General features: G+C 43.3%; 2 protein-coding genes and 1 pseudogene across 3 annotated transcripts; 1 reads left to right on the top strand and 2 right to left on the bottom strand.

Moving 5' to 3' along the window:
- Positions 1-50,316: 50,316 nt before the first annotated feature.
- LOC149752855 (uncharacterized) lies at positions 50,317-50,980 on the bottom strand. The gene is made up of 2 exons (XM_089925639.1): positions 50,746-50,980; positions 50,317-50,664 (listed from the first exon to the last, which is right to left on the bottom strand). The coding sequence occupies exons 1-2, from the start codon at positions 50,941-50,943 to the stop codon at positions 50,317-50,319; spliced, it is 546 nt and encodes a 181-aa protein (XP_089781765.1). The 5' UTR covers positions 50,944-50,980.
- Positions 50,981-53,662: 2,682 nt separating this feature from the next.
- On the top strand, positions 53,663-94,389 carry LOC103721833 (calcium-dependent protein kinase 17-like; annotated as a pseudogene). The gene is made up of 10 exons (XR_016396438.1): positions 53,663-54,754; positions 60,492-60,645; positions 60,751-60,891; positions 61,413-61,528; positions 63,658-63,849; positions 65,188-65,412; positions 65,498-65,630; positions 88,794-88,874; positions 93,203-93,432; positions 93,570-94,389. The product of XR_016396438.1 is annotated as a calcium-dependent protein kinase 17-like (transcript).
- Positions 94,390-104,825: 10,436 nt separating this feature from the next.
- On the bottom strand, positions 104,826-106,739 carry LOC103721832 (pentatricopeptide repeat-containing protein DOT4, chloroplastic-like). Its single transcript, XM_039116362.3, has one exon. The coding sequence runs from the start codon at positions 106,737-106,739 to the stop codon at positions 104,826-104,828; it is 1,914 nt and encodes a 637-aa protein (XP_038972290.1).
- Positions 106,740-144,179: the final 37,440 nt, after the last annotated feature.

The following is a 144,179-nucleotide window of genomic DNA, read 5'->3' as shown; positions in this document are numbered from 1 at the left end:
AAGCGGGAGATTGATTTTGACTTGTTTGAAAACCTCCATCATCTCTTCTAATGAAGTTCCTTTTTTGCCAAAGAGAGAGGGTGAATTAAGAGCGTCAGGAAATGGGACTTTTGGAATGAGAGTTTTGGCAGAAGGTGGACTAGCGAAAGAAGAAGAAGATTTTGGATTTTCATGTGATACATTTCGCTCCTCTTCTTTACCTTCCTTATTGTTATCCTCCCCAATCTTATTGTCTACTACATGTCCACTCCTTAGGATAGTCAAAGCATTGGCTTGTCATGATAAATTGTATTTAGTTGATTTTCTTGAGCCATGTATTGTCCCCTAGGATTACTCACTGGTTGGCTTGGAAGTTTTTCTTCCTCTCGCTTGTTCAGTGCATTAGCTAGTTGCCCCATTTGGGATTCTAGCTTGGCGATGGATTGCGTGTGAGAGTATACCAATTGTGTAATGGTTTCCAAACCTCGAAGGGCTGTCAACACTTTCTCCTCAAAGGCTGCGTTTCTATGGGGTGGAGGAGGAGTGTGTTGAAATTGAGTCGAAGGACGGTAGGGATGAATATTTTGTAGGGTTTGAAAATTCTGAGGGTTTTGAAAATTTTGGGAGTAAGGTTGGGCAGTATTCGAAGCTTGCTGCTTCCAAGAAAAGTTTGGATGATTCCGTCATCCCGGGTTGTAAGTGGTAGAATATGGATCATTACCCGGTCGGGATTGTGTTTGGGTAGCATTTACTTGTTCTTGCACAAATTCAGGAAATTAAGCTGCCGAAGGACATTCATGAATAGGGTGAGACGGGCTAGAGCAAAGAGCACAAACTTGTGCTTGGGGAAAGTTTGGAAGCTGTTCTCTAGACATTAGCTGGTCCAACTTGCGGGATAGTGCATCTACTTTGTCAGATAGACCTATGGATTGGCTAACTTCATATATGGTCCCTTTTCTTTGAGAACTCGGGAGTGCTTGACGAGCGGAGGAGGCATGGTGGAGGAAATTTTCATTAAGGTTTTCAAACAACTGCCATGCCTCATGCTCACTCTTAAGCATGAAAGTTCCCCCATAAGAAGCATCAATCATTTGACGATTTCGTTCAGACAACCCGTCATAAAAGCATTGCACTAGTTGCCATTTGGGTATTTGATGATGCGGACATTTTTGGAGTAAATCTCTAAATTTTTTCCAAGTTTCATGAAATTCTTTTCCATCAAATTGGGAGAAGCTCGTGATAGCACGCCTAAATTGGTTCGTTCTTCCTATGGGAAAATATTTTTTTAGAAATTCATGTTGCATTTGAGCCCATGAAAGAACGGAATTTGCTTCTAATGAATGGAGCCACTGCTTAGCTCTATCCCTAAGAGAGAAAGGGAACAACCTAAGTTTCAAAGCATCATCAGTGAAGTTCTGAATTTTAACAGTAGTGCAGATCTCAAGGAACTCATCTAAATGTTTGTATGGATCTTCATTGTTAAGTCCATAAAAAGAAGGAAGCATTTGGATGACACTAGACTTAATTTCAAACTGTACAGCAGCAGTGGTATCAGGTAGTGGAATACAAGATGGAGAGGTATAAATGAAAGGAGTGAAGTACTCCTTTAACAGCTTGGGTTGTTCTTCAGCCATCTCGACAAGTGGTGTAGATCCTATGGTTTTATAGGTGCGGATTTCGGCTCGAAGGGCCCTAATAGAACGCTCTATTTCAGAATCAAAATGTACTAATTCAGGAGAGCTGGAACGACACCCTAGCATACACTAATACTCTTCTGATCAGTCAAGTACAGTCAAGCATGCACTAAAAGAAAAGCACATCAAATTCTTGTGTTTACCCTAAAATCACTAGACAGCTCCTAACTGGTTTGAAAAGGGCACCTAAGCCTCCAATCCGGTCTAATGAACTGAGTTGACCAGGTAAGCTCCCAGGTTGTTGCCCAGAGATGGTCACCCAAGAGGGGGGTGAATTGGGTGTTTTAAAACTTTTTGTCCAATTAAAAATAAAACACACAAATGTATGAGCTAAGGTAAAAATAGAGGTATGAAAACAGACAATCGCAAACACAAGGTTTTATAGTGGTTCGGAGCTTCCACTGCTCCTACATCCACTCCCCAAAGCACCTTTGGGAATTTTCACTATAATCCAAGATTACAGTCCGGTAGTTTTGCGAGTGCACTACCCAACTCGTTGTTTTACACCGGGCTAACAACGAACCCTACAACCCCCAATTTTACCTAGGCTTGGGACGCCTTTCCCTTGTTCCAAGTCCCTTGACTGGAACAAGCACAATAACCAAAGGTTTTACAAAAGATTTGAAAGCTCTAAATAAGCAGATAAAACAGTGAGAAATAACAAAACCCGGAAGAACCCTTTTAGCCGTTGGAAGCGTGGGAAATGGTGGTTCTTCCGATGTGGATCGCGTTGTCTTGAATGTGAGCTTTGAATGCCGATCGGGAGAGAGTAGTTGAGCTCGAAATAGTTGGGAAGCTTGAAAGCACTTGATTTCTTCACTTGAATGCACTAACTCCCTTGAACCTTTTTCTCTTACTTCTCTCTTGAATGATCTTGTGTTGGGTTGGTGAGAAGTTGTTGGAAGGCACTTAAGAGCTCCCTTTTATAGCCCAAAAAGCAAATATAGCCGTTAGACACAAAGAAAGAAACGTTTGAAATTCAAACAAACCTGCAAAAAGGTGTCAGTCGCGTCCCAGGCGCTCCGGAGACGTCTCCGCTTCAACGCGAGACGTCTCGGCTGTAAGATTTTTCTTTTGACGTTGTTTGGGGTCGACTCGGCGCTTTACGGGGACGACTCTGATGATGAACCGTTTGAATGCTTGTTTTTCTGTTTTTCTGAGAGGGTCGCCTCGGCACTTTACGGGGACGTCTCGGGATGTTTGCACTTTTTGCATGAGGACGACTCCGCTGCCTCGGGGACGACTCCGCTGTTTTATCTTCGAAAAACAAGTCCTCTGGAATTCTCTGAGAGAGTCGACTCCGCTTTTTCAGGGGACGTCTCCGCTGTTTTATCATCGAAAAAGACATCCTCTGGAATACCCTGAGAGAGTCGACTCTGCTACCTCGGGGACGACTCCAGAAGTCTGCTTTTTACTCGCGGGGACGACTCCGCGTCCTGTGGAGACGACTCGCGCGCATCCCTTGAAATCGGCCTTTCTGCCGCCTCTGAGAGAGTCGACTCCGCCTCTGAGAGAGTCGACTCCGACCCTGCGAGACGCCTCGCTAGGTGCCGGGGGCGTCTTCAGACGTGCCAGTTCTTTCTGTTTGTGCCAGAGACGTCTCTGAGACAACCCGGAGACGTCTCGGCTGTCCCTGATCTATTTTCTTCAACTCAAAAATTCTTCAATAAATCCTTAAAAATTATGGGAACTTGCCTAGACATTTCTTAACAATATTGTTAATTAATCACCTGAAATTCTCAAATAAATTGTTAAGATAAATGAAATTATACTCTAGTGTTTTGTATTCATCAAAATCCATTAGGGGGTCAACAATCTCCCCCTTTTTGATGATGGCAAAACACTGAGTATATGCAAAATTCGAAATTTAAACATATACACAGTATTTGATCAGATGTACAAGTATAATGTTTTGATTTGAGCTAGATACAGTGTGCATAATTCAAAATAGTCAACTTTCAGTTCCATCCTTATGCATAAGATTGATCTTAATAGCTCTTAAGCAATTTTAGCATATCAACTGAATTTGAATCAAGTTAAAATTTAAATTAATGAAATATTGATGCTAAAGACAATTGAAGGCTAAGTTCTTTTTGACACTCCCCCTTTCTTTTCCAGAAGGGCAATTATCTTAAGGCCAATATTCTTCAATTATATCTTTTTCTAATTCAATTTTTTTAAGTATGAGTGTAAATTTTGCATTCCATATTTAGGTTCTACTCCATATACTCCATATATATATATATATCTACTCAATACACTCCATAAATTTTGCATTCCAATATATCCAATATCCATATTGGTCCAATATATCCAATATCCATATTGGTTCTACTCCCCCTTTTTGTCATCAACAATGAAGGGGACAAATTATCCTTAGGTACTTAAAACTCAATTCCTAGTAGAATTCAGCATATTACCATGAACCACTCAAGGATATTCAAGTTATTTTTATTAAAGAATTCAGTATTCATTTCACTCCCCCTTTGTTTTGGAATTCATTTCAGACTCCTCTTTTTGTTTAAAATAGTTATCACAAGATGTGCTCCCCCTGTTTTATATGCATTGATAAATTGTGTCAAATTTGAACACTTAAGGTATGTTATGAGATTTTTATGGCACAACACAGAATCACATACACAAAGTTTGATTCCACAGGATTTGAAACAAACATTTGAAGGCATTTCAAAAGAGATTGTATGTCATTCATATGTCATTGCAATCATTTGAAGGCATTACAAGGTTAAAAAAAAAGGAAATCATTACAAGTATTGATTCCTAATACAAAAGAAGTGTCAAAATGAGCCTAGGGTTTTACAAAAACAGATGAACCCTAGATGTCTACAAAATGTCCCTCATCGGCGACGTTGCTCATAAGCCCTAGCAGCTGCATCTATAAATGCATTAATTGAGTCCAGTAGAGTTTTGAACTGCTCTCCTTGAGATTGATGGAAGGCTGCCACTAGTGCTTCAAATTCAATGCTTGCCCTTTCAATTCTTCCTCTAAGTTGGGCAACCACAGTGCCCACATTGCCTCCAGGGCTTGTCATTCTTGAAGGCTTTTTGATATGCTCTTCAAGTCATCCTGTAGCTCAATTGATCTGAAGGATTGGGTGGCACTCACATGAACTAGTTCTGTCGCTGTAGCTTCTATCTGAGCTCTAATTTTCTTCAACTCTTGTAGAAGCCCTTCATGTGAGGTTCTGATGGGGGCCAACTCAGCATAAATCATCGATCTCATCTCCTCCCTCATCTGCTGGCATATTATAGATGCTAAAGTGCGCATCTGTTCTTCTGATAGGGAGAAGGGCCCACTAACTGGAGGAGGAGGAGGCACAAATGTGGAAGGTCCAGCTGAGCTGGAGGGAACATCAGGGAAGGCCATGTGGCTATGTGGAGGAGAGTGGTGGTCAGGCTCCTGATGTGGGATCTCGGGCTCTAAGGTTTGAGATTTTCTTTTTGGTACCTTGACCCAAGACCCATCTACCTTGTGAAACTCCATTCTACGCATTGTGCTTTCATTATAGTAGTCGGTGTTTCTCAAGGATTTTGCAGGCTCATTTTTTGGAATTTGAACCTTGAAATATTTGAATACTAGGGTAAAGATCATCCCATAGGGTATGCTAAACCTAGAATACCTATGACATATAGAAATGTAGTTCAGCATAAGTCTAGGGAGATTTAGGGGAATCCCTAGTAGGATGTGGTGCATGATGACTAAATCTCGCTCCGAAACAAAATCGAAGCGACCGGTTTTTGGAAACAAGACCCGGTTGACAATACTCAAAAGTAGTCTCATCTCGGCATTTAGGTCTTGTGAGTTAACCACATCAAGAGGGCCGCAGTCCTCTCGTCCTAAAACTAGGTTTAGGGCTATTTCCCTTTGGGGATGTGAGGTCGGAGCCTCACCGTCTTTAGGAATTTGTAATATACTAGATAGGGTATCCTCATTGATCTCTATCAATGTCCCTCGGACATAGGCAGTGTACCCCGAGTCCCCTAAGGCCATATTACTAAACATCTCTCTAACTAGACCGGGGTAGGTTGATGTGTTGAGAGTACAAAGATATTCCCAACCTTGGGCACAGAGTCTCTCTCCAATAGAGAACCCCTCACTTTCTAAAAAATGGAAATCTATAAACCTACCCGTGGTTACTGTGCGATTCGCACAGGAAATGGTCGTGGTTGGCGGAGCAACCGGAGGAGACGGTGCGGAAAGTTCTTCCCTCCGTTCCTCGGCGTCGGTCGCTACCCTAGGACGCCTCCCACTTGTTCTTCTAGCTCTTTAGGTGCCATGGCTCAGAAATCCTAGGGAAATGGGGAGTTTTGGTTCGGTTTGAGGTGGAGAGAAAAATGGAGGCTAGGGTTTTGTATTTTGTTGGGGACGAAAGAGATAGCTCGGGTCGGCTCGAGCTGTTTCGACCTATTTTAAAAACCCTCGTTCGGTCCCCGAGACGTCTCCGCGACTAACGCGAGACGTCTTGCCGGGGGGACGTCTCTCCGATTTGCCAGAGACGTCTCCGGCACTGAAAAATTTCAGACTGAATTCTATCTTTTTCCAATTTATTTTATTTAACCACACTAATCAACATGATTTCTTTTGGTGAATATAGAGTGAGTTTGTTTGTGATCCTTCCCTTTAATAATATACCCTATAAAAGTTTGATAATGATTTTTGAATTATTAATATTGAAATGAGGAATGTTTGACCAAATTTCGAATACCTATAAAATAGGCTCTGAAAATATCTCCATGAAGAGTCCAAGGGAGGGTAACCATCCTCCGGAAAGTCAAACAGTTCCTCATTTAACTTAGATAGATTCATGCTTTCACTTAATAGATACTAGGTTTGCTATTTGTGACTTTGAGGTGGATTATTAGTTTGAGTAGCAAAGCATTGCAATACAAGTTCAATTTATTTGCTAGGATCATACAAGCTCAAAGCATTCCTTAAATAGTTGAACCTATCTTTACAAAGGGGCTTTGTAAAGATATCGGCCAATTGATTTTCAGTACATACATACTCAATCATCACATCATTTTTCAGCACATGATCCCTAATAAAGTGATGCCTAATCTCTATATGTTTTGATTTTGAGTGTTGGACAGGATTTTTTGTTAAATTAATTGCGCTTGTATTATCACATCTAATTGGTATATTGTCCATTTTGATACCGAAGTCTTCAAGTTGTTGCTTAATCCATAGAACTTGGGCACAACAGCTTCCAGCTGCAATGTACTCAGCCTCAGCTGTGGACAAGGCAACTGAATTCTGTTTCTTGCTAAACCAAGAAACCAAATTAGCACCCAAGAATTGACATGTGCCACTTGTGCTTTTTCTGTCGAGTTTGCACCCGGCAAAATCAGCATCGGAATAAGCAATTAAATTTATGTCAGATTGTTTAGAATACCATAAGCCTACATTAGATGTCCCTACTAGATATCTAAAAATTCTTTTAACAGCTTGCAAGTGTGATTCCTTAGGACATGCTTGGTATCTAGCACACATACAAACACTGAATAATATGTCTGGTCTACTAGCAGTAAGGTAAAGTAAAGAGCCTATCATACCTCTGTACAATTTGCAGTCTATACTTTTATCTTTTTCATCTTTGTCAAGCTTGCAACTTGAGCCCATGGGTGTGCTGATTTTCTTTGCATCCTTCATCTTGAATTTTTCCAACATTTCCTTGATATATTTGGACTGACTGATGAAGATGCCTTCCTCTGATTGTTTTATTTGTAGCCCAAGGAAGAAGTTGAGCTCACCCATCATGCTCATTTCAAATTCTCGCTGCATAAGCTTGGCAAACTCTTGACAAAGACTATCATTAGTAGCACCAAAAATTATATCATCCACATAAATTTGTACAAGCAATAAGTCATTTTCTTTTCTTTTAATGAAGAGGGTTTTGTCTACATTTTCTCTCTTAAATTTATTTTCAATTAGGAAATTACTTAATCTTTCATACCATGCCCTAGGGGCTTGCTTCAGTCCATACAATGCTTTATGTAATTTATAAATATAATCTGGATGTAAGTGGTTTTCAAAACCTGGAGGTTGTCCTACATAAACTTCCTCCATTATAGAACCATTTAAAAATGCACTTTTTACATCCATTTGATAGAGTTTAAAATCCATGAAGCAAGCATATGCCAAAAGTAGCCTAATAGCCTTTAACCTAGCAACAGGAGCAAAAGTTTCATCAAAATCTATTCCTTCCTCCTGATTATAGCCTTTGGCAACTAGTCTAGCTTTGTTTCTTATAACTATTCCATCTTCATCTAGTTTATTTCTATACACCCACTTGGTGCCTATGATTGAAACATTAGGGGGTCTTTTCATTAGAGTCCAAACTTGATTTCTTTCAAATTGATTTAATTCCTCTTGCATAGCATTTATCCAATTTTCATCCTTTTCGGCTTCCTCTAGTGACTTAGGCTCTATTTGTGAAACGAAAGCAAGATAATTACTAGTATTTCTTAGAGAGGATCTTGTCCTTACCCCTTGTGAGGGATCACCAAGGATTAAATCCCTTGGATGACCATGTGCATACCTCCATTCCTTCGGAAGATCTTGATTTCTTGCTTGAGGTTGATCTTCTTCATCTTGCTGAATTGTATCTTCCTTGACTTCATCTTCAAGTTGTTTGTCTTGTATGGAGAACTCCTTCATTCTGTCTTCAAGTATACCTGCATCACTATCTTCTTCTTTTCTAGAAGAATCTCCATTAGCTTCATCAAAAACAACATGAATGGATTCTTCAACAACGAGAGTTCTCTTGTTGAAGACCCTGTATGCTCTACTAGATGAGGAATAACCTAAGAAGATCCCCTCATCTGATTTAGCACTAAATTTACTTAGATTGTCCTTTCCATTGTTTAAAATAAAACACCGACAACCGAAAACATGAAAGTAACATATATTTGGCTTCTTATTATTCAGCAACTCATAAGGTGTTTTCTTTAAAATAGATCTGACTAATGCACGGTTTAAAATGTGACATGCAGTATTTATTGCTTCAGCCCAAAAATATTTTGGTAGATCCGATTCGCACAACATGGTACGAGCCATATCTGCTAGTGTGCGATTCTTCCTTTCTACCACCCCATTTTGTTGGGGTGTCCTAGGGGCCGAGAAATTGTGATTGATACCATTTTCGTCACAAAATTTTTCAAAGTGTTGATTTTCAAATTCGGTACCATGATCACTCCTAATTGCTTTTAGTTTGAGATTGAGTTCATTCGAAACCCTATTATGAAACTTGATAAAAGCGGAAAAGGACTCATCTTTATGTGCAAGAAATGAAACCCATGTAAAACGTGAAAAATCATCAACAATTACAAGACCAAATTTCTTACCCCCTAGACTAGCAGTTCTAGTGGGTCCAAACAAATCCATGTGAATTAGTTCTAAGGGTTTTGATGTTGAGACTATGTTCTTAGACTTGAAAGAACTTCTTGTTTGTTTCCCTAATTGACATGCAGCACAAATTTTGTTCTTTTCAAAGTCTATTTTTGGTAGTCCTTTGACTAGATCTTTTGTAATTAATTTAGAGATTAAATCCATGCTAGCATGCCCTAACCTACGATGCCATAACCAACTAGTCTCATTGACTTTGGGATCCATGGCTAGAAGACATTGGCCATCCTTCATGGTGAGATCATCAAGATCTACCATGTAAATATTTCCATGCCTATATCCTGTGAGTATGATCTCATTGTCAATTGGACTACTAATTATGCATAGTGATGATTCAAATGACACTTTAAATCTCTTGTCACAAAATTGACTTATACTTAATAAATTATGTTTTAGTCCATTAACTAACAATACATTGTCAATAAAAGAGGAGGGTGATATGGAGATTTTACCAACACCAACGATTTGACCTTTAGCATTATCTCCAAATGTGACTACTCCTCCTTCTTTTGATTTCAAGGTGACGAAGAGACTCTTGTCACCGGTCATATGCCTTGAGCAACCACTATCAAGATACCACATTCTCTTTCTATTTCCGGCTGCAAGGCATACCTGCAAAATAATCAAGTGATGCTCTTAGGTACCCAAGTCTTCTTGGGTCCTTCTTGGTTAGTATAGTTGGTTCCCTTAGGCACCCACACTTTAGTTATGTTTTTACCTCTTACAAATGTACTCTTGTTAGTTTGAATCTTTCTTTGAATGCAAGAGTAGGCTTTATGTCCACTTTTTCCACAATGAAAGCATGTAGGTTTTTCAGATTTGACATCTTTTGCTTTCACAAAGAAATTCTTTAGATACTTTTGTTGTTTGCTAGTTTTATATCCTAGACCGGCTTTATTAAAAATAGCTCTTTGATTGGATAGAATAAGATTTAACTTTTCAGAGCTATGTGTGAATTTTTCAACAATTGGTTTGTACTTATGTACCTCATTCTTGAGATCCACATTTTCTTTAACTAATTCTTCCTTATCCTTTTTAAGGAGTTCAACATTTTGCGCAAGTAAGGTATTACTATTGAGTAGGAATTTAACTTTTAGATTTAATTCCTTAATTTGTGTTTTTGCCGTTTCATTTTCAATGCTAAGTTTTGAATTTTTATTTTCTAGGTTTATTAATATTTTTGAAGCTCTCCTTCTCAATCAATAGGTTTTCAATATCATCCTTTAGTTTTTGATTGGAGGCTTTTAATTCTTTATTCTTTGCTCCTAACATACTACAATCACTCATGAGTTCTTGAAAAGCTTCATATAATTCTTCTAAAGTAAAATTTGTAGTTGAGCTATGACTTACCTCATCGTCTTCGAATGCCATGAAGCACAAATTGGCGGTCTCTTCCTTCTCTTCCTCGGAGGATGATGTGTCACTATCATCCCATGTTGCTTTCAATGCCTTCTTCTTCTTCTTTCCAAAATGCTTCTTCTGTTAAGGGCATTCGGAACGGATGTGTCCCGGTCTCTTACAATCATAACAAATGATTGGGTCTCTTTCCTTATCTTTTTTCTTTTCCCAATCATTTCTCCCTCCAAACTTCTTTCTTGGGAAGGGTTTCTTTCTTCTCATGAATTTCTTAAATTTCCTTACTATTAAACCCAAGTCCTCATCTTCGCTTTCTTCTTCACTCTCACTACTTTCTTCTTCACACACACTCGAAGTAGCCTTGAGTGCGACTGTCTTCTTCTTTGGCAACTCTTCTTCATGTTGCTTCATTATGAGCTCATGCGTCATCAATGAGCCCAATAGTTGTTCAAGTCCCTGTTAGATGTATGCCCTAGAAGCCAATTTGGCTGACACATTGTTGATTCTAGGGACATAATTTTGTACTTGACTATTTATTATTGAATAAATAAAAGGCATCTTTTTCATTCATATTGTTTATGTGTCTATGAATCGTCCAAGAAATTAATAAGATGATGATACATATTCTCAAGAGTTGAGAATTTGAGCCATGTATCATTGGTGATTAATTTCTAAATGCTCCTGATCAAAGGATCATCACGAGGACGGTGATCGATCCGATCAGTGCACAGATCACTCTCCTTCTGGATGGACGAGACTTGAGTCCACAGTGTAGGGACACTGAAGTGATAGTGCAGGTGCTTGTTAGAGAACAAGGGTACTGAGCGTGACCAATACAAGAAGTCACTTGGATGTCTATCCACTCGTCAGTGACTTGCTTGATGTTGCAGTAGTGTGACTGGTCCTTTGACCTGCGGCGCTTCGGCTACTCACAGTGAGGTTATTGTAGTTTGACTGCACACATACATGGTCTCTAGCCATATGGGTCCATGCAGTGTAGATTGGCTGCAGTAAGTTCACTGTAGGAGTAGGGTATGCACCTATATGGAATCTATCGACCTTGATAGATAAGGAGAGATCCTATGTGATTTATAAGACTGAGTTCGTAAGACCTCGGCCAGGGCAGTATGCACAGTGGAGAAAGAGTTTTTCACTATCGAACTCGAGTCGAATAAATCTTGACATATGACAGACGATGGGGTTTGACGAGTTGTCCATGACTCCGTCCTGTAGGGATCCACGATAGTAGGACTGTATCACATGTTTAACTGCACCTAGAGGTTCATCATTCTATTCTGCTGGGTAGCCACTACATGCTGCTAGGTGTCACTGGTGGATGGTGGGACTCATAGGGATTATCTTGATGATCGATAAATCCTAATGAGTTGAGTTGGAATCGTTCCAACCCATTGAAAGGAGTTTTCAATGATATAGTGATAGAGATCACAATATATCTCACTACCAGTCAGAATAGAACCTATGGGGTCACACACACTAGAAGTATTGACCGATCCGATGGTTGAAATCGTGATTAGGAATCACAAGAAATTAATTTGATTGATAAGAAGTTGAAGAAGAACAAAGGGAATTAATTAATTGGACTTGAAACAAGAATCCTACTTCGGGTAGGATACCTAGAGTTCTAATTGGATTAGGACTGGGATTCCTACTTGGAATAGGATTCCTCAATCCTAATGAGATTAGGAGTTTTGAATTAAAATTGGATTCCTACTTGGAGTAGGATTCCTAGAAATCCTAATAGGATTAGGACTTCAGATTCAAATATAGGACTAAAATTAAACAAATCCTAATTGGATTAGGATTCCTTAAGTCTAAATTAATTATTAATCTAATGAATCAACATGACTCCTAATTGGATTAGGATTGAAGAGTTCAATTGAGTCATGGTTCATTCAAGTCCTAATTGGATTAGGACTAGCATAGATTGAACCCAATTTGGCCAATCCTAATTAGATTAGGATGAAACCATGAGAGAGGCACCTAATCCTCTTTGGAAGAGGATTAGGTTAACCAACTAAGAGGGGCATCAGCCCCTCTCCAAATGCTTGGGGCGACAAGAAGAGAGGAGCTAGGGCCGGCGCCCCCTTCTTATTTGGTAGGTTGTCATTGGAACTCCTAAAAGTTAGGAGCTCCAATCCCTTTTTAAAGAGGACTAGAGGCCGGCGCCCTAAGAGAGCTTTTCATCCTCCTCTTGCTGCCGCCACCCTCCCCTCTCCTCTCTTGGTTCAGCCGCAAGCAAAGGAAGAGCAAGGTCCAAGCGTTGGCGTCTTCCTCTTCCTCCAATCCTTCTTCCAACGCAGGAAAAAGAAAGAAGGCTGCAGAAGCTGTGTTCTTCTTCCTTGAGTTCCTTCTTCTTCTTCCTCCTCTCAAGCACTTTCAAGAGTTGAAAGAAAGAGAAGAGATCAGCCATCAAAGGAGTCTTTGCAAGGGAGCTAGCACCCCGGGAAGACAAGAAAGCTTTGATCGGTTCTCTACTTCGTGTGGATACCCGTAGAGGCCGGACGTTTGAACGGCTTCAAACGAACCCTCTTCCAAAACCACGAATTCAGATTCGCGGTGATCATCTACCCGCGCAAGGTGAAGATTTGATCTTCCTATTAGTTCTAAAAGTTTTAATTCTTACCTAATTACGAAAGGTCTCGAAACAAGCGTTCATGCGATGAACGTCGAACCCGTGCATGCCGATTCCGCTGCCATCTGAAAATTTTTGAAATATCAGCGGCATGGGCGGGTTCCCAACAGTGGTATCAGAGCCTAGGCTTCGTAGATTAAGGTAAGAATTAAATATCTAAAGGCATATTAGATCTGAAAATTAAATGATCATGCATGCTGAAAAATTCTGCATGCAGATTTTTTCAGGGGTGCTGATTTTTTACATGCTGATTTTTATGTGATAAAAAGATGATTCTAATTGCATTGTTAATGGGATTACAAATTTTAGAATCATGATTAGCATGATCAGCGACCTATGTCATGATATAATCAGTTAAGTTTCAGATCTGAAAATTATAATTGTAGCATACGGTGATGGTCATAGGATTCAACCCCTTTTGGTATCAAATGTAATGACCTGCGATGTGATCTGCGATGTCATGTAATTTTTCAGATGCTTGCATGCATCTTATTTGATGTTTTGAGAGGCCTGCGTGCCTCCTAAAAGGAGATGTAAATTATTTTTATTTTTATTTTACATCTGGTTGTATTTCTGTGATGTGATGTACATCAACGATCAAGTCGAAGACGATGCATGAGATGAACAGGGGTCTAAGCGGTTGATGGCGATGGGATCAAGAGTTGATCAAGGATCGAATCAAGGAAGCTTGGATCCAATTCAAGAGTTGAAGACCACTTGATCGATTGATGTGCATGTGCTTGTAATACGACCTAATTAGAATCCATGATCATCACCTAGTTAAAGTTTAGCTTTAATTATTGCCGCGATTATAACTGCCTGCAATGCGCCGTTTGCATGTGATGTGAATGAGAGTCGGGTAGATAGGTCTACATGTGATGTAGCAAACCCAATTGAGACCTAAATCAAAACCTCCTCAATCAAGTCGAGAGTGAACCGACATGAGCAAGTCATATTAGATTAATTGATCTAATTGGTGTCTAGGAAAGCATGAAAGGTGGTTACTTAATTAGGACCTTACTCTCTGAGTAAGGGGAGCCTCCCACCTGCTTACCTGGCCAATTGTTCGATTACCTCTTATGAAAGGCTCAAGTTGCAAACACTAAGACCTGATTAACCAATATTAAGTCAATAGGTCTTCCACTGTAGTAGAGCTGCTAAGGCCTTTCTGATGTTGACTTGTCTCGGCTGGATACAGTGGTCAAGTTGCATTGGGGGGCTGGACCTCTCTATAGACATGAGATGTTGTAGGGTAAAGGTGGGGTTGGGCACCAATAACTGTTAGGTGAGGACCCAATGACGACTTTATTCCTACGGTTATACAGTGGGTCTGACTTAACTAAGAAATGGGACCAATAACTGTTAGGTGAGGTCTTCATGGCTTAGAGACCAAGTTGCACTGCAACATGCTTGAGAAGCATTGTACAAGAGTTGTACACTCATCCATCTATGTGTCACCAATAACTGTTAGGTGAGGTGGCATGTAAATTGGTGGGACCGCAGTACCCACTAGAAACCCTAGTCGTGTGGGATTTCCGTTTTCCTACCAGGGGAGTGTGAGGAATTTGAGAAAATAGTGGGAGTCACATTTGTTCTAAAAGACCTTAGGACAGATTAGGATCAAGTACAAAAGTCTAACTAGAATCTTTACTCTCTGCAGATACAATGTCGGCTTCAAACCCTTTGACCCGTATTCTTGAGACCAACCGACTGACCGGAACCAATTACAAGGACTGGCTTAGAAATCTCAAAATAGTTTTGGACTGTGAGAAGATAGGTTATATACTCGATTCAGATATCCCCACATTACCAGCACGTCCCACTGATGTTCAGCGTGAGATGCATAAAAAGTGGTTGGACGATGACATTAGAGTAAAATGCTATATGATGGCATCTATGTCTAATGAACTCCAATGCCAGCATGAAAATATAAAGACTGCTAGGGACATACTGGCACACCTACAAGAGTTGTATGGTGAGCAGAGTCGCACAGCTCGTTTTGAAGTGTCCAAGAGACTTTTCAAAGCGAAGATGCGCGAAGGGCAGTCTGTTCATGATCACGGTCTGACCATGATCAAGGACCTAGAGGAGCTTGAGAAGCTCGGTATGGACATGCACAAGGAATTGCAAGTGGATTTGATCCTACAGTCACTTCCTGATTCATTTGGTCAGTTTATAGTAAACTACCACATGAATAAGATTGAATGCACTAAGACTGAACTAATCAACATGTTGGTAACTGCTGAGGGAGCCTTGAAAGGTTCAAGGGGCAATGTCCTCGCTGCTGAGTTGACTTCTGGTTCCAAGAGAAAGTCTACTTGGAAGAAAAAGAAGCCTGCAAAGAAGCAGAAGAAAGACAAGAAGCCAAAGAAGGAAGTTCAAAAGAAAAGGGATAACGACAAAGGAAAATGTTTCCACTGCAATGTCGAAGGCCACTGGAAGAGAAACTGTCCTTCATACCTCGAGAGCCTGAAGAACAAGAAAGGTGACACACCTTCAGAAGGTATAGACTTGCTCATTATTGAAACTAATCTAACGGTTTCTTCTACTTCTAGTTGGGTTATAGATTCTGGTTCTAGTGCTCATTTGTGCACTACCATGCAGGGTCTAAAGGAAAGTAGAAGGCTGGCGGAAGGTGCGGTAACCCTTCGGGTTGGCAACGGGGCAAAAGTTGCTGCTGTGGCTGTGGGCACCTACCATCTGCGACTACCGTCTGGATTTAGTTTAATACTTAGAGACTGTTATTATGTACCTGTTGCTAGCAGAAATTTGATTTCTGTTTCATGTCTAGCACAGGAAGGTCATGTTTTTACATTTGACAAAGACTGCTGTTCTATTTATTTAAGAAATAAAATAGTCGCACGTGGTTTCATGATTGACAGTCTCTATCATTTACATATGGATGTATCTGTGAATGTTACCGAGCAAGATGTGAGTGCCAAAGGATCCAAAAGATCCAGAGATGAGATAAACCAAAGATATTTGTGGCACCTCAGACTTGGCCATATTGGAGAAGATAGAATGAACAAAATAGATAAAGATGGGCTCTTAGGCTCATTGACTTTCGAGTCATATCCAGTTTGCGAGTCCTGTCTTCAAGGAAAGATGGCCAGACTACCCTTTGTAGGACATGGGGAGAGGACCACTGAAATACTTACCCTAGTACATACAGATGTATGTGGCCCATTCGATGTGCTAGCCAGGGGACGTTATTCTTACTTCATTACCTTTACCGATGATTATTCACGGTATGGGTATGTGTATCTTATGAGACACAAGTCTGAATCCTTTGAAAAGTTCAAAGAGTTCAAAAATGAAGTAGAAAAACAAACTGGAAAACCTCTTAAGGCTCTTCGATCAGATCGGGGAGGAGAATACCTTAGTGGGGAATTCCGGGACTATCTCAAAGAAAACGGCATAGTCTCACAATGGACACCTCCGGGTACACCTCAACTCAACGGGGTGTCAGAGAGGAGAAATCGGACCCTATTGGATATGGTCAGGTCCATGATGAGCTTCACTGATTTACCTATGTTCCTTTGGGGAGATGCCTTACTCACAGCGATTTATTTATTGAATAGAGTTCCCTCTAAATCCGTTCCTACCACACCGTATGAGATATGGCATGGTAAGAAACCAAGTCTGGGTCATCTCAAGATTTGGGGATGTCCGGCCCACGTCAAGCGACTACAGGCGGACAAGTTAGAGGCTAGGACCATAAGTGCTCGTTTTATAGGATATCCTAAAGAGTCATTAGGATACAATTTTTACGTCTCAGAGGATCACAATGTGTTTGTGAGCCGTCATGCCATCTTCTTGGAAAATCAGTTTATCCTTGATAGAGGCAGTGGGAGGAAAATTGAGCTTGAAGAGAAAGTCTCTGAAAAGCAACGAGTCATGGATCCTATAGAACCTATTCATAAGGAGCCAGTACACGATGTCCCTCAACCACCTCGTAGATCTAGTAGGGTCTCCCATCCTCCCGATAGATACTTAGGTATACTAGAAGAGGATACAGAGGAAATGTTCCTAGTGGGGGATAGGGATCACATACAGGATCCCAAAACCTACAACGAGGCGATATCTGATATCGATTCCGAGAAATGGCTGGAAGCTATGAAGTCAGAGATAGACTCCATGCATTCCAACCAAGTCTGGACCTTAGTAGATCCACCAGAAGGTATTGTACCTATTGGATGCAAATGGATCTACAAAAGGAAGATAGGTTCGGATGGAGAGGTAGAGACCTATAAGGCAAGGCTTGTGGCGAAAGGGTATAGTCAGCGCGAAGGCATTGACTATCAGGAGACCTTTTCACCTGTAGCCATGCTAAAATCCATCCGAACATTGCTTGCCATTGCAGCATTTCATGATTATGAAATCTGGCAGATGGATGTGAAAACTGCTTTCCTGAATGGATATCTTGATGAAGATATCTATATGAAACAGCCTTTGGGTTTCACTTCCAGTGATGGAGATCACAAGGTCTGCAAGCTGCAAAGGTCCATCTATGGACTAAAGCAAGCCTCTCGGAGTTGGAACACTCGTTTCGATGATGCAATCAAAACGTTTGATTTCATCAAAAACGAGGAGGAACCATGTGTTTATAAGAAGGTTAGTGGGAGTGCTGTCGTTTTTCTCGTACTGTACGTAGATGACATTCTCCTGATTGGGAATGATATTCCCATGCTAACCTCGGTCAAGGTCTGGTTGTCAAAAGAATTCTCCATGAAAGACCTTGGGGAAGCATCCTATATGTTGGGAATAAAGGTCTATAGAGATAGATCTAAAAGGATGCTTGGCCTGTCACAGAAAATGTACATAGAGGAGGTGCTGAAGAGGTTCAGCATGGAAAACTCCAAGAGGGGTCTTTTACCCCTAAGGCATGGAATTCATCTCTCCAAGAAGATGTGCCCCAACACACCTGAGGAGATTCAACGCATGAGCAAGATTCCTTATGCATCGGCAATAGGAAGCCTCATGTATGCCATGCTATGTACACGACCTGATATAGCTCTTGCTGTGAGTGTCACAAGCAGATATCAGTCGAATCCAGGTGAAGAACACTGGACAGCTGTGAAGAATATTCTTAAGTACTTGAGAAGAACTAAAGATTTATTCTTGGTTTTTGGAGGATCATCAGAGTTAAAGGTAGAAGGGTACATAGATTCAGACTTCATGACTGATGTCGATGACAGGAAGTCAACATCTGGATACGTGTTCTTGTGCAATGGTGGTACGGTGAATTGGAAGAGTTCTAAACAACCGATCATTGCTGATTCGACTATGGAAGCCGAATACATCGCCGCCTCTGAAGCTGCTAAGGAAGGCTTCTGGTTCAAGAAATTCATTGCAGAGCTGGATGTGATGACATCAGATGCCATAACACTCTACTGCGATAACAATGGCGTCATAGCCCTTGCTAAGGAGCCAAGGTCTCATCAGAAGTCTAAGCATATAGAGCGGCGCTTTCACCTCATACGCGACTATGTGGAGAAGAAATATGTAGAGGTGCAGAGAGTAGACTCCGCGGATAACGTGGCAGACCCTTTCACTAAGCAGCTGAGTCAGCAAAAGACTGAAGCCCACCTTGAGAAGATGGGCCTAAGATATATGACCAATTGGCTTTAGTGCAAGTGGGAGATTGTTAGATGTATGCCCTAGAAGCCAATTTGGCTGACACATTGTTGATTCTAGGGACATAATTTTGTACTTGACTATTTATTATTGAATAAATAAAAGGCATCTTTTTCATTCATATTGTTTATGTGTCTATGAATCGTCCAAGAAATTAATAAGATGATGATACATATTCTCAAGAGTTGAGAATTTGAGCCATGTATCATTGGTGATTAATTTCTAAATGCTCCTGATCAAAGGATCATCACGAGGACGGTGATCGATCCGATCAGTGCACAGATCACTCTCCTTCTGGATGGACGAGACTTGAGTCCACAGTGTAGGGACACTGAAGTGATAGTGCAGGTGCTTGTTAGAGAACAAGGGTACTGAGCGTGACCAATACAAGAAGTCACTTGGATGTCTATCCACTCGTCAGTGACTTGCTTGATGTTGCAGTAGTGTGACTGGTCCTTTGACCTGCGGCGCTTCGGCTACTCACAGTGAGGTTATTGTAGTTTGACTGCACACATACATGGTCTCTAGCCATATGGGTCCATGCAGTGTAGATTGGCTGCAGTAAGTTCACTGTAGGAGTAGGGTATGCACCTATATGGAATCTATCGACCTTGATAGATAAGGAGAGATCCTATGTGATTTATAAGACTGAGTTCGTAAGACCTCGGCCGGGGCAGTATGCACAGTGGAGAAAGAGTTTTTCACTATCGAACTCGAGTCGAATAAATCTTGACATATGACAGACGATGGGGTTTGACGAGTTGTCCATGACCTCCGTCCTGTAGGGATCCACGATAGTAGGACTGTATCACATGTTTAACTGCACCTAGAGGTTCATCATTCTATTCTGCTGGGTAGCCACTACATGCTGCTAGGTGTCACTGGTGGATGGTGGGACTCATAGGGATTATCTTGATGATCGATAAACCCTAATGAGTTGAGTTGGAATCGTTCCAACCCATTGAAAGGAGTTTTCAATGATATAGTGATAGAGATCACAATATATCTCACTACCAGTCAGAATAGAACCTATGGGGTCACACACACTAGAAGTATTGACCGATCCGATGGTTGAAATCGTGATTAGGAATCACAAGAAATCAATTTGATTGATAAGAAGTTGAAGAAGAACAAAGGGAATTAATTAATTGGACTTGAAACAAGAATCCTACTTCGGGTAGGATACCTAGAGTTCTAATTGGATTAGGACTGGAATTCCTACTTGGAATAGGATTCCTCAATCCTAATGAGATTAGGAGTTTTGAATTAAAATTGGATTCCTACTTGGAGTAGGATTCCTAGAAATCCTAATAGGATTAGGACTTCAGATTCAAATAGAGTCCTAATTAGATTAGGACTAAAATTAAACAAATCCTAATTGGATTAGGATTCCTTAAGTCTAAATTAATTATTAATCTAATGAATCAACATGACTCCTAATTGGATTAGGATTGAAGAGTTCAATTGAGTCATGGTTCATTCAAGTCCTAATTGGATTAGGACTAGCATAGATTGAACCCAATTTGGCCAATCCTAATTAGATTAGGATGAAACCATGAGAGAGGCACCTAATCCTCTTTGGAAGAGGATTAGGTTAACCAACTAAGAGGGGCATCAGCCCCTCTCCAAATGCTTGGGGCGACAAGAAGAGAGGAGCTAGGGCCGGCGCCCCCTTCTTATTTGGTAGGTTGTCATTGGAACTCCTAAAAGTTAGGAGCTCCAATCCCTTTTTAAAGAGGACTAGAGGCCGGCGCCCTAAGAGAGCTTTTCATCCTCCTCTTGCTGCCGCCACCCTCCCCTCTCCTCTCTTGGTTCAGCCGCAAGCAAAGGAAGAGCAAGGTCCAAGCGTTGGCGTCTTCCTCTTCCTCCAATCCTTCTTCCAACGCAGGGAAAAGAAAGAAGGCTGCAGAAGCTGTGTTCTTCTTCCTTGAGTTCCTTCTTCTTCTTCCTCCTCTCAAGCACTTTCAAGAGTTGAAAGAAAGAGAAGAGATCAGCCATCAAAGGAGTCTTTGCAAGGGAGCTAGCACCCCGGGAAGACAAGAAAGCTTTGATCGGTTCTCTACTTCGTGTGGATACCCGTAGAGGCCGGACGTTTGAACGGCTTCAAACGAACCCTCTTCCAAAACCACGAATTCAGATTCGCGGTGATCATCTACCCGCGCAAGGTGAAGATTTGATCTTCCTATTAGTTCTAAAAGTTTTAATTCTTACCTAATTACGAAAGGTCTCGAAACAAGCGTTCATGCGATGAACGTCGAACCCGTGCATGCCGATTCCGCTGCCATCTGAAAATTTTTGAAATATCAGCGGCATGGGCGGGTTCCCAACAGTCCCAATGTGTTGAGGTCTTTAGCTTCCACGATCGCCGTGACCTTCGCTTCCCATGCTTTTGGCAAGGACCTGAGAATTTTACTCACAAGTTCTGGGTTAGTGTAGGATTTGCCCAAATTATTTAGACCATTTATTATATCGGTGAAGCGTGTGAACATGCATGAGATGGTTTCGTTGGGTTTCATCTTAAATAACTCATACTTGTGAACTAGAATGTTCAATTTAGATTCTTTGACTTGATTTGTACCCTCGTGGGTAACTTCAAGCCTATCCCATATTTCCTTAGCGGAACTACATGTGGAGACTCTATTAAATTCATTCACATCTAGAGCACAAAATAATGAGTTCATGGCTCTAGCATTGAGTTGAACCATCCTGTTATCATTCTCATCCCAATCCTCCTCAGGTTTGGGAATTTGAATGTCATTAACCATGTGAGATGGTTCGTGTGGTCCCTTGATTATGACCCTCCACAAGGCATAATCTTATGCTTGAATAAAGATCTTCATTCTAGTCTTCCAATAGGTATAATTTGTCCCATTGAAGAGTGGAGGTCTATTGGTTGCCTGCTCCTCAGCAGGAACATTGTTGAAGGGTGTTGCCATCTAGATCTTTAGCCAAGACGGTTAGGTCTTCAAGAAATACACAGAGCACCTGCTCTGATACCACTTGTTGCCCAGAGATGGTCACCCAAGAGGGGGGTGAATTGGGTGTTTTAAAACTTTTTGTCCAATTAAAAATAAAACACACAAATGTATGAGCTAAGGTAAAAATAGAGGTATGAAAACAGACAATCGCAAACACAAATAGTGGTTCGGAGCTTCCACTGCTCTTACATCCACTCCCCAAAGCACCTTTGGGAATTTTCACTATAATCCAAGATTACAGTCCGGTAGTTTTGCGAGTGCACTACCCAACTCGTTGTTTTACACCGGGCTAACAACGAACCCTACAACCCCCAATTTTACCTAGGCTTGGGACGCCTTTCCCTTGTTCCAAGTCCCTTGACTGGAACAAGCACAATAACCAAAGGTTTTACAAAAGATTTGAAAGCTCTAAATAAGCAGATAAAACAGTGAGAAATAACAAAACCCGGAAGAACCCTTTTAGCCGTTGGAAGCGTGGGAAATGGTGGTTCTTCCGATGTGGATCGCGTTGTCTTGAATGTGAGCTTTGAATGCCGATCGGGAGAGAGTAGTTGAGCTCGAAATAGTTGGGAAGCTTGAAAGCACTTGATTTCTTCACTTGAATGCACTAACTCCCTTGAACCTTTTTCTCTTACTTCTCTCTTGAATGATCTTGTGTTGGGTTGGTGAGAAGTTGTTGGAAGGCACTTAAGAGCTCCCTTTTATAGCCCAAAAAGCAAATATAGCCGTTAGACACAAAGAAAGAAACGTTTGAAATTCAAACAAACCTGCAAAAAGGTGTCAGTCGCGTCCCAGGCGCTCCGGAGACGTCTCCGCTTCAACGCGAGACGTCTCGGCTGTAAGATTTTTCTTTTGACGTTGTTTGGGGTCGACTCGGCGCTTTACGGGGACGACTCTGATGATGAACCGTTTGAATGCTTGTTTTTCTGTTTTTCTGAGAGGGTCGCCTCGGCACTTTACGGGGACGTCTCGGGATGTTTGCACTTTTTGCATGAGGACGACTCCGCTGCCTCGGGGACGACTCCGCTGTTTTATCTTCGAAAAACAAGTCCTCTGGAATTCTCTGAGAGAGTCGACTCCGCTTTTTCAGGGGACGTCTCCGCTGTTTTATCATCGAAAAAGACATCCTCTGGAATACCCTGAGAGAGTCGACTCTGCTACCTCGGGGACGACTCCAGAAGTCTGCTTTTTACTCGCGGGGACGACTCCGCGTCCTGTGGAGACGACTCGCGCGCATCCCTTGAAATCGGCCTTTCTGCCGCCTCTGAGAGAGTCGACTCCGCCTCTGAGAGAGTCGACTCCGACCCTGCGAGACGCCTCGCCAGGTGCCGGGGATGTCTCCAGACGTGCCAGTTCTTCCTGTTTGTCCCAGAGACGTCTCTGAGACAACCCGGAGACGTCTCGGCTGTCCCTGATCTATTTTCTTCAACTCAAAAATTCTTCAATAAATCCTTAAAAATTATGGGAACTTGCCTAGACATTTCTTAACAATATTGTTAATTAATCACCTGAAATTCTCAAATAAATTGTTAAGATAAATGGAATTATACTCTAGTGTTTTGTATTCATCAAAATCCATTAGGGGGTCAACACAGGTAAGTGGGGGGTCACGATGCGTTCGCAAAGGTCCCACTTAAAAACCACTTGCCTCGAACAGATGAACTGTCTCCCTTAAGGGAACAAAGCTTGTCTAGACATCAACTGAGCCACAGAGCGAAATTGGTGCAACTTTCGGTGATCTTCGTCCTATTGAGCTCGAATGTTCCTAGGGGCCAACGTCTAATTGATTTTAATTAAAGTGATGGCTACTTGAGAATTGATTCACCTAATTTGGGCAAGAATCTGGTGATGAAATCCAGTTCTTATCTTGTTGGGGTGATTGCCCTTACTATGTGCGGATTAATTGGTGTATGTGTATCAAGCATGCATTCACACTTTTGGTAAAATTAAAATCAAACAATCACCACAAAATTTCAAGCTAATTGGAAATCAATTTAAATAAGCAAGGTACAGATATTACCAAAGAGAATTTTCCAGCAATTTTTTTAAAGCAAACCTCCACAGCATTCCTTTTCCAGCAGTTCTCTTTTTGATTGTCCCAAATTTCCTCTTTGATTCCTGATCAAATAATACCAAGAGAAAAATCAAAAATTAGAAAGAGAGAAAAAGGAGATAAGAAAAGTAACAAAAATAGAATTTTTTTTTATTTTATTTTAAATATATATTTTTTGAAAGCTTTTTTTATGAAAAGAAAAACAACTATGCTAGCAATCCCCGGCAACGGCGCCAAAAATTGATAGTTAACTTTAAAGGCCACGCAATAGCACGTATTTGGTAGGATAGTGATTACGGATATCGATCCACAGGGATTGGGGTACAGTTGTTTTCTTAAAAATATTTAAAAAAAAGAGTTTGTGAAGAAAATTAAACTAAGAAATTATAATAAACAAAATGCAATTAAAATGATACTAGTTTGTGAGAACCTAAGGCAAGGAATTCACCACTAACATCGGAACAAGGATTAATTGTATTTTAATTTATTCTTGGATTAACATGCAAATTGACTACAAGCCTAATAAGTATTCAAATAAAAATCTCACAAAAATAATTTATAAACATCCATCTTCGGTCGGTATGAAATGTCTACCCTAAACTAATGTGGCAGGACACTGCATCTTCCCTAAGCATGGGTGATCTTTTATTAACTTAGGGATCATGAAGAACAGTTGTATAAACGTCATACTTAAAATCACAGAAATAAAATATGAGATGAAATAAAATATTTATTAGGAGCAAAATAAAGTTTGTACAACTCCAAGAATAAAAATCAAAAATACAAAACCCTTGGCCCTTTGTTAGGACTGCATCCGGCCCTATAGAGGAGATTAGCCTTCCATGCAGTAGTGGACAGCAGCAGTGCCAAGAGCTTCCATCACGACTGGGTTCTTCCTCCTTTTTTCCGTCAGCTCCCTCTTAGCACATCATCATCTTTTCTATGGAAATCATTCCCAAAGTACCCAAAGTCTTCTCCCTCCTTTTATTTCCGTGGGACTTGGCCTGTGAAGAGCTTAAGGATGGATCGGGTGAGAAAGAAAGGAACGGAAGAGAAGAATGCCTCCTCTGTTCACGCCTGACGCCTTTTATAGGCTGCCCCCCACCCCTCTCTCCTCTCTTCTTTCGGATCAAAGATAAGGATAGATTGAAGTGGGATAAAGCTGCGAGATCTCTGCTTAATCTGCATTGTAGATGCTGGCTCTGGTCCCGATCACTTGAACAACCTGTGAGGATAAGCTCAGGTTTTGTTTTCTTGTAACAGGGGATGCATGGGTGGATGAAGTTTGATCCGAAGATCATGGGATCTAGCTTCGGAATGAACACCTAAACCTTATCCTATGGATGATAGGAGCAATCCGGAATGAGAAGAAGCTCGGGAATGGCTGGATTTGGCTGGTAACAGAGGATGGTGTGGATTTGTAAACGGGATAAGATTTGTTCTGCTGAAAACAGAGGAGCTGGGAGCTGATCCTGTGAACGGAAGAAAGCTTGGGTTGTTCTTGGATTCGGTTCATGGGGTTATGGCTGAGATTTCTTTATTCCGAAGCAGGGAATGAATGTGCAAGCTGAGAAGATCTCGGATGCTGGGATATGGCTTGGGAGATGTCCGTGAAAGGAGGGAATGGATGCAATCCATGATAGAGTTAATCCGAACGAGATAGAAGGAAGAAATTCGGGAATGGCATTGGCTGCAGATGTGGAGCATAATCCGGACTTGTCTGGGTGCGGGAGACTTGGAAATCCAGCTGGGATCAGTCCGGAAGAAGAGGGAATGAATTCATGAGCTGAGATGCAGGGGATACCGTGAGTTGGTTTGAGTCCGCAAGGGGGTGGCTGCATTCGGCTGAGAAGGAGACCGGATGAACTCGAGGCTGGGTACGATGTGGATGAAGCTCACGGGTGCGAGGGATAATGTGAATGGCTGGCTTGATGGAACCGTGGAGCTCGGGATGAAGCTGGATGTGATCCGTGATGCTGGTGATGCGGCTTCAACGTGGAGGATCTTAGCTCTGTTTCGAAACAGAGCCCTGTTTGTTGGACACGGAAGGAACGGGATGATGTGGAAGCCGATCTTGGATGGGAGGAATCCGGAAGAAGATCTGGGAGGAGATCAAATCTGGATGCCACTCGGAAGAAGCTGAAACTCTTAGATTTGCTGGGATTCTGGTGGAAGAAGAAGATGTCGCATGGGATTGTTGCGGATGCAGGGGATTGGAGCTCATTCGTGGATGCTGGAATAAGCTGGTGGTTGCTGGTTCTCATCCGGAAGGGAAGTTGGCTTGGTTCGGGAGGAATCAGACGTTGGCATGCATCGCGGGAAGCATGGGAATTCGGCTGGATATAGATCATGAACGGAAGCACAGAGGAAGCGGATGAGATAGGTTTGGATGCTGGGAAGGAGTTGGATTCCTGGGCTTTATCCCGTGGAGGGGATCTAGCGGGAGAAACTGGGAAATTCGGAGAAGGGATATGGCTGGAAGTGGGGGAAATACTTGTTCTGTTTTGGGTCCGAATGAAGACTTCGGATTAGGAAGGGGGGCACAGCTTTCTTCCGAAAGCTGTGGACGTTGGGAAGGAAACGAAGTTGAAATGTAATGAAGGGGATTTGCATGATGACATGGAGGAAGGGGAGGTAGAACATGAACTAAAAAGTCGATCTTAGTTGGATGTGAAAGAAACAATAGAGTTGGGATGAACGGCTGAATCGAAAATCTGAGAAGATTTAATTCGTGGGATGCATGTGATTCGGATTCAGGGATCATCCCAAATAAGTTTGACTCGACCTGCATACATTCAACTCAATCAGTAAATAAATAAGTAAAACTCGAATTACCTTTAATAATTTATGCAATGATGAAGGTAACATATTTTTTTAGTTAAATTTATAAAATATGAGAATTAAAATAATGATAAGTGCTATGAATAAGATATTAATTTATGCATTATTTAGCACTTATTACTATGTCACAAGAAAGATTAAATGAATTAGCTATACTGTCAATTAAAAATAGTATTTTAATGAATCTTGAGTACAAAAGTTTGGTTAGTAATTTTACATCTCAAAAAGCTAAACAAATTATTTTTAAATAAAATTTTAAAGTATTTTACACTTATTAAAATATTTTTATCATTTTTTTAAAAAAAAAATCTTTCTTAGTGTGTTCGCCTTAGGCCCCCCCCAATGCATTGGGCCACCCCTGTAAAAATGACAACTTATGTGGGTGGTTCAAAGGCAATCAGACACCCACTAACTACAACATCTGGAAGGAGTATGGTGGTCACCTTCCACTGCGACCCTTTTGCGGGGTAACACAAGAATCCTCAGCCAAGTATCCCCTAGCAAGGATTTGATTTCTTCATATTTAGCAATAGCTGAAGATTCACGCTCCACTGTAGGAGCAACCTCACTCCCATCCCCTGTGATGTGTAGAGGCGTGACCTGCAATCTTACCGCTAGTTCGACGATTATGAGATCTACATCCTGCACTTGGATCACTCCCATCCTCAGCTCTACCTTTGCCTCTGTTAGCTGGACACTCCTCATGCTGTCGTAGCTCGATTTGGAGAAGGACGAGTGAACCTTGAACTTCCACTAATAGCTGCACAGCGTGCTGATGGTTTCATCAAAGAGGGTCGAAACAGACTAGTGAATGAAAGCTCGAGTGAAGAAGAGAGGAAATAGAAGTGTCATAGGGAGTGCGTGTTAGATGTATGCCCTATAAGCCAATCTGGTTGACACATTGTTAATTCTAGGACATAATTTTGTACTTGACTATTTATTATTGAATAAATAAAAGACATCTTTTTCATTCATATTGTTTATGTGTCTATGAATCGTCGAAGAATTAATAAGATGATGATGCATATTCTTAAGAGTTAAGAATTTAAGTCAAGCATCATTGGTGATTAATTTCTGAATGCTCCTGATCAATGGATCATCACGAGGATGGTGATCGATCCGATAAGATCAGTGCACACATTGCTTTCCTTATAGATGGACGAGACTCAAGTCCACGGTGTGGCGACACTAAAGTAATAGTGCAGGTGCTTGTTAAAGAACAAGGGTACTGGCGTGACTAAGACAAGAAGTCACTTGGATGTCTATCCACTCGTCAGTGACTTGCTTGATGTTGCAGTAGTGTGATTGGTCCTTTGACCTGTGGTGCTTTGGCTACTCACAGTGAGGTTATTGTAGTTTGACTGCACGTATACATGGTCTCTAGACATACGGATCCATGCAGTATAGATTGGCTGCAATAGGTTCACTGTAGGAGTAGGGTATGCACCTATATGGAATCTATCGACCTAAGTAGATAAGAAGAGATCCTATGTGATTTATAAGACTGAGTTCGTAAGACCTCGGCCGGGGCAGTAAAAACAGTGAAAAAAGAGTTTTCCACTCTCGAACTTAAGTCGAATAAATCTTGACATATGACAGACGATGGGGTTTGACGAGTTATCCATGACCTCCGTCCTGTAGGGATCCATGATAGAAGAACTGTATCATACGATAACTGCACCTAGAGGTTCATCATTCTATTCTACTGGGTAGCCACTACATGCTGCTAGGTGTCACTGGTGGATGGTGAGACTCATAGAGAATATCTTGATGATCGATAAATCCTGATGAGTTGAGTTGGAAATATTTCAACCTATTGAAAGGAGTTTTCAATAATATTGTGATAGAGATCGCAATATATCTCACTACCAGATAGAATAGAACCTATGGGGTCACACACACTAGAGGTATTGACCGATCCGATGGTTGAAATGTGATTATGAATCATGAGTAATTAATTCGATTGAAAATCAGTTGAAGAAGGAACAATGGGAATTGATTAATTGGACTTAAAACACGAATCCTACTTGGAGTAGAATTCTTGGAGTCCTAATTGGATTAGGACTAGGAATCCTACTTGGACTAGGACTGGGAGTCCTACTTAGAATAGGATTCCTACAATCCTAATTGAATTAGGATTTTTGACTTCAATTTGGATTCCTACTTGAATTCCTAGAAGTCCTAATTGGATTAGGACTTTGGATTCAAATTAAAGTCCTAATTGAATTAGAACTAAAATTAAATAAATCCTAATTGGATTAGGATTTCTTAAGTTCCAATTAATTGTTAATCTAATGAATTAACATGACTCCTAATTGGATTAGGATTGAAGAGTTCAATTGAGTCATGATTCATTGAGTTCTAATTGGATTAGGACATTGCATAGATCAAACCCAAAATTGGTTCACCTTGGACTAAGCCTAATTAGATTAGAGCTTAGCCACATTAGGGCATCCCAATCCTCCTTAGAGGAGGATTAGAGTTAACCATGAGGGAGGGGCGTGCGCCCCTCCCCCTTTTTCTCCTTGGTGCGGCAACACAAGAAGGGTCGGCGCCCCTCTTGGAAAATTATCAAGGGAGCTCCTAAAAGTTAGGAGCTCCACATGTTATTTAAAGGATCAAAGGGGCAGCACCTAGGGCATTCTTCCTCTCCTCTCCCTTATGCCATGGCCCCCTTCTTCCTCTTGTTTTTCAGCCGCAAGCAAGGAAGAAAATTCCAAGGAGTTGGCGGCCATCTTCTTCCCTCCTCCTTGGTTCCAACGCAGGGAAAAGGAAGAAGGCTGCAGGGGCTTCGTTCCTCTTCCACTCTTCATCATTCTTCTTCCTCCTACCAAGCACAATCAAGGGTTGATTCAAAGGAAGGACATCAGCCATTAAAGTTGTCTCTGTAAGGGAGCTAACACTCCGGGGAGACAAAGAAGCTTGGATCGGTTTCTACTTCAGGTGGATACCCGTAGAGGCCGAACGCGTGTGCGACTTCAAGTGAACCTTCATCCTAGACCACGAACTTCAGTTTGCGGTGATCATCTACCCGCACAAGGTGAAGATCTGATCTTCATAATTAGTTAAAAAGTTTTTAATCCTAATCTATCTACGAATGGTTTTGAAATACGTTCATGTGATGAACGTCGATCCCGCGCATGCCTCTTCCGCTGCCATCTAAATTTTTTTGAATTTTCTGCGGCATGGGCGGGTTCCCAACAGTGGTATCAGAGCCCAGGCTTCGTAGTTTAAGGTTAGGATTAATTATTAAAAGGCGTATAAAATCTGAAAATTGAAAGATTATGCATGCTGAAATTTTTCTGCATGCAGAATTTCAGGGTTGCTGATTTTTGCATGCTGATTTTCATGAGATAAGTTGATAATTCTATTGCATTGTTAATGGGATTACAAAGTTTAGAATCATGTCTAGCATGATCAGCAACCCATGTCATAACGTAATCAATTAGATTTCATATCTTAAAATTATAATTGCTGAATGTGGTGATGATTATTGGATTCAAACCCTTTTGGTATAAAATGTAAAGACCTGTGATGTGATCTGTAATGTCATGTAATTTTTCAAATGCTTGGATTTAAAATTCAGCTTTTATTTATTGCTGCAATTATAACTGCCTGCAATGTGCTATTTGCATGTGATGTGAATGAGAGCGGGGTAGATAGGTTTACATATGATGCAAACTAGTAGAGTAATCCCAATGAGACCTATACTAAAACCTCCTCAATCAAGTCGAGAGTGAACCAACATGAGCGAGTCATACTAGATTAATTGATCTAATTGGTGTCTAGGAAAGCATGAAAGGTGGTTACTTAATTAGGATCTTACTCTCTGAGTAAGGGGAGCCTCCTACCTGCTTACCTGGCCAATTGTTCGATTACCTCTTATCAAGAGCTCAACTTGCAAACACTAAGACATGCTTAACCAATATTAAGACCATAGGTCTTCCACTGTAGTAGAGCTGCTAAGGTCTTTTTGGTGTTGACTTATCTCGGCTGGACACAGTGGGCAAGTTGCATCAGGGGGCTGGACCTCACTATAGACATGTCATGTTGTAGGGATAAAGATGGGTTTGGGCACCAATAACTATTAGGTGAGGACCCAATGACAACTTTATTTCGACGGTTATACGGTGGGTCTGACTTAACTAAGGAATGGGATCTATAACTGTTAGGTGAGGTCTACATGACTTAGAGACCAATTAGCACTGCAACATGCTTGAGAAGCATTGTACAAGAGTTGTACACTCATCCATTTATGTGTCATCAATAACTGTTAGGTGAGGTGGCATATAAGTCGGTGGGACCGCCGTACCCACTAAAAACCCTAGTCATGTAGGATTTCCATTTTTCTACCAGGGGAGTGTGAGAAATTCGAGAAAATAGTGGGAGGTACATTTGTTCTAAAAGATCCTAGAACAAATTAGGATCAAGTACAAAAATCTAACTAGAATCTTTACTTTCTACAGATCACAATGTCAGCCTCAAATCCTTTGAACCGTATTCTTGAGACCAACAGACTGACCGGTACCAATTACAGAGACTGGCTTAGAAATCTCAAAATTGTTCTGAGTTGCGAGAAAATAGGCTATATGCTCGACAATGATATCCCCACATTACCAGCACGTCCGACCACTGATCAGCGTACGACGCATGAAAAATGGATAGACGATGACATTAGGGTCAAGTGCTACATTATGCATCCATGTCCAATGAACTCCAATGCCAGCATGAGAATATGAAGACTGCTAGGGACATACTGGCACACCTGCAAGAGTTGTATGGTGAGCAGAGTCGCACAGCTCGTTTTGAAGTGTCCAAGAGGCTCTTCAAAGCAAAGATGCGCGAGGGGCAGTCTGTCCATGATCATGGTCTGACCATGATCAAGGACCTAGAGGAGCTTGAGAAACTCGGTATGAACATGCACAAGGAATTGCAAGTAGATCTGATCCTTCAATCTCTTCCTGATTCATTTGGATAGTTTATAGTAAACTACCACATGAATAAGATTGAATGCACTAAGACTGAACTGTTAAACATGTTGGTAACTGCTGAGGGAGCCTTGAAAGGTTCAAGGGACAATGTCCTTGCTGCTGAGTTGACTTTTGGTTCCAAAAAAAAGTCTACTTGGAAGAAAAAGAAGGTAGCGAAGAAGCAGAAGAAAGACAAGAAGCCAAAGAAGGAAGTTCAAAAGAAAAAGGCTAATGACAAAAGAAAATATTTCCACTGCAATATCGATGGCCACTGGAAGAGGAACTGTCCTTCATATCTCGAGAGCCTGAAGAACAAGAAGGCAGACACACCTTAGAAGGTATGTTAGACTTGCTCATGATTGAAACTAACTTTACGGTGTCCTCTACTTCGAGTTGGATTATAGATTCTAGTTCTAGTGCTTACTTGTGCACTACTATACAGGGTCTAAAGAAAAGTAGAAGGCTGGCGGAAGGTGCGGTAACCCTTCGGGTTGGCAACGGAGCAAAAGTTGCTACTGTTGTTGTGGGCACCTACCCTCTGCGACTACCATCTGGATTTAGTTTATTACTTAGAGACTGCTATTATATACCTGCTGCTAGTAGAAATTTGATTTCTGTTTCATGTCTAGTACAGGAAGGTCATATTTTTACATTTGACAAAGACTGATGTTCTATTTATTTCAGAAATAAAATAGTTACACGTGGTTTTATGATTGACAGTCTCTATCATTTGCATATGGATGTATCTATAAATGTGTCTGAGCAAAAAGTGAGTGCTAAAGGATCTAAGAGATCCAGGGATGAGATAAACCAGAAGTATTTGTGGCACCTTAGGCTTGGCCATATTGGAGAGGACAGAATGAACAAAATGGATAAAGATGGGCTTCTCGGCTCATTGACTTTCGAGTCATATCCAGTTTGCGAGTTCTGTCTTCAAGAAAAAATGGCTAGATTGCCCTTTGTAGGACATAGGGAGAGGACCACTGAAATACTTATCCTGGTACACACAGATGTGTGTGGCCCATTCGATGTACTAGCCAGGGGATGTTATTCATACTTCATTACCTTTACCGATGATTATTCACGGTATGGATATGTGTATCTTATGAGACACAAATCTGAATTTTTTGAAAAGTTCAAAGAGTTCAGAAATGAAGTAGAAAAATAAATTGAAAAACCCCTTAAGGCTCTTCGATCAGATCGAGGAGGAGAATACCTTAGTGGAAAATTTCGGGACTATCTCAAGTAGAATGGCATAGTCTTACAATGGACTCCTCAGGGAACACCTCAACTCAATGAAGTGTTAGAGAGAAGAAATCGGACTCTATTAGATATGGTCCGATCTATGATGAGCTTCACTGATTTACCTATGTTTCTTTGAGGAGATGCCTTACTTACCGCAATTTATCTACTGAATAGAGTTTCCTCCAAATCCGTTCCTACCACACCGTATGAGATATGGCATGGTAAGAAACCAAGTTTTGGTCATCTCAAGATTTGGGGATGTCCGGCCCACGTCAAGCGACTACAGGCGGACAAGTTAGAGGCTAGGACCATAAGTGCTCGTTTTATAGGATATCCTAAAGAGTCATTAGGATATAATTTTTACGTCTCAGAGGATCACAATGTGTTTGTGAGCCGACATGCCATCTTCTTGGAAAAATAGTTTATCCTTGATAGAGGCAGTGGGAGAAAAATTGAGCTTGAAGAGAAAGTCTCTGAAAAGCAACGAGTCATGGATCCTATAGAACCCATTCATAAAGAGCCAGTACACGTTATCCCTCCTCCACCTCGCAGATCTAGTAGGGTCTCCCATCCTCCTGATAGATACTTAGGTATGCTTGAAGAGGATACTAAGAAAATATTTTTCATGGGAGATAGGGAACACATAGAGGATCCCAAAATCTACAACGAGACGATATCAGATATCGATTCCGAGAAATGGCTGGAAGCTATGAAGTCAGAGTTAGACTCCATACTTTCCAACCAAGTCTGGACTTTAGTGGATCCACCAGAAGGTATTGTACCTATTGGATGCAAATGGATCTACAAAAGAAAGATGGGTTCGGATGGAAAGGTAGAGACCTATAAAGCAAGGCTAGTGGCAAAAGGGTATAGTCAACGCAAAGGCATTGACTATCAGGAGATCTTTTCACTAGTAGCCATGCTGAAATCCATCCGAACATTGCTTGCCATAGCAGTATTTCATGATTATAAAATTTGGCAGATGAATGTGAAAACTACTTTCCTAAATGGATATCTTGATGAAGATATCTATATGGAGCAGCCTTTGGGTTTCACTTTCAGTGGTGGAGATCACAAGGTTTGCAAGCTGCAAAGATCTATTTATGGACTAAAACAAGCATCTCGGAGTTGGAACACTCGTATCAACGATGCAATCAAAATGTTTGATTTCATCAAGAACGAAGAGAAACCGTGTGTTTAAAAGAAGGTTAGTGGGAGTGCTGTCGTGTTTTTCGTATTGTACGTAGACGACATTCTTTTGATAGGGAATGATATTCCCATGCTAACCTCGATCAAGATCTGGTTGTCAAAAGAATTCTCCATGAAAGATTTTGGGGAAGCATCCTATATTTTGGGGATAAAGGTCTATAAAGATAAATCTAAAAGGATGCTTGGCCTATCACAAAAGATGTACATAGAGGAAGTGCTGAAAAGGTTCAGAATGGAAAACTCCAAAAGAGGTCTTTTACCCCTTAGGCATGGAATTCATCTCTCAAAGAAGATGTGCCCCAATACATCTGAAGAGATTCAACGCATGAGCAAAATCCCTTATGCATCGGCAATAGGGAGCCTCATGTATGCCATGCTGTGTACACGACCTGATATAGCCCTTGCTGTGAGTGTCACTAACAGATATCAGTCGAATCCAGTTGAAGAGCACTGGACAGCTGTGAAGAATATTCTTAAGTACTTAAGAAGAATTAAAGATTTATTCTTGGTCTTTGGAGGAGCATCAGAGTTAAAGGTAGAAGGGTACACAGATTCAGACTTTATGACTGATATCAATGATAGAAAGTCAACATCTGGATATGTGTTCTTGTGCAATGGTGGTACGGTGAATTGGAAAAATTCTAAACAACCAATCATTGCTGATTCTACTATGTAAGCTGAATATATCGCTACCTCTGAAGCTGCTAAGGAAGGCTTCTGGTTCAAAAAATTCATTGTGAAATTGGATGTAATGTCATCGGATCCATAACACTCTACTGCAATAATAATGGTGCCATAGCTCTTGCTAAGGAGCCAAGGTCTCATCAGAAGTCCAAGCATATAGAGCGGCGCTTCCACCTCATACGCGACTTTGTTGAGAAGAAGTATATTGAGGTGCAGAGAGTAGACTCCGCGGACAACGTGGCGGACCTGTTCACTAAGCAGCTGAGTCAGCAAAAGACTGAAGCCCATCTTGAGAAGATGGGACTTAGATATATGACTGATTGGCTTTAGTGCAAATGAGAGATTGTTAGATGTATGCCCTATAAGCCAATCTGGTTGACACATTGTTAATTCTAGGACATAATTTTATACTTGACTATTTATTATTGAATAAATAAAAAGCATCTTTTTCATTCATATTGTTTATGTGTCTATGAATCATCGAAGAATTAATAAGATGATGATGTATATTCTTAAGAGTTAAGAATTTGAGCTATGCATCATTGGTGATTAATTTCTGAATGCTCCTGATCAATTGATCATCACGAGGACGGTGATCGATCCGATAAGATCAGTGCACACATTGCTTTTCTTGTGGATGGACGAGACTCGAGTCCACGGTGTGACGACACTGAAGTAATAGTGCAGGTGCTTGTTAAAGAACAAGGGTATTGAGCGTGACCAAGACAAGAAGTCACTTGGATGTCTATCCACTCGTCAGTGACTTGCTTGATGTTGCAGTAGTGTGACTGGTCTTTTGAACTGCGGTGCTTCGGCTACTCACAGTGAGGTTATTGTAGTTTGACTACACGTATACATGGTCTCTAGACATACGGGTCCATGTAGTGTAGATTGGCTACAATAGGTTCACTGTAGGAGTAGGGTATGTACCTATATGAAATCTATCGACTTTGGTAGATAAGGAGAGATTCTATGTAATTTATAAGACTGAGTTCGTAAGACCTCGATCGGGGCAGTAAAAATAGTGGAGAAATAGTTTTCCACTCTCGAACTTAAGTCGAATAAATCTTGACATATGACAGACGATGGGGTTTGACGAGTTGTTCATGACCTCCGTCCTGTAGGGATCCATGATAGAAGGACTGTATCATACGATAACTGCACCTAGAGGTTCATCATTCCATTCTGCCGGGTAGCCACTACATGCTGCTAGGTGTCACTGGTGGATGGTGAGACTCATAGGGAATATCTTAATGATCGATAAACCCTGATGAGTTGAGTTGGAGCTGTTCCAACCCATTGAAAGGAGTTTTCAATGATATTGTGATAGAGATCGTAATATATCTCACTACCAGATAGAATAGAACCTATAGGGTCACACACACTAGAGGTATTGACCGATCCGATGGTTGAAATGTGATTATGAATCACGAGTAATCAATTCGATTGAAAATCAGTTGAAGAAGGAACAATGGGAATTGATTAATTGGACTTAGAACACGAATCCTACTTGGAGTAGGATTCCTGGAGTCCTAATTGGATTAGGACTAGGATCCTACTTGGACTAGGACTGGAAGTCCTATTTAGAATAGGATTCCTACAATCCTAATTGAATTAGAATTTTTGAATTCAATTTGGATTCCTACTTAGAATAGAATTCCTAGAAGTCCTAATTGGATTAGGACTTCGGATTCAAATTAAAGTCCTAATTGGATTAGGACTAAAATTAAATAAATCCTAATTGGATTAGGATTTCTTAAGTCCCAATTAATTCTTAATATAATGAATTAACATGACTCCTAATTGGATTAGGATTGAAGAGTTCAATTGAGTCATGATTTATTGAGTTCTAATTAGATTAGGGCATTACATGGATCAAACCCAAAATTGGTTCACCCTTGGACTAAGCCTAATTAGATTAGGGCTTAGCCACATTAGAGCATCCCAATCCTCCTTAGAGGAGGATTAGGGTTAACCATGAGGGAGGGGCGTGCGCCCCTCCCCCTTTTTCTCCTTGGTGCGGCAACACAAGAGGGGCCGGCGCCCCTCTTGGAAAATTATCAAGGGAGCTCCTAAAAGTTAGGAGCTCCACATGTTATTTAAACGATCAAAGGGGCAGCACCTAGGGCATTCTTCCTCTCCTCTCCCTTGTGTCGTGGCCCCCTTCTTCCTCTTGTTTTTCAGCCGCAAGCAAGGAAGAAAATTCTAAGGAGTTGGCGGCCATCTTCTTCCCTCCTCCTTGGTTCCAACGCAAGGAAAAGGAAGAAGGCTGCAGGGGCTTCGTTCCTCTTCCACTCTTCATCATTCTTCTTCCTCCTCCCAAGCACAATCAAGGGTTGATTCAAAGGGAGGACATCAGCCATTAAAGTTGTCTCTGCAAGGAAGCTAGCACCCCGGGGAGACAAAGAAGCTTGGATCGGTTTCTACTTCGTGTGGATATTCGTAGAGGCCGGACGCTTGTGCGGCTTCAAGCGAACCTTCATCCTAGACCACGAACTTCAGTTTGCGGTGATCATCTACCTGCACAAGGTGAAGATCTAATCTTCATAATTAGTTAAAAAGTTTTTAATCCTAATCCATCTACGAACGATTTTGAAATACGTTCATGTGATGAACGTCGATCCCGCGCATGCCTCTTCCGCTGCCATCTAAATTTTTTTGAATTTTCTGTGGCATGGGCGGGTTCCCAACAGTGTGCATAGCTGAGACCAGGGCACCCTAGCTAGATTGCGAGCCATGTGCCCAATCACCAAGTCCTAGGTGGCCCACATTCAACCTACAAAATATTTTCCATAATCGGTTGCTGAGGTGGCATCATCTAAGGTCATTTAAATAAAACTCAATAAATTCCCACTCGAGGAGGACATCTCAAGCTCTGAACACTGGTTAGCATGATGTCACTTAAGCCTTCTTGAGGAAATAGATATAACCCAACCAAATAATAATTGGGAGGCAGGTCATTATTATGCCTGCAGTGATACCGTTGAAGGCTAGCCTCAAACAACTACACCTCAGGTTGGAAGTGGACAATGCCATCATCAAAGCATCAAGTAGCCTTACCTCGAATTGGGTAACTCATCATGCAGAAGTGTATCAATCAAGCTAGACAATTAGAGAAAGTCAAGCGAGCAGATGGAAAATAAAAGAGAACTTCATTCATTCAATGCAAAGGAGGATTACAAAAATGATAGAGGCGAAAGGAAAGATAAAAAATTGTAGCTCATAAACACATGAGCTAGAAATAACTCTATTCATCTCTCGTCTATTCTTCATCTTTTTCCTCCTCCTCCTCTTCGGCTTCACTCACAATCATTTGGAAGAAGGCTCCCTCATCAGAACACTCCCCTAAGAAAGTGTTGAACTAAGATCAACCTTGGGGAGTAGTTTGTCGACCCTTCCTGAGCGAATGGTGAAGCCCTTTTTAAAGGAGTCTCTGGCGACCTGCAGCATTTCGTTGCAGAACTCTTTAAAAGCCTTGTACTCTGCAACAACAACTTGGACCTTCTCCTCAGCACGAGAAGCCTTCTCCTTAGCTTGCATGGCCTCCTTGTCGTGAGCTCTACCATCTCCTCGGATTGGGTGTGTTTGCCTTCTGCGTAGGTGAACCTCTCCTCAGCTTGAGAGGTTCGAAATTTGGCCATAGCGACTGTGTCCTTCTGCTAAGCATCTCCTTCTCAACCTCTCTCCTGACATGGGCCCTATCCCTAACGGTGCCCCGTTGCATCCCTTGGAGCCTTGCTACCACTCAACTTAGCTCGACCTTAGCAGCCTTGGCTGAGGCGGGCTTGTGCCTCTGCCTCCTCTCTCTCATTCTCCATTGCCGCTTGCTCCTCCTCAGAATGAGCCCTCCCACGTTCGGGCTCTCAGAGGTAGTGGTCGGTACCCTCTAACTTTCGCTGATAGGAGCAAATAACCTCAATGAGCATCAAAACGGCATAGACCCCTTGCAAACAAGGAAAGGAAAATAATTACTTTCCTTAAAAAAGAAAGAGAGAAGAAAAGAGAGGAGAGGAAAAAGAGATAGCTCAAAAGGTATAAGGTCAATCATGTTACCTCAATGGCAGTGCGGCACATCGAGGTGAGTACATCCTCCAGCGGCCTTCTCTAAAGTTTCTCTTCATCCTTGGAGAGCATAAACCTACGGACCATGTCCCACATGACCTGGGGGTCGCCTTGGCAAAGCACTGAATTAGAGGTCCTCACTATCCAATTCACCCAAAAGACCCTCGGATCAATACTCCATGGGGCAGGGTGGGATGAAGATGTAGATGTAGGAGTGCCCCCAACGGCCAAGGTGAAAGCTAGTGCAGCTGTCGCTACCGGAGGGGCAGCGACATCTGGGACAGGTGCAGAAATATAAGGCCACTTAGGATGGGCCATCAAAGATGGGGCTATGACTGGTTCAACTGGTAGAGTGGGGATGGTTTCTGAAGCCATCACAAGATCTGGAGTGGCTGCAAGAGCGACCACTGGAATGGACTCAGAGGCATCAACTGGAAGCATTCCCTAGTTGGCCTCCATGGTGGGCCAATGGACAAAGAGGGGAGGGGTAGCGATCACCTCCGCCTCTGGCGAGTCTCCTATAATGGTTCTCTCCTTGGCCCTAGAAGCGGAGCCTGATGCAGCAGAAAGCCTGGCTTTGATGACAATTGAGCCTGTTGTTGCCTTCTTCTTCCTTCTGCTTGAGGAGGGACTAGCCTCTCCAGACCTCCTCTTCCTTGAAGAGCTAAACAACTCAATCATCTTGAACTTTATCATTGCAAACACAAAGGAAGACTAAGTCAATCAGTAGAGCAATATCAATAAAAGACTAGGTGAAGCAAGAAAATATACTAATGGTGGAAGCAAGGCTCAAGCCGGTATTTACTAAAGCCGGCTCCCGGAGCTGCTCGATCAAAGCTAGGACTCTCATCCGGCGAAGGGCATCAACCAACACCTACTCTTCATCCAATCAAAGAGGGAAAAGGCTCAACGTCCGCTTTTCGAGTATTCTCCACCATCTCGGGAAGCCCCAAGAAGCCATAGAGGTCACAAAGGAAAATTGGTCCTTCCAACTGTGGATGGATAAAGGACCTGGAGGAAAGATATTGTAACCTTTTCTACAAGAAAAGTACCACCACTCTTTATTTCAAGTGTGAGCCTTCACGTAAAAAAAGGTCCGGAACATCGCCACAAAAGGGACAATCCCTTGGAGTCGAACAAAACAAAAGAAACCGACTATCATCCTCCAAGCATTGGGGACGAGCTGAGTTGGGACGAGTTGATATCATGCCAACAACTTGTGATTGACCATGGGGATTGGGAGCCTTAGCCCTGCTTCAGAAATTTATCGTACAAGGCGACCTAGTTCTCTTTGGGTGAACTCATCCAATTGAAGGACCAAGCAATTCAAGGGTGAAGTTCTAAGGAATAGAGGATAAAAGAAGGGAGAAGACTCCAAACAAGCTGAAAGTGTAAAACTACCGATCAAGAACCAGAGAAAAGCTCGAGCAAAGAGTGGAAAAGTCGGATCTTAGTACGGAAGCACAGAAGGAGTGGCTGCATAACCCTTTGGTTGCCCTCTCTCTCTAAGTTTCGGAGCAAGAAGGGACGAGGTAGAAGAGTTGTGGCTGTTGTTTGCTTTCTTTATAGAGACTTAGGTAACCGATGCCGATAGATGCCTCACCTATTTGGACACGTGTCACCCAAGCATTCGCCCTTAAATGATCTCATGGATTGCTGCCGGACTTCAAGCTTTTATTCAGCATGTAAATATCTCTCGCATAATTAGAACGCTTCAAAAACGACAAAGACAACCACACCTCTCATAAATGCAAAATCTAAAAAAATCTCTGCACTAGTATTGAATGGATGGCTACAGAAAAGCGGCAATGACGATCATCTAGCTCGTGGGCAACCTTCGCTAGTCGGCCCTATCAACGAAATTACTTTTGCTAACCAAGCCAATAAGATTGGCTCGACCATAGAAGTGGGGGCAAGTGATGTATCTCGGAACCAACCACAGCCCATACAAAGAGCCAACCAACCAAAGCCTGCCACGAAGCCTTTGAATCGACAACCAAAATCTGCCACATGACATAATCAAATTTTAAAACCTCCTGCAGCTAGCGACACCTCGGTCGTGATTTTTAGCAATTTTTGAAATCGTGCCAGCGAGATGGGCGGGGCATGACACGCTTGCAAAATGCTTGCACCTGATTCTCAGAATGTGTGGAGGCCTGCTAATCAAAGCCACCCATGTGCCCGAATTTCTGGGTGACAGGTGCTCTCCTTTGCCTATACAATTGACTCTCCAAAAAACCTTCCAAGCAAGTGCTCTGGTGTCTTGACAGACCATTATGCTCTCACCCACTGAGAAGCTGCTCTATTTTTTGAGGATCATCTTAACTTAGGCATCGAAGGGTCTCTTGCCGGACATACTTTTGGCAAGAGAACTTCATCATCTTTGTTGTTTGAGGACGGATCTGGATTGCGAACCAGGACCCGAGATACACCCATTTGTCCCAAACCACTGCTCCATATGATCCATGCAGCTCTTCACTGAGTCTTTCGGCATCTCTTCCGCTTGGCGCCCGAGTCAAGTCGATCCTCAACAGCAACAAGTGTGGATAGAAATTTGAGCATCCAACTAATACCATATATGTATCCATAACAAGAATAAAGAATATGGATATAAATAAATAACCATTCATCTGTATTTGAGTATTGGAATCTGGTACGGGGGAACTTAGCCACCATGCCCCACGTGACCGGTACACGCGCCCAGGAAGACTACGGCTGCCCCTTGATCCAGCAATCCGACCTCGGGTCGGATATCTTCGGCTCCGCAGCCCGACCCCGAGTCGGCTGCCCCTTGATCCAGCAATCCGACCTCGGGTCGGATATCTTCGGCTCCGCAGCCCGACCCCGAGTCGGCTGCCCCTTGATCCAGCAATCCGACCTCGGGTCGGATATCTTCGGCTCCGCAGTCCGACCCCGAGTCGGTTGCCCCTTGATCCAGCAATCCGACCTCGGGTCGGCAATCTCTTGACAACAACAGACTGTTCCCCTGAGGCACGCCGCGGCCCCCTGCTCCACTACTTCCTGCAACGGCCGAATCCGGCGCTGCCCCACGATCCCCTGTAACAGCCGTACAAAGCGGAGCTCCACTACGCCCTGCCATGGCCGTACCCAGCGCTGCCCCACGACACCCTGTAACGGCCACGTCAGTGGCAACCCCATCGTGCCACACGATGACCAATCCCCAGAAAAACCCCCCAGCCTGATATATATGGGGCTGGGGGGGGAAAGGGGGAGGGTAAGAAAGATTTTCCAGAGTATCATCTTACCTGCTACCTCTCCTTCTCCTTCTCCTTCAATCTCCCCTGACTTGATCGTCGGAGGGCCCCCACTACCCTGGTGGTGGTGCGAGGCTTGCTTGCAGGTTTCACGGCGGAGGGCGGAGCGCAACCAAAGCAACTCAAAGGGAACCCCATTCACACCGCTGTGCCAATCGTTCTCTGTTTGGACCCCCAGCAACAGTTGGCGCTAGAGGAAGGGCCCGGATCTCAGAGCGATCGTAATGGCACGGCGAGGTGGTCGTGGAGCTTCCAATGCTTCCGGTCGCGGGGCCTCTCGCGCCTCTGGCCGGGAGGCCGCTGCATCTCCAACACACTCTCAGCAACACTCCACCGCCCCACCGCCCATTCAGACGGTTGAAGCCGCCCAGTTCGACCGGCTAGCCCAGCAGGTTCGCACCCTCGCGGAGGCGGTGCAGAATCTGCAGGGTGCGATGTCCCGGGCGCCGCAGCGGGCTCAGGAGCCGCTGCTGCCTGAGCGTTCGCCCGTCCTCCTCAACCCGCGCTCCTTCCTCTCCCATGGGGAGGAGCGCCGGCGCGAGTAGGATTCTCGAGCACGCTCCATTCTGCCGGGACCTTCCCACCGGAGCTGCGCGGGGTACGAGAGGCGGGCCCGGGCGCGTTCCCAGACCCCCCAGTCCTCGAGGAACCCGCGCTCCAGTCGGTCCCCCTCTCGCCGCTCCTTGTCTCCCACCCACCGGTCGCGCTCCCTGGACCGGCGGGTGGATGATCTCCACCGACAACTCCAGGTCCTGAAGGGCCATTCCAAAGATCCCTTCGCCGACTTAGAGATCTCCTCCCAGCCGGCGCTTGCCTCGAGGATCCTGCGGACCCCGAATCCGCCGGGGTTCAAAATGCCGGCGATCGAGCCCTATAACGGGGCGGCGGACCCGCGGGATCACGTCGAGAGTTTCAGGACCCTTATGCTCCTCCACGGAGCATCAGATCCCCTTCTCTGCAAGGCTTTTCCGGCAACCCTCCGTGGCCCGGCGAGGGCGTGGTTCGCCGGGCTGGAGGCTGACTCAATCCGGTCCTTCGACCAGTTCACTCGCCTCTTCATCACTCATTTCGCCGTCAGTAGCCGGCGGCGACTGGTCTCCGACTCCCTCTTTGATGTCCGGCAAAACGAGGGAGAAAGCCTGCGGGATTATCTTACCCGCTTCAACAGGGCTACGCTGGAGGTCCGGAACCTGAGTCAGGAGGTAGCTCTTTCAGCCCTGAAGCGTGGCTTCCGGAAGGGCAGGCTCACCTTCTCCCTGGACAAACGCCTGCCGCGGAGCTTCCCAGAGCTGTTGTCCCGGGCGAACCAGTATGCGGACGCCGAGGAGGCGGCCGCCCACCGGAGCAAGAAGGCCGCCGAGATCCCTCAAAAGCTTGGGAAGAAAAGGCGGAAAGAGGCACGCCAGAGGAGGAGCCCGACGCCTCAGCATCGGCGCAGAAGCCCGTCGCCGGCGAAGAACCACGGCGCCCCACGCCCTCGTTCTCCGCCCCGACGTTTTCACCGGTACACCCCTCTCCTGACTCCCCGGGCCCAGATCCTTATGGAGATCAAGGGGCGGGAGGACCTCCCGGCCCCGAGACAGATGCGGAGGATCCCTGGGAAGAGGCCCTCCCGGGCGTACTGTGAGTACCACCGAGACCACGGCCACGACACGGAGGACTGCTTCCAGCTTCGGGACGAGATCGAGGCTCTCATCCGCCGGGGGCGTCTCGGTCGATATGTGAGCGACCGACGTCCCCCCGCAGACTCGCGTCCGGCCGACCCGGCCCCTCCGGAGCCTCGGGAGCAGAATCGAACCGTTGCGGGCGTGATCCACACTATCACTGGGGGCTACCCCCGGCTCGTGAGGAGCGCAGGGGGCTCGGCGGAGGCGTCGGGGGCGGCCGTCACAAAGAGGCAGAGGGTCGGCAATGTAATCACCTTTTGTGATGAGGATGTAAAGGGGGTTCAGACCCCCCACGATGACGCCATGGTGATTTCCCTCACTATGGCAAACTATGATGTAAGGCGTGTTCTTGTGGATAGTGGAAGCTCAGCTGATATCTTGTTTTACGAGGCCTTCCAAAAGATGGGCTTGTCCAGACAATTGTTGCACAAAATATCCACCCCCCTCATAGGATTCACCGGTGACGCTGTCCCGGCGGAAGGTGTCGTTGAGCTGCCTGTGACTGCGGGCGTCGCACCCGCAGAAGCCACGGTGCGACTCGGATTCTTGGTCGTCCGTGTTCCCTCGGCCTACAACGCTATCCTCGGACGACCCGGACTGAACGCCCTTCGCGCGGTGGTCTCTACGTACCACTTGCTCATGCGGTTCCCCACGGCGGTCGGGATCGGGGAGGTCCGAGGCGACCAACCGACCGCACGGCAATGTTTCCTAGCGACCCTCAAAGGGAAGAAGCCCGCAGAAGCCCTAAGCGTCGAGTCCCTTGATGCCAGAGACGAGGTGGCCTTGCGGCAGGGGGAGCCGGCCGAGGGTGTGGCCGAAGTTCCCCTCGAGGAAGGCCGCCGGGACCGGGTGGTCCGGGTCGGCGCCAATCTCGACCCGGGAGCTCGGGCCCGGTTGGTGGAATTCCTCCGAGCCAATGCCGATGTATTTGCCTGGTCGGCGGCCGATGTACCTGGGATCGACCCGGAGGTCATCTCTCACGCCCTCAACGTCGACCCGACCCGCCGGCCAGTGAAGCAGAAGAAGAGACACTGTGCCCCGGATCGGATCCGGGTCGTCGACCAGGAGGTAGACAAACTCTTGGAGGCAGGATTCATAAGGGAGGTGAGTTACCCCGAGTGGCTGGCAAATGTTGTACTTGTCCGGAAGGCGAGCGGGAAGTGGAGGATGTGCGTCGACTATACCGACCTGAACAAGGCGTGCCCTAAGGATAGCTTCCCGCTTCCGCGGATAGACCAACTGGTCGACGCGACTTCTGGATATCAGCTGCTGTCTTTCATGGACGCCTTCTCCGGTTACAACCAGATAATGATGGCCCCACAGGACGAGGAGAAAACTGCCTTTATAACGGACCGGGGGCTGTACTGCTACAAGGTAATGCCCTTCGGTCTGAAGAACGCTGGCGCCACTTACCAGCGCCTCGTCAACAAAATCTTCAAAGAGCAAATCGGCCGGAACATGGAGGTGTACGTGGACGATATGCTGGTGAAGAGCCGCCAGGCAGACCAGCACATCGTGGATCTGGAGGAGACTTTCACCACCTTACGGAAGTTTCGCATGAAGCTGAACCCAGCGAAGTGCGCCTTTGACGCTTCGGCCGGGAGGTTCCTTGGTTTCATTGTCAACCAGCGGGGTATCGAAGCCAACCCGGACAAAATCAAGGCCATCCAAGGTATGTCCCCTCCGACCAAAGTAAAGGAAGTTCAGGAGCTCGCTGGAAGGGTCGCCGCGCTCGGACGATTTGTGGCAAAATCGGCCGAACGCTGTCAACCATTCTTCAAGGTGTTAAAACGCCCAAAAGACTTCCTCTGGACGGCCGAATGTCAAGCAGCATTCAACCAGCTCAAGGAATACCTGGCGTCTCCTCCCCTACTGTCCAAGCCGCAAGAAGGGGAGATGCTCTACCTTTATCTGGCAGTCTCCCCAACCGCGGTCAGTGCGGTGCTGGTTCGGGAAGAGGCAAAGCTCCAGAAGCCTGTGTACTACATCAGCCGGGTCCTACGGGACGCCGAGACGCGGTATACGAAGGCTGAAAAGATCGCCTTCGCGCTGCTGACCGCGACCAGGAGGCTCCGCCCCTATTTCCAGGCCCATTCTGTCACCCTCTTAACTGATCAACCGTTACGACAGATCCTCAGCAACCCCGAGAATGCGGGACGGCTGGTGAAGTGGGCAGTAGAACTCGGAGAATTCGACATCCGCTACCAGCCTCGACCCGCCATCAAGGCCCAGGTGCTCGCGAACTTCCTCGCTGAGTGCACGGTGCAGGAGGCGGAACCTAGACCGCCGGAAACGCCCAGCCTCGACCTCCCGACCTGGACGCTTCACATCGATGGGTCGTCGAACCCCGAGGGTGGAGGGGCCGGGCTGGTCCTTACCAGTCCTGATGGAGTGATAGCCGAGTATGCCTTGAGGTTTGGATTTCCAGTTACCATCAACGAGGCGGAATACGGGGCCCTAGTCGCAGGACTCAAACTCACCGGGGAGCTCGGCATCTGGCGTTTGAAGGTCTTCACCGACTCCCAGCTGGTGGTCGGGCAGGTCCGTGGGGAGTTCGAGGCCCGGAGCCCGACCATGCAGAACTACGTCCGGAAGGTGCAAGCACTCATTTCCGACCTCGGCAGTGTCGACATCCAGCAGGTCCCCAGAAGCGAAAATGCCAAGGCCGACAGGTTGTCCCGCTTGGTGGGCGCAGAGGCGCACAACTTGTCGAGGGCAATCTACCTGGAGACCCTGGATGCCCCGAGCATCGGCGAGGCTGGAGCGGTGATGGCGATTGATCCGGAGCCGTCTTGGATGGACCCGCTCGTCGCCTACCTCGCCGAAGGGATCCTCCCTGAAGACGAAGATCAAGCTCGGCGACTTGTCAGGAAGTCCGCCCACTACGTACTCTATGAAGGGAGGCTGTATCGGACCTCGTTTACCGCCCCCCTCTTAAGGTGCCTCCGCCCCTCGGAGGCGGCCTACGTCCTCGGCGAAGTCCATGAGGGCGTCTGCGGATCGCACTCGGGGGCTAGGTCCTTGGCGCACAAGATCATGAGGCAAGGCTATTATTGGCCTACCTTGTTGGAGGACTCAAAGGATCACGTACGGAAATGCGACGCCTGCCAGCGCCACGCCAACGTCCAGAGAGCCCCTTCTGTCCCCTTGGCACCAATCACCGCACCCTGGCCCTTCGCACAGTAGGGAATGGATATCCTCGGACCATTTCCCGTCGCTTCCGCCCAGCAAAAATTTTTGATTGTTGCAATCGACTACTTCACCAAGTGGGTGGAGGCAGAGCCGCTGGCCACTATCACGGAGGCGCAAGTCCGGAAGTTCGTGAAGAAAAATATCATTGTCCGATTTGGGGTACCCCGGGTCCTCATCTCGGATAATGGTTGACAGTTCGACAACAAGCATTTCCGTGACTTCTGCGAGGAATTCGGGATCGAGCATCGGTTCACATCTGTGTCGCATCCCCAAACCAACGGTGAGGCCGAGGTGACAAACCGGACAATCCTCCAAGGAATTAAGGCGCGAATCGGTCGGACGGGGCAAGCTTGGGTCGAAGAACTCGAGAACGTCCTTTGGGCGTATCGGACCACGCATCGGACCCCTACCGGGGAGACGCCTTTCAGCCTAACCTATGGCACGGAAGCGGTTGTCCCCGTGGAGCTCAGACTCCCCTCGCCCCGGGTGGCTACGCACCGACCCGAGGCCAATTCGGAGCAACTCCGAGGAAACTTGGACCTCTTGGAAGAAGCGAGGGAAATGGCGCAGGTTCGGATAGCGATGTATCAGCGGAGGGTGGCCCGATATTATAACTCCAAGGTCCGACCAAAACTTTTCAGAATCGGAGATCTGGTGCTAAGGCGAGCCAAAGCATCTCAACCCGCGGAAGGTGGGAAGCTGGCGCCAAATTGGGAAGGCCCGTATAGGGTTCGCTGGGTAAACCGACCTGGCTCCTACCAGTTGGAGGCCCTAGATGGTCGAGAAATTCCAAGGAGCTGGAATTCCGCTAACCTACGGGTGTATTACCAGTAGAAAGACAAAGCCAGAAAGACAGTTCAAAAAATGTATAGTCCTTTTCATTTCAATAATTCCTGGTTACAATGGCGTGTTCGTGTGATTACAAAGAATTTCCAGAGGGGAATTGGGGAGTAAAGAAAGTAAGAAAGAGGTGGGGACTCCGTTAAGCTGAGGATCTGGGATCCCGAGCCCTCCATCCGAAGCAGCTGCAATCCCACCGGGCGTGGGTGCTTCCCCCCGGAGGCGCCATCGACGCCTCACGCAAAAGACGAAGAGCCGGCGCGGACGAAGAAGAAGTTTGCACTGCTTCTAGAGGAACGCCACCTCCAAGGGATATTCCGGTCCTCCCCAGGAGAAGGGGAGGAAAGGAATACAAGGGAGAAGAGCGCGAGGAGGCGCGATCCCGGATGAAGCGTCTAGCGCAGAGCTCAATCGGGAGGTGGGACTGAAAAGAGGGGGGATGTGATCCCGGATGAAACGCCTAGAGCGGAGTTCCGCCGGGGAGAATCTCCTTATTGATCCCAGATGAAACGGCTAGTTGGCGGAAGTCGCGAGGGGCGCGCCTCCCGTTCCTCCGGCAGGGGTTTTCCAGCCACGCACCGGAGAGGAGGTCCACGATCCATGGCAACCTGAACAGCTCCGGCTTGGCAGGCTCCACCGCACCTGCACTTATATTTATAGCCAAACTGTGGCCCCCTGGTCGTTCCGATGCGGGTGGCTCCAATAAATGCGGGCGCATCGAATCCGGAGCCGTTCCGGCTCTCGAGGCGTATCCTCCTACGACCTCCTAAGCGTCGTTCTCCTTAATTGCATTCTTCATGCAGGACACTCCGGGCGGCGTGTATCCCACGGCCCACGTATCTCCGCACGCGCCCAGGCCGCATCCGCCTCGAAGAACGCGCGTATCGCGGCCGCTTAACTGGCACTCCTCGCAAGCAGCAACTGGCCGATCCGATTTCCCAGGTAACGCCTCAATTAGCATTTAATAGCCTTCTGGTGTTCCCCAGGCGATGCTTCGAGAGGAGGAGAAATACGATCGCAGCTGGCCACGGAGAAACCCCGTCGAGCGGCAAGTGATAGGCGCGCGACCAACGAGTGGAATTCCCCGAGGCTCGGCCCTCGGATGCCAGGCTAACCCGATGATCATCCCGGGAACAGACTAGCCTGAAGCCCCGACCGGTCGCCTCGGCTTGCGCCAGCCTTGGCCGACCAACGAGCGGAATTCCCCGAGGCTCGGCCCTCGGATGCCAGGCTAACCCGATGATCATCCCGGGAGCAGACTAGCCTGAAGCCCCGACCGGTCGCCTCGGCTTGCGCCAGCCTTGGCCGACCAACGAGTGGAATTCCCCGAGGCTCGGTCCTCGGATGCCGGGCTAACCCGATGATCATCCCGGGAGCAGACTAGCCTGAAGCCCCGACCGGTCGCCTCGGCTTGCGCCAGCCTTGGCCGACCAACGAGCGGAATTCCCCGAGGCTCGGTCCTCGGATGCCAGGCTAACCCGATGATCATCCCGGGAGCAGACTAGCCTGAAGCCCCGACCGGTCGCCTCGGCTTGCGCCAGCCTTGACCGACCAACGAGCGGAATTCTCCGAGGCTCGGTCCTCGGATGCCAGGCTAACCCGATGATCATCCCGGGAGCAGACTAGCCTGAAGCCCCGACCGGTCGCCTCGGCTTGCGCCAGCCTTGGCCGACCAATGAGCGGAATTTCCTGAGGCCTAACCCTCGGATGCCTGGCCTAGCGCCGGAAGAATTTCCTGAGGCCTAACCCTCGGATGCCTGGCCTAGCGCCGGAAGAATTTTCTGAGGCCTAACCCTCGGATGCCTGGCCTAGCGCCGGAAGAATTTCCTGAGGCCTAACCCTCGGATGCCTGGCCTAGTGCCGGAGGAACTTCAAGAGTCAGGAGTCGGCGAGACGCTACCAAGAGTTAAAAAGAGGAAAGACGAAAGTGAAATGGGAAAACACTTTGTTTGCATTAACTTTCGTTGCATCAGGGCCGAGACCCATACAACATGGCAAAACGCCAACATACAAAGAAAAGAACAAAGAAAAAGTACAGAGGGTCAGCTTGGAGGAACCCCTGGATCGGGAACGGCGAGCACGTCCGCGAAGGGTAGGGAGACGGTTGGAGAACCGGCAGGCAATGGCATCGGAGGGGAGTCGAGGAGGGAGACCCCACTCAGGTCAATTCCGGGGTATTTAGTGGACACCCTTGCCAGGCCTTCATCGAAGCTTAAGGCAAAGGAGTCGGACCCCGCATCCGACATGTCACGGATGAACTCGGCGGACTGACGATAGGCCTGTACCGCCTGACGCCCGATCTCTGCGCTCTTCTCGGCCAGCGCCGCCTCCGCTCGCTCCGTAATCTGAGCTTTCGCTTCCATGACCTTCGCCACAATCCGGTCGTCCGCCTCGGAGGAGACCCTCAGCAGATCGGCCCGAGCCTCCGTGTGCTTCGCCTCGGCAGCGACGCGAGCAGCCTCAGCCTCCTCCAGGCGCGAATGAAGCTCCTGGTTGCTCGCACGAGTCCCCTCCAAGGCCGACTCCAATTCGGCCATCTTGGCTTCAAGAGATCGGGTTCAGTTGCGGGCGTGGTCGGCCGACTGCTGGGCCTTCTCCCACCTTTCCCGGAAGTCGGCAGCCTTCTGGGACTGCTTTTCGGCTCGCTCCTCCGCCTTCCTGATCTCGCTTTCGAGACCAGAGGCAACCTTGAGTTGCTCCTGAGCCTCCAACAGTTGCCTCTCGTGGGCGGCGAAGCCGAGTGCCCGCTCTTCGGCCACCTGGAGCCTCGTCTCGAGGTCCCTGGTCGTTCTCTCCGCCGCAGCCTGGCCTCCCTCCTCTACAGCTTTCAGTCGGCTCTCGGCCTTCGCCAGGAGCCTCGCCTGTTCCTCGTGGCTCTCCTCCAGACGGATCATGTACTGGGCGAGCTAAGAGACAGGAAAAATGAGAGCGTCAGACGGGGATCAATAGAGCCTATAAATGACGAAAGCGACCAAAAGAACACTCACCGACATGAGACAGACGCAGCTGGCAGCTCCGACTTCAGGGATCCTCATCTGCCGGACCTGCCTACGGTCACCCTCCAGCAGCACCGTCTCGATGAGGTTTCGGGCGCCGGCGAAAGTGAAGGCCGACCCCGACTTCGCCCCGGAGCCGGATGGTGGTTCTGCGGCCTTACCCTTACCCATTGCTTGAGGGAGAGTCATGCCGACCGTGCTCGGGGCGGGGGCCGCGCCAGAAATCGACAGGGTCCCGCTCGGCCGGGGCCTCGACGCGCCCCTCCTTCTCGTATCATCCGAGGCCGACCGAGTCGAAGACCGGGCGGGGGACCGACCGCGTCCGACCCGGCCGTCTCGGGCGCGCCCGGATGACACCTCCGGAAAAGCGGTAGTCTTATCACCGGAGGGCTGATACGGAGTCAACTGTCGGTCCGAGCCCGCGGCGTCCCCCTGATCAGTGGGCCCGGACCCGTCTGTCGGCGTCGGAGTCGCCTGCTGGCGGGGCTTCTTCGCCGGTGGGACCCCGCTCGGAGGAGTCCGTTTCTTCCTCCGGACCGCTTCCAGTAGGGACGCCCTACTAACAGCCATTGCCCTGTCCGACTGCATGACGTCGTCGATTTCTGCAAAAAGAACGAGATGGTTAGAAACTGAGAAACTGATGGAAAGAAGAAACGAAAGAGGAGAAAAGAGCTAAAAAAGAAGGAGTGATGGCGGGCTCACGGTCGGCGGGGACCGAGCTCAGACCGACGTTCACCAAGGCATCCTCGGAAATAAGGCGAGCCACCGGGGGGAGCCGGCCCTCGGCAACCAACCCCCTCAAAACGCCGACGCCATCGGACTCCTCCCTTGACAACCTCGATAGGCCGATCGGGGACTTCATCGGCGTCTCCCAGGTTGTCCCGATTCCCCAAGAGGGATCTACGTCGATGAAAAAGAAACGCTCCTTCCAGCCATGAATGGAGGAAGGAGCCTCCTTGACGAGGCCGCACCCTCGCCGCGCCGCAAAGCACCACCACTCTCTGTCTCGGGGGTGGCCGTTCAGGCCGTAGCATTCCCAAAAGACATTCTGGGTGGCGGGAACCTCGTGCATGCGGCAGAGAACCTGGAAGGCCGTCAGGGTACGCCATGAGTTCGGCACCAGTTGCGTCGGCGCCACTCTTAAACCTCGAAGCACCTGCACGACTAAGTCCGAGGGGGGAAAGCGGAACCCAGCCCGAAGGATGTCCTCATTGATGGCGACCTTCCCTGGAGGAGGATGGGACATCCTCTCCTCAGGCCTCGGGAGCGTAACGTTGCAGGCTTCGGGAAGGTGGTACCGGGCCACGAACCTATCTAGGTCTTCGGAGACCAGCTCCGACTGAATGCGGTCCGCTCTTACTTCGTCCATCCCTAACGGCCAGAGAATCTACGGTCAGGACAGGGTCAAGAGGGGAGAAGGGACCGGAACGACAGGGGTACGCTAATACGAAAGGAGAAAGTACGGAGAGCCCTAAATTGAAGAATGGGGCAACTCACCGGAAGGGAAGGAAGAACGGCTCCAAGAGCATCAAAAGAGGAGCGAACGAACAGTCCGACAACAACGGCAGCAGCACAAGGGAGAAACTCGAGGATGCCTGTGGAAAGAAAGGCGGACGGGGAGGGCCCCCGGTTAAATAGGCGGAAAGGCGGGTGACGCCTCGGTGACGCCAGAGGACGCCTGGCTGCCGAAGGATCGTTCGCGCCCCAAAGGCGAATCGACGCCATTAAGGAAGGATGTCCGCCGAAATCCGCAGACTGCCAGATCAGCGACAACCGCCATATGCCATAAAGAAGGCGGGGAGCTCGGAGCGCGCGCGCCTTTCCGAGGGATGGCGGCAATCTCGAAGCGTCACTCCCTTCACCCGTTCCCCTCCTGGTTCCAGGCTCGGAAGTGGGGGGCTACTGTTACGGGGGAACTTAGCCACCATGCCCCACGTGACCGGCACGCGCGCCCAGGAAGACTACGGCTGCCCCTTGATCCAGCAATCCGACCTCAGGTCGGATATCTTCGGCTCCGCAGCCCGACCCCGAGTCGGCTGCCCCTTGATCCAGCAATCCGACCTCGGGTCGGATATCTTCGGCTCCGCAGTCCGACCCCGAGTCGGTTGCCCCTTGATCCAGCAATCCGACCTCGGGTCGGCAATCTCTTGACAACAACAGACTGTTCCCCTGAGGCACGCCGCGGCCCCCTGCTCCACTACTTCCTGCAACGGCCGAATCCGGCACTGCCCCACGATCCCCTGTAACAGCCGTACAAAGCGGAGCTCCACTACGCCCTGCCATGGCCGTACCCAGCGCTGCCCCACGACACCCTGTAACGGCCACGTCAGTGGCAACCCCATCGTGCCACACGATGACCAATCCCCAGAAAAACCCCCCAGCCTGATATATATGGGGCTGGGGGGGGGAAGGGGGAGGGTAAGAAAGATTTTCCAGAGTATCATCTTACCTGCTACCTCTCCTTCTCCTTCTCCTTCGATCTCCCCTGACTTGATCGTCGGAGGGCCCCCATTACCCTGGTGGTGGTGCGAGGCTTGCTTGCAGGTTTCACGGCGGAGGGCGGAGCGCAACCAAAGCAACTCAAAGGGAACCCCGTTCACACCGCTGTGCCAATCGTTCTCGGTTTGGACCCCCAGCAACAGAATCTATTTGTAATCTTATTTAATTTTACATACTTATGAACTTCTAAAAAAATAAATATATTAATATATTCTTAATTTGATTTATTATCTACTTAGTAATATTTTTGATTCTATGGCCATACAGTTTAATAATTTAACTTATATCTACATTTATATCCTTACTATTAGTATTGGATTTGTATTTGGATCCATTATGAATATAAATCTTACATCTAATTAATATCCATACCTATATGTATTCATCAGGAAAATAAATATGGATATAAATACGGTGGCATCCGATGCATACCCAATACCTTTCAGCCCTGCGTGCAGCCGATCCGGTCCCGCCACACCTTCGGCTTCTCTCCCTGCTTCTTCCGATTTCACAGCATCCCACGCCATCCTGTTCGATCGTAATCAATACAAATCTCCACGTTAGCATTCTTCCCGTGCCCGTCTCCGCTTCCGCTTCCCTTCGTCGCCGGCGAAACCCCAATGCGGCGGAGCTGAGGCCAAGATCCGGATCGCCGCCGAGATCGAGATAGTGGGAAGCGGATGGGGAACACCTGCGTCGGCCCGAGCAACGCCGGGCGGCACGGATTTTTTCCAGTCCATCTCCGCCACCCTCTGGCGCACCCGCTCGCCGGGCGGCCCGGAGGTCCTCCCCCCTGCCACCTCCGCCGGCACCGCCGCGGCGGCCGTCGCCCCGGACAAGCCGCCGGATCCGGTCAAGATTCCCGACAAGGACCTCAAGAAGCCGGCGGCGGCGCCGGCCCCCGTTTCGGAGGAGCCTCATCCCCAATCCTCGCCCCCCAAGAAGCCCACCCAAATCAAGCGAGTCTCCAGCGTCGGCCTCCAGATCGACTCCGTCCTCCAGCGCCGGACCGAGAAGCTCAAGGACCTCTACAGCCTCGGCCGGAAGCTCGGCCAGGGGCAGTTCGGCACCACCTACCTCTGCGTCGAGAAGGCCACCGGAAAGGAGCATGCTTGCAAGTCCATCGCCAAGCGGAAGCTCGTGACGGAGGAGGATGTTGAGGACGTGAGGAGGGAGATTCAGATCATGCACCACCTCGCCGGCTACCCCAATGTGATCTCGATTGTTGGGGCTTATGATGACGCTGTAGCTGTGCACCTAGTGATGGAGTTGTGTGCTGGGGGAGAGCTCTTTGATCGGATCATTCAGAGGGGGCATTACTCGGAAAAGGCAGCTGCGGAACTTGCAAGGGTGATCGTCAGTGTCGTGGAAGCATGCCATTCATTAGGGGTCATGCACCGGGATCTCAAGCCCGAAAACTTTCTTTTCGCCAATCAGAAAGAGGAGTCGCCACTTAAGACGATCGACTTTGGGCTGTCCATTTTCTTTAAGCCAGGTACTTCTTTAGATTAGTCTCACATTGGAAGGGCTATTCATTAATTCCTTGCTATTTGTTTTTCTATAATTATTTTAATTGAAGTAAGAACTCGATTTTGATGTGAAACCTGTGCTTTTTCATTGTATTGATGTACAATGTTATCTGTACCAATACATGCATTTGTTGGAATCAGAAATCAGCAAAATGTTGAACATTGATACATCATTTCACTGCTGAATCATTTATGTTTTTATTTTCAATGAATTGAATCAAATGTATAACATGACATAGATGTAATATCACCAGTTGAATCAATGGAGGTGGATGAGATGAAGATGCATTTCTAACTGGATTTTAATTTTAGAGTAAAAAGGTTTATCAGCATATACAATATGCCTAAACTGCTTAAGAATGTTAACTAAATGTGTTTGTAGAGAGAGAGAGAGAGATTGTCTTTATCAGAATCTAACTGAAAAGGGTTTGTCCTCTCTGAAAAAAATTGAGAATGGTATGTCCTGGTATAGCGAGGGGGCTTCAGAAATAAGAAAAGGTCATGGGAGGCTTTTCTTTCGTTCTTTTCTTTCTTTTCATTTCTTTTTTTTATTCTCATAGATTTTAGCAAAAAATGAAGACATGGTAAAACATACATATAAGACTATAAGAAAGAATTTTCAAATTCTTCCTTTCATAAAGGATTCAGCCCTTAAAACAATACTAAAGGCAAAAGGTGCCTTAAATTAGGCTTTCAAAGAAGAGATGGAACTTTCTACTGCACTTATGAAATGTGCATGCCTTTTGTCCCAGAATCCATTTAAGATTCCATTGTCCTTTGTTATATTTGTAATCTAGCAACTAAACATATTTTAAGAACTTCCAAATCCATGAGGTTTATTTTCATGGTGGAGAAAACAAATTATGTCAGAGAATGACTTTCATATAATTATCATGCAGCACTCTACCTTTTTTATTGGGTCGGGGTGGGATTCATTATTAAAAGGCATTTAATCATTGTTTTGGAGTCAAGAAATCTCTGTTGAAATTTCAGGTTCATTTGCATATTTTTTTGGTCCAAATAAACTAAAATTACTAAGATTGATTTTTTTATTCTTGTTGTTATTCAATTTTTCATTCTTGTTGTCATTGTCTTGCAAACTTCAGCCATTATTTTGAACTTGTGAGGCCTCTTCCATGCGTGAAATATTTGTTTCACCTTTCCTTTGATCCAAACCCAGTTTACCCACCATTATTTGAGGTCAAATTTGACTTCTTGGTTTCTTTTGTTACCATTTTGTCACCATAACACTGAGCTGGTGTTATTTCATATCTCCCATCATTTTGTTGCATATTGTTGGGGTCTATTCTCCTATATCTGTAAATTTTTAATTCAGTTGGTTCCTTATGTTCATAAGTTCTTGGTTGGCCCTTAGCATACTCCAATTTTTAAGTTACTTAGCTTTTGAAGCTTAAATGGACATTGATGGAGATTCTTTGCATCATTAGCCCTTCTAATTCTTGTTCGCTCTTATTTATGTCTCCTTCTTCTGTGTGTTTGTGTGTGATCCTTTGCATGCCTATTGTTTAACATTCCACACTTATCATTAACCAATCAGGAAAGCACGATGACAAGTTTGATGTATGAAATGGCTTTATGAGGGAAGAAAATTTGAAATCCACTAAAGTTTTGGTAAGGTTTTAAAAAAGAAGAAAGATTAAAAATGTCTCCTTTTTGTGTATGTGATCCTTTTCATGTCAAGTGTTTAACATTCCATACTTATCATTAACCAATCATGAAAGAACAATGCCAAGTTTGATGTATGAAATGGCCTTTTGAGGGAAGAAAATTTGGACTCCACTAAATTTTTTGTATTTTTTTAAGAAAGAAGAAATCTTAAAGAAGATTAAATTTGTTGAAAAATTGATATATTGTTCATGCATGACATGAAACTTTCAAACAAGAATCGCCGAATCGGAACCGGTCGGCGTACCGGTCGGCGCCGGTACCGGTACTGGTTTAGACCAGTTTGAATCGGTCCGAACCGGCAAAAAAGCGTGGCATTAAAATGCCACAGCCATAGGTTGTGGCATTACATATCTAGGCTATGGCATTAAATGCCACAGATCAAACCAGACTCGGTGCCGATTCGCACCAAGTCCTGGCCGAACCTGACGGAACTCCCGTATGGGTCGGAACCATTTTGTATAACCTTGGACCGGCGAGCCCGAAACCATTTTGTATAGCCGAACTGGACCGGTCGGTGCCGATACCGGTTTGGTACGTGCTGAACTAGCCGGTACGGGCCAGTTCAGCATACCTTGCCTTCAAACATGGTTGTAAGAACAAAACAACAAGACAAGGGCAAAAACAAAAAATTCAGTAGATTCAAATTTGTGATGAATGAATGCCCTACATTATGCATTTATTTCTTGTTTAAATTCTAATCTCTCCTTTTGTTTCATAATTGATGTTTGGTCTTTGTAGATGAATGCCATTTCCTATATCTTGCCTTACCTTCTTCCTCTTCATTTAGATTTTTCCCAAATTTAGGAAACCATAGATTCCTGATGTATAATCTTAAACAATGTAACCAGGAAAATGAGTCTCTCTTCTCAACAATAAACATCCTAGGGTTCCAAGATTGGTCTTTGTTTTCACCATATTCGTTAGCTAGGAATATGGAATTTAGAGGGTTGATGTAAAGGTTAGAGGAGTCTGCAAAATATTCTTAATTTTTGATGGATGATGACTTGACTCTAAAGGCACGTTTGGTTGGGATTAAAAATGAGAATGAGTGTCCATTTCAGCCGTTTGGTTGGGGGGAGTCCCTTTTGTACTCCTTTTCCGAGGGAGAATGAAAATACCCCAATCCCCCAAAATCCAATATCTACTCTCCCCTAGTATTCAAATCTCATTTCGATTCTGATTCTGATTCCAGTTATGAACCAAATGCGTTGGAGGACATGGCCATTTTGATTTTCATTCCAACCCATTCCAATTTTGATTTGGATTTCGATTCCCATTCAAATTTCGGTCGCGATCCAAACACACCATTAAGGTTGAGAACATACAAATCAATGAATATTTCATGAACAAGTTATTAATTCTGTTATTAGAAATTATTACAATATTCAACCCTTTTCTTTAGTGCTAGGTTTAGTATCCCTATTGCCCTTTTAGGGTGCATTTGGTTCGCAACTGGAATGGAAATTCCGTATTCCCCTTTGCATTAGTTTGTGACTAGAATCGGAATAAGAATCAGAATGAAATTTGAATACTAGGAGAGAGTCCGGATTGGATTTTGGGGGATTGGGGCATTTTCCATTTCACCCCGGAATTGGAATGGGAACGGGACACCCCCCAACCAAACAGTTGAAATTGGAGTCACTTATTCCCATCCCCATTCTAGAGCCCAACTCCCCTCAACCAAACATGCCCTTAATTTAATTCCGTTTGTTTCCCTATTATATCCACTCATCCTTTGAATTTTAGACCTTTCCATTTTCCTTACAGATTGTGATAGCAAATCTTATGTTTTATTTGTTTATGTTTTCAATGGCTGTATTTAATGTGTTGCAAGTTGTAGATGTCTCATATTAAATGGACTAATGGAGGTTATCGCCAACCTTAGAACTTTGGTACACTAAGTCATTATGTATTTTAATTTAACCTTGAGTATCTATCTTTCTCATAATAAATGAACTTTGGTACACTAGGATCTTAGGTGCTATTTTGGGATTTGACATTTCATAATATCAGTGGATATGGTCAAGCCAAAATTATTACACTCTGATCATAAAGTATTCATTTAAAACTGCTAGAGAAAGATTGAAGAATCTCAGCCATTATGGTGATAACTTATCAGCTGGTATCCCGGGATATATCGGGTTATATTTCCTGAGATAATAAGGCTTGTGCTTTCCTGCACCAACCATAGGACAAAGGAATTTGAGAAAAATCTTCTTTAGTGGCAGTTGCTGATGGATTAGGAGCTAGTGCTCATTAATGCACTTGGTCATATAAGTTTTCCCTCTTTCATTAGAACAAATTTTTATATCATGCAAGTGGGTCTATGTAATCATGACTTGCTTTCATCTTTCTTATGTTGCTAAATTTGTCCATCATTTGGTTGTTAGTTATTGTGGTCTTGGCTATTTGAGCGCTAGTTTAGCTCAATTTAAAGAGTCACTGTTTTGTATTATCTACTTGAGGTGTATGGTGCATGTACGATCTCCTCGTGACCTTAACCTTCTCAACAGTTCTTTGCATTCAAGGTATTCATTTTGCATGTTTAACTAATTAGAACAGACAGCGACCTAATTCATCACATTCGAAGGCTTCTGATAATAGCCATCGAAAGTACTTCATAACATAGCTTCAGTCGTATAATAACCATAAGCAACAAATTATGCTACAATTCTCTATGGTTGGCCTTATACATCCTCGACGGTTCAAACTTATATCTTTTACAGGGGATTCCCTAGTGTGAGATAAATCAAATATACTTTCAGCATTTCCACATGGAGACTACCATCTAATTTGTTTGACTGTGCTTAGTGTCGCCTTTGATGTTCCAAACTTAATTTCTAAGTAGAAAAAGAGATCTCCAGAAACCTATGACTTAATTGGATTTACTTTTTCATCAGCTGGTTCTTGCCAATATAGCTTTTTCAATTTCACTTCTTGGCTTATAATTTTGTGCTTGCAGATTGACATAGTTTCCTATATCCAAACCTTGTCATCTTGCCCCTCCATCTAGACTCTTTCTTACTGGGGAAAACTATCTAATTTAGATTTCATAGAAGGGCTGTCTCATGCTTATAGCTGCTTTGGTTACAAATCTGGCAGCGATGGGTGGCTTTGACATCAGGTGACTGCTGGTCTAAAGATAAAAAATTCTTCTCACTCATTATGAAGAGTTCTGCTTAACTGTTGTTCATTTTTCACATGAAGGAACACGATGATGATTATATCTGAATTTTAAGAATACAACTAAGTTACAATTTTTTTTTGCAAAAACTAAACTATAATTTTGTCTGAATCTACCATAAATATGATCAAACTTCTATTTGCAACTGATGTTGCCGATTCAACTTTTTCAAATTGCTAATATTTGCTAAAATTTACGATATGTTGACCAGACATTCCCCAAAAAGGTGATCAATAGTGCCTAAAGTAATTTTTCTTGATCAATGCTCAATATGATGAATAAACTAAGATAACATTTTTGATGGGCCATTCTTTTGGGTTCAGCTTCGAATATTTGTTCCTTTACATTTTTCAAAGGATCCCTTACTTTTTCTCTATTTGATTGACTTTATTTGGTCATTAGTTGAGCTTGTTTGACCTATACCCTAGGTGATTATGATCATCCTAGAATGTGTTTCACGAAATATCATGACTAGAAGCAAATGAGCTTGATATGCACTAAAGGATAGATGAAGGCAGGATAGTTGCCCAAGAAAAAGATTCGTGATATACCTTATCATTTAAAAGTTGAAATTTATGATAATGCAGCCTTGTTTTTAATGAAGGCAGGATAGTTACCCAAGAAAAAGATTTGTGACATACCTTATCATTTAAAAGTTGAAATTTATGATAATGCGGCCTTTTTTTTAATGAAATACTAAACTGTTATTTTGGAGCTAATTTCCTATTCTGAATTCTATCTTCTTCATATTTATTTGTTCTATTCACGTTACAAAATTTTTAACACTGTTGCCTTTATGATTTGATGGCATCCGTTCTTTCAAACATCATCTGTAACGTTTACAGATGTTGTTGGTAGCCCATACTATGTTGCTCCCGAAGTTCTGCTGAAACATTATGGTCCTGAGGCAGATGTTTGGAGTGCAGGAGTAATTATATATTATCTTATTGAGTGGGGTTCCTCCATTTTGGGATGGTGAGTATATTGGTGGTTGTTACTCTTAGATTGCCATATCTAATGGATGGTTGGTCTTTATAATCCAAAATCCAAAATTTACTGACTTAATATTCTATTTGCCTAAACAGAATCAGAGAGGGATATTTGAACAAGTTTTAAAAGGTGATCTTGACTTTTCATCAGACCCATGGCCCAGTATCTCAGAAAGCGCAAAAGATTTGGTTCGGAGAATGCTTGTGAGGGATCCCAAAAAGCGATTGAATGCTCATGAAGTTTTATGTAAGTTACATTGCTGTCTGTTTTTTTTCCCATCTCCTCTATAGTAAAGTGTTATTTGTCTTTTCCTTCTGTATCATAAAATGTTACCTGTTTTATTCTTGTATAGTGAAATGCTCCATTAACAGCTTGATATTTTCTCAGTTCATTGAAGTGCTGTATAATTTATAAATTACCTGCTGGTGGTATTGGGTGCATTCATCATCGCATATCATGATCATTATTAAATATATGTTTTCTCATTGTCAAACACCTAGGAAGTATCTGATGGTTATTCTTTGTGAGCACTTATCAACTTTCTGTTGGAAAACACATTAAAACCTTTAATGTTTTAGCTTTTCAATTTCTTATATTTGATATGAAATTGCTAAACCATGTAATACTGTCTAGAAACTGAGCCCAGAAAATGTTAATTATCTGTCTCAAAATTCAGATAGCTGTGCCTCCTATTTTATTTCTGTATTTTGTTCTTTCTATGCTTGGAAAGACTGTTTGTTGAATGACTATACTTTCTACTCTCACAGGCCACCCTTGGGTCCAGGTTGATGGTGTAGCTCCTGATAAGCCTCTCAATTCTGCTGTCCTAAGTCGATTGAAGCAATTTTCTGCAATGAACAAGCTTAAGAAAATGGCCCTTAGGGTGAGTCATTGGATAACTTAAGACAGTTTCAAGGTTGTTTCAATATTTGAAACTGGTACTATAACCTACCATGACCTAGTATAATTCACGAACAAGTGTAGAAAAGCTTTAGACTGCTGCCATATGCAATAAACCTCACAACTTTTATTCACAGTATGCATTCTAATTTTATTTTATATAAATCTTCCCAGGACTAAAGTTTCTATGCACTTCTGTCCATGTCTGCTCAAGTCCATTTTCACTATGGTTTCTTTCCATGCAGCCAACTAATCTTATTCATTACTTTAAATATATTTGGAATGATCTATCGGCCGTATAATTTGACCAATCTAGTTTTTTCAAGGTCTCTGCTAGTGCTCTTGACTCTAGCTCATCAACCAACACATCGTTTGTAGATTGCATGTTCTGGATTAGATGCCATCAATTAATTTGAGACCAGTGAAATTTGATATGATCTCTTGTACTTACAGAAATGCTCTTCTAGTTTTGTGCACTTCTCTTTTGTGGTGGTTACGAAATTGCCTCAGGACTATATTTTATAGCTTGTGTAGTGTGTACTTTAACTTCTCAGCCTAATAAAACAGAATTAAGTTTATGGGTGTGAGATGCTCAATAAGAGTATTAAAGACCACAGAGAAAAGTATATTGCTAATATATTCTGAGTACAAAACTGATTTCTTCTTTCATTGTACTGAGCTTGCCGTATCGGAGTCTATTTCTTCTCTCATTTTTGGCAACCAATGTTTCTGCTTTTCTAGGTGAACCATAGAAAATGCTGGTTTTTAAAATTCTAAAGAACTAAAATAATCCTGTTAGTTTATGGAATTGATTTTTTTATATATCCAACGAAGCTTTATCATTGCAGAAGTTTCCAGAACAAACAGTGTCATGATCTATGTCATTTTGGCTTATCAAAATTCTGCATTAGCTAGACTTCTTGCTCTACAAATCATATCATTTTGCTTGTACATTTTGTTGAAAGTCCCCTGCCAATGCATAGAATTATTCCAGGGAATCTACATGAGTTTTCATTAAGAATGTTGTCATGCTTTATATCATGGTTCGCCATACTGGCTCGAACCGGAAGATACGGGGCATACCATATCATCCTAGTTCAGTACCGGTACTCATACTTGGTATAGGTGGCATATTGACATTTCGTATGCTAAAAAAACTCTGTACCATACCATACCGACACAGTGTTAGTGTGGCACTGGTATGGGGTCCGATATTGAGATGGAAAACCTTGCTTTAGATAATCTCAAGGCTAGTAGATTTGGTATCTTGTCCCTAGTAATGTGACTATGCAAAGACAAAGATTGATCATAGTACAGACAAGCTTGAATTCCATGAAGGATTCAATACTTTTGCAAGCTCAACATGGAAGTTCTTTGAGACCATGTTTCAAACACATTTCAAGCCTTCTTTTAGAACTTGGATACACAGTGATGATAAAATTCAATCTCATGTCCCAATGGCTTGGTGTAACTGAAATCAGTCTTCTGATTTTATAGAAGATGATTTTGTTGCCTTTGTTTGCTTTCTGAAATTCATCTCCTGTTTAAAGAACGATGTGTAATTTTCATCATGGAAAACTAAACCAGATTGTTCTTGAATGAGCCTGACCTGCTTATTGAAAAAGTGGGCCCATGCCTACCCAACCCAATGATGTGGCTCAGGTGGGTCTGACATGGCCATAGAGTCAAGTTGCCAAAGCCAACGGACTTCAATCTTGCATCAGTAGGACAAAACTAACCCAATCTTGTAATCTTGGTAATGTTAAAATTATCTTGGAGGCAAAGACAGCTAGTTGGATGCTTGATCATGTGACAAATCTCAAAAACTATTTTGGCCCTCTGGAGCTTTCCGTTAATCTTACCAAGTGTCTTAAATAGTGAATTAGTTTACATTTATTTGCACTTTATTGTATGGCGTTTGTCTATATGATGATGCATTAGGTTCTGATTCCCATGTAAACATGTTTGCCAACAACTTTTCGTGGCTTTGTAAATAAATCATTTAAATGAGAAAAACATTGTTTGCTCAGATTTTGTAATGTTGTAGTATCTGAGTCTTCAAATTTGCTGGATGTGACTGGGTTTTTTTATGAAATTGCTACATATTTGTAGGTCATTGCTGAGATGATGTCTGAAGAAGAAATTACAGGCCTGAAAGAAATGTTCAAGATGATAGACACGGATAATAGTGGTCAAATCACATATGAGGAACTCAAGGTTGGTTTGCAAAGAGTTGGTGCAAATCTCAAGGACACCGAAATTTCAGCTCTGATGGAAGCAGTAAGCACTACCTAAATTTTCTTTGTGAGTTAGTTGCTTCTCATAAAATGACTTGTAAGATGCACTTTATCTTAATCTTGTGACCCTTGGATTTTGTTTTCAGCATTATCTTAATCTTAATGAACGTGCTTTATACCAGTCGTATATAATGGCTTTATGGATTGGAGGAATCTTGTAACTTATCAAAGTTTGAGATGGCTCCAAGCCTCCAACTGTCTCTATTTGACCATTACCCCATACATTTGATTTAATGCTGAAGGTAGGAGATTTTGTGTTTTTGTGGGCCTTAGAGAATCATGTTATTTTAGGACAAATATAATCTGACAGTAAGTGGGCCTTTCCACAGAATAGTTAACATTTTTTTTCTTATGTTGTACAGCTCATCACTGATGTAATTATCTATATAGGTTGTAGAAAACTGAAGAAAAAGGTAAAGGAAAATTAAGTGAAGAAGAAAGACCAATTAATGGAAGAGGGGCTGAACCTTGATTATTTTGAAATGAAACTTCTGTAATGAGCTGCCAGGCAATCCTTTTATGAGTTGTAGGGGCTTGGCCCATGAGGACCACAAATCAAAGTCCTTTTCAAAGTCATTCTTGAAAAAAAGGAAGAAGAAATTTAGGACCACCCTGTACGTCCTTATTTTGAATCAACTATTTTAGTGTATATCATACAGGGAAAAAAGGAAAAATTCCTCAACTGCCTGGTAGATATCTGTCATAATTTCATTTGTGGTCAAAGAATTTCCTTTATGTTCTAAAATAGCTTTCTTGCTCAAAGCCTTGAACTAAACCGCAGAAGATGCTTTTTTTCAGCATATTTGCGCCCTATTTGAATTTCAAATTTGTCTTCAGGGTGAGATATGACTCTTTCCCATCATTAGCTTCTCCATGAAATAAGATGCTAATTGTGTTTCATTGTATAAAACAATAATTTATAATCTCATGGTAACTAAATGCTTTTACTTGGTTATATCTGTACCCAATAATTCAAGACTTCTTTGGATATTTTGAAATGTTATTTTCCTGAAATAATGAACATGTGATTTCAGTGTGCTAAAACATTAGCCATTTTATCAAGATATTTTATCTGAAGTCATATTCCTTCTACTCTTTTCATGAAACAAAAATCATGTTACCATAAATGAATCAGTTATTAGTGTTTTCGTGTGTGTCATATTATATCAGCATCTATATTTGCATTCCCTGCATCTTTCTTTATATTTGATACCTCACTTGTGCTATTGCTTTCAAGTTTTGTCCACATCTACTTTATAGTTCTCTGTAAGCTTTCTTTTAATTTATACATAAAACTCTCCTGTTTCACTATTCTGATGCTGCTTTAAGTAAATAAAATTTTCAGGCAGATATTGACAACAGTGGGACTATCGACTATGGTGAATTTATAGCTGCAACACTGCATCTAAACAAGATCGAGAGAGAGGATAATCTCTTTGTAGCTTTTTCATATTTTGACAAAGATGGGAGTGGATATATCACTCAAGATGAACTCCAAAAAGCCTGTGAGGAGTTCGGCATAGAAGATGCCCATCTTGAAGAGATGATTCGAGAAATAGATCAGGATAATGTGAGTTATCAAATTTTGCACATGAAGACTCAAATTTATATTTTGTAGACTTTTTTTCTTTTTTTTTTTTGATATTTTATCACAGCATGGACGAATAGACTACAATGAGTTTGTGGAAATGATGCATAAAGGAAATGCTGGTTTTGGCAAGAAGGGTCAGCAAAATAATTTAAGCTTTGGTCTTAGGGAGGCACTGAAGCTTGGATAAAAGTGATTAGGTATACTTTAGTTTCTTTTGTGTTTCCCCATTATCTTGTCGTTCCATAGATTTATAATGGCTCATAGGTTGGTAGTCCTTTATTTCAAAGTCATGACATTTTCTACATGTTGTATTTATTTTCAAATCCATGTCTTTCTTTTGCAAGAAGATCCTTATTGTTGATTGAAATGTTCATCCCCACTGTATTCATATTCATGGAAGTCAACTTCATATAAAAGGAAAAAGTATGTTTCGTTAGCATTAAGAATTCTCTTCAATGTATTGAATGGTTGTGTATTATATATTCTAATATAGTATGCTGAAAAGACATTAGATGATGGTTGATGGATCTGAATTTAGTGTTCTGAAGGGAGCAGCAAGTTCCAAGACTATTTGGTTTATAATGAATTTTTTTTTTATGCTTCATTATATGCCATTAATAGATGCTTTAGGAACATGGACAAAATATTCAGGTTTTCCAACTAAATTAAATCTGTCAGTAAGTAAAAATATAATGGTACATATTTGTAGCATCAGTATGAATCTCTCTTGTTGGAAATTATCATCTTGCATCATTAAACCAAGGAATTCCCCCAGCCAAGGACATGCCAGTCCAGTTATTTTTCATTACAGAAGTAATATTTTCCTTTAATTGTTGAGGATGATAGTGTTATTTTGATGATTAACAAACAATTATCCAAAGCATGCTATAAGTTAAATTGATACTTCATTTATAAGTTCATTACTCTCAGTACATATGCTTAATTGAAAATATATATATGGTCTTGTTCATTTGGATGGATCTAATCTTGAGAATGCAGCAAAGTGTGAATTGAGTCGACCCATAGGTTGATTGGGTCGACCCCGGGACTTAAAGGAATCATCTGGCACACTCCTGCAAAAACAGCACAAATGAACAGTGAGTTGGGTCGACCCAAGGTAGGCATGAGTCGACCCAACCTCCAAAGAACCTCAAAATGCAAAGGAAAAATGCTCTCTGGATTTACTGAGAGGGTCGACCCACACAGTGGTTGAGACGACCCAAGCTTGAGTCGACCCAAACCCTGAGAGGGTCGACCCAAAGGCAAGACAGAAAGACAGACAGAAAATGGTTCTCTGGAATTACTGAGAGGGTCGATCCAAGAAGAAGTTGAGTCGACCCAAGTGAACTTTGAGTCGACCCAAACCCTGAGAGGGTCGACCCAAATGGAAGACAAAAAGACAGACAGAAAATGGCTCTCTGGAATTACTGAGAGGGTCGACCCAAGAAGAAGTTGAGTCGACCCAAGTGAACTTTGAGTCGACCCAAAGAATGGTTGGGTCGACCCAAGTGAAGGAAGGTTGAAATTCATGTTTCTGTGTTCTCTGAGAGGGTCGACCCAAGGAATGTTTGAGTCGACCCAAGGCCAAGTTGGGTCGACCCAAGGACAGGTTGAGCCGACCCAAACACGGGCTGAACAGTAACGGATAGTTCTGCAGATGTACTTTTTGTCCTTCCCAAGGTCAGTAACGGCTAGTTTTTGAATTCTAACCATTGGGGCTTGACCAAAGAAGGTGGGAGGCTATTTAAAGGGGCACTATTCATCAGAGAGATATATCTTTTGAGAGGTCTATCAAAGAATACACAAGAATACAAAAGTGCCCTAATCTTCTTCATCAAGAGCTTCATTCAAAAATCAAAGAAAGAGATTGAGCAGATTCAAAGAGGCATCAAGAGCTCCTTCCCCCATTGAAGAGTGAAGCTTCCTTGACAAAGAAGAGCCAAGCGACTTCAAAGCGATAATTTCTTTCTAACTCTTCTTCATTGCTCATATTGTTCTATATGCTCATTTAGGAGTTTAAATCTTTTCTTTTCATTTGTTTGAATACTTTGTAAAGGTTCGTTGGTGAGCCCGCAAAACCAACAAAGGTTTTTGGTAAACCCGGAAAACCAAAGTTGTAAAGGTTCGTTGGTGAGCCCGCAAAACCAACAAGGTTTTTGGTGAACCCGGAAAACCAAAGTTGTATAGGTTCGTTGGTGATCCCGTAAAACCAACAAGGTTTTTGGATTGTGAGCCCGGAAAACAATCCAACTGTAATCCGCGAGATTATAGTGAATTCCCAAGGGTACGCTTGGGGAGTGGACGTAGGTGCTAAGGAGAGCACCGAACCACTATATATTGTTGTGTTTGGATTGTGTTTGTGCTTTCATTCTCTCTTGCTTTACTTTCTATTCTTGCATTAGTTTAACTCACTCTAATAACCTAAGTAAGCATCCATCGCATTTAACTAAGAAAGTTTTAAAAGCACTAAAGTTAAGAAGAAACCAATTCACCCCCCCCCCTCTTGGCTTGTCACCTTGGGCAACAAGTGGTATCAGAGCAAGGTGCTCTAATAGTACTCATTGATCTAACAATCAAGAGTTAAAGATCATGACAACCCAAGTGGGATGTGCAATGAGTGAGGGACAATCCACAAATAGACCTCCTCTATTTAATGGCACAAACTACACATATTGGAAAGCCAGAATGAGGATATTCATTCAAGCCTCAGATTATGAACTATGGCAAATCATCACTAGAGGACCTCACACACCCACACTTAACATAGAGGGCACTATCATACCCAAACCAGAAATGGATTGGAATGAAAATGATAGAAGATTAGCACAGTTAAATGCAAAAGCTGTAAATATACTTTACTGCTCTTTAGATGTAAATGAATTTAATAGAATATCCACTTGCACCACCGCCAAAGAAATTTGGGATAGACTTGAGGTCACACATGAAGGGACCAATCAAGTTAAGGAGTCTAAGATAAACATATTAGTACACAAGTATGAACTGTTTAAAATGGAATCTACTGAGTCCATAACTGATATGTTTACTCGTTTTACTGATATTATAAATGGGCTAAAGAGTTTAGAAAAGTCTTATTCTAACTCTGATTTGGTGCATAAAATTCTCAGGTCTCTACCAAGGAATTGGGAGGCCAAGGTAACCGCTATTCAAGAAGCAAAGGACCTCAACACACTGCAGTTAGAGGAGCTTCTAGGATCACTCATGACCTATGAGTTGACAATGAGGCAAAATTCAGAAGATGAGGTCAAGAGGAGAAAGCCTATTGCCCTAAAGACTACCACCCCTAGACAACAAACTGAATCGGAAGATTCAAATGATGATGAAGATATTGATGAAGAAGGGATGGCAGTGCTTGGGAGAAAATTTAGAAAATTCATGAGGTAAGAATAGATTCCATAAAAAGAAGCCCTTCATTAAAGGTAACTCAAGCAAAGAAAAGGGTAAGGACAAAGAAAAGGAGAAAGAAACTCCCATTTGCTATGAGTGTAACAAACCCGGGCATTATAAGATAGATTGCCCAGATTTGAAGTGGATGGCAAGAAAATTGAAAAAGAAGAATTTTATGGCCGATTGGAGTGAGAGTGAGGAATCAAGTTCGGAGGACGAAGATCATCAAGACACGGCCCAAATATGTCATATGGCCAATGACGATGAGGTAGATTCTGAACTTGACTGTGATTTTACTGTTGATGAATTACATGATGCATTTTTAGAACTCATGGAAGAACATAAGAAAGTAATTAATAAAAACAAAGCTCTAAAAGAAGAAAATCAATCTCTCATTAAAGATAAGATAAAACTGTCTCATAACTACGAAACATTAAGTAGGAAACTTGAAAATGAAACCAAGAACTTAATTGCTGAAAATATTAAGTTAAAAGAAGATGCTGAAAAATATAAAACTTTGGTAGATAAATTTACTCTTAGTTCTACCAAATTAAATTTGATTCTTGATAGCCAAAAAGCTGTATATGATAAGGCCGGTTTAGGATATAAAACAAATAGGAAACAAAAATTATTAAAGAATATTTTTGTAAAAGCTAAAAATGAAAATATTACTTGTTATTATTGCAATAAGTTAGGACATAGAGCATATGAATGTAACTTTAGAAAGTCTAGTCAAAACAAATCAAGTAATAATCAAAAGCTAAAATTCAAAAAGGTTTGGGTTTCAAAAGGAACATGGAGTACTAACCCTAAAGGACCCAACTTAGTTTGGGTACCTAAAGTTTCTTCTTGATTTTGATTGCAGGTGTGTCTTGCAGCTGACAAAGTTGAAAAACGTTGGTATCTAGATAGCGGCTGTTCAAGACACATGACTGGTGACGAAGATAAATTTGTCACCTTGGAACCAAAGAATGGTGGAGTAGTAACCTATGGAGACAATGGTAAAGGGTATATCATTGGAAAGGGTAAAATTTTCATTGCTCCATCTGTTTTTATAGAAAATGTCTTATTAGTTAAAGGTTTGAAACATAATCTTCTTAGCATAAGTCAGTTTTGTGATAAAGGATTTAAAGTTACATTTGAAGCATCTGTATGTATAATCACAAATCCTAAAGATAATAGTATTGTACTTGTAGGACAAAGGCAAAGGAATATTTATTTAGTAGATCTTCAAGAATTAGGCAAGAAAAATGGTTTATGCTTAATTACTAATGAAGAAAAGAAAAATGAAACTAGTTGGCTTTGGCATCGAAGACTAGGATATGCTAGTATGGAATTAATATCAAAACTAGTTAAGAAGGAGTTAATAAAAGATGTGCCAAAATTGACTTTTGAAAAAGACAAAATATGTGGACCATGTTCATTGGGAAAACAAACTAAGTCATCCTTCAAATCGAAAAATGTAGTCTCAACAACTAGACCATTTGAACTCATACATATGGATTTATTTGGACCTACTAGAACTACAAGTCTAGGAGGGAAGAAGTATGGACTAGTTATTGTAGATGATTTTTCAAGGTACACATGGGTTTTATTTTGGCACATAAGAATGAAGCATTTTCAGAATTTTTGAAACTATACAATAAAATCATAAATGAAAAGAAACTCACATTGGTAGCAATTCGAAGTGATCATGGCACGGAATTTGAAAATCAACACTTCGAGGAATTCTGCACTAAAAATGGAATATCACATCAATTTTCAGCACCTAGAACGCCTCAACAAAATGGGGTTGTTGAAAGGAAAAATAGGACATTGGCAGAAATGGCACGCACAATGTTGTGCGAGTCAAATCTTCCAAAGTACTTTTGGGCTGAAGCTATAAACACTTCTTGCCATATTCTAAATCGAGTCTTAATACGACCTATAACTAAGAAAACTCCTTATGAACTTTGGAACAATAGGAAACCAACTGCAAAATATTTTAAAGTATTTGGATGTAGATGTTTTATCTTAAATAATGGCAAGGAGGACTTAAGTAAATTTGATGCCAAGTCAGATGAAGGTATCTTCTTAGGATACTCCACATCTAGCAAGGCATACAGAGTATTCAACAAAAGAACCTTAGTAGTGGAAGAGTCGGTCAATATTATATTTGATGAGTCTGATAGTGAGTCTGCTAGGAAAGAAAGTATTGTTGATGATGATACAGGAATTATAGACTTTGAAAAGTTGAATATAGATGACGTGCCAAATCAAGATAAGGGAGAAGATTGCGTGCCACCACAACCCCAAGACGTGCCAAAAGAATGGAGGTATGCACATGGACATCCCAAAGACTTAATTATTGGTGATCCATCTCAAGGGGTAAGAACTCGATCTTCTCTTAGGAATTTAAATGATTATCTTGCTTTTGTTTCACAATTAGAACCTAAAACTTATGAAGAAGCTGAAAAAGATACTAACTGGATAAATGCCATGCAAGAGGAATTAAATCAATTTAAAAGAAGTAATGTATGGACATTAACTGAAAGACCAAAGCATAATTCAGTAATTGGAACAAAATGGGTATTTAGAAATAAATTAGATGAAAATGGAGTAGTTATAAGAAATAAGGCTAGACTTGTAGCTAAAGGATACAATCAGGAAGAAGGAATAGATTATGATGAGACATTTGCTCCTGTAGCTAGATTAGAAGCTATAAGATTACTTCTAGCATTTGCATGCTTTACGGACTTTAAATTATATCAAATGGATGTGAAGAGTGCATTTTTAAATGGTATTATTGAAGAGGAAGTATATGTAGAACAACCTCCAGGATTTGAAAATCATGAATTACCAAATCATGTGTTTAAATTGCATAAGGCATTATATGGATTAAAGCAAGCACCTAGGGCTTGGTATGATAGACTAAGTAAGTTTCTCATTGATAATGACTTTTGTAGAGGAAATGTAGATAAAACTCTATTTCTCAAAAGAAAGGACAAAAATCTACTAGTGGTACAAATATATGTAGATGACATAATCTTTGGTGCCACTAACGACACTCTATGCAAAGAATTTGCTGATTTAATGCATGGAGAATTTGAGATGAGTTTGATGGGAGAATTAAGCTTCTTTTTAGGATTACAAATCAAACAAACCAAAGAAGGTATTTTCATTCATCAAACTAAGTATACAAGGGAAATACTGAAGAAGTTTGGTAATGAAAATCATAAGGGAATTGACACTCCAATGAATCCCACTAATAAGCTAGACAAGGATGAAAAAGGGAAAAGTGTAGATATTAAGCTCTATAGAGGACTAATTGGATCCTTGCTCTATCTTACGGCTAGTAGACCCGACATTGTATTTAGTGTAGGGATATGTGCTAGATATCAATCGGATCCTAAGGAGTCACATTTAAGTGCAGTTAAGAGGATCCTTAGATATTTAAGAGGAACCACCACCATTGGATTATGGTACTCGAGAGACTCATGTCTAGATTTGCTTGCATACTCAGATGCAGATTTTGCCGGATGCAAATTAGATAGAAAGAGCACAAGTGGCACATGCCAATTCTTAGGAAACAATTTAGTATCATGGTTTAGTAAAAAGCAGAATTCAGTAGCACTATCCACAGCCGAAGCTGAATACATAGCTACTGGTAGTTGTTGTGCTCAAGTATTATGGCTCAAGCAACAACTAGAGGACTATGGTGTTAAACTAGAAAATATTCCTATTAAGTGTGACAATACGAGTGCTATCAATCTCACTAAAAATCCAGTTCAGCACTCTAAGGCCAAACACATAGAAATAAGGTACCATTTCATTAGGGATCATGTGCAAAATGGAAATGTATGCATTGAGCATATATGCACGGAAAAACAATTGGCCGATATATTCACAAAACCACTGAGTGAAGATAGATTCTGTATGCTCAGAAGGGAATTAGGTATATGTGATCCTTTTATTGAATGAATATGAAAGGAAGTTAGTAGTCTCATGATACATTCTTCTAACTTCAAAAATCTCATGAAACATGAGTCAAATTTGTTGTCTATAAATTTCTTACTCATGTATCAATGTCCCATAAGGAGCTTATAAGGATTAAAAGCGAGGAAAACTTTTTAGAAGCAAAAAGGGAGAGAAAACCAAGTTCTGCACTTGGGTCGACCCAACCCAGAACAAGGGTCGACCCAACGTTGAGTCGACCCAAGAAAATTCTTGAGTCGACCCAACGTCGGGACCCCACTGTTAAAAGGGGGCCCGAGAGCTCATCTAGGGCACTGTTTGCCCTTTGTCTTCTTCCGAAAATCCTTGTCCCCACTCTCCAATCTCCACTAGACTCCTCCAAACAGTAGATTTCTTTAAGATCTTGGAGAAATGGGTCCCAAACGAGCCGTAGCCAAAAGATCCGGAAGAGTGAGCCGAGTCCAACAAGAGGAAAGGCGCCCTACCGAGCCTTCTCCCGTGTCTCCACCACGTGAGGCACGTGCGGAGGTCCCTCCTCCTCCTTCCCCCTCAGTGCTCCTTGCAAGATTTGCGGGGAGGCCGGTTACTACCGGAAGAAGGATCCATTCGGAGTTTTTCAACCAAGAAGGATTTCGAATTTGGGAATGGATCCAAAGACAAGGATGGGAGTATCTTTGCTCCCTTGATGTGGTGATATACCCTGGGTTAGTCCAAGAGTTCTACGCCTTCCTCAAGACTGGTATGGGAGGGCTTGTTTCAGATGCTAGAGGGGTTCGGATCCGTGTATCCGAGGAGAGCTTGAGTGAGCTTCTACACCTACCTTGCACGGGAGCTATTCCGGAAAGATCAGATAACAAAATGAGAGCTCTTCAGCTGATCATGGAAAATGAGAACTTCGATTTCTCTCAGAAGGTAATAGCTAGTTCTCTTTCCGCCGAGATGAGGTTGTTGCTTAATATGATAAATAGAATTTTATTTCCGAAGACCGGGAGATTCGATCTCATCTCAGAACGAGATCTTGCAGTTATGGAGTGCATGATTAGGGGGATTCCCCTAAATCTTCCGGCCATGATATTGAGGCAAATGAGAAAGGTAATAAGCAGCAACAGGGTATCATTGCCTTATGGCATGATACTTACATTGATCTTCCGTCAGCATGGGTTACCTCTCGAGGAGGAAGCATTCAAGAATCTGCAACCCACAGACACGTACACTGCACGGTCACTCATACGCATGGGTTATGAGAAAGTGAACGGGCAGTGGATACATACTGGTGCAGGCATTCAGGGTGAAGCACCAGAGGGAGAGGCACCAGAGGGTGAGGATGAGGAGCCTATGGATCATCCTACTGCACCCTCAGAGGCTGGACCATCGTCATCTGCTCCTCCGACAGATACGGATGACTTCTGGAGCAGGATGACAGAGCTCATGTCAGCTCAGGCGAGGACTATTACTGACGGGCTCACGAGCCGATTGGACGCCCGCTTGGATGTCATGTCTGCTGATATCAGTGATCTGAGGCAGCAGATTGGAGCACTCAGGAGAGAGAGAGAGACACATGGACCTTCTGTGCCACAGGCTGCTGAGTCAGAGATATCGGCACAGAGTCATCCAGCTCGACGTGCTCCACGCCAGACCCAGTCTCACCAGGCTCGACCTCCCCTCGCCACTTATGCTAGGCGGATGAGGATTAGATCCCAGCCATTAGATTCTCCCTAGGCTGATTTTAGCATTTATGTTTAGAGCCTAGGCTAGAAATCTAGTTCTCGTATGTATCTTGCCTTTTCTTATATGTATCTTGCTTTTTCCCTTATATATCTTGTCTTTCCCTTATACCTTTAAATCTTGATTGTGGAACATTGTACTTTTCATCGTTTTGAACATTAATATATGAAAATGTTCCTATTTTGATCAATGAAGTTTGAAGTTTGTTCGTTATTGCATCTTTTCCCATATCTATGTTTTTGATGATGACAAAAAGGGGGAGAAGAGAAGAGGAAAGAGTATAAAAGAAGTTATGAAGGAAAGGGTATATAAAGGGACAAGAGGAAAGAGTATATAAAGGAGAAGAGAAGGAAAGAGTATATAAAAGGGGGAGACGAAAAGATAAAGTATTCACTCTAAGAAAAGAAAGAGTATTTCATTTGAGAAGAAAGAGTATTACTTTTGTGAGAAAGAGTGAGTAAAGAAGTTATGAAAAGAAAAGAGAAATAAATGGGCAAACAAATTGAAAATCATATAAGAAAGCTTATATATCTAAGGGGGAGCAATTTGCAACAATGAAAATCACAAAATCAAAAATTTCTATCAAGTTTCAGAATTTGGCACATATAAATTCAGAATTTGGCACGCTCCTCTCGCACCCCGATACATAAGCTGAAATTCATAAAATTTTTGAAGTTTCTAATGAATTATAAATGAAAGGGGGAGCCATTCAAAAAGTCAAATTGGCAACTTTTGGATGATAAAGGGGGAGATTTCACAAGTATATATGAAAAGCTGAAATTCAAAAATTTAATCCCTCTTATAAACTGATTTTAAAGACAAGTATCAATAGGCTTATACTCTTTTTTTTGTAATCATCAAAAAGGGGGAGATTGAGGATGATAGTATTATTTTGATGATTAACAAACAATTATCCAAAGCATGCTATAAGTTAAATTGATACTTCATTTATAAGTTCATTACTCTCAGTACATATGCTTAATTGAAAATATATATATGGTCTTGTTCATTTGGATGGATCTAATCTTGAGAATGCAGCAAAGTGTGAATTGAGTCGACCCATAGGTTGATTGGGTCGACCCCGGGACTTAAAGGAATCATCTGGCACACTCCTGCAAAAACAGCACAAATGAACAGTGAGTTGGGTCGACCCAAGGTAGGCATGAGTCGACCCAACCTCCAAAGAACCTCAAAATGCAAAGGAAAAATGCTCTCTGGATTTACTGAGAGGGTCGACCCACACAGTGGTTGAGTCGACCCAAGCTTGAGTCGACCCAAACCCTGAGAGGGTCGACCCAAAGGCAAGACAGAAAGACAGACAGAAAATGGTTCTCTGGAATTACTGAGAGGGTCGACCCAAGAAGAAGTTGAGTCGACCCAAGTGAACTTTGAGTCGACCCAAACCCTGAGAGGGTCGACCCAAATGGAAGACAGAAAGACAGACAGAAAATGGCTCTCTGGAATTACTGAGAGGGTCGACCCAAGAAGAAGTTGAGTCGACCCAAGTGAACTTTGAGTCGACCCAAAGAATGGTTGGGTCGACCCAAGTGAAGGAAGGTTGAAATTCATGTTTCTGTGTTCTCTGAGAGGGTCGACCCAAGGAATGTTTGAGTCGACCCAAGGCCAAGTTGGGTCGACCCAAGGACAGGTTGAGCCGACCCAAACACGGGCTGAACAGTAACGGATAGTTCTGCAGATGTACTTTTTGTCCTTCCCAAGGTCAGTAACGGCTAGTTTTTGAATTCTAACCATTGGGGCTTGACCAAAGAAGGTGGGAGGCTATTTAAAGGGGCACTATTCATCAGAGAGATATATCTTTTGAGAGGTCTATCAAAGAATACACAAGAATACAAAAGTGCCCTAATCTTCTTCATCAAGAGCTTCATTCAAAAATCAAAGAAAGGGATTGAGCAGATTCAAAGAGGCATCAAGAGCTCCTTCCCCCATTGAAGAGTGAAGCTTCCTTGACAAAGAAGAGCCAAGCGACTTCAAAGCGATAATTTCTTTCTAACTCTTCTTCATTGCTCATATTGTTCTATATGCTCATTTAGGAGTTTAAATCTTTTCTTTTCATTTGTTTGAATACTTTGTAAAGGTTCGTTGGTGAGCCCGCAAAACCAACAAAGGTTTTTGGTAAACCCGGAAAACCAAAGTTGTAAAGGTTCGTTGGTGAGCCCGCAAAACCAACAAGGTTTTTGATGAACCCGGAAAACCAAAGTTGTATAGGTTCGTTGGTGATCCCGTAAAACCAACAAGGTTTTTGGATTGTGAGCCCGGAAAACAATCCAACTGTAATCCGCGAGATTATAGTGAATTCCCAAGGGTACGCTTGGGGAGTGGACGTAGGTGCTAAGGAGAGCACCGAACCACTATATATTGTTGTGTTTGGATTGTGTTTGTGCTTTCATTCTCTCTTGCTTTACTTTCTATTCTTGCATTAGTTTAACTCACTCTAATAACCTAAGTAAGCATCCATCGCATTTAACTAAGAAAGTTTTAAAAGCACTAAAGTTAAGAAGAAACCAATTCACCCCCCCCTCTTGGCTTGTCACCTTGGGCAACAATTGTCGCTGATATCATATAACAGAAAATATGAAGCTCTCTCTTCCAAATAATATTAAGTTAGATGTAGCTCAATTAGCAATTGGTTCCTTGAGGTCCTTTGGTATGTCAGCTAACTAGACCATCACCCACAATTCCGCATCATTCAAGTAGTGGAGTTATGTGTTCTTAAGTGTTGTAGACTGACTGCTTGGGTGGCACGTCTAGAGGTGGGTATGGCATGGATATGTATCTAATGGAGGGAACAGTTGGTAAGGTTCAAGAATAGTTTCGGCTTTCAACAGTGATCATAAATGGACTTCCGAATGTCCTCGAAAATGTGTCCCCACTACCTAAGCATTCCTATTAATTTTATTTTATGGGAGCTGCTTCCCATATTCATGCTCTCACACCCGCACCTGCTTCTGGTAACTAAGATCCAAACAAATTATTTGACATTTGGTCATCAAAATTACCCTTTGCAATTAATTTGTTACACATACTCATGTAATTTTTCACCAACTCTTTCCTCGTTTATTTTATTAAATTGTACTTTTTTTAAGATAATATTTTATGCGACTATTAAGGGAATGTTGTATATGCTATGCAAGCCCTAATGTTAGTTTGATTGAGTATACTTGGACACTCTTTTCCAGCTCTTCTTTGTTAGATATGCATCCCAATTGGATACATATCAGACACTTGGATATTTACCTTTTTTTAGTTGCTGCTTTTAGAAGTTGATAGAGTCGGACTTTTCCAATAATAAGTTCACCATTATAATCAGTGTTTCAGTGGTTTATGTGCTGCATGTGTAGATGTGATCCCCAGACAACACTTCTTTTCCTGTATGCAGTTAATCTATGCAGTCAGAGAGCATATGGGTTGGATTGAAAAGGCAGTCACCTTAGCATCGTGTGGCTGCATACGCAGCATGCTTAGCATTGCGTGGCTACACATGCATCCTACTTAGCTTAATGAGCCCATATATGCGTTTCACTTTTATGTGAGCCCATGTGGATGAAACTATTTCAAGCTAATGGTCCGGTTGGATATGGATTCTAGAGGGCTTAGATATGGATGTTGTTAATAACATCAATATGTTTATTATATTTTAACTATTGCTATTAGGTAATAACTAGTAAGTAGCAAGCGCTAATTAGTAGCTTTCATTATTATTAATATTGTTATTATTTATTAAAATATATTGCTAAATTATTATTATGGTTATTGTATTTAATGTATTTTATTTATTTTAGATGTTTAAAAAATACTAAACCATATGTTGTCGAATATGCAGCCAAGAAAATGCATATGTGCTATTTGCTCCCTTGATGGCTGCATAATGTAACCATCTTTTATAACACTGATTGTAATAATGTTAAACCTCAGCTTTTGTTTTTTAGCGAGTGGTCAAGAATGTAAACATTAAAAATCTTTGCAAAATACCATTTTCTAAATTCCTTAAGATAATTAAAATATTTGAATAGGAAAATGTATATTGGAAGATTTTAAAAAAATACTATCTTTTAATGTTTTCTTTTGTACAATATTTGGATGTATATTTTAATTATCTTTATTTTTTTCTATATATCCCTGTATCTCATTATTTCTTCTTGTATGTGTCTGAATTTGATTCTCATGTTCATGTCCATGCAACACTGGTTGTAAGATTTTGAAAGTGGACAAGTTGGGGATTTCCATTTGTTTTAAAGATGTTATTAGCGGTCATGTTTAGTTTGGGTGTTTTCTAATAGCCTTAAGCTGATAAATTGATATCGGAATGTCATAAAGGTTGATTCTGTGATTCACTTGTTTGAATAGCAGGTGCTGATAAAAGCCCTCCTACAAATATATTTTTATTTTCTACCTCTCCTATGTTCTTGCAAATAATTGAAGTTAGGATTCATTGTGAAATAAAAAAATCACACGCTGAATGTGGAAATGAGCCTGTGATATCTTACTTCACTATTTTGGATTTGTTGAGCAGAAGATATGTTTGTTACATCAATAAATTATGCTTGTGCTTGAAAATAGAGTTATTGAACTGGATGATTTTTGTAGGATCACCAACATTGGTCTTAACATCATTATGGAAGCAGGTTATTTTCATGGGCAATGTTAAATAGCTTTGCTAATGAATATCATTCAATGGAGTAAACAAAGATTTGGAGATCAAAAGATGATTGCTGTTTGAATGTTATAAATTGAGTAACATTGACTTAATTGTTTATAGGAAAAGAGATGGTTTGCTGTGTAATAAGATTTCTTTGCTTAAATAGGTGAACATTTTGACAAATGGATGACAATAAGGACAAAATTTTTAGCAATGTTGCTAGGTTGGGTTTATTCGTGCGAAGAATAGAATATGAGATTCTGGTATTTCCTCCCTATTTCATTTTCAAAACTCAAATGCGATTAGTTTTTCTTCTAAAGAAGGTATGACTTATGAGAGTATTTCTTTTGGACAAAATGATTTTCTAATGTTTGTATAGGATGGTAAACTTTGGAGTTTCCTTTTAGTACTGGTTTTGTTATTTGGTATGATTTTCAAGGCAAGTTGTGCGACTTGGATAGTTCCTATGCCAAGGTTTGCCATCTCTCCCGTACCGGTGCTACGCTAACATAGTGTTGGTATAGTATAGTACGGAGTTTTTTTGGTGTACTGAGAGTCGGTACACCATCCGTACCATTGTCGGTACCGAATTGGTATAGTATGGTACGCTCCGTACCGCCCGGTTCGGGCCGGTATGGCGTACCTTATCCTATGCCATGTTTTTATACTTTCCTATATTTTGAGATAGGCAATGATTTACTAAAGATGCAGGACTGCTAAGGCGATGGCCTGCTTATGCATAGATGGCCCTACTAAGGATAAGAAATCAAGGGAATAGAGAGAAGAAAGTACTAGAGAGGGAGGAGGAAAGAGTGATGAAAGCAAGGGAATAGTTACAATACTTGATTGGATACTTATTTTTAAAATTCCTTGATAACATATATGACCAAACTCAAGGACCAAGTACTCGGGTATGACTTGGGACCCAAGTAACTTGATGGCCAAGTAACTTAAGATATTTACCTAAGAGCTGAATAACTTAATAAATAAGAGTAATAAATATTAAATGAGTATAATTTAATAAATTAACAATTTGGACTATCAAGTGGTTTTCATGCTTTGAATAGATCTTTTGGTGCTCTTGGCATCTGGACATTGGCTCTAATAATTATGATATAGATTGTGATGCATGATCCAAACCCTTGACTTCACCAACTAAATAACTTTGGCTTTTAATAGTGCATTCAGGTCCAAGATTTCTCCAATTTTGAGTATATCTCACTATAGAAAATCATTGTTGGATCTTTATGGGGACTGTGTGAAAGAAATGTGGTGAATGGTTTTTTAAAATCAAGATAGATTTATGGAATGTAGAGAAATCTAAAGATCTAAATTAGGAGCCATTTTAAGCATTTGCTTTGGGCAAGGTGGAGGCAAAAAACTAATTGAAGATAGAAATAAAACCTTGGTAAAACATTTAGTGATACACTTGAGGGATTGGTGGTTACTAGCTTTAAATAGTTGAAAAGAATTCTAGGAATTATTCTCCATACATTGGCCACCTTAGATTTTCTATTTAAATAGGTTCAATCAAGTAGGCTTTTGAGCAAGGTCCGCCGTACCGGTACCGGTCGGCGTACCGGTGGCCGGCCGGACCGGTACGGTACCGGTCCGATCCGGTACGTATCGACTGGTACCGGTACCGTGCCGGCCGGTACGTGGTGGTTTCAAAAACCACAGCGCGAGGCGCTGTGATTCTAAAAAAAAAACGCACCGGTATGAGGCCGGTACCGGCCGGTACGGGCTCTGAACCGGCCGGTATGGGCTCTGAATTGGCCGGTACGCACCCGTACCGGCCGGTGCGTACCGGCCGGTTCGGCTAAAAAATCGGGAAATACCGGTTTTTTAGTGGTTCCGGTACCGGTCTAGGACCGGACCGGTACGTACCGGCCGGTACGGGCCGGTACGGCATTCCATGCTTTTGAGTATGACAAAATTGCAGAAAGGAGGTCCTTCATTTTAATGTAGATGGTGCAGAATGGAAGATTTATTAAAAAAAGCTCCTTTAGTTTGTTTGACTTTTCTAGTGCTATTTGGGGACGCTGAATTCTCATTAGAGAAATTTGAGATTGAAGAAATTAAGGAAGTCTTTTAAGAGATCGATAGATTTATGAATTATTGTTGCGTGTCTTAAGTTCTACTTTGTGTAAATATTTTGAGGATTTGGTGGAGGTTTTGAAAGAGCTATCCTATATTTAGGGTAGTTCTATATACACCCCCCCTATTGCTCAGGACACCCCCCAAAAACCAAAAAAAAAATACCCAAACTAACCTTTAGTGTAATTACCATATTGCCCTTGAAATTTTCTCAGTACACCCCCCTTCCTCCTTCCTCCTCCTCCCCATCCCCCACCTCCCCCCCTCCTCCCCTCCACCTCCCCGTCCTCCCCTCCACCTCCCCCTCCACCTCCCCGTCCTCCTCCTCCGCCTCCCCCCTCCTCCTCCGCCACCTCCTCTCACTCCTCTTCCCCCACCTCCCCGTCCTCCTTCCTCCTCCTCCCCATCCCCCACCTCCCCCCCCTCCTCCCCTCCACCTCCCCGTCCTCCCCCTCCACCTCCCCCTCCACCTCCCCGTCCTCCTCCTCCGCCTCCCCCCTCCTCCTCCGCCACCTCCTCTCACTCCTCTTCCCCCACCTCCCCGTCCTCCTTCCTCCTCCTCCCCATCCCCCACCTCCCCCTCCGCCTCCCCCCGCCTCCCCGTCCTCCTCCTCCGCCTCCCCCCTCCTCCTCCGCCGGCGAGGTGCTCGTTGCTCGGGAGATGGCCGGGGAGGTGCTTGAGGCGAGGTTTTTTGGGCGGAAGGGAGAAGCCGGCGGGTGTTTTGGAGGGGAAGAGCGGGGTGGGGGGGGGGTTTGGGGGGTGTAGAGAGCAATTTAGGTGAGGGGGTGGGAAGGGTGGGGGGTAATTTAGGAATTTTTAATTTTTTAGGGGTGTCCTTAGCAAATGGGGGGGTGTAGAGAGTATTTAATTTTTTTTTAATTTTTGGGGGGTGTCCTGAGCAATAGGGGGGGTGTATATAGAACCACCCCTATATTTAATGAGGAAAGCTAGGTAGTCATGCCTAACCTCCCATGCCACAACTTCTACACCTCAAGTGACCCACATATCCGATATCCAGTTTAGAATATTTAATATTTCACAAATACCCTTCCCCTACCTTGTGCTTCCCTTTGACCTGCCCCAACCATTATCACCTTGGCTCTTCTCTACTTTCCAACTCATCAGCCCACATTAGCCTTGCTAGGAGTGCAACAATCAAATTTCACATTCTGCATCACTTTTTTCTTGGTTCTACGGTCTGCCATACCGATCGTACTGACGTACCGGTGGGTGCCGGTACCGGTTCGGTACTGGTTTGGACGGTACGGACCGATACCAAACCGATACTACTGGTTCGTCTTGGTTCATGCATCTAAAAGCTCCAAAAAACTTTGAAACCGGTACGGGTCGGTACAGTTAGCCAGTTTGGGCTGATATCGACCGGTATGGGCCGGTACGAGCCGATACCGATTTTTAACACCGAAGCGGACCGGTCAGAGCCGATACCTGTTCGGTACGGGCCGATTCAGCATTCTTTGGTTCTACCAACTCCTCGCTTTATACATCTCTCCTAACTTTTTTCCTCATTTTCTATAATTCCTCCCATGAGGCTTCTACTTGGGTAGCCATCAGAAATGGCCTAATATTTACAAAATTCGCAATGATAGATAGCTCTTTCCTTCTTTCATCTTTTTTTCCTTTTTCTTGATATTGAATCTAGAATATTTTAATTATAACAATGGGTCAAAAGCTTACTGTATATTCAAAAGAGTTGTATATGGTTATGATATTTAAATGTTACCTTCTCCTCTCACATATATTGTGAGGATCATACGAGCGTGTGTGACATTAGTTGTGTGTTGGGTGTGTTGGGAGGTCTTGGTTGCTTAAGCAGGGATAAGGACTTAATTAATAACTTTCGGGTTAGCCTTTTTGGGTGAGGTCGTTGGGGACTTGCTTAATAACTTTCTGGCTAGCCTTTTTGGGCGAGGTCTTAGATTATTATAAATGATGCCAGAGTTGATCCAACCCATGGCCCATGTGGTTAAAAGATGTTGCAACGGATGGACGTGAAACCCATCCAAATACAGAGGGTTTTAAGAATTAACCAAGCTATGGTGTGATGTTGGAATTAAATTTATCATCCTGGGAGATGTCGAGATTGGGAAAGCATATGATCCTCCAAGCTTTACTACCTATAGCTGCATCGCTCCGTGCTCATGATCCTTAGAGCCTTTCCGCGTATGTAATCTCCAGCAAATCACAAGCCATGGGGATGCTTCATTGTAGGGAATTGATATTTGCTTTAGATCAAACCCTCCTCTCTTCCTATCTTTTATTTGGGAAGAGCCTCTAGGTGCCACCCCCTCTTTTATATCCATGCCACCATTTTCCACACCCCTAGCTGCCTCCCTACGAGAATAAATAGGAGAGAGACTAGGGTTAGTGGTCAACCCCTCTTGGCACCTAACTAGGAAGTCCTAGTTAGGCTAGGACGCTAAGGAGGAGATGGTACTTACTTGGGCACCTCTTCCTCTTAGGAGTTGAACTCCCTTTGTGGAGTTTGGCTTCCTATTATGCGAAGGACAGAAGAGAGGGAGTGACCCAATGGAAGAATTGGCCTCCCACTTTATTAGTGCTAATCTAATTAGGATTGGATTAGGTCTAGTCCAATCTTGCTTGATTGGACTTGAACTAATCCAATTAGGCTCCAATAAATCCGTTTTGAGGCTCAGTAAATGTTTTAAAACCAGCACTTACTTGTTCCATGTAGGATTAATAAATGAGAGAATAATTAATTAGACTCATGTTCTAATTAATAACTAGAGATAGGTGCCTCGTGATGGACATGTTACGGGGATAAGCAATATTATGCAACTTAGATTTTGCTCACCAATAACCTGTCCTACTGGTCCGTTATTGTCACATATTAGCAATATAGTCTGATATGGGTATATGGAACCCATACCACATTATCAAATCCCTATTGTGTTAGGATGAAACCAACTGTCAACTTGTTCTTGCATAAGCTAACTTTTGCAATACGGTCCCCCATCATACGTTTGTCTTCACATGACCATTGAGATCACAAGCATTGTCAAGACCTTAGTTATGCAAAGTCATAGTCTATTAGGATCCTAGCTCATGCCAGAAACTTTTTTAAAAAAACTAGTTCGTACGAAATCTTTTTTGAACACAATCAATTATTAAACATAATATCAGCAAACCGATTATTCTACTTACAAAATACAAGTCATTGCCTGGGCCCCAGGTTTTGTGTCTGATTATGTTTTCACCCTAATATTGATATAATGCTATATGATGGTTTCCTTGTTGGATAGCCAGATCCTCACTCTTATCCGAGCCTAGTAAACTAGCGTGCTTCCTATCAATGATGTAATTCGGGATACCAAAAACAATCCATGGGTTTGCTCCAAAATTTTTTTAAGGTAGAACTAGGTGTTCTATCTTTCAGGTCAAGGAACTACTTGCAAATTATGTTCGTGGTTCACATCTCAACCTTGATGGTGATTTCTACGGTAGATTGCTGGGGTTTACTAGTTCAATGTAAGAGCACACCCTAGTATTAGTGTGAGGTCATCATCCTGGTGGCTGAGGAACTCTTTGTAGTCACATTATACTTCAATAGGCATTTGAGGGCGATACTTAAGCTCACTCTGGCCCATGGAATGCCGTACCGGTCCGGCCGTGGACCGGTACCGGAACGGATAAAAAACCGGTATTTTCCGATTTTTTATCCGAACCGGCCGGTACGGGTGCGTACCGGCCGGTACGGGGCCCGTACCGGCCGGTACGGGGCCCGTACCGGCCGGTTCGGGCCTCGTACCGGTGCGAACCGGCCGGTTCGCACCGGTACGATTTTTTTTTTTTTTAGAACCACAGCGCCGCGCGCTGTGGTTTTTGAAACCACCGCGTACCGGCCGGTACGGGACCGGTACCAGCCGGTACGTATCGGACCGGACCGGTACCGTACCGGTCCGGCCGGCCACCAGTACGCCGACCGGTACCGGTACGGCGGACCTTGCTCTGGCCACTTGGATATCCCCAAGAGTACTTGTGTACTCCTTTCTAGCTCTAAGGCTGATATGTGATGGATATCTAATAATGTTAAGTGATTATGCAAATAAAATATCCATGTTTTATTTTAAACATTGTTCAAAATTATATGCAAATGATTTTCAAAGCATATCCTAATCTAATAGCAGCATTAGCCATTTTGGGGCGATCATAAGCTTGTAATGGTTTTTGTGATTGGATCCTTGCCCTAATAAGGATGATAGAACGTAAGTGGGTGGAATGGGCTATATGTTTTAGTCCAATAGTGGGAATTGGGAGGCCTCGGCTGCTTAGGGAGGACCAAGGACAATTAGTAACCTTCTAACTAGCCCTTTATGGGTGAGCTCTTAGTTCATTACTTTTATGCAATGAATTTTCTCTTTTTTGTGAAAAAAAACATAGGGGATGCCCATCTATGTCTACTTCATTGAGGTAATGAAACAGGTTGAAGTGAAAATAGAGGAATTCATTACTTCCAAAGAGGCAAATCAAGTAATGGTTGGACCATAAAAGCTCCAAAATCAAAATCTACAACAAGTATACTAAAAAGTAATTTTAAAATGGCTATAGAGGTTATTTAGAATTCCATACTCTATTTGGAAATAAGCTAAAGGAGACATTTCCATGATAAAGAAAAGATAAGATGTTAGAGTAACCAGCTCCACACCTGGAGGGGAACCACCACATGGGTTAGTTAGTCTGATATTTTGTTAAGAGAAGATCATCTCTGTTTTTTTCTCTTTTCCTTTGCGAGTTCTGAATTTTTCATTTTTTTTATCATTCTTGCTCCGTGTTCACATAAATGCATCTACATTCCGTATCTTGTTACATCTGTAATGGGACTATTGCCGTATAGGTTTGGAGGAGACAGAGCAATGGGAGTAGATGTGAAGAAAAGGAGAAGAAGACAAATGGAGTATAATGCCCAGACGTGGCTTGGGGCTCACAAATGAGTAGGTGAGATGAGCTTAAGAGACTTAGATACTTTGGAGACATGGGTTTTTAAGTGTTTATTGGGCTTGATATGATACATTTTTTGGTTAAGTAAATGGAAAGTCCTGTTTGTGTGGGACTCTCAAATTCTCCAGTGGTGGCACTCAAAGAGAGAGCATGGGATAACCACATGGGAAGCATGGGTGTGAGTACCTATCTTCCTTCATATGTAAGTAGTGGTGGATATTAATGTGGGCTCTAATTTGTCACCTTGATTTCAAAGGTCGGGTGCAAGAGGTGAAGGAATTTAATTTCATTAGATTAATAATTATTTATATGATGGTGGCCAAGGTTGTTGATAGCATATTTATGAGGAATCTACTCTTTTGCTAGGGTCTTCCCATGAACTGCTTAAATTTTTTTTTCACATGCTTATATCTGGTATGTGGAATTGTGGAAAAGGATTTAAGATTGGGACCATTTGAAAAATCAGTCTACAAAAGGTGTCTTTGGCCTATTAAGACATGGAGATGCTGATAGGTTTGTGCAGTGGTACATCACTGTTTTCTTGCTTTTTTCTATGTTAACCAATGGCTCTTTAATTAATTCTGGTGCTTAAGAAGCTCAAGGATATGTGATCTTCTCTATCTTTTTATGACTTAAGGGGATTGATTTATTGTGCACATGTTGAGAGGGGAGGTTTATGCATTGACTTAAATGGTGGCTTAGGTTGGGACTGGTCATTGCCTGATGTCCTACCTCCCAATCTAGTCCTTTCTGTAGATGTAAAGGTTGCCTCTTAAATATGTGATTTAATAATCCATCTACTTTGAGGAAGTCTTGAGACTCAAATTGAGAGTTACTCATTTGATAAGGTGGCTCAATTGCTTAGTTTATAACATCCCTTGTTTTATTTAGGAAGCCCCCTTTTTCTCATTGTCATTCAATCATAGAAAAGTCTGGGAGAATTGACCTTGGATAAAAAATGCCTCTACTTCAAACTTAACCTAGCCAACTTACTAAATGTTTAACTTTAGAGTGCCTCTTAAAATGTTGATAAATCTGGAAAATTTTGAGGGTAATTACCATTTTTCTTTGAATGAACCAGCGTTGAGTGGAAGTCTTGTTTTTGGACGCATGCTTATGTTCCCTTTTGCTATCATAGAGAAACTCTGTGGGTTTGGGAACATTTAAAACGATACCATAATGATGCTTTACATGCAAAACAATCATGAAGAAAGGGCAGAAGGTAATCATCTTGGTGGGAGAGCAATTGTGGCCATGTATAGGGAAGAAAGTCGTAGATGATCATTTCAAAGGTATCTAGAAGTGCCTTCACTTTGCTTTCATATGGTCATATTATGAGATCAGAAGGTTCTATTGAGAGAGGAGCATTATTCCTTGTTGAGGGACAATTTTATTTTAAGTTGACCTTTGGGTGGAAAATTTTGAACTTAGTAAAATTTTCCATTTCTGTCTCAAGGATGTTGTCTAAGGGAAAGTTGCTTGTTGTGCGGATTTAAGAATGTTGATATGTGCATGTTTGTAATGCAGATTTTTTTTTTTTTTCTGAAACAGCAGTGGAAGAGAATAGACATATTGATGTCCTTGAGACGCTACTTTTCGCAATGTTTTTGTTCCTTGTGTTTTACGTGAATAACATCTTTGGGCCTTATTGTTCTAGTCTTGTGTTTGAACATGAAATTGCTTTTCAAATTTAGTCTGCCATGTGTAAAGAACTTGATCTAGTCTTTAGGCCTGATTGTTCTATTCTTTTGTTGGCATGTATACATTAAATGAATTTTGATATGTGGTTGCATTATAAATCTAACTTGATGAATTTCATTAGCCTTTTACATGCATGATGTATTGGATAACATGAAATGAACAACCACCTCATTATATATATGACAGAAAGTTGTAAATGATCTTGTTCTAAGAAGATGTCATGTAGCTACCCTGACATTTAGATAAATCACTTTTTTGTGACTTATGTCATAATCATAGTCTTTATTGGTGGGATGGAGAGGTATCATCGTAATGGCATTTGACCTGCCATTGTCTGAATAAAGAATTTGGAACTACATGGAATCCCAAGTGTTTATGAATTTATGGCTGGAACCCTAATAATTCAATATCTCATTATGTATTTCCTAGCCAGTGCACGTGTATTGCTCACGGTCTTGTAAACTGACAATTGTGATATTTCCTGGAATTGTAACAGATAATGTTTGCTTGTATCCACATATTGCTCAATGACATGGATTGAAAAATATATGGAAGTGAAAAAGATGGGAGATTCTTCGTTAGTTTGAAATAATATAACGGCATTTTAAACAACGAGTTTGAGAAACACTAATGCCTGACTTTGACTTAGTTATGGTAGATTTCACTTGTAGAGAAGGTTTCATTGCATGCCAATATGTATAAAATCATTGGACGTGTCAAAAATGATTATTTGCTTCATGTCTTGTAATGGTGTAATTGTTTTATAAACTATTTGATATGTGGATAAACTGCTTAACCCAACACTTATGGGTATTTTCTCTCAAATGACTAATCTTAATGCAGTTGTACGGCAGACCCCAAAGTATTAAGCACTTGTGCCAGATCTGCCGGACCATCCTAAAGCCGATAGTGAGGTTATGCAGAGTAAGCATCTCCACTCACTACTTTTCTACTTTCTTTTGCACATACTTGACAGAGTCCCAGATGAGATGAATTCAGTCAAAAAGAAAGCACCAATGACTCATTATCCTAAGCATCCCTTCAATAATAAGGGATAGCCATGGATAAAGTGAATTTCCTCAAAAGCGACCATTTACAATCATAGTCACCATTAGAAAGATGTAATATGGATCATATGCTAAGATTTAATCTGTGAAACACATGTTAGGATTTACAATAGCACTTGCATCCTAACATGCATAACACTAGTCCTTGGTAAATCACTCCCCATCTGTGCAGTGATGGATATCTCTTTGGTAAGCGACTTGTATGTCTTTGTATTATGGTATGAAGTTGCATTGGGTTTTTCAGAGAAGCTGAAGCAATCAATGGTGGGAGAGTGCATCATATGTGGTCATTATGCCTTTAGCATCATTTATACAGTATATTTTTGTTGTCTTCTTCTATATCACTTAAACACAAGTGGTGGGAAAAATGATATTTATCACAATAACACCTTTATGGAGTAGGCACTAAGATATCAAGTTGGTAAAATTCCTTCATGGTTAGACCCAAGATCCAGGCAAATTTCCCACCTTCACTACGGTTGGGGTGTTTCGGGGTATTTCTGGGGATGCTACCCCCATTTGTGTAGCCCATTACCATTCGGCCTCTTCTTCCAAAAAATATTACCTTTTACAGAGACACATTGGAGCCAACCTCGAGTATACCAAGTCACAAGAGCATATTAGAATAACAAAAGCATGTGATTATTTGGAAAGATGCCATGTGCGGTCAACTAAGGTTCATAATAACAGCTGAAATAATGTTATAAAATAGCATTTGGTTTTGGTGCCTTTCCATTACATTCTGTATGTGTATGTATGTATATGTGTTTATGTATATTAGGGATCTAAATAATGCTATTATTGCATTTATAGAATAGTCATTATTTTTCATCTACTGTATAAGAACCGACTAAAGCAAATAATTCTGTTATATTCCCATCATTGTTCAATATTTTCCATAATGATGACTAATAGTGGCTACTATAATGACCAATAATTTATTCCCAGAAAATCTAGTTGATAGTCGACCAGGTAAATCATGATCCTCATTTGGGGATATCATTGTGGTTTTAACCTTGCAATTAACTTTTCCAGTGATGTGATGTCTCTCTCAAAAGAAAAAAGTTCTAGTGTTATATAGAGATTGTTGTTAACCATGGTCTGCCGTACCGGTCCGGCCTCAGACCGGTACCGAATCAGCGTGGAATCCGGTACCGGTAGCTTATCGTTGGAGAACCGGTATGGGACCGGTATGGAACTAGTACGAACCGGTACAGACCGGTATGGGATCAACGTGGATCAACGTTGAATCTGGAACCGATATAGAATCGGTACGGACTAGTACCGTACCGGTCCGGGCCGCCATCGGTACGCCGACTGGTACCGGTACGGCGGACCTTGTGTTAACTATTTTTAATTTGAGAAACTTTAAAGGGAAATTACATCATTCACAACCTATTTTGTTGTATTGCTGTAACTCATATTTGTTATTTCTCATGGAAACATTTTAAGTTTGGGGACAGCAACATTTTGTCAAGGTGGGACAGACAGAAACCGCCAGCCCTTCAATGAATCATATTGTTGAAAGTGACAGACTCTGATCATTTTGTGGGCAAAGGGAGATGGGTCTGTGGGAAGCCAGGTTAAGTCTTTCATATATCAGCGATGTTAGCACAAACTACAGTGTCTTTTTTATGGAAAGGATTAAAATATTTATATTACCTCTGTGCCGATATGCTGTTGGCATGTTCATCATGATGTACTGTGCTGATACTTGGCAAACATCAGCACAGACAGATGTGTAAGTTTGTAAAAGAGATTTACAATTGCATGCTGATATATTAGTTCATTGTTTTTTTTAAAAATGGCCAATTTTAATTGCTTTATTATCGTCTGTAAACTTGTGTTGAGGGTATAAACTAGGATCATATATCATCTTAAATCTGTGTTGATTATTGTTTATTATAAAAGTTTCATAGTTTCAAGTAATTTGTCATATGGACTACTCAACTATGCATATATATTAATGGCACAAAAATTCCGGAGAACTTCATAAATATATGTCAGTAGTGGAACCATGTTAAAAAAAACAATACATTATACTTTGCTAATATTCTGAAGTTTTAATCATAGGGCTATTATCATGGGAGGCCTATATATCTTCATTATTGTAGGAAGTTTATATAATCCTTGTTTTCTGATGTAGTTAGTGAAGAGTTCCTAAACTATCTCCTATTGGAGAAAGCTGTTCATGGTCATCACTGAGGGTATAAGCCTGTACAGCTGCATATTGGTTTGTACTAGGTTATATTGGTTTGATGCCACTTCAATGCATTCCAATATGCAGCTATATTAATTGTTATGAATAGTACACAGATATACACCAAGGTTTGCCATCTCGGAACCGAATTCCGTATTGGTACTATGTATTATAATACCGGTATGCAGTATGATACGGGACGGCGAGATGTACAGAGTGTAGTGTCGGTACGAGATTGCATATCAGTTTAGTACCGGTGTGGCACAGTATACTTGGTACGATATGGTACCGATTGGTATAGCAAGGCACCAACCGGTACGGCACCAATCGTGCCATTCAGTAGGAATTAGCACTTAAGTCTTTGTTTTATTTATCATTACACCTTTTGGAGTGCCAGTGATATGACAGACTTTATTGCTAGGAATGGTCGACAGACAAGCTATTTCTTCTGAATGTTCCCTTCAGTCACTTTTAATGGGTTGGTCAAAATACTTCTTGCGATTTGATCATTTTTCCGATATATTTTTTGAAGTTCTACTGCTCAAATCTATCTAGGAGATTGATGATGTTGTTATGGTTGTTTCATAAACTTTTATCAACATGCAATCTTCGTTTTGCATGGACAATTTGTTGAATAATTCTCTCTTCTTGTAAAGATAAGCTGAAAAATTGAAATCTCAAACAGCCCAACAGCTGGTTTGGAGGAATGTTGGGTGTCCTGCAGATTGAATAGGTTTGATTGATATAAATCATATTGAAGTTTCGTAAAATGACGTCTTTCTGCGAAAAAAAAGGATTGGAGGATGGTTTATAAAAACCTTGAACATTCATATTTTTCATGAAGGTTGTGTATGGGTGCGTAGTTGTGATATTTGAGAAACATTGGATATATTAGTGCAGTACACTGGTGGGATTCCTAATACAGTATCTGAGCTAATCTCATGAAGTACATTTTTGGCGGAGTTTCCCATTGCACATAAAAAAAGTAATTTGTATTATTTCAAAACCTTTGAGATTGCAGGGCCAATATTTTTAATAAATATCGTTTCTTATGTGCAATGTCTGACTGTTCCATGCTGTTATGGCTTTTTCATTCTTGTACTAGACCAACCTCTTGATATGCCCTTGAAAAAAGGAAGGTGGGAAATGGTCTTGTTGATCACTTCTCTTCGTGGCCAGGTGGTATATTCATGTCAAATTTCCTATCCACATGTGGGATGTCATATGGATTTAGTAGCTTAGCTTCCAAACACTCCTTTGTTGCTTTCGTAGTATGGTGGTTTTCTTCATCTTCTTTCTTGCTTTTCTCAAATGTGTTTTTAGTCAAATACTCTACCTGAAGGCTTCCTAAGATAAATTATAATTGCTTTCAAATTAGCTTTTCTTTGTTAGTCTTCCTGTGTCAAATTTGTGAAAAGGGATCCTTTAGTCTGTTCTTTTGAGAAAAAAAATGATGGAAGTCCTCTGGTCCTGATTCTATCCTGAGGAACCATTGACAGAAGCCTTTTGGAAATTTTCTTGTGGTACTCTGGAATCTCAATTCTGCTCGTGGTTAGTTTGCTAACCTTCAAAACTTTTCAGTTGATGACTATGCTTGTCATATGACAACTCCCATGGCACCCTGCTTAGAGTTATGGAACCCACTATTACATTTTCCAGTTCTCATCATCTATAAAATGAGGTTAGATACTGTGTGCATGCTATTTGATAGATTTACAAATGTCAAGGATGAAAGAGGTATCCTTGTCAAATTATTCTGATGCATAACATACAGTTTGGCCTTAAGTTTCAGTCCTGGGTCTTCGACTTAATTAATGACTGACAGGTGCAATTATAGCTTTAGAAAAAAAAAATTGCATTAAATATTAGAACTTACTGCCCCCTCTCCCTTCGTATGTCATTGGATTTATTATGATCTATGAAGTCCCAATTAACTTGTAAATGCAACATCTCATTTGCTCTTTTTTCTTTTTGTGGTTGTGCAGGTGTAAATATTTAATTGTTGGAAAAAAGGGGTTTTCACTTACATGAGCAGATTTGCCTGCAAGTGAAGAACAAATCTCATGTTCTTTTTAAGCAAATCTGCACGTAACAGATATTCGAATTTCAACCAGGGCTCATGTGTGTTATGTTGTCAATATTTTTCACGATTACAATCAGGGACCTTCTCTGGTGTGATTCTAACACAAATGAAGGGGGGAACCACTAGATATTGGTATGTATCAGCTATCAATAGGCCAGATGTTTTGAAAGCTATGCAGCGCCTAAAAGAAAATCTGCTGCCATGCTTCACATGTAAATAAATATGTCAAGTTTGTGCCTGATCTGAGATTTTATATCTTTTTATCACAGGAATGCCAAGGCCTAGCCATCCACCAGCATTTACAAGTCTCCTTGGCATGCAGAATGTATGGTTAATTTGATATTATTATTCGGACTGCTGTAAATCCTGGATCCACTCACAAGAGCCCCCAAGCAAAATGGCATTGAATCTACATCCAGTCATGTTTTGTTCAAGTTAGATTTACTTTGACGTGCTTTTCCTGGAATCCCATGACTGCTCAATCGTACCTAGATATCCATCATCCTAGTAGCAGATAGTCTTTTTTAAGATTTTGCTACCGTAATTTTTTGATAGGTTTTTCTGCCTTGCCAACCAAAATTTCTGCTATGTACACTGTCGAGGAAGAAATGCTTAACATTCATTATAGGTCACAAATCTTGTTCGGCTTCATACGTATTTATATTATTATCATTTTACTCAGCCGTAAGCAAAATGATAATAATACAAATATCTGTGAAGCTGGATAAGATTTGTTCCATATAATGTGTTTCTCTCAATATGCAGTAAAAATGTTAATATTTCTTTGATGACAATCATAGGCATAGCAAATATTTTGGTTGCAGTGGAGCCAAGCCTATTGAAAAATCACAAATGCAAAACCTTTTGAAAAGTTTTAGTTGCTAAGGGAGCAAAATCTACTGACCTTCCCACTTTCCATAGCAAATGGTTTTTTGTAAGATTTTGCTCTAATTTTTCCTGTACATGTTCATAAACTATGTATGCGGGAGAAGAAAAATGTCTTAAGCGCTTTTGTGATGATGGGATGAAGTGGATATGTGATTTATGCAATGATTGAGAACATATATGCAAACTTTCGGTTCAAAACTACCAGGAATGTCATGAAGTCTGTTGTTTTCATGTTACTGCATTAATGAGCTTGTAAGTTTACGATTCCAGTCTAATTGAGATTGACGCACTGCAGCTCATATGACACTATCATGTATTTTAGTACAAGGCCAAGACAGAAACAGCAGCAGGAAACTCTGTGAAGATACTTGTACTCTCTGAAGATTTTATTGAAGATACTTGATTACTTTGTGGCAAATATGTGCACTCCGGCCCAAATTAGGCCCATATTGGACTTAAGTTAGCAAGCCCAACCAATTTCATTGGGGGGATTGGAATAGGGAATCATGATCCCCTGCCCGAGCGTCAGCTCTTGGGGGATAAGAATGCCGCCGCGAGCTTCTTGAGGCCGATACAAATGACTGGCGGCCGTTGGGGTCCTCCACTTTTGGGGAATAAGAACGCTGCCATGAGCTTCTCGAGGCCGGTAACCGGTACAAATGACCAGCGGTCGTTGGGGCCGGTGCAACTAGTGAATGGCCGACCTCATATGCCGTTAAGCGATGCTCATCTAGAAGCTTTTAAATTCCTTCATCCCTTGCGATGGATCACCATTGAGATATTCCTTGCTTCCTCTATATTTTCTTGTTTTTGGTGGCTGGTGTGCCACCTCGGTCAAGTTCCACCTCTACAAAACTTCCACTTTCTCCCTCTAGCTCTCCATGTGCTCTATTTCACTGTTCCGAGCTTCATCACTCTTTTTCCATCGAAAAAAACCAAAGTCGGCAGAGATTTGCCATCGCCATTGCTCATCGGTGAGTCCCTCGCCCCTTCTTGCTTCCTCCTTGGATGAGGAAGCTGCCACCTAAGGCAGCTAGGGGCTCTGCCTCTTTTCCTCTTCTTCCCCTATTTTCTCTTATACGCAACTAAACTACTGCAGCACCTCGCCACTAGCTGCGCCACTACGTTGCAGGCCGTGCCACCATACCTCAGGCCGCACCACCAACGGGCCATTAACCACCTTCCCCCTCCTCTCTGTTTTCCCAATTGAGCATGATGAAGAACCCTTGTTCATCCCCATTTTAGGGCGAGAGAGAAGAAAAAAAAGATTTTCTTCCATAGTTGTTAATTCCTGTTTTTTGGCCCATGGGCTAGATGTAGTAATGATTTATGCCACTATGACAGACCAAACCCAAACTCCTGATTGAATTTGGACTGAGACTCTCTCTCTTCTTCCTCTTTCTCTCTCTAAGCCAGATCCAGAGATCTTAGTTCAAAGTCTTGACTCTCTTTGCTCAAATCTAGGCTATCCCTTGGGTGGAGGTCCTGAACTGCCCCGATACCTGGGTGAATACTGACCTAGTACCTCACCCTTGTCAGGTTCCCTCTAGAATTTGGTTACCCTTGACCTTTATTGAGCTACTTAAATCATATCTCATCTTGATCTGTTTAGTTTACTGTTCAGACCAACCCATGCAGTCGAGTACGACCCATACTAGGCCTTGCCTTTCCTTCGTTCTGATTTGGGCATAAGATCGTATTCTCCAATAGTATTTTAATTTATAACTTTACTTAGCTGCTAAGGTAATGATAAAATTTATGGTATTTTAAGGATATTAAAATAGGTGAACTTGACCCGTCTAATTGAAAAGCAGAATTTTGAAGCGAAAAGAGGTAAATAACCTAATGCTTCAAAGTATATTTTTCGATCTTTGGTAAAGTGATAATTAGTTTATTATCTTTGATTGTGATATTTGTTTTATACTTGATTAAATGGGTCAGGCATGTTACTGTTACAATAGTAAAGTTTTTAAATATTTTGTTGTGTTATGTTAAGAAATGTGACTGGGTAAATTATGAAACTTATTTTATATGTATATATTCACAGCACGGCTATGATCTAAAATCGTCAATGGAGATTATTCGTTGGCACTGTCGACTTATAATTTGAGAAACTAGTTTTGACATCGAGCCATCGATCATCAGAATAGTGGTATCTAACACTTGTGCATTTTGTATCTAACCAACCCAATGGCCATAGCTTGATGTTGGATCTTTAGAATCAGTTTATGAAAATAATAATAAATTTTAAAAAAGATATATGTATTATTTAAAATTTGATTTATTCTCAATGAGTATCATGCTATTTAATTATTTATGTATTTGGCATGCTTAGATTCCACTTTGTGGTATTATGTTGCTTACTGGATTAGTATTGCTTATTATTCTATTTTTTTCTATTTTTCAAATTTCGAATTATGATTGCTCGGGACTTAGGAGAGTGTGCTATCATCAAAAGATATTTGTGATCATTTGAATTTCAAGTTTAGCTTAGTTAGATTAGTTTAGTTCAGTTTGAACATTTTATTCGATCTGAATAATAATAATAATTATTTAGCATATTTTGACTTATGTTATCATGAGACAATTGATTATGAGAAGATTTTGTTTAGATCTTAATTAAATTAGTTTTTGAGGATCGAAGAATTATAATTATTGCTTTGAGATTATTATGATTTAATCTGTATCCTTCCATGCTTGCATGATTTGATCTGTAGGTATGCAGCGTCTGTTATGCTCTGGGTTCAGAGCGTGATAGATATGTAACTACAAAATTGGAGTCAATTACTATATAACTCTCTTGTAGTTCCTCCTACTTTCTAGGGTGCGTGGGAGGGGGGGTTGTGCATTGGTCAATTTGGCTCTTTTGGAATTTAAAGCAAGATGTGCTGGATAAGTGGTAAAGTGCAGTGATGAGATTGTAAGAAGCAGGAGATAAGCATAACAAACTGAAAATTTAATCAATACACAAACATAGTGAAGGCAATTAAAAGTAAACAGATGAATTTTAATAGAGGTTCGGAGCTAAATTCAGCTCCTATGTCCTCTCCCAAGAAAACCTCCTTGAGAATTCTAATCCACTAATCACAATTTCAATGATTACAACAATCTGTCAGCCTACTTCCAAAGTTTCAATATTCATTTTGAAACTTGTCCAAATCACTTACATATCACAAGAAAAGTTTTCAAGCACAAGTAGCTCCTTGCTGTAAGCTTATGAATACTATTTAGCTCTTTCAAATATGGAGGGAAACAATGATTCAACCGGTTGAGTACTTTTCTTGCTTAGAAACTTTATTCAAAGAGATTCAATGTGGTAGTTCTCTTGTATTCGATTCTTTTCTCAAAACACTCCTTTTCATTAATTCTTTGAAGCCTTTTAAATGAGATAGAAGATAGCTTGGATTCTTTTCTAACTGTTGGAGGGCTCTCCTACCTCATTAATGGCCAAAAGTATAATTCTAAACATGTTGGAAAGTTAGCTATGGGAGTCTGTTAGTTGCAAAGGAGTCAGTTCCTGAAATATCATAAAAGACAACCTTTTTTATTTTTACTCTATGACCATGTCAGAATTGGCTCCTCTGAAACTAGGATCGACTTCTAGTCATGTACCAGTCAACTCTACATACCGGAGTCAGCTCTTGAGATGCTGGGGTTGACTCCACCAGGGTGTTGGTTAGAACGATGATGGAATGGGCCTAGAAGTAGGGCCGAGGTCTTCTAGCCAAGGTGATGAGAGCATGGGCCACCTTTTCAAGCTTAAGGTACCTTGTGTTAGCATCTGAGAGCTCAGCTTGTGTAGTAAATTGGCCTCTATCTTCCATCTTCTTCTTGCATAAGAACCAAGCCCAATGCCAATTGGGAGATAGCCAGGTAGAGATAAAGCATTTCTCCTAGGCTCAGCTTGATGAGTAGTGGTGGCGAGCTAATTTAGTCTCGAAGCTGGTCAAAGGCAACTTGACATTTTTCGGACTATTGGAAGTTTTGGATTTGCCTCAGCACTTTAAAGAAAGCAAAACTCTTTCCACCAATCTTGCCATAAATTTGCTCAGTGCAGTGATGAAACCTACTAGGTGCTGTACCTCCTTCATCCTTGGGAGCATCATTTCTAGCACAATATGGATCTTCTCTGGGTTGGCCTCAAGTCCATGCTATGTCACCACAAACTTAAGAAATTTCCTTGAGGAAACCACGAAGGTGCACTTGCTTAGTTGAGCTTCATGCGTTATTTCCTTATAGTTTGAATAGTCTCCACAAGATCGATCATGCGATGCTCAGTCTGACTACTTTTGACTAGCATGTCGTTAATATATACCTCCATATTATGGCCAATGTAGTCCATGAAGATTTTGTTGATGAGGAACTGGTAGGTGGCTCCTGCATTCTTATGACCACAGAATATCTCTATAGCAGTAAGGCCCTTTGTCGATGATGAAGGAGGTCTTTTCTTCATCCTCAAGTGTCATTTCAATCTGGTTGTAGCTCGAGAAAAAATTCATGAAGCTTAACATCTATTGTCTTGATGTGACATTGACAAGCTGGTCAATCCTTGGTAATGGGAAGCAATCCTTCGAACAGGCTTTGTTGAGATCAATGAAGTCAATCCTTTTTCACCAAGACAACATTGGCCAGCCAGTCTGGGTAGTGACTTTATGGATAAAGCCCATGCTGAGGAACTTATCAACCTCTTCGTCGATGTCCTATTATCTTTTTGGGATGAATCACCTCTTCTTTTGCCAGATAGGTCGGTGCATTGGGTCTACGCTTAATTGATGGACAATGACATTAGGGCTTATACTGGCATTTTGAAGGTCGGCCAGTTGCAGACATCGACATTAGCCTAAAGAAAATCCACAAGTTGAGCTTTGGCTATGTCATCGAGGTAACTGACCTGCATCATCTTGCTTAGATCCGCTTCATTAAGGTGAATCGAAAGGAGTTCCTCGGCTAGTTCCCCACAATGTTGTCTCTGCTCATCTTAGGCATCAAAGCCTTCAATGCGTAGCTTCTCCATTGGCTTTTTTTCCTTGGAGCATGGTAATGTAGTGTTGCCCAAGAAGACAACCCAAGAGGGGGGGTGAATTGGGTTTGGATTAAATCTCGACCAATTAAAAACTATGATTAGTAATTAACTAAATCTATTGCAAACAAACTAGTTAAGTTACTAGATGAAGTGAATGAAGAGAGATAGATAGAGAGAGAGGACAACAGCCAATACAAACACAAACCAATTTATAGTAGTTTGGAGCTAACCCTTGCTCCTACGTCCACTCTCCAAGCTTCACTTGGGAGTTCACTATAATCCCTTGGATTACAGCCGGTTGTTTTACAAGTTCACAACCCAACTTGTTGTTTTCGCGAGATCACAACGAACTCGGTCGGTTTTCACAAGCTCACCGACTAGAACCACCCGATTGTTTTTTCGGGATCACAATCGAACCCTTACACCGTTGGTTTTAACCTTGGCTCACCAACAAACCTTACAACCCTTGATTCAATCCCCTGATTGAATCAAGTAAGAAAATAGTTTGGAAAAAGTTACAAGGAAAGCTTCTTAACAAGCAAATATTAAACAATATGAAAAGAGTAGACTTAGAAGCCCTCAAACAGATTTTGGAAGAGGAAGAAGGAGCTTCTCGAACTCTGAGTCTCCTCTTTGAATGCATTGAAGATCTGATGTCCGAGGAAGAGCCTTGAATGCGAAGGAAAGACTTCTAGTTATGTATTGAATGCGGTTCTTTCTTCTTTTGCTTGTCTTTTCTCACAATAGACTCTTGGTAGATGGAAAACACTTAATGCACAAATGGAGTAACTCTCTTGGTGTCTACTACTGTTCACTCTGGCTATTTAAGCAGTCCCCTTTAAAAACTAGCCGTTAGACACTAATTTGTGGTCGTTCTGCACAGTGTCACAGCATTGGCAGCAGTGAGCAGAGGTCAAGAAAAAGAAGCGGTAAGAGCAGTTAGAGAGCAAGCAGCGGCTCATCAAACCTTTCTGTTTCGGTCTGCAACTCTTGACAATGTATCCGTTGGGGTCGGAGTCGACTCGCTCGATCTGCAGTCGACTCGGCTGTTGCTGGAGTCGACTCTTGCTTTACTGGAGACGACTCGCCCACTGTTCAAGATTTGAATTAAAGTGCTGTCCTGTTCTGGAGTCGACTCGGCCAAACCTGGAGTCGACTCGCCAATATTCGGAGATGACTCGACCCTCTGGAGACGACTCGTTCTCAGGGTTCCAGAGATCTAATTTTCTACATTTCTTTCTCGAGTCGACTCGGATCATCTTGGAGTCGACTCGGCTCTCAGAGCCCGAAAACTGATCCTCTGTCTTTGGAGTTGAACTGCCTTGGAGTCGACTCGGATCATCTTGGAGTCGACTCGGCTGACTTGGGGTCGACTCTCGTATTCTCGAAGTCGACTCGTTCACAGAGTCACTTTGTTTGATTTTCTGCCTTTCAGTCTGCTTTCCTCTGAGAGTCGACTCTTGCTTGTTTAGGAGTTGACTCGCCAAACATTGGAGTCGACTCGAATTCTTCTGGAGTCGACTCGGTAACAGGGTCCAGAATATACTTCTCTGTCCTTCTGTCTGTTACTCCTTGGAGTCAACTCGGAACCGTCGAAAGTCGACTCGGTAAGCATCGGAGTCGACTCGAAACCGTTGGAGTCGACTCGGTGACAGGGTCTGAAATTCATCTTTCTGTCCTTCTGTCTGTTCTCAGTCGAAGTCGACTCGTAGTGTACCGGAGTCGACTCGAGCTCATGCCAGAACCTCTGAAACACTTAGAGTCGACTCATACTCTTTCGGAGTCGACTCGAGCTTCAGACTTTGGCTTAAATTAGTTCAATACTTAGCCAAATGACTTTGAACAAAGGCTCGATGCTATTAAAGATAAATTCACATATATTTGCCTGAAACACTAGATTGAATTCATTAGTACAACTTGAAATATACTCAAATGCTTTGAGCTCATCAAAATCAAATAGGGGTATAACCAATCACTCCACATGTAGTATTGTCGAGCTAGCGCTTGGTCACCTCAGATCTCTCCTACGCCACTCCTAGTTGGGAACCACATTAGTAGATGATATGTAGAGACCATAGCACATATGGTGTTCACAATGGATCGTTCCAAGATAGTGTTGTAGGCCGAGGGGACCTTGACGACCAAAAAGTCGAGCAATAATGTGGCTTGTTATGTTGTTTAGTGATCTTATATGGAATATAAATACTTTGAATTGAAATATGATATATATATATATGTTATTTTGTAACAAGAGCTTTTATATGTATTGGATTTGGGACTCTTAGCCTGAATATATTATGGACCCCATCAATGAGGGTTAGATGTTGACACTAAATATTCCAGAACTTGATTATTATGAACCTACTTTGCAAGGGTTTAGTGCGGTACTTTAGACTTACTCTATTGGAGTTAAGTATAGTACCATGGACCTACTCCATAGGGGTTAAATATGGTACTATAGATATGGATTCTACCATGAACATAATACGGTCATAATTTAAGGCTATTGATTTGAACAAGATACTTTTCAAATCGTACTTACGAGAATGAATATGAATATTAGAGAAATATTGGACTTAGGAACATGATATTTTCTATGCAGACTTATGATTATGAATTTGAAAATTTGAACAATATTGGATACCTTCGATTCGGCTTTAAATAAAATGATTTTGATAAATATGCTTATTTTTGGCAAAATACTTATTTGAAATTATTATATGAATTATCTAGTTAAGGTATTCTTTACTTACTGGGTATTGAGCTTGTTATCCAACCTCTTCTTTTCCTGCAGGCATAGAGAATTAGAATTAGTTGCGGATGGAGTTAGTGCTAAAGGTGAGAATCGATCATTCTGACGTAGCCTAGTCTCAATGTTATTATTGTAGTTTCATAGTAGAACATTTTATAGGTTTATTTTTTGAGTATAGTTTGAAGAAAGTTGATGTAGGACTTTTGGATATTTCTTATTACAATGGATTTATGAATTATTGAAATTCGGAATTGTTGTTATTTTATATTTATTTTATTGCAATGTATATGATCTATTAATGAAAACTTTGCATGCTTGCAAGGGTGTGCCTTACGAGTATGTGACAATTGGCATATCTCTATCTTACTCTTTCGGATTGGGCGCAGAAGACTATGGTTAGTTGAAATGCACAAAAGAGTACGAACAGTTAGTATCCTCTATATTAGTAGTGCTATTTAAAATAAGATAGAGGAATATTCATGCAACTTTTTTTTTTTTTTTTGAAAAGAATATTTGTGCAACTCTTTCTTTGCTACCAAAGTGATATTATAGGGAAGAATGGTAAAACATGACAAAAAAAAACTAGTGGAATTAGAAAAGGCATATGAAGATATGTACCATTTGTAGGGGAAAAATGGGGAGTTTGAGTCCAACAAGGAAAAGGTTTCACCATATAAGTCGAAACCTAATTCAAGTTAAAAAGCTTAAGCTATCAAGTTTGGGTCAATCATCCATATACCGCTTCAACCAAGTGACCTACAATAGTCACTCTTCACTACAATGTATTATTGCTCAAACCCAGGAGTCACCATCTTCCAAGAGCATATGTCCACTGCACCTATACAGAAGTCTGTTCTTCCAAGAACCATGCCTGAGCCTGCGCTTGAACTAAACACCTTGCTTCATCGAGCCCACTTGCCTGGATCAACTCAGCACATTGCGGCCACTATTACTCGATTCTATCAGCCTAGTGTTCTTTCACAAGAGACCAATTTTGATGCTTTATAGCTTCGAGAGTATTTTAGAATCGTAAGCCATCAGCGTTGATACCACTCGCTGGGGAGAAACAGAGAGTTTGAGTGCAACCGGGAGAAGGCCATGATATACAAATTGGAACCCAATTAAACTTAAAAGCTTAAGCTATTAAGTTTCGAACCCAATCATTAATGTCGATCCATCTCCCACTAATTATTCGGTGTAGGACTAAACCTCACATACTGATACTCTGCATTTTTATGGTCGTCTTTCATTCCAAATTAACTTTCAGATTTCCAGAAACATGTCACAGGACAATAGTAAAGATCGCTACTCTACAGCTACGAACCTTGAGTAACAAAGAGGGTCAGCAACATAACATTAGCATTGAGAAGATGCTGGAATGGACATACAAAAAAAAATAAAATACGGATGATATAATTTCAACAAAGAAAAGAAAGTGCATTATTAGCACCTAGTGAGGATATAATGTTCTACGGCTGATATATACAGATATCTCTATCGCTAGATGAGAGAAGACTTTTCTTTACAGCCCAAATACCCTCTATAGCTAGAATTTTTCTAATTGAATGGGCACAACTGATAATGCCTTCAACAGAATCATCATGTAATTAATAGAAAGATAAAAAACAAATAAATAAGAGTCCCATTAAGTCTACTTGTTGAGTTCTTAAAGTCAAAGAAGTGAAAGTCCAAGAGCCATCAATCTACTTCTATCTTTATCTTATCTCTGACCAAAAAATTATAGCCTTCCTAGTGCCTAGTCTCCTACATATTTTTATAACTAAATAATCATAGAAATTTGTATACCATATCATGTGCGTTGCATGTGCAAGACACTAGTACAAAACAAAGATGGATGTCTAAGGAGAAAAAGGAACAAAGATCTAAATAGGTTTTAATGTCGATCAATTCAAAAATCCTATGAAACAGTCAATGAAAAGGAGAAAACCAAATAGAAAATTTTGGAAGGGTTTGAACAGGTTTACATGCTTGACAGACTGCCCTTTCCAAGAAGTTTGATTGTTATCAAACCAATGAGAGCTTATTTATGTCCCGGGAAAAAGAAACAGTGATCCAAGTTGTTGCACAATCTGCAATAGCAAGAAGACATAAAGAGGAAGCCTCGCCAACAAAATGTCAGCAATATGAGCTAATTTTTCACAATATACAAAGAAAAGAAGAAAAAGAAAAAGAAAACCAGTGGAGATGTTAGTTCCTGTTAGGTAACTGTCAATCATTTTCTTAGTACTCCATGGAAACATGTCAGTGAAGAACACAAGAATTCTTATGTTGTCGCTACCAAGAACATGAGCAACTTAGTTGCTGTTGCAGATCTGTGCTTTTGCAGTACTTTGACGATTCCCTTTCGAAGTCACTCATGATGCTCCACTGGTTCCAAATAATGGGAAGATGTGCTAAGGCATTAAAGTTAAACAAATGGTTCTTAACAGTTTCTATAATCAAAATTTATGAATCAGTTCACCAAAGGGCTTCGCATGAAGCTTTCATCCAACTTGATATACATGTCAACTATGATTCAGATCAATGGAATGACATACCTCCCAGTATAAAAGGCTTTCTCAATAGGAAAGTGTGCTCTTCTGCAAAGAGTTCATTACTAGATTCCCCACAGGATCAGTTAAATTGCATTTCATCTGCATACCAGAGTTTATAGGAAGGCCTGCAGGAGCTTGATCATATAAATTATGCTACCCCTCCCATCAAAGAGAGAGGCACTTTGTTTTACTTCCTTGAAGCCTTTTGAAAGTAAGCTGTTATGATGTGCAGGAGATGGAATAAGTTGATTTCATTAATATCAAATGTGACAACTAGCACATGCTTTAAAGGTGGTACCTAAGATCATCAAACCATGCTAAATCCTGCTGTCTTTCTCAAGCTGTTATCCTCCATCAGTCCTCTGATTCTTTTAGCATCTCCCCACAGACCAAGTTTGGAATACATGTTAGACAATGTCACATAGCAACTAGTGTTACTTGGATCCAACTGAATTAGTCGCTCAGCTGCAAACTCAGCGATCTTGATGTCGCTATGCGCTGCTCTACACCAGCTCAACAAAACACCCCAAACTGTGATATCTGGTTCCATAGGCATCGTGTTCACAAACTCCAGAGCTTCTTCCACTCTCCCTTGGCGGCCTAGCAAATCTACAATACAAGTATAGTGTGCCAGAGTAGAACTAATACCAAACTTCTCTTTCATAGAGCGAAACCACTTCCAACCTTCATCCACTAGACCACAATGACTACAGGCAGAAAGAATGGAGACAAAAGTGACCTCATTAGGCATCAACCCCCGCTCTAACATATTATAGAAAATTTGAATTGCCTCTTCTCCACACCCATTTATCCCATACCCATTTATCATGGAACTCCAACACACAAGATCTCTTTTTTGAAGCTTGCCAAATAAGATCTCTGCTTCCCTAAGCTTCCCGAGCTTGCAGTAGAAATCAATCAGAGCTGATGTTACAAACATATTAGAAACAAAGACCAGTCTTGTCACGTGTGCATGTATGCTTTTTCCTAGCTCTAATGCTCCCACCAAAGAGCAAGCTTGTAGCAAACTAACGAATGTAATCTCGTTAGCTTCCTCCTTTGCTAATTGCATCTGTTTGAACATCTCCAATGCAAGATCTGGATGTCCTGAATGAGAGTACGCCGAGATCATCGCACTCCATGCTATGTGATCTTTATGATGGAGTTGATTAAACAATGCCTGAACCATCTCCACCTCCTTGAATTCTGCATATGCTCTAAGCAGTGCAGTTCCAACAGAAGTCGAGGCACCTAGACCATTCTTGATGATATAGCAATGGAGTCCTAATATAAACATCAGATAGCCGGCTTGAGAGCATGTACGTACTACATTCCTGATGGTAATTTCATCAGGTTCAATACAAGAAGCTCTCATATCATAGAACAATCGATGTGCTTCTCGTGGCCGCCCATTTTCTATGCATCCAAATATTATGTTCTTCCATGATATGTCATCCTTCCAGTTGGTGCCGTTGAAGACTACCATTGCAGCATCCAGCTTACCACACTTTGCATACATGTCCACAAGGGAGTTAGAAAGGCTTATTTCTGAATCAAATTCCTTCCTTATAGCATACCCATGAATTTGTTTTCCATGTAGCAGAGCATTTGTATTGGCACATGCTAGTAGAACACTCAGAAGGCTCACATTATTTGGAGTAACACCGAAACTCAACATCTCACCAAAAGTATCAATAGCCTCGATGAATTGTCCATTCTTACAACATGCCGAAACCATTGCACTCCACAAGATCAAATCTTTTATGGGTGTCGAATAGAACAGCCTTCGAGCGCTTTCCAGCTCATGCAAAGAAGAGTAGAAAGCTATAAGAGCGGTGGTGATAGCAACTTCAGACTCAAACCCATTTTTTATCACAGCAGCGTGAATTCCACGCTTTGTATCAACCGAGCCCGTGACTTTTATTGCTCGCACGATGCAAGAAACAACCAAGCGCAATGAATTTGAACCACCGAGGAACACCCAACTAGGGAGTGTAATAGCTCCCACTTCCTTTTCACTCTTGGTAGGGCAGTAGATATGAGAGTTTGAATCAACCGTATTTCTGTTCGGAATTCTATCGAACAGTTGTTGGGGAGGTTCAAAATTGTGGCTTTCAGAACAGATGGGTGATTTGGAGGCCTGAGTTAGAAACTTTATTGGTCTTAGTTGGATAATAGCGGATATGATGTCGGATGGTTTGAAAGGTTTGGAAAGGATCATTGAAGGATTTCGACCATCCAATTCTCAAATGTCTGAAAGCTTGCCAACAAACACCGAATGGGAAAACTTCTTGGACTTGAACCTGATGATTGTGCTGTGAATTCTTAAGGTTGTAATTGGGTACGGCCTATTGGATCTTGAGAAAAGAGAGACCAGGAGGGGATAGGTAATGGACAAATTTGTGCGAGGCCTCTTTTTTCTCCACCCTTCTGCTTTTTATTCAACCTTCTCCCTGTGGGTTTTTTAGCGGGGCTGCATGGAGTACCATCGTGGCCGCAGACGGTCACCTTCTATTGCACTGCAGCCGTCTGTGGATCAATGGCTGTGATCCCGTTCCGAGAGAGATCAGGTTGGTGTGAGAGGTGCATTCGGTCACGTGCGGCACCATTGTCCGGCCGCATGTCGGTGGAACTTGCTATTGTTTCCGTGAATAACATATGAACCTGAGGAAAGAAGAAAAAATTTTTTTGGCATCGAAATTATTTATAATGGCAGTACTTTTTTTGAAATTTTAAATAGAAATATTTATTATTGTAATATCAATGGTCGATTTTACATAAAAAGTTTACTTAACCCCTGATTTTGCAATTTTTTTGGGTAGAATGACATATTTAAAATTTTCTGATGATCTTTGTCCTTGGATATAATTATAAAATGGGTGATATAGATTAATTGAACATTTGATAATCCTAACCCCTTCTTCAATCTTCATAATCCATCCACCCCCCTTCCCTCTATCTCCCTTCATGGCTTCATCCTAGTCCTAAACAATGGTTGAAATCTATGAAAAATTAGAAAAACTTTGGGAAACTCTATAGAAATTCACCCAAGAGAAATTCTAGAGCTCCTTCTCCCTCATGTCATCTTTTTAACTCTAATTCCTAAAACCACAAACCTACTCTTGTTACCTATCCTTTTGCAACTAAGCCGAGGAGAGAGACCCCTTTTATTCCTCTTGATTGGGGTCTCTCCAGGTAGAGGCTTGATACTAAGGGGATAAGAAAAGGAAGCGACAAACCATGCAAATACTATGGTGCTGCACCTCTTCTTCCCCTTCTCTTCCCCTCCCTCTTTTCTTTCATTTTTTAAGCCTTCTTCTATTCCTAACCAACCCTTGTCTAATTAGATGTAGGATCCTAGTTCTATCTTTAGGAGCTCCTCATTTGGAGGGGTAATGTGGTGCACCATTAGGCTGTTACCCACCATTAAGCAAGATCTAGACTCTTGAAGCCTTATTTACCTAAAAGATTGCCTAACTTACTTAGAAGGCTAGGTAACAACTCCCTTAACACCCATTTGGTAGCCCATACCCGTGCTTACCTAAATTTGCATCGTTCCTGATGGGAGACAAAATGGATCATCCTACTTCGACGTGGAGTCACCCAATTCCAGCCGAACAGACCTCAGAGCCGAGCAGGCCAGACCTCGATTCTGTCTCAAACCCTATCGATGGTCGAGCCAAGCTTAAACCCCGCCGAAGGCCGAGCCGACCTCAACTAGAGGCCAGGCCGACCCCGGACCCTGCTGAAGGCTCAGCCAACCTTGGCCCTGTCAATCTTGATCCCGTCGAAGATCCCGCGGATCCTATGCCCGGATGGTCGAGCGGCCAGATCGTACCACGTGATAGACCCATAATCTTCCTCAGCAGATCTTTCTGGATCGCGGTGTTAAAGGCCGATCATTATGACAGCTGCCTCTGGGGGCAGGTCATTGATGACGGACCCCTCGCATATCACCAGGTAACGCCTCGAAGTGAGTGCATACACAACGCATTAAAGAGCTTCCTCGACCACTTTCGCTTGGAACGACATGGCGGAACCTCAGAACAAATTCAAAAAGCTATCTCCCGAATTCTTCGCCCGCGGGATTGATATCTGTGCTGTACGCCGCCTCCAATTGATGTCCAGCTGATCACGAATCAATCCCAAATTTCAGGTAACGGCCGAGATTCTCACCCTATAAAAAGCGGGTAAGAAATGGCCTTCGGTAAGCGATGATAAGCTATTACAAGCATTCTTAAGTCAGAAGAGGCCATCTATGGTACTCAGAAACCTCTCCAAAAGTCCGGCTAACTTAGCCATTGGATGGGCTTCACCAGAATCCCCGGTCAAAGCTTTGTGCAGGTACCTCGGAGCGCAGGAGGTAGCCCTCTTTCTCCGTCTTGGCCGTCGTCTTCTCAGCTTCTTCCAGCATGGCACCCTCAGGCCAAATTTCAACCACAACATTTCCTACTAAGATTCACAAATTTTAATTATCTAAACTTCATCTAAATTAAAAGTAGAAAAATCTAGAGACCCATCTATGGTTGTTGAAGTGACTTACACATCTCTTATTTCTTCCATGCACTCACTCTCAAGGATAAAATAAAATCCTTTCAATCCTTGCCCTGAGGCCACTCATATTAAAAACCAACTTGAATATTATTATCTTTATGATATTCAAATTCTTGGGTAATTCTTCTTCATTTGTTTTTTCCTTTTTCTTTTTTGTAAGTGCATGTGCTAGATGGATTTTACTTTTATATTAGATGTCAAGTACATGAGGTCCTAATTGTTCTCATATTGAACATTCGACTATTGATACTACCGGTATCTCTTAAAATAAGTCAAACGTTTGCCCAAATAAAAAGAAAAGAGAGAGAGACTTTCATATCCAATGTTTGGGAACATTTCATTAAATTCAATTAGAGAAGATGGAAGCCAAAAAGAGCTTGCTGCAATTATTGTGAAATCAATTATCCATGTGAAAGCAATAAAAGAACTAGTACATTATGAGAAGGTAACCTTGTCTCTTGAAAATTTAACCAAGATGTGTATAGAGAAGCACTTACAAGGATGACAATCATAGATCACCTTTCAAGTTTGTGAAACTTAAAGGTTTTCAATATTTTTGTAACAACTTGCAACCCAAGTTTACATTGGTTTCTTGTGCCACCGAGGCTAGGCATTGTATATCCATTTATACAAATTAGAGGAAAAGGTTTAGATACATGTTTTCTAAATCAAATTATATGATATACCTTACTAGGGATTCATAGACATCTCTATGAAATCTTTTCTATATGTGCCACCCAGCACATTTCACTTGTAATGATTGAAAACTGCATAAAAGAATTAATTTTGTGTGGTTTCTCATCATAAATGTAAGGCAATAGATCAAAAAATTGAGGCATGCATGAATGAATGAGGTGTAGAAAAATCATATATAGTAAAAGTTGATAATGCAAACTGAAATGATATTTCTAGCTCATATTTAAAAGGATAAGTTTATAAAAGGGATGATCTAATTTTAGATAGGGAGTATTTCCTTATGAGATGTCGTGTGCATATTTTGAATTTTTATTACAGGGGACAAATGAAATGAGTGATTCAACATCTCGAATTCGTGAGTATGTATGATTTATAAGGAGTTCTCCAATGAGAGACCAAAGATTCAAGACATCTATAGAGAAGGAGAGATTCACATGTAAAACTCTTGGATTCCTAGATGTTTCAGCTTGATGATACTCAACTTAACAAACAACACTAATGTGCCAAAAAACATTTGAATGGCTAGAAAAGGGATTAGAGCCACTTTTTGAGAGAGATATTAGAGGTGGGCCTTTTATAGATGAAGATTGGGATAATACTTTGGTTTTCACTAAATTTTTGCAAACTTTTTATGACATTATTAGACACTTTTTAGGTTCTTTGTATATCACTTATTATTCATATTTTCATAAAACTTGTGCAATTGAAAGCATTTTATGTGAATGGTCCAAAATACTGATTTTTCTTAAGCACTATGGCTAAATAGATGAATGAAAAGATGCTGAGTTACGCCCCGTTCGATGCGACGTTCGCAGCGGAATTCGAACGGGACGTCGTTCATCGCATGAACGCGCCTCGGATCGTAGAATTCAAAAAATTTTCTGGATCCAAATCCAGAAGATCTTTGAATTCATTAGGGAGGAGAGATTAGGATCTGAGGAAGGTTGATTAAGATTCATAAAACTAAAACTAAAATCAGAAGAAATTAATTTGAAGATCTCATCCTCAAAAATTCTGCAGGTGAAGAACACCGTAGCCTGATGATCTATCTAGGTTCCTATTTGAGCCACACAATTATCCGGCCTCTACAGGTATCCACACGAGGATCTAATCATCTGAGATAGGGTCTTACCGGAGTGCTAGCTCCTTGCAAAGACCTCTCATGACTATCATATAGATTAGAAGATAAAAATCTGCAACATACCTCCTTAAAGAAGAACCCTTTCTTCTTCAACCTTGTTCGCGATGGAGGAAGAGGAAGGAGGAACCTTGCACGTGGATCTTCCTTGCCTTGCTACCGTGGAAGAAGAGGAGGATGAAGACTGTTCGTCCGATTCTTGTTTACCTAAAAATATGCTAAACAGATCGTTGTTAAAATCCACAAACAAAGTTTAATTTAATTTTCCTCTTACCTTTCCTACTTGAAGAATAGTGGTTGTAAGAGGTCGATCCACATGAAGGCGGTTGGAGTTGCATAAAAATTAGAACATTCACTCGGATTCAAAATCGATTTTTGAATGATAAAGGAAAGCCATTATTTTGGAGATGTGGAATGATTCTCGAGTCTATTAGATAATGGTTTCTATTTGGAAATAAACAAAGGAAAGAAAGAAAACTTGCAATTGAAATTTAATGCAGAGTAGGATTCGATTTCTAAAGACAGAATATAAATCAAAATCGTCAATCGAACTGCAAAGATTCATTCTAAGGTTAAGAATTCTAGAATGCATATAATAAATTGTAAAATATTAAATTAAAACTTAGACATATATTGCATAAAAGAAATTAAAAGATTGCATAAAAAGCAGAAATTAACTTGAACCTAGATCAAGGATTGCATAAAAAAAAATTATTGATTGCATAAAAAGGACAATTACAAAAGAAATAAAATGAAGTTTGGAAGCCTAGTGCCTCCTCCTTCTACAAAATAAAACATAAAAATCAAAGGAAGGAATAAAAGAAATTAGAAAACTCCTCTTTCTTCCCTCCTCTATTTTTTTATTCTTTCTCTCTCCCCAAAACAGAGTATTTCTTTCTCTCTTCTCTCCCCATGGCAAAGCTCCCTTGTTTCTTTCTAGGACCCACCGGCCACCACCCCTCCTCGTTTCTTGGTCTCAATCCCGCACCAGGCCAAGCTCCCCTCCTCCTCTCGTTCTCCCCCTTCTTATAGATCGCGGGGTGCTGAAATTAGGGGAGGAATGCGTGTCATCCGGGATGCTGGGGCTGAATCGGGGTGCTAAACCAGAAGAGAGCTGGCCTGCCGTTGCTTGACAATGCATCGCGGGATCGCTGGGAGGGTGCTGCGGGATCGACGGAAGGGCTTGGATCACGGGATGGAATCTTGGGCTGCTTCATAGGCTGGGATCATGGCGGATTGTGGAGGAGGGGGTCGATGATCGTTGGAGACGCGGAAGCTTGATCCGTGGAGGGGGATCACGGGATGAGCTGGATTACCGGCTGCTGGCAGTGGGATTCCTTGGATGCGGAAGGATGGGGTCTCGAATCCGGAATGGTTGCACGGCTGGACGCGGTGCGGAAGGAAGGAGGCGCAGGCTGAGGCGGAGGAGGAGCGATCTTGGCGTGATCCGTGGACGGCGCGGATGCTTGTTGATGGGTGCTGCTGGGAGCGTGATCGACGGGGTGACTTGGAGGGCGCCATGGAAGATGATTCGGGAAGGAAGATGGCTGCGTTGGAAGGAGCTGGGAGACACCAAGTTCCATCCAATTAGTCATATAGATAAAAAAAAAATAGTGTGATATGAAATTTGGCTTGCAGACGGATGGACTTAGTTCATCACGGTTCATCTGTTCTGACTGGAGGTCTATTGCAAGTCTTTCAAGTCATGGGTCACCCAGCACCTCATAGTTATTGTTGCTGGTGGTCCAAACCGAGAACGATTGACACAGCGGTGTGAACGGAGTTCCGTCTGAGTTGTCTTGGTTGGTGTTGGTTACGCTCCACCTTCCACCGGGAAACCTGCAAGCAAGCCTCGCACCACCACTGGGGTAGTGGGGGCCCTCCGACGATCAAGTCAGAGGAGATTGGAGGAGGAGGAGAGATGATAATAGCAAGCAAGAGAATGCTCTGGAAGATATTGCTTACCTCCCCCCTTCTCCCCCCAGCCGCATATATACCTGGCTGGGGGGTCTCTCAGGAGGGTTTGTCATCGTGGGGCGTGATGGAGTGGCCACTGACATGGCCGTTACAGGGCGTCGTGGAGCAGCGCTGGGTACGGCCATGACAGGGCGTAGTGGAGTTCCGCTTTGTACGGTTGATACAGGAGATCGTGGAACAGCATCGGATACAGCCGTTGCAGGGAGTAGTGGAGCAGGAGGCCTCGGCGTGCCTCTGGGAAGCAGCCTGTCGTTATCAAGAGATCTCCGACTCGGGGTCGGAGTGCTGGATCAGGGGGCAGCCGACTCGGGGTCGGGCTGCGTTGCTGAGGACATCCGACTTGGGGTCGGATTGCTAGATTAAGGGGCAGCCGACTCGGGGTCGGGCTGCGGAGCCGATGATGTCCGACTCGGGGTCGGATTGCTGAATCGAAGGGCAGCCGACTCGAGGTCGGGCTGTGGAGCCGAAGATGTCCGACTCGGGGTCGGATTGCTGGATCAAAGGACAGCCGTAGTCTTCATGGGCGCGCGTGCCGGTCACGTGGAGCATGGCGGCTTAGTTCCCCCGTAACAGTAGCCCCCCACTTCCGAGCCTGGAACCAGAAGGGGAACGGGTGAAGGGAGTGATGCTTCGAGATTGCCGCCGTCCCTCGGAGAGGCGCGCGCGCTTCGAGCTCCCCGCCTTCTTTATGGCGTATGGCGGTTGTTGCTGACCTGGCAGTCTGAGGATTTCGGCGGACATCCTTCCTTAATGGTGTCGATTCGCCTTTGGGGCGCGAGCGACCCTTCGGCGGCCAGGCATCCTCTGGCGTCATCGAGGCATCACCCGCCTTTCCGCCTATTTAACCGGGGCCCCTCCCCCGTCTGTCTTCCTCTTTACAGACATTTTCGAGTTTTCCCTTTGCGCTGCCGTTGTTGCCGTCGGACTGTTCGCTTGCTTCTCCTTTGACGCTCTCGGAGCCGTTCTTCCTTCTCTTCCGGTGAGTTACCCCATTTTTCTACTTAGGGCTCTCCATACTTTCTCCTTTTGTACTAGTGCACCCCAGTTGTCCCGGTCTTTCCCCCCTTCTTGTCCCCGTCCTGACCGTAGGTTTATTGGCCATTAGGAATGGGCGAAGTGAGGGCAGACCACATTAAGTCGGAGCTGGTCGCCGAAGACTTAGACAAACTCGTGGCTCGGTACCACCTTCCCGAGGTCTGCAACGTTACGCTCCCGGGGCCTGAGGAGAGGATGTCCCATCCTCCTCCAGGGAAGATCGCCATCAATGAGGGCATTCTCCAGGCCGGGTTCCGCTTTCCCCCTTCGAACTTAGTCGTGCAGGTACTCCGGGGTTTAAGAGTTGCGCCGACGCAGCTGGTGCCGAACTCGTGGCGTGCCCTGACGGTCTTCCAGGTTCTCTGCCGCATGCACGAGATTCCCGCCACTCTGAATGTTTTTTGGGAGTTCTACAGCCTGAGTGGCCACCCTCAGGACAAAGGGTGGTGGTGCTTTGCGGCGCGGCGAGGGTGCGGCCTCGTCAAAGAGGCTCCTTCCTCCATTCACGGCTGGAAGGAGCGTTTCTTCTTCATCGATGTAGATCCCTCTTGGGAAATCAGGGCGACCTGGGAGACGCCGATGAAGTCCCCGATCGGCCTATCGAGACTGTCGAGGGAGGAATCCGATGGCTTGGCCGCCTTGAAGGGGTTGGTTGCCGAGGGCCAGCTCCCCCCGGTGGCCCGCCTTATTTCCGAGGATACCTTGGTGAATGTCGGTCTGAGCTCGGTCCCCACCGACCGTGAGCCCGCCACCATTTCTTTTTTGACTCTTTTCTCCTCTTTCGTCTCGTTCTTTCCTTCGGTTTCTCAGCCCTCGACCATCTCGTTCTTGTTGCAGAGATTGACGACGTCATGCGGTCGGACAAGGAACCGGCTGTTGGTAGGTCGTCCCTACTGGAAGCGGTCCGGGCCCACCGATCAGGGAGACGCCGTAGGCACGGACCGGCAGCTGACGCTGTATCAGCTCTCCGGTGGTGAGACTGCCGCTATTCCGGAGGTATCATCCGAGCCCGCTCGAGATGGACGGGTCGGACGTGATCGGTCCCCGGCCCGGCCTTCGACCCAGCCGGCTCCTGATGATTCGAGGAGGGACGCGCCGAGGCCCCGGCCGAGCGGGGCCCTATCAATTCCTGGAGTGACCCCCGCCCCGAGCACAATCAGCAGGACTCTTCCCCAGGCGATGGATAAAGGTAAGGCTGCAGAACCACCATCCGGCTCCGGGGAGAAATCGGGGTCGGCCTTCACTACCGATGGCGCCAGAAACCTCATCGAAACAGTGCTGCTGGAGAAGGACCGTCGGCGGGTCCGGGAGTTGGGGGTCTCTGACGTCGGGGCTGCCTGCTGTGTCTGTCTCATGTCGGTGAGTGTTCTTCTGGCCGCTTTTCACCATTTATTAGCTCTGTCGTTCTCCGCCTGACGCCCTCACTTTTCCTATCTCTTAGCTCGCCCAGTACATGATCCGTCTAGAGGAGTGCTACAAGGAACAGGCGGGGCTTCTGGCGAAGGCCGAGGACCGACTGAAAGCAGTGGAAGAGGGAGGCCAGGCTGTGGCGGGCAGGACGACCGGGGACCTCGAGGCGAGGCTCCGGGAGGCCGAAGAGCGGGCACTCGGCTTCGCCGCCCTCGAGAAGCAACTGTTGGAAGCTCGGGAGCAACTCAAAGTCGCCTCGGGCCTCGAAAGCAGGGTTAAGAAGGCGGAGGAACGAGCTGAAAAGCAGTCCCGGAAGGTCGCGGACCATCGAGAGAGGTGGGAGAAGGCTCAACGGTCTGCCGACAGTGCCCGCAACCGAACCCGGTCTCTTGAAGCCAAACTGGGCGAATTGGAGTCAGCCTTGGAGAGGTCCCGCGCGAACGACCAAGAGCTCCGTTCGCGCCTGGAGGAAGCTGAGGCCGCTCGCACTGCTGCCGAGGCGAAGCATAAGGAGGCTCAGGCTAATCTGCTGAGGGTCTCCTCCGAGGCTGAAGACCGGATTGTGGCGAAGGTCTTGGAGGCTAAGGCTCAGATTACGGAGCGAGCAGAGGCGGCGCTGGCCGAGAAGAGAGCGGAGATCGGGCGCCAGGCGGTACAGGCCTATCGTCAGTCCGCCGAGTTCACCCGTGATATGTCGGAGGCGGTACGGGCCTATCGTCAGTCTGACGAGTTCGTCCGTGACGCGTCGGACGCGGGGTCCGAATCCTTCATCTTAGGCTTCGAGGAGGGCCTGGCCAGGATGTCGGCTAAGTACCCCGAAGTTGACCTGAGTGGGATTTCCCTTCTCGACTCCTCTCCGGCGCCATCGCCTGTTGATTCTCCTACCGCCTCCCTACCCCCTGCGGACGAGCCCGACGCTCCCGACCCGGGGGTTCCTCCAAGCTGACCTCTTGTACCTTTCGTTGTCCTCCTTTTTTTTTTGTATGTCGGCGTTTTGCCAAATTGTATGGGCCTTGGCCCTGAAACAATGAAAATTAATACAAGTCGAATGTTTCTTCATCTCGCTTTCGTCCTCCCCCTTTTTTTTCTTTTTAATTCTTGGCAGCGTCTTGCCGACTCCTGACTCTCGAAGTTCTTCCGGCCCTAAGCCAGGCATCCGAGGGTTAGGCCTCAGGAAATTCTTCCGGCACTAAGCCAGGCGTCCGAGGGTTAGGCCTCAGGAAATTCTTCCGGCACTAAGCCAGGCATCCGAGGGTTAGGCCTTAGGAAATTCTTCCGGCACTAAGCCAGGCATCCGAGGGTTAGGCCTCAGGAAATTCTTCCGGCGCTAAGCCAGGCATCCGAGGGTTAGGCCTCAGGAAATTCTTCCGGCACTAAGCCAGGCATCCGAGGGTTAGGCCTCAGGAAATTCTTCCGGCGCTAAGCCAGGCATCCGAGGGTTAGGCCTCAGGAAATTCTTCCGGCGCTAAGCCAGGCATCCGAGGGTTAGGCCTCAGGAAATTCTTTCGGCGCTAAGCCAGGCATCCGAGGGTTAGGCCTCAGGAAATTCTTCCGGCGCTAAGCCAGGCATCCGAGGGTTAGGCCTCAGGAAATTCTTCCGGCGCTAAGCCAGGCATCCGAGGGTTAGGCCTCAGGAAATTCTTCCAGCGCTAAGCCAGGCATCCGAGGGTTAGGCCTCAGGAAATTCTTCCGGCGCTAAGCCAGGCATCCGAGGGTTAGGCCTCAGGAAATTCTTCCGGCACTAAGCCAGGCATCCGAGGGTTAGGCCTCAGGAAATTCTTCCGGCGCTAAGCCAGGCATCCGAGGGTTAGGCCTCAGGAAATTCTTCCGGCACTAAGCCAGGCATCCGAGGGTTAGGCCTCAGGAAATTCTTCCGGCACTAAGCCAGGCATCCGAGGGTTAGGCCTCAGGAAATTCTTCCGGCACCAAGCCAGGCATCCGAGGGTTAGGCCTTAGGAAATTCCGCTCGTTGGTCGGCCAAGGCTGGCGCAAGCCGAGGCGACCGGTCGGGGCTTCAGGCTAGTCTGGTCCCGGGATGGTCATCGGGTTAGCCTGGCATCCGAGGGCCGAGCCTCGGGAGATTCCGCTCGTTGGTCGGCCAAGGCTGGCGCAAGCCAAGGCGACCAGTCGGGGCTTCAGGCTAGTCTGCTCCCGGGATGATCATCGGGTTAGCCTGGCATCCGAGGGCCGAGCCTCGGGAGATTCCGCTCGTTGGTCGACCAAGGCTGGCGCAAGCCAAGGCGACCGGTCGGGGCTTCAGGCTAGTCTGCTCCCGGGATGATCATCGGGTTAGCCTGGCATCCGAGGGCCGAGCCTCGGAAGATTCCGCTCGTTGGTCGGCCAAGGCTGGCGCAAGCCAAGGCGACCGGTCGGGGCTTCAGGCTAGTCTGCTCCCGGGATGATCATCGGGTTAGCCTGGCATCCGAGGGCCGAGCCTCGGGAGGTTCCGCTCGTTGGTCGACCAAGGCTGGCGCAAGCCAAGGCGACCGGTCGGGGCTTCAGGCTAGTCTGCTCCCGGGATGATCATCGGGTTAGCCTGGCATCCGAGGGCCGAGCCTCGGGAGATTCCGCTCGTTGGTCGGCCAAGGCTGGCGCAAGCCAAGGCGACCGGTCGGGGCTTCAGGCTAGTCTGCTCCCGGGATGATCATCGGGTTAGCCTGGCATCCGAGGGCCGAGCCTCGGGAGGTTCCGCTCGTTGGTCGACCAAGGCTGGCGCAAGCCAAGGCGACCGGTCGGGGCTTCAGGCTAGTCTGCTCCCGGGATGATCATCGGGTTAGCCTGGCATCCGAGGGCCGAGCCTCGGGAGATTCCGCTCGTTGGTCGGCCAAGGCTGGCGCAAGCCAAGGCGACCGGTCGGGGCTTCAGGCTAGTCTGCTCCCGGGATGATCATCGGGTTAGCCTGGCATCCGAGGGCCGAGCCTCGGGAGGTTCCGCTCGTTGGCCATGCGCCTGTCGCTTGCAGCCCGACGGGGTTTCTCCGTGGCCAGCTGCGATCGTGTTTCTCCTCTTCTCCAAGCGTTGCCTGGGGAACACCAGAAGGGCATTAAACGCTAATTGATGCGTTACCTGGGAAATCGGATCGCCAGTTGCTGCTTGCGAGGAGTGTCAGTTAAGCGGCCGCGATGCGCGCGTTCTTCGAGGCGGATGCGGCCTGGGCGCGAGCGGAGATATGTGGTCCTAGGGGTACGTGCCACCCGGAGTGTCCTGCACAAAGAATGCGGTTAAGGAGAATGACGCTTAGGAAATCGCGGAAAAATACGCCTCGAGAGCCAGAACGGCTCCGGATTCAATGCGTCCGCATTTATGGGAGCCACCCGCATCGGAACGACCGGGGGGCTGCAGTTTGGCTATAAATACAGGTGCAGGTGCGATGGAGTTTGCCAAGCCGGAGCTGTTCAAGTTGCCATGGATCGTGGACCTTCTCTCTGGCGCATGGCTGAGAGACTCCTGCCGAAGGAACGGGAGGCGCGCCCCTCGCGACTTCAGCCAACTAGCCGTTTCATCTGGGATCAGCAAGGAGGGTCTCCCCGGCGGAACTCCGCTCTAGGCGTTTCATCCGGGATCACATCTCCCCTCCTTGAAGTTCAGCCTCCCGATTGAGCTCTGCACCAGACGCCTGATCTGGGACCGCGCCTCCATATGCTCTTCCCCCTTGTATTCCTTCTCTCCCCTAACACTGGGGAGGACCGGAATATCCCTTGGAGGTGGCGTTCCTCTGGAGGCAGCAGGAGCTTCGTCGGCGGCGGCTCCTCATCCTCTTCGTGGGGCGTGGATGGCGCCTCCGGTTGGAGGCAGTGTGGACTTCTCCTTCGTCCACTTCTTCTTCATCCGCGCCGGCTCTTCGTCTCTTTCGTGAGACGCCGATGGCGCCTCCGGTTGGAAGCACCTACTTCCGACGGGATTGCAACCGCTTCAGATGGAGGTTTCGGGATCCCAGATCTTCAGCTCCTCGGAGTCTCCACCTCTTCTTTACTTTCTTTACACCCTAATTCCTCTCTGGGAATTCCTTGTAATCACACGAGCACGCCGTTGTAACCAGAAATTATTGAAATGCAAAATGTTATACATTTTTGAACTGTCTTTCTGGCATCGTCGTTCTAATGGTAATACATCTGCAGGTTAGCGGAATTCCAGCTCCTTAGAATTTCTCGACCATCTAGGGCCTCCAACTGGTAGGAGCCAGGTCGGTTTACCCAGCGAACCTTATATGGGCCTTCCCAATTTGGCGCTAGCTTCCCACCTTCCGCAGGTCGAGATGCTTTAGCTCGCCTTAGCACCAGATCTCCGATTCTGAAAAGCTTCGGTCGGACCTTGGAGTTGTAATATCGGGCCACCCTCCGCTGATACATCGCCATCCGAACCTGCGCCATTTCCCTCGCTTCTTCCAAGAGATCCAGGTTCCCTCGGAGTTGTTCCGAATTGGCCTCGGGTCGGTGCGCGGCCACCCGAGGTGAGGGGAGTCCGAGCTCCACGGGGACAACGGCTTCCGTGCCATAGGTTAGGCTGAAAGGCGTCTCCCCGGTAGGGGTCCGATGCGTGGTCCGATACGCCCAAAGGACATTCTCGAGTTCTTCGACCCAAGCTTGCCCCGTCCGACCGATTCGCGCTTTGATTCCTTGGAGGATTGTCCGATTTGTGACCTCGGCCTCGCCGTTGGTTTGGGGATGCGACACAGATGTGAACCGATGCTCGATCCCGAACTCCTCGCAGAAGTCACGGAAATGCTTGTTGTCGAACTGTCGCCCATTATCCGAGATGAGGACCCGAGGTACCCCAAATCGGACAATGATGTTCTTCTTCACGAACTTCCGGACTTGCACCTCCGTGATAGTGGCCAGCGGCTCTGCCTCCACCCACTTGGTGAAGTAGTCGATTGCAACAATCAAAAATTTCCGCTGAGCTGAAGCGACGGGGAATGGTCTGAGGATATCCATTCCCCACTGGGCGAAGGGCCAGGGTGCAGTGATTGGTGCCAAGGGGACAGAAGGGACTCTCTGGACGTTGGCGTGGCGCTGGCAGGCGTCGCATTTCCGTACATGATCCTTTGAGTCCTCCAACAAGGTAGGCCAATAATAGCCTTGCCTCATGATCTTATGCGCCAAGGACCTAGCCCCCAGGTGCGATCCGCAGATGCCTTCGTGGACTTCGCTGAGGGCGTAGGCCGCTTCCGAAGGGCGGAGGCACCTTAAGAGGGGGGCGGTGAACGAGGTCCGATACAGCCTCCCTTCATAGAGTACGTAGTGGGCGGACTTCATGACGAGTCGCCGAGCTTGATCTTCGTCCTCTGGGAGGATCCCTTCGGCGAGGTAGGCGACGAGCGGGTCCATCCAAGATGGCTCCGGATCAATCGCCATCACCGCTCCGGCCTCGCCGATGCTCGGGGCATCCAGGGTCTCCAGGTAGATCGCCCTCGACAAGTTGTGCGCGTCTGCGCCCACCAAGCGGGACAGCCTGTCGGCCCTGGCATTTTCGCTTCTTGGGACCTGCTGAATGTCAACACTGCCGAGGTCGGGAATGAGTGCTTGCACCTTCCAGACATAGCTCTGCATGGTCGGGCTCCGAGCCTCGAACTCCCCTCGGACCTGCCCGACCACCAGCTGGGAGTCGGTGAAGACCTTCAAACGCCGGATGCCGAGCTCCTTGGTGAGTTTGAGTCCTGTGACTAGGGCCTCGTATTCCGCCTCGTTGTTGGTCACTGGAAATTCGAACCTCAAGGCATACTCGGCTATCACTCCATTGGGACTGGTAAGGACCAGCCCGGCCCCTCCACCTTCGGGGTTCGACGACCCATCGATGTGAAGCGTCCAGATTGGGAGGTGGAGGCTGGGTGTTTCCGGCGGCCTAGGTTCCGCCTCCTGCATAGTGCACTCAGCGAGGAAGTCCGCGAGCACCTGGGCCTTGATGGCGGGTCGGGGCTGGTAGCGGATGTCGAACTCACCAAGTTCTACTGCCCACTTCACCAGCCGTCCCGCATTCTCAGGATTGCTGAGGATCTGCCGCAGTGGTTGATCGGTCAAGAGGGTGACAGGATGAGCCTGTAAATAGGGGCGAAGCCTCCTGGCCGCGGTGAGCAGCGCGAAGGCGATCTTTTCCGCCTTCGTATACCACGTCTCGGCATCCCGTAGGACCCGGCTGATGTAGTACACAGGCTTCTGGAGCTTTGCCTCTTCCCGAACCAGTACTGCGCTGACTGCGGTTGGGGAGACCGCCAGATAGAGGTAGAGCATCTCCCCCTCTTGCGGCTTGGACAGCAGGGGAGGAGACGCCAAGTACTCCTTGAGTTGGTCGAATGCCACTTGACATTCGGCCGTCCAAAGGAAGTCTTTCGGGCGCTTCAACACCTTGAAGAACGGTTGGCAGCGTTCGGCCGATTTTGCCACAAATCGTCCGAGCGCGGCGACCCTTCCAGCGAGCTCCTGAACCTCCTTCACTTTGGTCGGAGGGGACATATCTTGGATGGCCTTGATTTTGTCCGGGTTGGCCTCGATCCCCCGCTGGTTGACAATGAAACCGAGGAACCTCCCGGCCGAAGCGCCAAAGGCGCACTTCGCTGGGTTCAGCTTCATGCGAAACTTCCGCAGGGTGGCAAAAGTCTCCTCCAGATCCGCGATGTGCTGGTCTGCATGGCGGCTCTTCACCAGCATATCGTCCACGTACACCTCCATGTTCCGGCCGATTTGCCCTTTGAAGATTTTGTTGACGAGGCGCTGGTAAGTGGCGCCAGCATTCTTCAGACCGAAGGGCATTACCTTGTAACAGTACAGCCCCCGGTCTGTTATAAAGGCAGTTTTCTCCTCGTCCTGTGGAGCCATCATTATCTGGTTGTAGCCGGAGAAGGCGTCCATGAAAGACAGCAGCTGATATCCGGAAGTCGCGTCGACCAGTTGGTCTATCCGCGGAAGCGGAAAGCTATCCTTGGGGCACGCCTTGTTCAGGTCGGTGTAGTCGACGCACATCCTCCACTTTCCGCTCGCCTTCCGGACAAGTACGACATTTGCCAGCCATTCGGGGTAGCTGACCTCCCTTATGAATCCTGCCTCCAAGAGCTTGTCTACCTCCTGGTCGACCACCCGGATCCGATCCGGGGCACAGTGTCTCTTCTTCTGCTTTACTGGTCGGTGGGTCGGGTCGACGTTGAGGGCGTGAGAAATGACCTCCGGGTCGATCCCAGGTACATCGGCCGCCGACCAGGCAAATACATCAGCATTGGCTCGGAGGAATTCCACTAACCTGAGCCGAGCTTCCGAGTCGAGGTTGGCACCGACCCGGACCGTACGGTCCGGGCGACCCTCTTCAAGGGGAACTTCGATCACACCCTCGGCCGGCTCCCCGTGCCGCAAAGCCACCTCGTCTCTGGCGTCAAGGGACTCGACGCTTAGGGCCTCCACGGGCTTCTTCCCTTTGAGAGTTGCTAGGAAACATTGCCGTGCGGTCGGTTGGTCACCTCGGACCTCTCCAATCCCGGCCGCCGTGGGGAACCGCATTAGTAAATGGTATGTAGAGACTACCGCGCGAAGGGCGTTCAGTCCGGGTCGTCCGAGGATAGCGTTGTAGGCCGAGGGAACACGGACGACCAAGAACCCGAGCCGCACCGTGGCTTCTGCGGGTGCAACGCCCGCAGTCACAGGCAGCTCAATGACACTTTCGGCCGAGATAGCGTCTCCAGTGAATCCTATGAGGGGGGTGGATGTTTTGTGCAATACTTGTCGGGACAAGCTCATCTTTTGGAAGGCCTCGTAAAACAAAATATCAGCTGAGCTTCCACTATCCACAAGAACACGCCTTACATCATAGTTCGCCATAGTGAGGGAGATCACCATGGCATCATCATGGGGGGTCTGAACCCCCTTTACATCCTCATCACAAAAAGTGATTACATTTCCGACCCGCTGCCTCTTCGCGACGGCCACCCCTGATGCTTCCACCGAGCCCCCTGCGTTCCTCACGGGCCGAGAGCAGCCCCCAGTGATGGTGTGGATCACGCCCGCGACGGGTCGATTCTGCTCCCGAGGCTCCTGAGGGGCCGGGTCGGCCGGACGCGGGTCTGCGGGGGAACGTCGGTCGTTTACATATCGACCGAGACACCCTCGGCGGATGAGAGCCTCGATCTCGTCCCGAAGCTGGAAGCAGTCTTCGGTGTCGTGGCCGTGGTCTCGGTGGTACTCACAGTACGCTCGAGAGGGCCTCCTCCCAGGGATTTTCTTCATCTGCCTCGGGACCGGGAGGTTCTCCCGCCCCTTGACCTCCATAAGGATCTGGGCCCGGGGGGCCAGGAGTGGGGTGTACCGGTTGAAGCGTCGGTGCGGAGAACGAGGGCGTGGGGCGCCGTGGTTCCTCGCCGGTGACGGGCTTCTGCGCCGATGTTGAGGCGTCGGGCTCCTCCTCTGGGGTGCCTCTTTTCGCCTCTTCTTCCCGGACCTTAGAGGGGCCTCGGCGGCCTCCTTGTTCCGGTGGGCGGCTGCCTCCTCGGCGTCTGCATACTGGTTCGCCCGAGACAACAGCTCCGGGAAGCTCCGCGGCAGGCGTTTGTCCAGGGAGAAGGTGAGTCTGCCCTTCCGGAAGCCACGCTTCAGGGCTGAGAGAGCCACCTCCTGGCTCAGGTTCCGGACCTCCAATGTAGCCTTGTTGAAGCGGGTAAGGTAATCCCGCAGGCTTTCTCCCTCGTTTTGCCGGACATCAAAGAGGGAGTCGGAAACCAATCGCCGCCGGCTACTGACGGCGAAATGGCTGATGAAGAGGCGAGTGAACTGGTCAAAGGACTGGATAGAGTCAGCCCCCAGGCCGGCGAACCACGCCCTGGCTGGGCCACGGAGGGTCGCCGGGAAGGCCTTGCAGAGGAGAGGATCTGATGCTCCATGGAGGAGCATAAGAGTCCTGAAACTCTCCACGTGATCCCGCGGGTCCGCCGCCCCGTCATAGGGCTCGATCGCCGGCATTTTGAATCCCGGCGGATTTGGGGTCCGCAGGATCCTCGAGGCGAGCGCCGGTTGGGCGGAGATCTCCAAGTCGGCGAAGGGATCTTTAGAGTGGCCCTTCAGGACCTGGAGTTGTCGGTGGAGATCGTCCACCCGCCGGTCCAGGGAGCGCGACCGATGGGTGGGAGACAAGGAGCACCGAGAGGGGGACCGACTGGAGCGCGGGTTCCTTGAGGACTGGGGGGTCTGGGAACGCGCCCGGGCCCGCTTCTTGTACCCCGCGCAGCTTCGATGGGACGGTCCCGGCAGAATGGACCGTGCTCGAGAATCTTCCTCGCGCCGGCGCTCCTCCCCATGGGAGAGGAAGGAGCGCGGGTTAAGGAGGACAGGTGAGCGCTCAGGGAGCAGCGGCTCCTGGGCCCGCTGCGGCGCCCGAGACATCACACCCTGCAGGTTCTGCACCGCCTCCACGAGGGTGCGGACCTGCTGGGCTAACTGGTCGAACTGAGCGGCTTCGACCATCTGAATCGGGGGTGGAACGGTGGAGTGTTGCTGAGAATGTGTTGGAGACGCAGCGGCCTCCCGGCCGGAGGCGCGAGAGGCCCCGCGACCGGAGGCATTGGAAGCTCCACGACCACCTCGCCGTGCCATTACGATCGCTCTAAGATTCGGTCCCTCCCTCTAGCGCCAACTGTTGCTGGTGGTCCAAACCGAGAACGATTGACACAGCGGTGTGAACGGGGTTCCGTCTGAGTTGTCTTGGTTGGTGTTGGTTACGCTCCACCTTCCACCGGGAAACCTGCAAGCAAGCCTCGCACCACCACTGGGGTAGTGGGGGCCCTCCGACGATCAAGTCAGAGGAGATTGGAGGAGGAGGAGAGATGATAATAGCAAGCAAGAGAATGCTCTGGAAGATATTGCTTACCTCCCCCCTTCTCCCCCCAGCCGCATATATACCTGGCTGGGGGGTCTCTCAGGGGGGTTTGTCATCGTGGGGCGCGATGGAGTGGCCACTGACATGGCCGTTACAGGGCGTCGTGGAGCAGCGCTGGGTACGGCCATGACAGGGCGTAGTGGAGTTCTGCTTTGTACGGTTGATACAGGAGATCGTGGAACAGCATCGGATACAGCCGTTGCAGGGAGTAGTGGAGCAGGAGGCCTCGGCGTGCCTCTGGGAAGCAACCTGTCGTTATCAAGAGATCTCCGACTCGGGGTCGGAGTGCTGGATCAGGGGGTAGCCGACTCGGGGTCGGGCTGCGTTGCTGAGGACATCCGACTTGGGGTCGGATTGCTAGATTAAGGGGCAGCCGACTCGGGGTCGGGCTGCGGAGCCGAAGATGTCCGACTCGGGGTCGGATTGCTGAATCGAAGGGCAGCCGACTCGAGGTCGGGCTGTGGAGCCGAAGATGTCCGACTCGGGGTCGGATTGCTGGATCAAAGGACAGCCGTAGTCTTCATGGGCGCGCGTGCCGGTCACGTGGAGCATGGCGGCTTAGTTCTCCCGTAACAGTTATGATATGGTCAAATTAGATTTGCCCAAAATTCTTTCCCAAAAGCACAAAGAAATTGGACCCGATTCGGACCCGAACCCGACTCGGACCCGACCCGATCTTCAACCGGGTCGGATCTGGGAAGGGATCCTTCTAAAGTCAAATTTGTATTCAATATGCATTTTATTTCTAATTTATGATAATCTGTGTCAAACCCAAATATAATATTAATCTAGCGAATATATTATTATCGGTTAGCAATAACACTAATTTTAGTGACATGTAGGTCGTACTTTTGTGCTCTCATCAAAGACCCCTTGCTGCCGTGGAGAAGGAGGAAGAAAGAAGGGGAGGCATGGAGAGGAAGAGGAGAGAATTCATTCATAACTTCTTTCTTGTTACCCTTTTATAGATTGGGTTTAGGGCTCCTCCTAATCTTATTAGGAGTATGGGACTATAACCCACCATTGGATTAATGCTAAGTGTCCAATTCTTGTGCTCATAGATGCATGACATGTGTCATTTAATTAATTGATTAATTTTCTAATCATATTAGGATTTCTAATCTCATTAGGAGAATTAATTGATTTGGGAGCATGCATCCTACGATGCCATGTGGACTTTAAAATCTGCATAGTGTGATCATAACTTAAGTCATATTCATCCTACAACGACATGTGGTCTTTAAAATCCGCACAAACCTTGGTTTAATCAAATTGACCCAATCATGAACCAAATCAATTTGGGTCGAACCCAATTTGATTTGGCTCATTAAATCAGCCCAATTGCAATCCAATTGCAATCAATTCCACTTAATTCTTCTTCCATTAACTTACTAACACTTAGTGGGTTAATTCAATCACCAATCATATTGATGATTGATTTCTATTATGATTCCAAATCATAATTATGATAGTCTGACTAATTAGATCCTCTATGTGTGTGACCCCGTAGGTTCTATTCTGACTGGTAGTGAGAAATATTGAGATCTCCATCTCAATATCACTGAAACTCCTTTCAGTGGACTGAAACGATTTCAGTTCTACTCTTAGGGTTCTCTGATTACCAAGTGAATACCTTCGACTCTCACAATCCACTAGTGACACCTAGCAGTATGTGGTGGCAACCTAGCAGAATGGAATATCTAAACCTCTTGGTGCAGTTAGCGTATGATACAGTCCCTCTATCATAGATCCCGACGTGACGGAGGTTGTCGATATCTCGTCAAACCCCATCGTCTGTCATATGTCAAATTTATACGACTTCCAGTTCGAGATATGGAAAACTCTTTTTCCAAAATACCTGGCCAGAAATTTATCGAACTCAGTCTCATAAATCACATAGGATCACTCCTAATCTATCAAGGTCGATAGATCCCATCTAGATGCAACCCTATTCCAAAATGAACCTACTGCAGCCAATTCGCACTACAAGGATCCGAATGACTAGGGCCCAAGTTCACATGCTTGTCAAACTGCAGCAACCTCACAGTGAATAGCTGAGGCATCGCAGGTCAAAGGACCAGTCATACAACTACAGCATAAGTAGTCACTGACGAGTGGATAGACATCCATGTGACTACTATCTTTGGTCACGCTCAGTACCTTGTTCTCTAACAAGTACTTGTATAATCACTCTAGTGTCTCTACACCGTGGACTCGAGACTCGTTCATCTGACTAAGTGATCTGTGCACTAATCTCAGCGGATCGATCACCATTCCTCGTGATGGATCCGTCGATCAAGAGCATTTAGAAATTAATCCCTAATGACACATGCCTCAAATTCTCAACTCCTTGAAATTATGTGTCATCATCTATTAATTTTTTGGACGATTTATGGACACATACAAATATGAATGAAAAATAAATTGCCCAATCTTATTTATTAATAAGTGTCAAATTACAAATTTATGCCCCAGATTACAAATATGCATCAGCCACGTTGGTTCTAGGACATACTTTTAACAAAAGAAACATCGAAATTAGAATAATATTGCTGCTCACCATTGTATTGTATCCTTGTTTTTAGTTGAAGTATGTGAAAGTTTTGCTACACCAAAGTTTATCTAATAGACAAGGCTAATTAATTGAGAAGAAAAGTAAGGGACCATATGTATATGTATTATTAAATGACTTGCTCATCTTCACCTTCTAGAAGTATCTCTTCAAATTTAAATGAGATGGAAGTCGATGAACAAAACCATGAATCTTGTGAGCAAGTAAAGTCTCTTAAATTTAAATTTTTGATGCATTTTCAAGAAGAAGAAAATGTGGATTGCAGGTTTGAAGTCGATGAAAATGTTGAAAAGCTAGATTTGAACTTTGAAATTTTGGATTGGTTGAAGGTGAACTTCTCCAAGTATCTAACACTCTCTCAAGTAGTTCTAGATGTTTTTGCTATCCCTATATACTTGTTGCTTCAAAGTGAGCTTTTAGCACTAGAGGTCATGTTCTTGATCAGTTTCCGAGCTCTCTAACTCTGAAATTGGTAGAGTGTTTAATAGTGTGAAGAGTGGTTCATTCCCCACCACTTCTAATTGATATTGAAGAAACAGTAGAAGAGCTTGAGGATCTTGAACTAGGTAAACTTTATTTGTTTTTTCTCTTTTTAATAATCTTAGATGCTTATTAACTTGTTTAGTCTAATTATTTTTATCTTTTATATCTTTACAATCATAAGTGAGAATATGGAACTTACTAGAGAATCTTAAAATCACACTTAACCAACTTTTTCCTATAAATGATATTTTAAAAATCATATATACTTTCATTGATTAATGCTTAGGTTTTCATAAGCTTAATGTTTGATCCTTAGTTAGTTTTAGTATTCAATTGACAAATTTTCATAAATTTGAAGATAAATAAAGAATTATATAAAGAAGTCTAGATGTTGTTGGGTTGGAGATTTTGACTTAGAGATCATTCATGTGTTAGCATTAGCTTAATTTTACTTTCCTTTCTATTTTGGATGACTTGGTTAGTTGTGTTGCTCAGCTATATAGCCCAAGAGGGAGGGGGGTGAATTGTATTTTTCAAAACTTTTATAGACTTTAACAATTCTTAAGTAAAAGTAATCTAAAATTTAATATGCACAATGGAATGAATGATAAATAAGTGCAGAAGATAACAACAAGCACAAACAAACCAAATACCAAGATTTTATAGTAGTTTGGAGCCAAACTCAGCTCCTACATATACTCCCTAAGACTTTCTCCTTGAAAATTTTATTATAATCTATAACAGCTCCATTGTTTTTCGAGCTCACGACCAGACCCAGTTGATTTTTTTGGCAATCAACCAAAATCAAGCTATTTTGTTGGTATATCTAAATAAACCCTAAGTTCCAATCCTCAGAAACTCCTTGCTGATTTCTAAGTTCCGCAAAATTTGGTCAATTTTTCAGGGCAATTGACCGCAACCTAGCTATTTTATGGGTACAACCAAACCTTGCAAGCCAGCTAATTTTTTACAACATCAGCTATACCAAAAACCCCACACAAGATTTTCTTATCTTGTGCACTAAACAAAGATAGAAAATACATGCACAATGATCTCTACAAATGTTGGATTCTTCTTATTGTAGCTCGTGCTTGATTGCCCTGAATGTTGGGATCTTGAAGAATGGAAGTCAACTCCTTCCTTTTCCCTTTCTTGCTTGCTTTATGTGCTGTGATGGAACTTAAAGATTGGAAGTTGAAGCTCTCTCTCAATATTTGGAATCTCTCTCTAAAGTGGGTGGAGGAGTTAAATGGTCACTTCTCAAAGTGATACTCAAGTTGAAGCTCAAGAAGTGGTAGTTAACTTATGTTTCTTTTTTTTCACCTCATCCACTCACTCTTCTTAATCTTCTCTTTTCTTGTTGTCTTCTTTGGGTGTTCCTACCCATTTATATCTTCAAAAATCAATTGAAAGATATTTTTAGCTGTTAGAGAGGCTGAAATAGCTGTTAGGAGCGAATATGGTCATTTAATTTTGCAGAAAAACTAGTCGTTACTATTCTCCAGCATAAGGACATACTTCATGAATGCTTCATAAAATACTTAGATTAACCCAAGATAATATATATTCAATTAAGCATATCCTCAACCTACTCTCTTCCCCCTTTTTGACAGCATCAAAAAGTTGAATTCTAAAATTTATCAAATATCAAGAGAATTATAGCAACTTCAAGTTTGTTTCAATTAATATTCAGGGCAATTGAAAAGCTTAAAGATGAAAATCAGATTCAGAGCTTTTGATCATTCGACTTTGATGTATCAAATCACTTAGGGTTCAAAAGTTTCAAAAATTTTACACTTAGCAATAGATAACTTTCTCTCTCCCCATTTTTAATGAAATTAGAGCAATTTACGATCAATTTTAGTGGTGCTAAAATCATCAAAAAATAGAGTTGCAATTTGTTTCATGCCTGAAGCACATGATGTATCAACCAAATGGCAAGCTTCACGGTGAATTAGAGCAAATTTTAAAATTAAATTTCAAAAGAGGCTTTTTCAAAAGAATCATTTTTCATTTCTTCATACGTTTAGTATTCTTTCTCCCCTATTTATAAAAGTCTTTAATTTATGTTATTAAGTTCTATATGATCTATCCTCCTTATGTTTTCCTTCTCCTCCTCAATTAATCATTTCTTTTAAAGTTTCAGGATTTGTAAAAAGTTTTCAATAAAACTTTCAAATGAACAATTTGACAAATGTATTTTCTATGCATTGCAACTCAACTAAGTCATTAAGATTTTGAGTATCAGGATATAAAAGACACATATTTCAAAGTATCATATCATATTTAGGAGAAATTTTGTAGAACCAAAATTAAATGAGGAGCTAATTTTGATGAGTTTCAGCAAATATTATAACATTACAATATGTATCATGGCATTAAGTACAAGTATCATAGAACTAAAGCATGTAAAGCAACACAAAGGAATTCATTAAAATCAATTCACTATTTCAGTTCTAACTTATTTACAAATTTAGAATCTTTTATTCTTTTTTAGGAATTCATTTTATTCCATTTTAGGGTTTTGTTTCTTTTAGATATGCATGACTTAGTTTCCAGCCTTTACAATAATTTTAAGTTTAAATCAAAATACCCTAATATTAATTAATGTTTGATTAATTTCTGATTTTGGTATCATCCTTATTGACTAGAAATTATTGTTCCCTTAGAAACCTAGATTTCTCTTATTTATAACATCATTTTTGTTTTTAAGTAAACAAATATGTGCCATATGTCCCTTTCTTCCATAGCAATTACGTATTATGAATGGGTGATCTAGTTTCTTCTTTCTATGTGTGAATGTTGAAAGCTTAATATTTAAGTCTTCTATTTTTAATTTCAGTTCATTATTTTTCATAGTTAATTAATCTTTTTCTTTTGAAATTTAGGGCCGACTCGAGTTTGCTTGAGGTCAACTTAGGATCCACTAGGGTCAACTCGTGAGAGAGTTGTTTTTCACTACTTTTTATTTTTTGTTTGCGGCCATTCTAGAGTCGACTCAACTTGTGTTAGGGTCAACTCGTGCTCGATAGGAGTCAACTCATGATTCTCCACGGTCAACTCATCCACTACAAAGCACCCAAAACTCTTCAAAAATCTTTCTCAACTTTGAGATTTATTCTTTTAAGCTTCTCCATTATTCTCTAACCTTTCAACCATATTGAGCTTCCTATAAAATAATTAACCAGTCCATTAACACAAAATCATTAGTATTATACTCAAACATTTTGTACTCATCAAAATCAACCCATTAGGTCAATCATCTCCACCTTTTTAATGATAACAAAACTTTGAGTATATGCAACATAAAGCATGTTGTGTTTCTAGAATTTATGCATACTTAATTCATTTATATAAAAGATAAAGTAAACAAATAGATACCTTAAGATTATACTTCATGAATGCTTTATAAAATGTTCAGTTTAACTCAAGGTAATATATATTCAATTAAGCATATACTCAGTTTATTCTTTTCCCCTTTTTGACAACATCAAAATGCTACTTTTAATGTTCAAAGAATGTCAAGAAAGTTATAGCAACTTCAAGTTTATCTAAATCAAATTTTAGATAACTAAAGAGCTTAAGATGCAAGCATGAAAGATCAGATCAAATTTTAAAGCACTTTGGGTTCAAGAGTTAGTTTTCTTTAGAAATCTTAGACCTAGCAATACTCAACTTTCTCTCTCCCCCTTTTTCATTAAATTAGAGCTATTCAATATCAATTTTATTGGTGTTAAGAACATCACACATGAGAGTTGCAATTTGGTTGATGATCGAAGCACTTGTCGTATCAATTTTACAAAGTGTATCAGAGCAATTTTCAAAATAAAATTTCAGATAAGGTTTATTGGACAGAATCACTTTTCATTAAGATCACTAATCATTTTTCTTTTCTTCATAAGTTTTAGCATTCTTTCTTCCCCTTTTGTAATGGTCTTTAATTTATGCTATTAAGTTTCATATGATCTCTCCCCCTTAATCAATCGTTCCTTTTAATGTTTCAAAATTTGAGAATAGTTTTTCAACTGAACTTTCAAACTTAATAATTTGAGACAAGTATTTTTTATGCATTTAGCTTTTATAATGCAACTTAAGTTATTAAAATTAAGAGTATCAGGATATATGTTGACCTAAAAGGTCTGATTTTGATAATACAAAATATTTGAGTAAGAAGTCTATTAATCACTTGCTTGGAGTGTACTAAAAAGCCCTCAGAAAGCCAAGAAGACATCAATCCATATCCCTCGATGTGGAAGAATGAAACTCAAAATTATGAAGTTCTGCATAAGAGGAGTCAACCACAAGAACACTATAAGCTAACCCCTAAACATCCATATGAAAAGATAGAAGACTTCATCTTTAGGTATTTTCAAGAGTCAACCCAGGATATGCACAAGTTGACTTTAGCACTCTAGCACGCTTTTGTTAGATATATGCCCTGGAAGCCAATCTGGCTGACACATTATTCATTCTGGAACATAATTTTGTACTTGACTTTATTATTATTGAATAAATAAAAGGTATCTTTTTCATTCATATTGTTTATGTATCTATGAATCGTCCAAGAAATTAATAAGATGATGATGCATATTCTCAAGAGTTGAGAATTTGAGCCATGTATCATTGGTGATTAATTTCTAAATGCTCCTGATCGATGGATCATCACGAGGACGGTGATCGATCCAATGAGATCAGTGCACACATTACTTCCCTTGAGGATGGACGAGACTCGAGTCCACGGTGTAGAGACACTGAAGTAATAGTACAGATGCTTGTTAGAGAATAAGGGTACTGAGCATGACCAAGACAAGAAGTCACTTGGATGTCTATCCACTCGTTAGTGACTTGCTTGATGTTGCAGTAGTGTGACTGGTCCTTTGACCTGCGGTGCTTCGGCTACTCACAATGAGGTTATTGTGGTTTGACTGCACGTATATATGGTCTCTTGATATATGGGTCCATGCAGTGAAGATTAGCTGCAATAGGTTCACTGTAGGAGTAGGATATGCACCTATATGGTATCTATCGACCTTGATAGATAAGGAGAGATCCTATGTGATTTATAAGACTGAGTTCGTAAGATCTCGGCCGGGGCAGTATACATAGTGGAGAAAGAGTTTTCCACTCTCGAACTTAAGTCGAATAAATCTTGACATATGACAGACGATGGAGTTTGACGAGTTGTCCATGACCTCTATTCTGTAGGGATCAACGATAGAAGGACTGTATCATACGATAACTGCACCTAGAGATTTATTATTCTATTCTACTGGGTTGCCACTACATACTGCTAGGTGTCACTTGTGGATGTTGGGACTCACGGGCATTTACTTGATGATCGGTAAACCCTGACGAGTAGAACTGAAAGTGTTTCAGTCCACTGAAAGGTGTTTCAGTGATATTGAGATGGAGATCTCAATATGTCTCATTACCAGTCAGATTAGAACCTATGAGGTCACACACATTAGAGGTTCTGATTATTAGGATTGGCGAATTGTGATTTGGAATCACAATGTCAATTGTCAATAAGATTGATGTTCGAAATAATCCACTAAGAGTTAGTGAGTTAAATGGAAGAATTAAATAATTATAATTAGATTATAATTAAGTCTTTGATTTGCTGATTAATTGAGTCAAATTATGTTGGGTCTGATCCAAAGAAATTTGACTCAAATCCTAGTCAAGAGTTGGCTAGATCGAGTCCCTAAAAATCCTGCCTAATTCAGCCTTTTTTTTATTATTGGAGCCTCCCTCTTGATGCCTTATTTTTAGGGGTCAAAATAGGCAAGAGGGGGCAGCCAAGAGGGCAAGGAGTGGCGTGGCCCCCTCTCCTTCTTTGCTTTCAGCCGGCACCCCTTGATTCTTTTCAAGAATCAAGGGGCCAACTAATCTGGGAAAGATGCGCCAAGGAATCCTAGTGGGACTAGGACCCTTGGCACCTAGGGTTTTGTGCCTTATAAAAAAAAGGAGCCCCACGCCCCAACTGGTGGATGAGTTCTTCTCCTAGGCGTGGGGCAGCAAGGAGAATTTTTTTGGATTTTTTAATCAGCAAAGAAAAGGGAGAGAAAGGAATCCAAAACAGCAAAATAGTTTCTTCTTCCCTTGAAGGCTGCACAGGGTGGGATCCTTGTGATTTCTTCTTCCTTCTTCTTCGACATCCAAGAGTGGCTTTTGTAAGGAGCTAGCACTCCGGTGAAGCCCCATCTCTGATCTTCAGCAACCTCGTGCGGATACTTGTAGAGGCCGGACGTTTGTGCGGCTGCAAGGAACCAAATCACGATCATCGGTTGCGGTGTTCTTCTTCCCGCACAAAGGTGAAGATGAGATCTTCATTTGAACTTTTATATTTCTGATTTGCTGGTATTTTAACAATTCATAATTAATTATTAGATCTTAGTTTAGTCCCTATCTGAATTCAAAAGGGTTCTGAATCGTTCTGATTCAGAAAATTTTTAAAATCCACCCGATCCTGTTCCGGCGTATGCGATGCACCGGGCCCGGCATGCAGATTCCGCCGCGATCGTCGTGCCGCTGCGGGGCAATCCAACAGTGGTATCAGAGCCATGATTTTAGGGATCCAATTAAGATAATAGTTAATTGATTATGAATTAGTTCTGATTTTTTAATTATTATGCATGCTGAAAAATTCTGCGTGCTAAAATTTCGTGATGCTGAAATTTTTAGCATGCTGATTTTGTTAGATTGATCATGCGATGTTAGTTTTAAAATTATGATGTGATTATGATGTTTAAAATTAAGGTATTGCATGATCTGGATCTCAGATGGTTGCATAATAAAATTAAAATCAGATTTGATAAAATCATGCATAAGATGCATGTAGTGATGATCATAGGATTCAAACCCTTTTGGTATCAAATGTAAAGACCTGCGATGTGATCTGTAATGTCATGTAATATTTTCAGATGCTTACATACATCTTATTTGATGTTTTGAGGGGTCTGTGTGCCTCCTAAAAGGGATGTAATTTATTCTATATCTGGTTGTATTTCTGTGATGTAATGTACGTCAACGATCAGTTGAAGATAGTACATGAGATGAACGGCGATCTGAGCGGTTGATAGCGATTGGATCAAGAGTTGATCAAGGATCGAATCAAGGAGGCTTAGTACCAATTCAAGAGTTGAAGACCAGCTGATCGACTGACGTGCATGTGCTTGTAATATGACCTAATTAAAATCCATGATCATCACCTATTTAAAATTTAGATTTTATTTATTGCTGCGATTTTAAATGCCTGCGATGTGCTGTTTGCATGTGATGCGAATGTATACGGGGTAGATAGATTTACATATGATGCAAACTAGTAGAGCAATCCCAATGAGACCTAAACTAAAACCTTCTCAATCAGTCAAGAGTGAACCAACATGAGCGAGTCATATTAGATTAATTGATCTAATTGGTGTCTAGGAAAGCATAAAAGGTGGTTACTTAATTAGGACCTTACTCTCTGAGTAAGGGGAGCCTCCCACCTGCTTACCTGGCCAATTGTTCGATTACCTCTTATGAAGAGCTCAAGCTGCAAACACTAAGATATGATTAACCAATATTAAGTCCATAGGTCTTCCACCGTAGTAGAGCTGCTAAGGTCTTTCTGGTGTTACTTGTCTCAGCTGGACACAGTGGGCAAGTTGCATCGGGGGGCTGGACCTCTCTATAGACATGGGATGTTGTAGGGATAAAGGTGGGGTTGGGGACCAATAACTATTAGGTGAGGATCCAATGACGACTTTATTTCTACGGTTATACGGTGGGTCTGACTTAACTAAGGAATAGGACCAATAACTGTTAGGTGAGGTCTTCATGACTTAGAGACCAAGTAGCACTGCAACATGCTTGAGAAGCATTGTACATGAGTTGTACACTCATCCATTTATGTGCCACCAATAATTGTTAGGTGAGGTGGCATGTAAATCGGTGGGACCGTAGTACCCACTAGAAACCCTAGTCGTGTAGGATTTCCGTTTTCCTACCAGGAGAGTGTGAGAAATTCGAAAAAATAGTGGGAGGTACATTTATTCTAAAAGACCTTAGAACAAATTAGGATCAAGTACAAAAGTCTAATTAGAATCTTTACTCTCTACAGATCATAATGTCAGCCTCAAATCCTTTGATCCGTATTCTTGAGACCAACCGATTGACCGGTACCAATTACAAAGACTGGCTTAGAAATCTCAAAATTGTTCTGAGTTGCGAAAAAATAGACTATGTGCTCGACAATGATATCCCCACATTACCAGCACGTCCGACTGCTGATCAGCATGCGACGCATGAAAAGTGGACAGACGATGACATTAGGGTCAAGTGCTATATCATGGCATCCATGTCCAATAAACTCCAATGCCAGCATGAAAATATGAAGACTGCTAGGGACATACTGGCACACCTGCAAGAGTTGTATGATGAGCAGAGTCGCACAGCTCGTTTTGAAGTGTCCAAAAGGCTCTTCAAGGCAAAAATGCGCGAGAGGCTGTCTGTCCATAATCACGGTCTGACTATGATCAAGGACCTAGAGGAGCTTGAGAAGCTCGGTATGAACATGCACAAGGAATTGCAAGTAGATCTGATCCTTCAATCCCTTCCTGATTCATTTGGACAGTTTATAGTAAACTACCACATGAATAAGATTGAATGCACTAAGACTGAACTGTTAAATATGTTGGTAACTGCTGAGGGAGCCTCGAAAGGTTCAGGAGGCAATGTCCTTGCTGCTAAGTTGACTTTTGGTTCCAAGAAAAAGTCTACTTGGAAGAAAAAGAAGCCTGCAAAGAAGCAAAAGAAAGACAAGAAGCCAAAGAAGAAAGTTCAAAAGAAAAAGGCTAATGACAAAGAAAAATGTTTCCACTGCAATATTGATGGCCACTGAAAGAGGAACTGTCCTTCATATCTCGAGAGTCTGAAGAACAAGAAGGCAGACACACCTTCAGAAGGTATGCTAGACTTGCTCGTAATTAAAACTAACCTTATGGTTTTCTCTACTTCTAGTTGGGTTATAGATTCTGGTTCTAGTGCTCATTTGTGCACTACTATGCAAGGTCTAAAGGAAAGTAGAAGGCTGGCGGAAGGTGCAGTAACCCTTCGGGTTGGAAACGGGGCAAAAGTTGCTGTTGTGGCTGTGGGCACCTACCCTATGCGACTACCATTTGGTTTTAGTTTATTACTTAGAGACTGTTATTATGTACCTGCTGCTAGCAGAAATTTGACTTCTGTTTCATGTTTAGCACAGGAAGGTCATGTTTTTACATTTGAAAAAGACTGCTGTTCTATTTATTTCAAAAATAAAATAGTCGCACGTGGTTTTATGATTGACAGTCTCTATCATTTGCATATGGATGTATCTGTAAATGTGTCTGAGCAAAAAGTGAGTGCCAAAGGATCCAGGGATGAGATAAACTAAAAGTATTTGTGGCACCTCAGGCTTGCCATATTAGAGAGGGCAGAATGAACAAAATGGATAAAGATGAGCTTCTCGGCTCATTGACTTTCGAGTCATATCCAGTTTGCGAGTCCTGCCTTCAAGAAAAAATGGCTAGGTTGCCCTTTGTAGGTCATGGGGAGAGGACCACTGAAATACTTACCCTGATACATACAGATGTGTGTGACCCATTCGATGTGCTATACAGGGGTCGTTATTCGTACTTCATTACCTTTACCGATGATTATTCACGGTATGGGTATGTGGATCTTATGAGATACAAATCTGAATCTTTTGAAAAGTTCAAAGAGTTCAGAAATAAAGTAGAAAAACAAACTGAAAAACCCCTTAAGGCTCTTCGATCAGATCGAGGAGGAGAATACCTTAGTGGAAAATTCCGGGACTATCTCAAGAAGAATGGCATAGTCTCACAATGGACTCCTCCGGGTACACCTCAACTCAACGGGGTGTCAGAGAGGAGAAATCAGACTCTATTGGATATGGTCCAATCCATGATGAGCTTCACTGATTTACCTATGTTTCTTTGGGGAGATGCCTTACTTACCGCAGTATATCTACTAAATAGAGTTCCCTCTAAATCTGCTCCTACCACACCGTATGAGATATGGCATGGTAAGAAACCAAGTCTTGGCCATCTCAAGATTTGGGGATGTCCGGCCCACGTCAAGCAACTACAGGCGGACAAGCTAGAGGCTAGGACCATAAGTGCTCGTTTTATAGGATATCCTAAAGAGTCATTAGGATATAATTTTTACGTCTCACAGGATCACAATGTGTTTGTGAGCCGACATGCCATCTTCTTGGAAAAACAATTTATCCTTGATAGAGGCAGTGGGAGGAAAATTGAGCTTGAAGAGAAAGTCTCTAAAAAGCAACGAGTCATGAATCCTATAGAACCCATTCATACAGAGCCAATACATGTTGTTCCTCCACCTCGCAGATCTAGTAGGGTCTCCCATCCTCCTGATAGATACTTAGGTATGCTTGAAGAGGATATTAAGAAAATGTTCCTCATGGAAGATAGGAAACATATATAGGATCCCAAAACCTACGACGAGGCGATATTAGATATCGATTCCGAAAAATGGTTAGAAGCTATGAAGTCAGAGTTAGACTCCATGCATTCCAACCAAGTCTGGACCTTAGTGGATCCACTAGAAGGTATTGTGCCTATTGGATACAAATGGATCTATAAAAGAAAGATAGGTTCGGATGGAAAGGTAGAGACCTATAAGGCAAGGCTAGTAGCGAAAGGGTATAGTCAGCGCGAAGGCATTGACTATCAGAAGACCTTTTCACCTGTAGCCATGCTGAAATCCATCCGAACATTGCTTGCCATTGCAGCATTTCATGATTATAAAATTTGGCAGATGGATGTGAAAACTGCTTTCTTGAATGGATATCTTGATGAAGATATCTATATGGAGCAGCCTTTGGGTTTCACATCCAGTGATGAAGATCACAAAGTCTGCAAATTGCAAAGGTCCATTTATGGACTAAAGCAAGCATCTCAGAGTTGGGACACTCGTTTCAATGATGCAATCAAAACATTTGATTTCATCAAGAACGAAGAGGAACCGTGTGTTTACAAGAAGGTTAGTGGAAGTGCTGTCGTATTTCTTGTATTGTACGTGGACGACATTCTCCTGATAGGGAATGATATTTCCATGCTAACCTCGGTCAAGGTCTGGTTGTCAAAAGAGTTCTCCATGAAAGACCTTGGAGAAGCATCCTATATTTTAAAAATAAAGGTCTATAGAGATAGATCTAAGAGAATGCTTGGCTTATCACAGAGTATGTACATAGAGGAGGTGCTGAAGAGGTTCAGCATGAAAAACTCCAAAAGAGATCTTTTACCCCTTAGGCATGGGATTCATCTCTCCAAGAAGATGTGCCCCAACACATCTGAAGAGATTCAACGCATGAGCAAGATCCCTTATGCATCGCAATAGGGAGCCTTATGTATGCCATGACGTGTACACGACCTGATATAGCCCTTGCTGTGAGTGTCACTAGCAAATATCAGTCGAATCCAAGTGAAGAGCACTGGACAGCTGTGAAGAATATTCTTAAGTACTTAAGAAGAACTAAAGATTTATTCTTGGTCTTTGGAGGAACATCAGAGTTAAAGATAGAAGGGTACACAGATTCAGACTTCATGACTGATATCGATGATAGAAAGTCTACATCTGTATATGTGTTCTTGTGCAATGGTGGTACAGTGAATTGGAAAAGTTCTAAACAACCGATCGTTGCTGATTCTACTATGGAAGCTGAATATATCGCCGCTTCTGAAGCTGCTAAGGAAGGCTTCTGGTTCAAGAAATTCATTGCAGAATTGGATGTAATATCATCAGATGCCATAACACTCTACTGCGATAATAATGGCACCATAGCTCTTGCTAAGGAGCCAAGGTCTCATCAGAAGTCAAAGCATATAGAGCGGCACTTTCACCTTATACGCGACTATGTTGAGAAAAAATATGTCGAGGTGCAGAGAGTAGACTCCGCGGACAACGTGGCGGATCCGTTCACTAAGCAACTGAGTCAACAAAAGACTGAAGCCCATCTTGAGAAGATGGGACTTAGATATATGACTGATTGGCTTTAGTGCAAGTGGGAGATTGTTAGATGTATGCCCTGCAAGCCAATCTGGCTGATACATTATTCATTCTGGGACATAATTTTGTACTTGACTTTATTATTATTGAATAAATAAAAAGCATCTTTTTCATTCATATTGTTTATGTGTCTTTGAATTGTCCAAGAAATTAATAAGATGATGATGCATATTCTTAAGAGTTGAGAATTTGAGCCATGTATCATTGGTGATTAATTTCTAAATGCTCCTAATCGATGGATCATTACGAGGATGGTGATCGATCCAATGAGATCAGTGCACATATTACTTTCCTTGAGGATGGACGAGACTCGAGTCCACGATGTAGAGACACTGAAGTAATAGTGCAGGTGCTTGTTAGAGAACAAGGGTACTGAGCATGATCAAGACAAGAAGTCACTTGGATGTCTATTCACTCGTCAGTGACTTGCTTGATGTTGCAGTAGTGTGACTAGTCCTTTGACCTGCGGTGCTTCGGCTACTCACAGTGAGGTTATTGTGGTTTGACTGCACGTATACATGGTCTCTAGATATATGGGTCCATGCAGTGAAGATTGGCTGCAATAGGTTCACTGTAGGAGTAGAGTATGCACCTATATGGTATTTATCGATCTTGATAGATACGGAGAGATCCTATGTGATTTATAAGACTAAGTTCGTAAGATCTCGGCCGGGGCAGTATACACAGTGGAGAAAGAGTTTTCCACTCTTGAACTTAAGTCGAATAAATCTTGACATATGACAGACGATGGGGTTTGACGAGTTGTCCATGACCTCCGTCCTGTAGGAATCCACGATAGAAGGACTGTATCATACGATTACTGCACCTAGAGGTTCATTATTCTATTCTACTGGGTTGCCCCTACATACTGCTAGGTGTCACTTGTGGATGTTGGGACTCACGGGCATTTACCTGATGATCGGTAAACCCTGACAAGTAGAACTGAAAGTGTTTCAGTCCACTGAAAGGTATTTCAGTGATATTGAGATGGAGATCTCAATATATCTCATTACCAGTCAGATTAGAACCTATGAAGTCACACACATTAGAGGTTCTGATTATTAGAATTGTCGACTTATGATTTGGAATCACAATGTCAATTGTCAATAAGATTGATGTTCGAAATAACCCACTAAGAGTTAGTGAGTTAAATGGAAGAATTAAATAATTATAATTAGATTATAATTAAGTCTTTGATTTACTGATTAATTGAGTCAAATTATGTTGGGTCTGACCCAAAGAAATTTGACTCAAATCCTAATCAAGAGTTGGCTAGATCGAGTCCCTAAAAATCCTGCCTAATTCAGCCATTCCGCTGTTGTGAATGCGCTGGGACGAGCGGAAGAAGAAGATGCCATGGATGCTTGGATGCGGAAATGGAAGGAGCTGGGATCTTTGAAACAGGCGGCTGGCATGCAGAGGAAATTCAGAAGCTTTGGACGCTGGGATCACGGCTTGAAATCGGACGTGGGAGGCTGAAGAGCGCTGCAGGATACTTGGACGCGGGTTCCGGGAAGCTTGGACGCGGCTGGAACGGGCGAAAGAGCTGCTGGGAGGAAGAAGAACAGTGAACATCAAAAAAAACATTTTCGTAACATGGTTCAAGTGAACAGTGTTTTTACGTAACACTATTCATATGAACAGTTTCATCTCAAACACTGTTCATATGAATAGTATTTTCAGCTATGAACAGGGATAAATGTCATTATTAAGAATTAGTTTCATTGCTGTTGGGAATAGGCGAAATGAACATGAAAACAATTTGATTGGGTCATCATTTCTATTGTCACTTGAACAATTTTAGATTTGATCTGTAAATTAATCTGTACTCTCATCTCTTACCACCCCTACTTTTTTTTTCAGTTTAGAGTTTTTGTGGTGACTTGTAAAAATAACAATTTTGATACGATGGATGCCATTGTGGTGCTTTATTTTTTCTTTGAAATCCAAGACTTGCAGAACCTCTTGTGCTTTTTACGTAGCCAAACGCACCCTCAGAAAACAATAACATTAGTTGTATCTTTTTTTGTCAATTAATTGGTCGATCATCCCTTATCATTTATTCTTGTAACTTTTAACAATCTTATTTTCTTTAACTTCTCCACTATCTTAATCCAATATGTAGAAACATTTTGCCTCCATGCATGTCTGACACCAAATCTCTTAGGTTCTTCTTGCCTTATCGATAAAGGATTCTTGAGCATTTTCTTCTAGGTTTATCCCAAGTCGTCCATGCAACTTCAGCCATTATTCATGGGATTGGATGCTAAAAAGATCTTCTCTTTTGTGATGAAGTGAGAGTGGTGCAAAGAGAAGGGATCCATGGCTGAAATGTGCCTGATCGCAATTGGTTGAGATGAACTTCTGTCCATAACAAAAATCCTTTTCTTTTTTTAGGCACAAAAATCTTTTTAGGCAGAAAAATCATAAATATTCTCACCCCCATACCTAAATTCAGCATTGTCCTCAATGTTGAGAAAATTAAAATAGTAATAGGATAGAGGAGACATTACCTAATATTGGACCTTGATATGGCTGAATAACTTGAAGATTGAAAAAAAAATACGCCCAAACCTGTATGTTAGTAACTTATTAATAATAATTTTAATCTTTACATGTTGGGTTGCCTCCCAAGAGCGCTAAGTTTTATGCCTTTAGCTAGACAATTCTAATTCATTCATGATAGACAGGGTCGGTCAGAATTGTCTCCTCGACTTCTGGACTCGGATACTCAAGGTATAGTTTTAAACGATGTCCATTGACTTGAAACGACCTACCATCCTTGGTATTGCATATTACTACCGCACCATGCGGATGCACTTTCTCTACCATGTATGGGCCAATCCAGCGAGATTTAAGTTTTCCAGGGAATAGATGTAATCGAGAATCATATAGAAGGACTTTTTGTCCTTGGTGAAATTCCTTACAAGTGATCATTTTATCATGCATGATCTTCATGCGATCCTTATATTCTTAACACACTCATAAGCATCGTTCCTAATTTCTTCAAGCTCATCGAGTTGAAGTTTTTTATGTTCTCCCGCCTTATCGAGATCGAAATTTAGACGTTTGATTGCCCAATAGGCCTCGTGTTCTAACTCGATAGGTAAATGGCAAGCCTTGCCATAGACAATCCTATATGGGGACATTCCAATTGGTGTTTTGTAGGCCGTAAGATATGCCGACAATGCATCTGTTAACCTAAGGGACCAATCCTTTCGAGATGGATTGACAGTTTTCTCAAGGATGGTCTTGATTTTCCTATTGGAAATCTCATTTGTCCACTCGTTTGTGGATGATATGGTATACCAATCTTGTGGGTGATATTGTACTTCCTAGCAAGGACTTTAAAAATTCTATTGCAAAAGTATTTTCCCCCATCACTAATGATAGCACGAGGGGTGCCAAAGTGAGCGAAGACAGACTCCTTAAGAAACTTGATCACCACTTTGTGATCATTGGTCTTATACGCGACAGCCTCAATCCACTTGGGCATATAGTCAACAGCAAGGAGTATGTACTGGTGCCCAAACGATATAAGAAAGGGACCCATAAAATCAATACCCCAAACATCAAAGATTTCTACAATTAAGATCGGGTTCAGGGGCATCTCATTTCTTCTTAAAATTTTTTCTAGTCTTTGACATCGATCATATGTTTTACAATACTCATGTGAGTCATGGAATAGTGTGGGCCAATAGAATCCACACTACAAAACCTTTGCAACTGTCTTTTTACCACTAAAATGACCACCACAAGCATGGTCATGACAAAAGGAAAGGACTTTCCTTTGTTCGTATTCAGGGATACACCATCAGATGTCTGATCAGGGCAGTATTTGAATAAGTATGGTTCATCCCAAAAATACCACT

Source organism: Phoenix dactylifera, chromosome 9, assembly GCF_051530095.1.
Source record: "Phoenix dactylifera cultivar Ajwa chromosome 9, Ajwa_hap1_PhDact_Kaust_v1.1, whole genome shotgun sequence".
In the NCBI taxonomy this organism is placed as follows: domain Eukaryota; kingdom Viridiplantae; phylum Streptophyta; class Magnoliopsida; order Arecales; family Arecaceae; genus Phoenix; species Phoenix dactylifera.
The sequence above is the reverse complement of the archived record's forward strand: the minus strand, read 5'-3'. Positions and strand labels throughout refer to the sequence as shown.

Excerpts from the sequence above, each read along its gene's own strand:
- LOC149752855 (XM_089925639.1), bottom strand. The coding sequence starts at position 50,943 with ATGACTCTCCCTCAAGCAATGGGTAAGGGTAAGGCCGCAGAACCACCA. Across the intron at positions 50,665-50,745 it reads GCTGCGTCTGTCTCATGTCG|CTCGCCCAGTACATGATCCG; the intron begins GTGAGTGTTCTT and ends CCTGTCTCTTAG.
- LOC103721832 (XM_039116362.3), bottom strand. The coding sequence starts at position 106,739 with ATGATCCTTTCCAAACCTTTCAAACCATCCGACATCATATCCGCTATT.